Source organism: Lissotriton helveticus, chromosome 7, assembly GCF_964261635.1.
Source record: "Lissotriton helveticus chromosome 7, aLisHel1.1, whole genome shotgun sequence".
NCBI lineage: Eukaryota > Metazoa > Chordata > Amphibia > Caudata > Salamandridae > Lissotriton > Lissotriton helveticus.
Genome location: NC_136068.1, coordinates 449,826,528 through 449,970,706, shown reverse-complemented (window position 1 = coordinate 449,970,706; position 144,179 = coordinate 449,826,528). Strand labels below are relative to the sequence as shown.

Sequence of the window (144,179 nt, the reverse complement as noted above, 5' to 3'; positions counted from 1 at the left end):
ATATTTTCTCTGGTACACAAAGTAGCATTGTCCCCAGCAGTGCAGTGGTACTGGCCACATTGTCATCAGCAACATAGCAGTGGCACAAGAGTCAGGCTGAGACACCAAGGGGTCCCCGGCAAGAGTGTACCGCAACGAAAAAACATTTGTTGAGCCTAACAACATCTGGCGTCAAGAAGTCACCTGCATCAGTGGCACCAGAAAAGATAAAAATCCTGGCTACCATTCTCAGCATGTTTAGGTCAGACGGGCAGTACGAATGCAACCATCCAATGGCACATTTGTACAACGCGAAACTGGCTAAAATGTTAGCGCTGGAAATCCTCCCTTTTTATTTTGTGGAATTTGTGACAGCCATCTGCCCATAATGGAAGGTTCCCAGACGGTCCTATTTCACCAGAGTTTCTGTTCCAGCACTACATCAAGACGTGCTGGAATTGCTTGGACAAGCTTTGCAGCAGAGTGCTGTTCGAACTATCCACCTGACAACAGACATGTGGACCAGTTGCCAAGCCACTGATTACATGTGCATCACTGCACACTGGATCTCTTTTGTTGGAGTTAGAGAAAAGATATCTGCAGCAGGTGTTGTTGACACTGCTGAGATTGTTAATGCCACTCGGAAACATGCAATTATAGCCATGATCGCCATGGAGAAATTTCATACTGCCGCAAACATTTTGGAAGACTTTGAGAGCAAGGACTTTGTCAGGAAGTGGCCAACCAGACCGAGAATAACACAGGAGCCGATAACAGAGACTGTATCCCTTCTTACAGCTCCCCCCTCCTCTATTCACAGCCCGTATGGAGTGAATCACCTGACCTGCCCTCGGACGGCATAGATAACGGGAAACTTGCGGTCCCTTTAACAGTGGCGGTGTTGCTGCCCATGTGGGAGGTAACGTGAGGGAGGAAGAAACCTTTTTTTGTGAGGAAGGAGAGCGAGGGCAGCGAGGAGACGTGGAAACAGGGACGCTACTGAACAGGAGGAGATCCAGCAAAACGGTGGCTGTGAGAAGCGTACTTCCGGTGGAGAAGACGGAAGACGAGAGACCAAGTGCGGCAGGCGGAGTCCAGGCACAGCGGGAGCAAGGCGAAGAATCCTGCCTCGGCCCTGGAGGGTCGTGGCTTTCACAGGTGCGGGGGCGATTGCGTGGGTACTGGAAGTGAGGGGGAGGAGTCGGGAGAAACAGGGAGAACAGCAGAGACAGGCACTAAGAATCAAAAGCAGGTTGGGGCGCTTTTCTCTGTTAAATGCATGAGCATGTGTTTATACTCTTGTTCAGATATCATCCTCAACACCCCCTTCCTTTCCCCCTCACATTTATGGCACCAGAACCTTGAGAACAAGACACCGGTTTTGGGTTACATTTGTTTTGGTGGTCCCACACGCCCTTCCCCATATTATCATAACAGAGGTATTAGAAGACTTACTTGAGCCTGTTTTCTTTTGGAGGGAAACTGCTGGCCAGGAAGAAGCCAATCATGAGAACCTCGAGGAGGACCCTGCAAAGAAGGAAAAGACAAAGTGGAGGACATTATTGGGATCAATTACTCCCATACTTTTGGTTGTATAAGACAAAATAAAGTACAACATAGAAAGAATATAAAGTGAACAAGTCTCTGTGTTTGGCCTCACTTATATATATTCCCACATATGGTGGAGAATGCGGGCAAGCTCCATTAGACTGGCATAATGGAAAATCTTATTCAACAACTGATCCGTGGGCAGGAAAAGTTAGAGTGGGCCATTGAGAGGCAAATGACGATGGCCGAGGCCGATAGAGAAATATTTAAGGCCTCTCTATCCCAGCAAGTAAGTTGTATACAGAAGGTGGCCGAAGGACATACATTGGCATTCTCAAATCAACAGAATAGACAGAGCGTTCAAGCAAGCTGTCCCACTATTTCACTACAAAAATATCAATCTGGTGAAGACCCAGACGCGTTCCTTTTAAACTTCGAGAGGGCCCCTCAGGTCTGTGGTTGGCCAGAGGTGAAGTGGCCATTTTTTATAGCGCCGCTTCAAACTGGGGAGGCAAAGGCGGCGTATCAAATGGCAAACCTTCGGGAACCACCAGTTATAGGGATATTAAGAAGGTCATTTTGGACCACCTTGGTGGACATTTTCGAAAACAGTATTCTTCAGACTAAAAGCGGCTGCAGATAAATGGCTTCGACCTCAAGAAAATAGCAAGGAAGACATAATGGCATTGATCTATCTGGAACAGTTCTTAGAAGCCATGCCACCACCCACTCAACGATGGCTTAGACAACAGACTAACCTGACTATTGAACAAGCAGTAGAAATGGCAACATCCTTTACACGAGCGCAACCGAAGACCTTACTATATGAGTCTGAGAAAACATTACTCTTCAATTCGGGACGAGGACGAATTGAGAAGAAAAACAGATCCTCTTTAGAATCACCCAAAGAACATGTTCCAAAGAATGACACTACCTTGATTAAAGGTCCCCAATGTTACGGGTGCGGAGAATGGGGCCACATAGCTAGATTCTGCCCACAGAAGAAGAACCACGATGAACCGATGGACGTTAGCTGTATACCCCGCAGCATTCTATATGCTGAGGAATGTGGTTCCTGCTTCTTAGGTAAGTCTCATTCTAAATGGAAATACTGTTAAAGCCCTTTTAGATTCAGGCTGTAAACAGTCTGTAGTACGCAAAACATTAATAAAAGAATGCCAACTTTGCCCCAATGAACAGGTGCCAATCCGTTGTGTCCATGGGGACGTCCGCATCTATCCCATAGCTAATATCCCCATTACCCTGCCTAATGGGGTTGTTGTACAAACAAAGGTGGGAGTAGTGGACACCCTTCCAGAACAGTTACTCCTAGGGACAGATAATCCTGTATTTACCATCTTACTTAAGAACTCCTTAAGGAAAGCTCCAATCCAACCTTCTGTCCTTATTTCGCAAGCCCCATGGGTATCAAATAGGTCCTTTCGGTTTGCACAAAGTCAAGATACCACTCTTCAACATGCTTGGCAACAAGCCAAGAATACCCCGTCATCACCATCCTATCCTCTTTTTAAGATTGAAAATGGACTGTGATATCGAAAAGGCACTCCTGATGAACCTCTACAATTGGTAGTTACCCAGAGGTTTAGGGAACAACTCATGTTCTTCGCTCATGCCCATCTCTTGGCTGGTCATAGCGGAGCAGCAAAAACAACCCAAACAGTCCTAAGACATTTTTACTGGCCTGGCATATATGCCAATGTGAATTGATACTGCAAAGAAGGTGAAATATGTCAAAAAATGAATACACACACCAGCACCTGTCCCTTTACAACCCCTCCCTATCATCCAGAAACCATTTGAGAGGGTTGGTATGGACTTGATTGGACCCCTTCCGAAATTAAAAAAAGGGTATCTATATATATTAGTCATCATAGACTACGCCACACGATATCATATCCAGAGGCTTTTCCCTTACGAACCCCTAATACCAAAAATATCAGTGAGAAATTGTTAGAACTGTTTTCCAGGGTAGGATTCCCTAGGGAAATATTAACAGATCAGGGAACTCCCTTTGTGTCACGCCTTATGAGACAAGTATGTAAGACATTGAACATCTCCCAGATAAGAACATCAGCGTATCACCCACAAACAGATGGTTTGTGTGAGCGGTATAACGCCACTCTAAAACTTACCCTTAAAAAAATGTTGTCTACAGAAGGTAAAGAATGGGACATGCTATTACCCCTTGCTCTCTTTGTCATCCGTAGTCAAACACAGAGCAGTCTGGGTTGCTCTCCATTCGAGCTTCTTTATGGAAGACAACCCAGAACATTATTAGAAATGACAAGAGAGGCATGGGAACAGGAAAAACAGGAAGACACCCAAGAACTTCTTGAGTACACTCAAGCACTCAAATCACGTTTACAGAAACTGCGAGATTTTGCTTATGCCAATCTGGAACGAGCCCAAAACAACAACAAATATACTATGATAAAAAGACCAAATGGAGACAGCTTAATCTCCATGATTGGGCTCTGGTGCACATTCCATCCTCCCTACCTCATAAACAGACGGAATGGAAAGGACCCTATGAGGTCATAGATAAGATCGGCCTCACGACATATCGGTTACGATTATCACCAAAAATAACCCAAACCTACCATATAAACATTTTAAAGAAATGGTTAGGACCCCCTCCCAGAAACATCCAAATAGCATCCCCTGAGAGTACCTCTTTTGCATCAACCGTAAACCAGATAGAGACAAACGAAAACCTGAATTCAGAACAAAGGGAGTCCCTCCTCCGCCTTTTGGAGGACTATTCTTCCATATCTTCAGACCTCTCTGGTAAAACCTCCCTAGTCGAACACGCCATCATCACCCCTCCGGGTAAAGTAGTGAAACAGCGCCTTTATAGAATCCCAGCAGCCAGAAGAAATTATGTCAACAACGAAATAGCGACCATGTTAAAGCTGGGTGTCAGAAAGCCATCACACAGTAACTGGTCTTCTCCTATTGTTATAGTTCCAAAACGTGATGAGTCTATCCGTTTCTGCATAGACTTCAGAGCGGTTAACGCCACATCAAAATTTGATTCTTATCCGTTACCCAGGGTTGACAAACTAATTGAGAAGCTAAGGGTAGCCCAGAATATAACCACCCTTGACCTCACCAAGGTGTATTAGCAGGTCCTGTTGAGACAGGAAGATCAAGAAAAAACAGCTTTCAGTACCCCTATCTGTCTGTATGAGTTTACGGTGTTACCCTTTGGATTACACGGGGCCCCAGCAACTTTTCAACGTCTCATGAATAAGGTCCTCTATCAACACCAAGCATATTCATCAGCATATATAGATGATATCATTATATTCAGCCCCAACTGGGAACAGCATCTCTTTCATTGTAAAGAGGTATTTCAGGCACTTGAGAGGGCAGGTTTACATGTTAATTCCAAAAAGTCCAGAGCTGGTTTCACCAAAGTAAAGTATTTGGGATATCTCTTAGGGGATGGAGTCATTACACCACAACAAGAAAAAGTTAAGGCAATCATGGATATTCCCTTCCCCACTACTAAAAAGGGTGTGAGAGCCTTTCTGGGTTTGATCGGCTATTATCGTCGATTTATACCTAATTACTCTGAGATAGCATCCCCTTTGACTGACCTGCTAAAAAAAGGGGTAAAGAATAAGGACTTAGAGCACCCCACTCAAACCGCCAGAAAATAATGTTCTGATCTCAAAAAGGCCCTAACGAACGATCTTATTCTTATTTCACCTGACTTCAAGAAACCGTTCTTGTTACAAACTGATGCATCGGAAACAGGCTTAGGGGCAGTTCTTTCCCAGTATACCAAAGATGATGTTGAACGCCCTGTACTGTTTATTAGTCGTAAACTGTTTCCAAGGGAAAAGAAATACTCGACAATCGAAAAAGAATGCTTGGCCATCAAATGGGCAGTGGACAAGCTTCATTATTACCTAGAAGGAACACACTTTACCCTATACACAGATCACGCGCCTCTGTTATGGATGAGCCGCAACAAGGAGAACAACCCAAGGATTCGCCGATGGTTCTTATCCCTACAACCCTATTCCTTTGACATACGACATAGAAAAGGAGCTGAAAACGGAAATGCTGACTTCCTTTCACGAAATCCATGTTTCCCCGAGCGGGAAAAAACTGGGGGTGGGGTATGTCAGGAAGTGGTCAACCAGACCGAGAATAACACAGGAGCCGATAACAGAGACTGAATCCCTTCTTACATCTCCCCCTCCTCTATTCACAGCCCGTATGGAGTGAATCGCCTGACCTGCCCTCGGACGGCATAGAAGAACAGGAAACTTGCTGTCCCTTTAACAGTGGCGGTGTTGCTGCCCACGTGGGAGGTCACGTGAGGGAGGAAGAAACCTTTTTTTGCGAGGAAGGAGAGCGAGGGCGGCGAGGAGATGCGGAAACAGGGACGCTGCTGAACGGGAGGAGACCCAGCAAAACGGTGGCTGTGAGAAGCATATTCCCGGTGGAGAAGACGGAAGATGAGAGACCAAGTGCGGCTGGCGGAGTCCAGGTACAGTGGCAGCAAGGCGAATAATCCTGCCTCAGCCCTGGAGGGTTGTGGCTTTCACAGGTGCGGGGGCGATTGCTTGGGTACTGGAAGCGAGGGGGAGGAGTCGGGAGAGACTGGGAGAACAGCAGAGACAGGCTCTAGGAACCAAAAGCAGGCTGGGGCGCTTTTCTCTGTTAAATGCATGAGCGTGTGTTTACACTCTTGTTCAGATATCATCCTCAACACCCCCCTTCCTTTCCCCCTCACGTTTATGGCACCAGAACCTTGAGAACAAGAAACCGGTTTTTGGTTAAATTTTTTTGGTGGTCCCACACGCCCTTGCCCACATTATCATAACAGAGGTATTAGAAGACTTACCTGAGCCTGTTTTATTTAGAAGGGAAGCTGCTAGCCAGGAAGAAGCCAATTAGGAGAACCTCGAGGAGGACCCTGCAAAGAAGGAAAAGACAAAGAGGAGGACATTATTGGGATCAATTACTCCCATAATTTTGGTTGTATAAGACAAAATAAAGTACAACATGGAAAGAATATAAAGTGAACAAGTCTTTGTGTTTGGCCTCACTTATATATATTCCCATAGTCTTTGAATGGCTGCAACCAAGAGGGCTTAACATTGGTTTTGTTGCCGCGGACAATGTCAGTAATATAGTTTAGGCCATGGCCGATGGTGGTTACTTCAGGGTACTATGTTTGCCGCACTGCGTTAACAGCATTGTTCAAGACTTTCTGAAAAAAGAAGACTGAGTCAGCAACTTACTGACCACCTGCAAAAGAACCTACGCACATTTCAGCTATTATTTTAAAGCCTGGAAGCAGCTGAGGATCATTCAACGTGAGCATAGAATGCCAGTTAAAGCACTCATCCAGCCAACACGTTGGAACTCAACTTATTACATGCTTGAACGTCTGTTTGAGCAGTTCAGACCAATCAATGAATATGTCATGCAAAGAGAGGACGCTACTGTGAAAGGCATGATCATTGCGATGGACCAATGGGGACTAGTTAAATGCCTGACAGAGATGCTACTTCCTTACGAGCTCTTCACACATGAAGTCAGCAAGGAGGACTTACTATGGGGCAAGCTATCCCATCCTTGCACATGCTACAGGACCAGCTGAAGGGGGTGTCTGCAATGTACACAGGTGTGGAGGAAAAATAAGAAGCATATGAGTTGGTGGAGAGCTTAACCCTTCGCTTATCTGAAAATACAAGGGTGAAAAGCGGCATTGTGTCATGCAACCATTACATTTGTGCCACAATTCTAGAACCACGGCACAAAGCAGTATTGAACACATTGATTCCTTTTTCAGAAGTGGATGTTGCCAACTACAAAACTTGGAAAGCTGTGGAAGCCAGTCGCTTAGAAAAAGAACGGCCGGTAATTTGAGGCCCGCTACTCCAGGCCACAACAAGTACTGCAGGGCAGCAGGCGTCAAGTTAAACTTTAGAACCTAAGGGCCGTGCGGTTGGCTCACAGCAGCCAAAACCACCAACAACACCAAGAATAACACCCACAACAAGAACAGGAGCATTAGCCCCACCAACATTGGCACAGGAATGGTTTCTACAGCAAGGGCTTGTTAGGTCCAGTGCTGAGGCTAGGGCAAAAGAGGCTGAGCAAAGCGGAGCACCCCTGAGCACTGTGTGGTTGGTCCAGGACTATCTGGATGACCCAACAGAGGTCTACATTGATCAAAACCCACTGCTGTATTGGTATGGGAAAAGGCGCCAATGGCCAGTGCTCAGCAGGCTGGTGATAAACTATCTGGCTTGCCCTGTCGCAAGTGTCTCTTCTGAGCGTGTTTTCAGTGCTGCTGGTGCAGTTTTGACAGTGAGAAGAACCAGTCTCTCACCCTAAAACGTGGAGAGGTTAACCATGATCAAAATGAATCAGCACTTTATACCACCGGATTATACCATACCTGAAGTATCACAGCAGGAAGATGATGATGATGACGGCGACACAGGTCATGGAAGTAGTGTTAGATGACCTACTTCTGGGTGAACCACCAGAGTTTGAGGACGAACTCTACTTCCCTGACAATAACTAGGCTTTCAACTTGTTACTTCTTTCTTGCTTTGACGCCCTAAACAAAGCTCCCCAAGAAGATTCAGCTAAAGAATATCATTTATTTTTATTATTTGTGTGTGTCACTGTCTTTTTTGGTTTGAATCACAACAAATCCATCACCACCGTCTTACTCTTTTATTACCGGATTAGAGTTGCAACTGTGTGCAGTCAGTAAGGAAGTAAGTCCACTTCTCTGAGTCCTGCTCCAGTCCACCAGACTAACCCTAAATCCATTTCCCTAAGCCAGACATTGGATGGAGAATAGTACAAGAAATGTGAAATGTGTGCCTTCCTCGTCGAGTCCCTCCATGAAATAACCTGACTATAGCTATCCTCCTTTCCAAGCCTAGGGGGATTGCCCCGTACAAACGGGTAAATGATGGCATGCATTGGACGCTGACTCTGAGTGATTGGTCTTTGTGTTGTTGTTGTGCGTGATGTCTACTAGTATTTAATCTACAAACAAAAAAGTGACTCAAGTCAATGTTTCCCTTCTTGGTACACTACAGAGTTGGACACCATGAATACTATACCATACTCAAAGGCAGTCAGTAGGATCGGAGATAATTACTGGAACTAATAACTCGGGCGTTTCATGAAGTGGCCTAAAAGGTAAACAACAACACCACCTGACCTACATGTCTGTGTAGTGGCGGAGGGGAGTGTAGTGGTATGACTGAGAGCGGTGCATTGATTTAGTTACTTAAGTCGGAAATTGCTATGTGTTGTGTATGTGTGCTCAGTGCTGTCTGGCTAAAAAGGTTGGGTGGGCGCCGCAGACCTGCTCCTGTTGTGTTGTTGCTGGAAACAGAGTAGACATGATTTAGCCATGACGCCTCTGAAAGTTTTCTGTTGCACTCCTCCTTAATTTTTGCAGTTTAACTTTTCTTTTCTCCTTGATTTTTCAATACCCGTTTTGTTTTTCCATATACACTTACAGGCCAGCCTTTACTCTGTGCTATACTGGGAAAAACAACTCACACTTACCTCACCAATCCGCATCCGCCAGGCAGGCACCCAAGATTGACGGACAGAGCATCCATGGAAGGAAGGACCAAGAGGAATGCCGAGATGCAACTCCCAATTTCACCATAACATAGTTATAGCATCATCAATTAATTTGATACATTTTTTATCTTCAATCATTACGACTGTGTATGTTGTTGTCAGTCAGTCAAAACCACTTTATTCGATTAATACAAATCATAAAAGTATACTATACAAATTGGAGTTTCTTTTAAAATAGTATCAAAGCATAAAATTCCATTAAAAACAGTTAAAAAAACAATTTCATGGTAAAAATCAGTTGATCACTATCAGTAGACTTGTAATGACTGGTTTGTCAACTCCTGTTGGGCTGCCTGTCTAATCCTCCTACTCCTAATAGACGCGACAAGAAAGTTTGCAACACCAAACATGGCTACAGGGGATTCCATTAATTGTAAAAACAGCAATGCGGGTTTAGCCTGTATAAAGGTCTTCTCTTTCAGTACTGGAAAAATAAACCTTTTTCTAGCTTCATAGTACAGAGGACAAAAAAACATAGAATGCATGGTATCTTGGGGGGAGAAATCATCACATTTACAAGGAGTCGCATCCTCAGGCCTACTCCATCCCTGTGGGTCACTTAATACCAAATGAATCTGGTTGAAACGAAATTTTGTCAATAGCCATCTGTGAAAAGGGATCGTAACAATGGAAAGGTACGATTGCATGGCTAGAGACGAAATGAGCACGAAGTGAGCCCTAACTGTAGATTTACTTAACTCTTCTGATTCCCGCTCTATCTCGCTGAGCTTAATGTAATTTACTTTAACCCATTTAAGGTCAGCTTTACATAGACCTTCAGGATTGGAGAAAATCTCTGGGCGCCCCAGTTTCCTTGTTGACGTTTTAATATAGGACAGCCACTGGATTTCCTTCATTTTATCTAATTTCATACAATCCTTCAGAATCTTGTGATTCAGAGTAAGATTCAGATTCAACCAGATTCTAATCCATAGCAGGATTGGAGCCATTTTTATTGTATCTATTATATAGCCTGTCCCCAACTCAAGGTGGACCGAATGGGTCGCTGTCGATTGTGGAAGGCCGAGGAGGGCACGTAGAAATTTATTTTCTTCTCTTTGGATGGAGTCAGATTTAGTGTACCCCCATATTGCGGCCCCATACCTAGAAATTGATATGGTTTTTGCTTTATATATAGCTAGGATAGCCTCGCATGGTTTTCCCCCCAGTCTTTTGGCGAAACCTAATATTGCAGCTGAGGAGCTTCTCACAGCATTTACCTTAGTTGAGAGTTGCGGTGCCCAAAGTCCTTTGTCATCAAAAACAACAACTTCAAATAGGTAAACACTTTCACTCTTGTGATTGCTTCCCCGTTGCAATAAAAGGATTTAGGGCCAGATGTAGGTAGGCATTTACCGGTCGGTAACGGCCGAATTCGGCCGTTACCGACCGGTAAATGCAATTTGAGATGTAGGGCCCTGTATTTTACAGACTCGGTAAATTTACCGATAGGTAAATTTACCGATTATGTAAAATACCGAGTCGGTATTTTTACGGAATAGGGAAAATTGATATGTAGGTGGGACTCTTCTGAGTCCCACAAGCATTAAAAAATCGGTATTTTACCATCAAATACTATTTGATGGTAAAATACCGATTCTGGTGTGCTTGCACATGTGTGCATGCACACCTATGCCATATGACAGGCAGACCTGCCCTTAGGGCAGGTATGCCTGCCACATGGCACCCGAGCCTCTTTTGGGGGTGCCAGAGGGTGTCAAAGTGACACCCCCTGCACCCTTGTGTCAATCGGTATTTACCGATGCGGTAAATACCGACCGGTAAATGCCCAATCATTCCTATGGGCTTCAAAGCCCATAGGAATGCATGGGCATTTACCGGTCGGTATTTACCGCATCGGTAAATACCGATTGTTTCCGAATCGGTAAATGCACATCTGTATTTACCTACATCTCGGTAATTTTATTTTACCACTTCTTAAATACCGAGTCGGTATGATGCGGTATTTAAGAGGTGGTAAAATAAAATTTACCTACATCTGGCCCTTAATGTTGTTTTTCCCCGTACCTAGAGACATAATGTGCGATTTACCAATATTGACCACAAGGTCCAATGATTTCGTAAAATCCCCGAAGGAGTCTAGTAATCTTTGTAAACCAAGGGGGGTTCGTGCCAGTAAAACGGCATCATCCGCGTATAGGAGTACAGGAATGGATGTTCCTCCCATACGCGGAATGTCTAGTGTTGCCGTTAACAAGTTGTCTTCCAGGGAGTTTATGTATAATGTAAATAACATAGGGGCCAGGATGCAACCTTGGCGCACCCCTCTACCTGATTTAAAACTTGCAGTACATTTCCCCTCCTGCGTCATCCTTATTGACGCTCTCAGGTCTCTGTGTAACTCGGCCAAGAAATACACAAGGGGCCGGTCAAGTCCTAGGTCCAACAGCATGGTCCACAGCCTCGATCTATTAACTAGATCAAAGGCCGTGGACAGGTCCATAAAACCCAGAAAAATGGAACCCTTGGCAGCCTTCGTGTATTTAGATACAATTAGGTGTAAGTTAAGACATTGGTCCTCCGTCCCCCTCCCAGATCTAAAGCCATACTGGGCATTGGTTAGGATATTTTTCTCCGTCGCCCAGTCTGTTATTTTAGCTAGAATAACCTTCCCTAAGATTTTAATAGAGGAATCTAGTAAAGATATAGGCATGTAACATCTGGGATCTCCCCTTTGGCCCTTCTTAAACACGGGGATTATAATTGAGCGGGACCATGATTTCGGGAACCCTGTGGCGGCCGATGTATTAAAAACATTCGTCAGTATCTTTGCCCAATATTTGGGATTTGCCTTATACATATCAGAGGGCACACCGTCAGGGCCTGGCGCCTTACGCCCTGCCGTTCCCTCTATTGCTTTCTCAACCTCCGCTATATTAAAACTAGTGGATATCAATGGGGGATCAGAAATTGGTACCTCAAAGGTTTCCAGCTCAATATTACTCCCATAGATTTTTTCAAAATGGCTTAACTAGTCCTCCTCTGAGACGTTAGCTTCTAATACAGAGTTCTGGGTACCAGTGAACAAAGGATTATTTACAATTTCCCAAAACTTGGAACTGTCTTTCATGGTTGCTTTTTCCATTAATGCTGCCCATGCATCTTGTTTGATTTCTTTTTTCCGCCCCTGAACTGTTAATGAGTACTCTTTCCTAAGCTGTGCTACCAGCCTTTTATCCCTCGGAGTCTCATTAACAGCCTTTTTGAGTAAGTTGTGGGATTTAGTGCATTTATGATCGAACCAACCTAAGGCAGGATTAGTTTTAACTCTGGTGTTAATTGTGAGTTCTTTAGCCACTTGCAGGCAAATGGCTTCATATGAAGCTATTACATCCCCCCCATAATTGAGGGGGTCTGCACATATATTTAGTTCCGGGCCAACATTTGTTGTAATGGTGTGAAAAAAATCTTCGGGAGTGACCTTACTCCATTTTAATCTCCTCCCTTGATCTTTGGCTTTTACATCAGCTGCAACTTGTAACGAAGCTGTTTTGTTCAGGAGGGAAAGGCCATTATCCAGTTCAATTACTACCGGGTTGTGATCGCTAAAAGAAGAGGGTATAGCATTATAGAAAATTACATGACTTAAAAGTCCTGGGGATAAGAATATGTAGTCTATTATAGATTCACAGTCCCTAGCTCTATACGTAGGAACACGGTTACTTTTATCAGAAAACCCCACCTCTAACAGGTCATTATTGGACAAAAGTGCCTCCAATGCTTACCCCTTGGAGCTGTGTTCAAAGTGTTGAGGGGCTGTGAAATCAGGTCCATCGCTGTCTTTATATTGACAGTTTAGACTACATAAATGTACATTAAAATCACCCATCAGGATATAATGAACAAAAGTGGTTTGGTTTTCCTTATAAGTTGTTAAAAAATTTCACAGCGAATGGAGATGCTCGTTTGGGGACTCCCCTTGCAATGAATTATAGCAATTAATGAAAACTAGTTTGCTATTGTTTGCCAAACTTACTTCTAGTATTAGATAATTAGGGGAAGTGCAGTCAACCTTTTTAAATTTTCCTGTTATGTTTACTGAAACCAGAAACATAAGTCCCCCTTTGTCTCTCCCTGCTGACGAACTCAAGGAAGGTACATAGTAAGATGTAAAACCATTAATCCAGAAATCACAAACCTTGTCCCAGGTCTCTTGAAGTGCAACAATGTCGTACTGTTTCACAAAATTTAGCCAGACATTATCATCCCTTTTGGACCGCAAACCAGCAATATTCCAACTTATCATTTTTACCTTTTCCCCCACACCCTCAGTGATGCTTGCAGACTTAGGTTGGGTATTATTATGACTCATTTTTACTTGTGCGGGTTCCATATATCCCAGGTCAGCCAATCTCTCCCCTCCCTGTCCCTCAGAGTCCTCACGTCAGTCACACGCCTCTAGGCCCGAGAGTAAATCAAATCTATTTTGTGTCACAACATTTGGCCCATCCCTGCAGTGATTCTCAACATTATAGAATTGTGATACTACAGGGGTCCGAGGCTCAGTAGGGGTAAATGGTCTAAATCTCCCGAGATTAGGAGGAGCTTTGATTAAATGCGTGTAAAAATAACCGAGTGGACGCACACAAACACTGTTTTCGTCGTAGACCAGAGAGGCTGCCCTTAACAAAACTGTAGCAACATGTTGGGGGTGTTTAAAATTAACAATTATACAATCCCCACTACACGTCTTTCTGGACGGGCCAATCCAGTTTGCCCTTCTAGTGGACAATATTTGATCGGAATATTTTGTTGGGAAGCCACATCTCCTATTCAGCCATGACACTGTTTTATTTTTTAGTGATTCATGTGATTCCTCATGGGACTGGACAGGGTAATGATCAGGAGGCGGGACATTGGTTAGGACAACCACATAGGGTGCACAGTCAGGGGGAAGGTTTATAAAGCGGCTTTTTTTTACCTGTCTAAAACCTGATGTGCCATCTGGTCCTAAGGAAGACTGTTTTGCTGGGCAGGTTATTGGTGGGGGATCAGGAGAAGCAGTTTCAGTTACAGATGTTTGCTGGCCTAGATGCTGCAGGTTGTCATTACTAATTCCCTGCCCCGTTCCAGCAGGACCCTTTGCGACAACCTTGGCTCTTTCAACCGTATTGGCGAGGACATCAGGTTGTTACTCTTGAATTTCTGCGACCTGTTGTGAAGAAAGGAAGTGAACCACTTGAGAACAGTTCCAGATAAACCCATTCTTGTGTTTAGTAGTTCTGAAAGATTCTCATGTTTAACGGTGTCGAATGCTGAAGAGAGATCAAGAAGGATGAGGAGGCAGGTGTCGTTTTGGTCTAGCATTTGTAGTGCGTCGTCAATTATGTGAGTCATAGCAGTTTCTGTGCTGTGTCCTGCTCGGAAGCCTGACTGGTGAGGGTTGAGGAGATCAAATTGCTCAATGTGTTTAGTCAATTGTAGTTGTGCGCATTTTTCCAGCAGTTTGGCGAGAGTGGGAATATTGGTGATGGGACGGTAATTGTTGAGATCAGAGGGGTCGGCTGTAGGTTTCTTTAGTAGAGGTGTGACCTGACCAACTTTGAGGGAGTCAGGTATGCTTCATTGTTGGAGAGAGCTGTTGATAATTTTAGTCCAGAGAGGGAGAAGCAAAGGGGTGAAGTCTTTTACTGCGGAGGCAGGGAGGGGGTCCGTGAGGTGATTGGATGGTTTCAGGGTGCTGAGCAGTCTGCCAATTTCTTCTTCCGAGTATGTGCCGAAGGTTGACCATGTAGCATTGTTTTTTGGTTCAGTGGGTGCTAGGCATTGGGGTTTGGAGTAGAGGCTTGCGTCAATGAGGAGATCGCTTTTTATTTTGTCCGTTTTTTGGATAAAGAAAGCAGCGAAGTCTTCACAGGAGGGTGCCTCACGCCTAGTGCTGAGTGGTTGGGGTTGCTCCTTGGATTGTGAATTGATTAGCTCAAATAGTTTTCTCGGGCGGTTTTTTGCTTGGTCGAGTTGGAGGCTGAAGAAGTCTGATTTTGAGCGTTTTATTTTCCTGAAGTAGGCGTTTCTCTTTTTCTTCAGATCTTTTAGGTGCATTGCAGAGGGAGCTGATCTCCAGGTACGCTCTGCCATTCGCATGTCTCGTCTGTCCTCATTGAGACTCCCGTCGTACCATGGTTTGGAGATTTTAGTAGAGACTCTTTTCAGCTCCATAGGTGCAGCCTCATTAATTATAGAGGTCATAGCGTTGAGATAGTGGTCAGTCAGAGTTTGGACGTCCGTAGCGCCTGTCGGTGGGAGTAGGAGATTGCAACTGTTAGGGGGCAAAGAGCCTGGGTTGAGCTTTTTCGAGTCTCTTTTCCAGACTTTGGGCTTGGGGAGTTGAGCCGGGTTAACTTTGACTTTTTCATTGATAAAGAATGTGACAATATGATGATCTGACCAGTCACAGGGTTGGATGGACTCGAGTTGGATAGAGTCCTCTTTGGAGATGATCAGGTCGAGGGTAGAACCTTTCTTGTGGGTCGGGCTGTTGCATATTTGGGTGAGGTTAAGGGCATCGAGGACATTTTTAAGACTATTTACCACTGCGTCGTTGCGATCATTCCAGTGGAGGTTGAAGTCCCCAAGGTATATTTGGGTGAGTTGCCGTCCGGAATTGGTTGAGATCAAATCCATGATTTGTTGGGAAAAGGTGAAGTTGTCCCTGGGTGGGTGGTAAATGCTGTGAAGAGAGCATATCGGTTTGCCCTCACTAATGATGTCGAGGCAGATGTATTCCCAGGATGTTGGGGATGGTAGGGAGGTGGAATTGACTTTCTGAACAGAGAGGTTGTTCCTGTAGATGCATGCGATTCCACCACCTATTTTGCCTGTTCTGTCGAGCCTGATAATGTGGTAGTTGGGAGGAACCAAGATGTCCATTATAGGTGTCGAAGATTCAGTTAGCCAGGTTTCAGTCAGGATGATTAGGTCAAGGTCCCGCGATAAGAGGAGGTCAGCAATGGCGGCGGAATGTTTCTTGGCTGATCTGCAGTTGAGAAGAGTGCATTTGAGACGGGGTGTGTTGAGGGTGGTAGATGGTTCTAGAGAGAGAGGGACTTTTCTAAGGTTATTGGGGATGGAGAATCTGCTGTTTAGTGTGGGTGGTCTAAGAGGATTTGAGTGTATCGTGGGAATGTTGAGGTGTGGGGTGGTTGTGTGAATTTGGAGGGCTGGGTCATAGGAGCGGAGAAGGGTGTGTGTGTCGAGGTCAGAAGAAGAGTTGTGGGTGGGACGAGGGCGGTTGTTGCGATTACGAGCTGGGATTGAGGTCAGATTGGGGGATAGCTGAGTGAGAGAGTTAGTCGGAAGGGTGGGGGACAAATTGGGCGGGGAGGTGTAGTTGAGTGAGGCGTTGCAGGGGCGATGTGGGGGACGAGGGCAGTTACTGCGCCTATGAGCAGGGATTGACGCCCGGTGTGGGGCGTGTTGAGTGAGGGAGTCAGCCGGCGGAGTAGGGTGCAAGTTGGAAGGGAAGGTGGAGGTGGGTGGGTGAGGGTCAGGGTGGGTGGGTGAGGGGTGTATGGGGTGTGTAGAGAGAAGTTCTTTGATGGTGTGTATGTCTTCTTTGATCTGAGTGAGGGTGGCCATGATGTAGTCCATCGTGGGGTAGGTGGTGGAGGTGGGGGTGGAAGTCAGGGGTGATTGGTTGACAAGGGAATTCGTGTGCAGGTGGGAGAGAGGGCTGGTGTTCGAGCAGGTCTGCGTTGTGTTGGTGTGCGGGATGGAGTTAGGGAGGCGAGAGGTTTCGGGCGGGAGGGGTGTGGATGAGGTAGGGAGGAGGTTGGTGGTATGAGTGAGGGCATTGGTGGTGGGCGGGGGGGTCAAGGTGTGGGCTGGGAGACTGATAGCCGTGGTGGGGGTGCAGGGAGGATAATGGGGGCTGCGAGTAGGAGGGGAAGCTGGATTGGAGATGATCCTGTTGAGGGGAGGGGGAGATAAATTAAGAGAGGAGGTATGTTCTGCGTAGTTGGTTAGAGGGTAGTGGGGACTGAGAATGGGGGGGGATAAAGGGGGGGATTTGTCGGAGTGTGTGTTATTCTGGTGCTGGATAAAGATAGGTGTGTTATGGGTGGGAGCTGTGCTGTCAGCGGTGAGCGGGGTGTTAATGCCCGCTGTAGGTGTGATAGGAGTGTTGAAGGTATGTGTGGGGGTCCGCGAGTTGGTAGAAGGGGCGGGACTGTGAGTGGTGTATGAGGGGGAGCGATCTGTGTCTGTGCTTGAGTGCTGAATTGGGTTAGTGGTGTTGTGGGTGGGGGATGGGAGGTCAGGGGTGGTAGGTGTGCCCCTGATTGAGGAGTATGTAGCTGTGAGGTCATGGTTGGTGGGACTGGAGGAGATATGAGTGTTGGTTCGTGAGTTGGAGAGGTGTTCTTTGAAAGTGGGGAACAAGTTGTCTAGCAGTTCCAGGTTCCTGTCTGTGGCTTGTGATAGGACAATCCCGTTATTGTAAATAGTGATGGTGGCTCTGCCTGGAAAGACTCGGGATGGTGTGATAGAGAGAGTTAGGCTGTGAGCGGATTTTCTGGTGGAGGAGACGGTGAGTAGGGTGAGGAACGCTTTTCTCCATTGAGCTCTGCGTGTGGTGTGGAAGATGATATCCGTGTTCAGGGATCCATTGACCGGTGAGAAGTAGGTGTCAGCAAAGGGGGTTTCAGGGTGTGACCTAAGGAAGTTGTGTTTAAAGCGTTTGGCGGCTTTTTTGGTGAATGATGGTGGGTAGTTGATTTTATATGTGTGATTGCCGATAGGATCCATGTTGCGGTGATGGATTAGGTGGGTATGGGGGAATGCACTAATGCACTATAGTGGTACACATGTGCAGGAAAACAAATGCATACAGTAGGTTACACAGTAATAAGTTATAAATTACAAGAGTGGCACTAGTGATCAACCAGCATAACCAGGATATAAGAGTGTGCAGTAGAGCAAATACATACGGTAAATTACAAAGTACAAGGTGTAAGTGTAGGTATAATACTGATAGTATAAAAGGGCAGGATACAAATGCAAACAGCAATTTACATGAATCAAAAATCACAAATCAAATCAAAGTGACATTAATTAGCAACCAAAGTACAAGGTGTAAGTGTAGGTATAATACTGATAATATATAATGGCAGGATACAAATGCAAACAGCAGTTTACATGAATCAAAAATCACAAATCAAAGTGACATTAATTAACAACCAAGAAATATGAGGTAGCAATCTGTGCATTACCAATGTTCAAAATACAGGTAGGAGTGACACTAGAGAGCAACCAAAATATATGAGGTAACAATCTGTGCATTACAAATGTTCAAAATACAGGTAGAAGTGACCCTAGAGAGCAGCCAGACATATATGAGGTAGCAATCGGTGCATTACAGGAGAGAAGAGTGAGAATAGATTAAGGTAGAATTGTGGCAGAACTGTGTAGAATAGTGTAGAATACAGAATAAGTATGCGATATATGAGATAGCAATCGGTGCATAACAGGAGAGGAGAGCGGGGATGGGTGCAGGTTGCGGAAATGTGCAGAATAGTGCAGAATACAAGTTCAAGTATACTGCCGATCGAATATAAGAGCAGAACACAGATGAATCAAAAATCAGAAATGATATTAGTTAGCAACCAAGGTATCTGGGGTAGTAGTCTGTGCATTACCAGTGTTCAAAATACAGGTAGAAGTATAATACTGCGCTAAAAGGTATATGAGGTAGCAATCTGTGCATTACAAATGTTCAAAATACAGGTAGAGGTATAACACTACAATAATAGGAAGACATTCTTTCATAAATGAAGTAGCAATCTGTGCACTACAGATGTTCAAAATATAGGTAGGAATATAATACTGCAATAATAGGCAGGCATTCTTTCCCAAGAGGGTGTAGATGCAACACTGAGCAAAGTACTCTGTAGTTGGGATTGGTCTAAAATGACAAAGCTCTTAGTGTGTGTTCAGATAGTGATGAAAATGACTAGTCCAGGATGGCCGCCCACGAGAGAGACTGGTCTAAAATGGCCGCCAAATAGATGAGATAGAGACATTAGTCCTCTGTTTGTTGCTTTTGCCTAGCTAGCATGAAAGAGCAGCTTCCCTTCCCCTTCATGCAAGCCGGGGAGGTGGAGATATTAGTCCTCTGTCTGCTGCTATTACTTTGAGCATAGGGGAAGGAATTTAACTTTCTATCTGAGCCAGCAGTGCTCCAGCTAGCTGGGAGGAATGCTTATCTCTGTGTGGGGGAGTTGAACTGCGGAGCCTCGTGGACAGAGGTACCGGAGGGGATTTATGGTTACAGGTTTATGGCACAGCCATTTTGAACAAAGGAGGTAGTTTTAGGCGGGTAGGAGAAATAAATACCCTAAGTCTCTGTGTGCCTTTTGAGTCTTGTCCGCAGAGTTTTTCAGAAGCAATGTTTTAATCCACAAAGTGTCTCCGTCCCTTCCGATTTGCAGAAATATGTGAATTGTGTGTAATTGATCTTCATAGATTAGATCATGGCTCCAAGCCTGTATTACCATGAGAAGCAGCGTAGGTAATTACCCGGTATCCAACGGAGCCGATGGGGGCAGGATCCAGTCTTCTGTCGCAACTACTGCTCTTGTTGTTGGTCTCAGGGCTCTCTTCAGTCGCTCCTCTGGGTAGCGACGGCGCTATAACCTCCTGTCGCATCCATCTCCTGAGCCCGTGTCCTGTCTTCGGTGCTGCGGTGCTGGGGGGGGGGGGGGGGGGGGGACTGCCACGTCCCTTTGCAAGCCCGACGTAGCAGCAGGCGTCCTCCACCGTGGAGTGGACGGGGGGGGGCCACTTTCAATCCTCCGGCGACGCTGTAGCTCCTTTGCTGTGGCGCGACCGGCTTTACTCAGCCCTCCGTAGCCTCCGAGATTCACTGCAGTGGAGCGGGCGGGCGGTGCCGGCACAGCAGGCTCACGGAGCTTTAGCTGCCTCTGCGCGGGGAGTGCCCTCCTATGCTGCCGTGTGAGCCTTTGGGACTCCTTTGCAGCTGAGGGATGGATCGTTCCGCAACCGAGCTCCTGTACCTTTCTCCGCCGTGTAGCGGGCGGGGGGAGGGACCTCTCCCAGTCCTCCGATGTCTTCGAGCTGTCAGGAACAGGCTCCCGGAGCTTCAGCCGCCCCTGCGACGCGACGGGGGTGCCCTCTTATGCCGCCTTGGATCCAATGATGGGCTGGTGGCAGGATGGTCCGCAGTGTCGGCTCAGCAGGCTCCCGGTGTCCGAGGCGAAAGTCCGATCGCTTTTCAGGCTCCAGCCTCCGTTAATCGGGTCAGTAGTCAATCCAGTTACTCTTTCTATTTTCGTTCCGTCGTGCTGGTGGGTGCTAACAGGGATATTGCCCGAATGGGATCCCAAGCACTGGGAGCTCTTCACCGGAGCTCCTACCAGGCGGCCATCTTGTGATGCCCTTGTGATGGTAGGCTGGGATGCCCGTATACAGGGAGTTAGTGTAATCAATATGCAATATATCCAGGGCAAAAATGACTTGGATCCGGGCCTCGGTGGTTAAGTATCTCCTATTTTCCGTATTCTCCGAAGGTGAAAGAAACAAGCGGAGACCACAGAACTTATCTGTGCCTTCATAGTGAGATCATTGCTGATCACGATTCCCAGGCTTTTGACCAAGCTGACTGGAGAAGGGGGGGCACCCTAGTGAATATGGCCAAAAGTTGGAATTTCAGGGATTCACTGGGCCACCAGTGAGAATCAGCTCGGTTTTATTGGGATTTAATTTGAGATGATTAGTGTTCATCCAGTTGCTGATGAATATCATAGTAGACTGAAAGCTTTACATAGATGAAGGGGAAGAGTCAATATTGAACCCTAACTGGAGATTGTCAGCATAGTTAAACATAACAACCTCTCTGTTTTGGAGGGCCAGAATTAGGGGAAAGATATACAAATTAAAAAAGGAGGGGAGAAAGTGATGAGCCCTGTGGGATCCCACACGTCAGTCTCCTTTTTTCAGCAAGAAAGCTAGCGAGGCGAACTGCTTGAAAGCGATCACTGAGGAAAGAAGATATCCATTTCAGTGAAAGACCCCAGATCCCGGCGCTTCCGACCCGGTCGACCAGCAAATGGTGGTCGACCATATCGAAAGCAGCCGAGAGACCCAGGATCACCAGAGCTTGCGTAGTGTTCTGGTCAGCCCCCTTCTTAATTCACTGAGAACTGCTAAAATGACAGACTCTGTAGAGTGTTCAGGTCTAAAACCGGCTTGGTGTGGGTCCAAATAGTGAGCCTGCTCGACAAAAGGGCTGAGGCAGTTGGCAACGTTGGATTCTAGGATTTTTCCCAAGAAGGGCAGTAGTGAGATAGGATGAAAGTTACTAGGTGTTGAGGGGTCAGTGCCTGTTTTGTTTTTTTAAATACGTACGACTTCTGCACTCTTGCATGCATTTCCTTTTTCTCCCTTAACAGATTTATGATGGTCGTCTGCCAAGATTTCCTTTTTCTCCCTTAACAGATTTATGATGGTCGTCTGCCAAGATGAATGTGTTGTCCATGTATAGTGTTTGTCGTTGTCAATCCTTTCCCTCAAATCCCCCTTCCGAACCATTCATCAAACCCTAACCCCTGGGCTGTGTGATTTATTTTTTTAAGTTCAAGAAAATTTTATTTGATGATAATAAAAGAGAAAACCAGGTGTCAAAACAGAGTACAACGTGATATCAAGGTAAAAACTCTGAGCAGAATAAAACGATCATACAAAAGCAAGCAGTATAATAAAAGAAATCTGAGTACAAGATGGGAGAAAGGGAAAAGGCAAAGAGAAAACACGTTAAGCATGAAATATAAAAAGCATGAAAACATTGGAAAGAATTAAAACAAAATGGTACAATGGAGGATAAGTGGAATGTATCGGGCGACTAAGGCGGTTTAGGAACTTCCTGTTGTGGAGGCAGAGGGTGAAACAAGCGTTTACTACATGAGTCCAAATAAAGTGTAACGGGAGTCCATAAGTCCATACGTTTAGTAGCCATACAAGCCGGGTAAACATAAGCAGTGTCGAGTCTGTGGTTGTGGCACACATTAAACCACCACGCCTTGAAGGAAATTTTGGAGAAGTCTTTCCAATTGACTGTTATTTGTTGGAAGGCAGCGGCAAGTAATAGATCAACAATCTGAGGTTTTAGATCAACGTCATCCCAGCAAGGGGAGAGGCTTCCCATAAAAACATGCGTGTGGGAAAAAGGGATAGTAGTGTGGAAAATTAAGTTAATTTGAGCCCAAACCTGTAGCCAAAAATTACGAACATGAATGCATAAAAATAACATATGAAATAAATTAGCTTGTGGCGTCGAACAAGACCAGCATGTGTGGGGAGTATTAGAAAAGCGTTTGTGAAGGTCAGAGGGTGTGAAGAGGAGTCTATTGTAAATAAAAAACAGAGTCTGAGTGAGTGTTGCTGCTCTGGAGGATTTGCGAAGTTTGGTCCAGAGTTTGTCCCAGAAGGAAACCGACCAAGAGACAGATAAATCATGCTCCCAGGACTCCTCCACTTTAGATTTAGGTCTTGGAGTCTCACCAGCGTGAAGGTATTTGTAAATAGCAGCAGCTTTTGGTGAAGTGCGTAAGAAGGAATGGAGTGTGGAAGTGGGAGTGGATGAAGGAGGAGGAGGGCAGGGCTGAGAAAGGTCAGTGTATTTCGTTAGGACTGCGTCTTTAAGCAACTGATATTTGCGTGCAAAGGAAGTGGGTAGGTCATAGAGGGAGCAAAGGGTGTCAAAAGATAAGAAAGAGGATTGAGAAAAGAGTTGGGAGATCCACTGAAGACCTCGAGAATGCCAAGTTTTCCAAAAGAAGGGTCTGGCACGTATGAGTAAAGACGTGTTATGCCATATGGGGGAGGAGAGGAAAGCAGCAATGGTAATCGGAGGTAAGTGAGTGGAAGAGAGGAGTAATTTAGTGGTAAACTTGTGAATCGGAGTAGAGATAGAAGTGGGTTTACGGGAGAAGGAGAGGTATTCAGCAAAGGAGAAGGGAGAAAGAAGGAGGCGTTCAAATTTGGTCCATAGAGGGCATGAGGTCTCAGGATCTTGTAGCCACAAAGAAGCTTGCCTCAATTGGAACGCCTTGTGGTAGGCTGGGAAGTCAGGAAAATTAACCCCACCTTCAGTTTTAGGACGAATCAGACGTACTAAAGACAGTCTTGGCTTCTTTTTATTCCAGAGAAAGGACATTAGAATAGAGTTGATCTTTTTGAAAAATTTGGAGGGGATAGGGACCGGAATATTGGAGAGGGTGTAGAGAACGATGGGAGACAACATCATTTTTATAGTGTCAAGGCGACCCCACCAGGATAGGTAAAGGGGATGCCACTTGGATGTGAGATCCGTTAATTTCTGAATGCATTTGGACATGCACAGAGAAACAGTGTCTGGGATGATAGGGGTAATATGCATTCCCAAGTACTTGATATTGGAAGGTTTCCACGTGAAATTAGAGGCGGCAAAATCGGGTTTGAAAGTGAATTTAGTCAGGGGAAGGATCTCGCATTTGTCGTGATTAAGTTTATAGCCAGATATTTGTGAATAGGCATGGACATCATTGAGAAAGGCAGGAATGGAAACGGAGGGGTTGGAGACAAAGAGCAAAATGTCATCTGCATAAGCAGCTAGTTTGATGTGGGAATCTGACAATTGAAAACCATGGATGGAGGGATGTTGACGGAGTTTGGAGAGGAAGGGTTCTAAGGCCAGGTTAAAGAGAAAGGGAGATAGGGGACAACCTTGGCGAACACCTCTGTTTAAATCAAAAAAGGAGGACATTTGACCATTAGCACAGACCGCTGCGCGTGGATGAGAATAAAGTAGTGAAATTAAGGATATAAAAATAGGACCGAAACCGAACCAGCGTAGGGTGTGAAAGAGATAGGTCCATTCGACCCTATCAAACGCCTTTTCGGCATCCAGGGCAATGGCCGCTAGGGGATAGGGCAAAAGGCGAGATTGAGAAAGAATATTGAAGAGGAGTCTGGTGTTGTCAGTAATGTAACGACCCTTGACAAAGCCCGACTGTTCCTCGCCCAAAAGGTCTGGAAGAAGAAGGTCGAGACGTGCCGCAAGAGACTTTGCAAACATTTTATAGTCAATATTGACCAGAGAGATTGGCCTGTAATTCTTGCAGTGTTGAGGATCCTTCCCCTCCTTGGGTATGAGGCAGATATGGGCGTCTGAAAAAGAGCCTGAGGAGGAACCCAGGGAAAGGAAGGTGCCAATAAGGGAATGAAGTCTAGGGATAAGGAGTTTTGAAAAATGGAGAAAAATTCTACTGTGAAGCCGTCCGGCCCAGGGGCCTTGTCTTTCTGGAGGGATTGAAGCGCTTTAAGTAGTTCTTGTTGGGATATATCAAGTTCTAAGTGAGAAAGGTCAAGTGGAAAGTGAGATGGTTTTTGAATGGAGGAAAAAAACGTGTCTAGAGAGTGGGAAGAAGGCTGAGTTTCAGAGGAATACAAGGTCTTGTAGAAGGTAGAGAATTCAGTAAGGATGTCTGCGTCAGTGTGTTTGAGATTCGAGTTGGCATCGTAGATTGATTCAATATTTAATTTATTGTGTTTCACCTTGAGATAGTTGGCTAAGATCTTGCCTGCCTTATTTTTGCCTCCATAGAACTTGGCACTAGATTTTAATAAGTACAGAGATGCATCGTCCGTAGATTTTTTGTTAAATTTCATCTTAGCATTAACCAGGGCGGTTAAAGTTTGCTGTGAGCGGGAAGTAAAATAAGAATGCTCCAATTTCTTAATATCCAGAAGGATAGCCTTGGTAAAATCGCGAGCAGCTCTACGCTTCTTAGAAACAAAGCCAATAATGAAATCTCTTGCCGCCGCTTTAAAGGCATCCCAAATGGTGTGTTTGGGGACAGGGGAAGTATCATTGAGGGAGAAAAACTCGTGGGAGAAGGAGGTGAAGGAGGTAGTGAACTTAGGGTCCAAGAGGAGGGAGTTGTTGAAACGCCAGCGTTTGGGGCCTGTTGATTTGGGTAAGATGTCCAATTGAACTAATGTGGGGGCATGGTCAGAAAGTAAAATTGGACCAATTTCCGCATAAGTGAGAGTTTGGGCAATGTTGTGGGTAACAAAAACATAATCAATTCGGGATTGGGAATGGTGGCATGGAGAATAGAAAGTAAATTCCTGAAGTTCAGGATTACATAGGCGCCAAGCATCTGTGAGCTTGTGTTGGGAAATAGCTTGAGAAAAGGATTTATGAGATTTGTTGGGGATGAAATGTGCTTTGGAGTTCCTATCTAGAAAGGGGTCTAAGGGCTGATTACAATCTCCTGCTAGTATAAAATTATCATCAATGAATCTGGTGATGTGCTGGGAGAATGAGTGCCAGAAAGTGGGATCACCAGGGGTAGGGGCATAAACATTGAGGAGAGAAATTGGAACATTCTGGATAGAGAGTTTGGCATATATCCATCGGCCTTCAGCATCTGATTCTTGAGCAAGCATGGAATGAGAAAGAGCTTTGTGACATAAAATAGCAACACCATTGCGTTTACCATCCCCAGGAGAGTAATAAACATCGCCCACCCAACTTCTTTTCAATTTAACAGATTCTTCCGCAGATAAGTGAGTTTCTTGCAAAAAAGCAATATCCACATTCAAACGAGCAAGGTGAGATAAAATTCTCTGCCGTTTGATGGGGGAATTAACGCCCCTAACATTCCATGTAATAACTTTCAGAGACATAGCAAATAAGAAAGGAAAAAAATGTTATGAGAGAGAAAGAAGATGCAATAAGAACCCAGAAGAAGAAGAAAGCCAGAGAAAATGAGAAAGTCAATGAAAGGCAATGCAGTAGGATGATAAAGAGAAGGGTGATGGAGAAGAAAAAAGAGCAAAAGAAAGAGAGAAAAAAGCAGTTGATAGGAGAAATATGAGAAGGTAGACCATAAAGTAGCAAGAATGATAGTGAGGAGATGATAGAAGAAGAGTTGTTGAGAAATAAGAAAGAGAGACACCTGTGGAAGAAAGGAAATTAGTGAACTTGAGGGAGAAAAAGTCAGAATAAGGAAAGTGAACATTCGGGAGAAAGGGGAAAACATACTTACGGAGGGTAGAGGCGGGGAGGAATGATCACCAGGGAAAGGAGACGAGAAGAAAGAGTGAGAGGGGAGCGCCAGGCAAAGGAAGCAAGCGTCCAATGCAAGCGAACCAACAAGTCGAGGGGAAAACGCCATACACATTGTAAACCTGCGAGAAAGAGGAAGGAAAAACATAAATGAGTGAGACTACTGAAGGAAGAAGAAAACAGCACAACGTTAAAAGATAAAAAGGTGTGAAGGAATAACGTGAAGAAGAGAGAAATGAAATAAAACAACGATGCAGAGTAAGACAACATAGAAAAACACTAAGGAAGGTTACCTGTCCATCCAACAGGGATGCAAGAGAGGAAGGAAAGAGTCAGAGGGGAACACAGAAATGGAAGACATCAAGGTGCCTAGGAAAGGCAAACTGTAAAACAGCAAACATCAACCATAAAACATGTAAATTGAGTAAGACAGTGAAGCCATATTAACAAGGTTCACGGAGGAAAAGCTGATGAGGTGCCAGAAAAGTCCATGTCAGACGACTGTGCAGCATTCAAAAAACTTCTGAGACGAACAGGATCCTCGTAGGTCGTGGTCTTGTTGTTGTGGGTCACTCTGAACAGGCAAGGATGAAAAAGGCCGTATCTGGCTCCAATAGCACGTAGCTCTGGACGCATATCTAAAAAGGCTTTGCGATGACTGGCTGTGGTTTTGGCATAATCCTGTGCAAAGAAGAGGTTGGATCCTGACCATTGGAGACGAGGTGAGGCACGGGCCGCTGAGATGACTTTGAGAAGGTCAGTGTATTCGAGGAAGTACATGATGACACCCCTCGGCCGTGAAGAGGGAGAGGGATTAGAGGGGAGACGGCCCAGCCTATGTGCTCGCTGGATGTTGAGCGTGGTACCCTCAGGCAGATGAAGAAGTTTGGGTAAAAATGATTTGAAGAAGGCGATGGGATCAGTCCCTTCGCAATTCTCTGCCAGGCCGTAAAGACGGAGATTGTTGCGTCTGTTTCGGTTCTCCAACTCTTCAACTTGCTTTTGAAGAGAAGAAATCTGGGACTGCATGTGAGAGACTTTGGAAGAAGATTCCTGGAGAGAAGTCAAAGAATGTTCCACTGTTGTCACCCTGGCATCCATCTGAGACCAGTTATCGGTAAGAACCTGCAACTTTGAGTTAGTGTCTTCCATGAAAGGTTTAAGGGCACGAATTTCCTCCAACAAGAGCTCCATGGAGACAGTCGAGGTTGATCCAGTTGGTGACGGAGGAGCTTTTTTAAGGCGTTTCAACGCAGCTTTCCCTGGAGGCTGGGCGGGCCGCTCTGTGCTAGACTGCGACATCTGATCGGCGAGCGCTTGAGAATTTTCGAGGTGCGCCAGAGCTGAGAAAACTTTTGAGTTTTTAATGAAGACACGTCGTGGAGTTTTGGGAGTGCGAGAGATTGCCTTTCTTTCCATAAGGAGGAGGTATTGGTAAGGAGAAATGGAGTTCAAAAGTAGTCACTGTGAGCCCACAGACAGTTGGAATTGCACGCAGGAGCTGTTGACAGAAAGATGGCAAGCAGGTTCACAGGGAAAAGAAGGCTACCTGCGCAGAAGTCAGGAATGTCCAGGATTGAAGCAGCTGAATGGGACAGTAATCGGGTTGTTGAAAAAGCTAGTGCATCAATGATGGAAGCAGAGAAGCACCTCAGCGTGGAAATAAAGAAAAACGGCACATTGTAGAGCTGAAAAAGTCCATCAGGAGAGGAACCTCATAAATGAAGAAGAGCATGTAGAAAAAACGTGCAGAAACAGTGGGCAAAACAGCTCAAGGTTGTAGCCATCTGTGAGAAGGAGAGCGTAATGAAATGAAACATTCTTGAGAGAAAGTAGACTGCGCTGATATGTGCGTGCAGGTTGCTTGAGGTAAAGAAAGCACCAGTCTTCTAAAATGGCCGCCCAGGTTAAACAGACGTGAGTGAAGCTTGCTGAGAGCTTATGTAAAAAAGAAATGGTGACATAAGGTAAAGTTCGGCAGCATTAGTGCCAAAATGTAAAAGTCATCTCACCAGGTGGAACGGTGGGCTTGAGGAGCTCCGTGGTGTGTTCGCATGGCCACGAACGGGGGCGCCGCAGTACGCGGTGACTGGATACAAAATGGCGGACGCGACTTTCACTCAGCCGCGTCCGCTACAAAGTAGCGAAAATGAGCATTCCGTCGCGTTGTAGAGCCGCCTCCAGAAGCCCGCTGATGTCTTCGGTCTCCGGTTCACGAAGAGCCGCTTAGCAGGCGAGAATGAGCTGAGAATCAAGGCGAAAACCCCTGCGGACCTGGAGCGCTCACATGGGAGCCGCCGTCTTCGCCGGGCGCCAAGCCACGCCCCTGGCTGTGTGATTTATATTGAAGTGTGACTAAATTAAATTTACACCAATAATCGATCACACACTTGCTGGGGTGGATGTGGTGAAAGCAACACTAACTCAAGGCAGAGCGAGGATCTTCTTCTGCTTGCCCACCCATGCTCAGTATTCGCAAATAATCTTTTTTCCAGAAAAATATAATCAGTCATAATTAATTGCCGGCATTGATTCATCAACCTTCCAGCACTAAAGGTTACTCTTGTCCACTTCATAGGTCTAGTCAACTTCAGTTTGTAACTTGGACTAGGCTATCCCCGCCACCATTATGCTTTATTTTACTTGACCATTGCTTATCATCATCATGGTTTCTTGTTTGCCAGTCTTCTTGTGTACTGTACTTCTACTACTCATACCCAAGTCTCCCTCAAGCGACTGACTGTTTCACTTTCTTTTTTGCAAATGCTACTGTCAGTGTCTACTAGTACCACCAACACCACCATAGCATCTTGGGAAACCAAACCATCATCACCTTGCAGCTATCGCTTTGCCTAAGTATAAATAAACGTCAATCACAGGTAAGAGAAGAAGTTTGAGGGAGGCATAATTAATATTATGGAAATTAATTCATTAATGAAGAAGTTCGTGAGGCAAGATGGCTGCATACTGACCTCCGTGAGAGTGACTGTGGAGACTCTCCCCCGGGTTAAGAAAATAAAACCTTGGTTAAAAATGAAGTCTTGACATGCCACTTTGCACGTACCTGGTCGACCGGCTGATTGGCGTAGCCTTGAACAGGGGTCCTCGGCGGAGATACGGTGGACTGGCTGCGAGGAGAAGAATACTGCTCGTGGTGATCCGTGCTGTTATCCTAACGCTGCATCGGTGTCCAATTCTAGCCAGGGAATGGGGCCGAAATCGAGCAAATCCACCAAGGAGAATGTGAAAGATCTACAGAAGGGAACCGCCACTCCAGCTATCCCTGCCACGGCTGTGCGCGGCTCACGACAACCAAGGCATGCTCCAGCAACAAAAAAACTGAGAAGGCTGCTGGCGGAAATGGCGGCAAGCCGTAGGATGGCTCGGAAGGCAAGAGGAAAGCCCGGGAGGGCTCTCTTTGGGAGCCAATAGTGACAGAGGCATTTGCAGGCAGTCGCAGCCTCTGTTGCGGTAATCGGCATGGAGGGTGCTGGCGTCTTGGCTGAGAATGGCGTGAAAGTTGCTGCTGAGCCCGGCTCAGCCCCGCCTCCTGGGGATACAATGTTGCAGACACTAATTGAACCGGAGCTTCGCCAAGGAGAGGAGATTACAGGGTCCACTCCTGGGCTAACCTCATCAGCTCTAATGGAGTGGCAGGAAGCATCGGGCTGTATGCCTAGTAGCGGCTATAAAGCATCCCTCATTATTAAAGCCGGAAGAGACGCTGGTGCAAGAGGTAATGGCGCTGCATCACTCAATATCAATGCTGATCAAGAAACTGGTGGCAAAGGTATTGGTAACAGCGGACTGCTGAATACATCTGATGCTCTTAATATGGCCCGCTCTTAGGGAAGCCAGCGGGACAAGATCAGGTACCTCAATGGGCTAACATGACTTTAGGGTCTCCAGAGGGAGAATACGTTTTTTTCACTTAACGATTACACTGATGCTTCGCACTCTAGTGAAGGCAACTCTTCAGATGGGTCTGCCTCTGAGGAATCTACCGCAATACAAAAGGCACCACGAACCCATAAAGCTATAGCCCAGAAGTGCAGGTCAAAAGCTAGAGCAAGTACTTCGAAGGTGGACACAGCTACAGTCCACAAGTTGAAATGGGATTATTCAGCTACAAGCCAACTATATCAAGATGCTGGGGAGGCACCTGAACTGGGGGGGGGCTTCCTTGTCCTACTGATGCAACTGTTCCATTGTCGCTAGATTTAGTGTACACTACCCTAAAACAAATGCAGGGGGAGGCCAGATTGGATTGTTGTAGGGCGCAACAAGCTAACAAAAAAATACAAGGCTCATTACGAAAAGTGACTAAACTTTCCTCAGATATGGCAGACAGGGTTGTGCTAGTAGAGGATAGAACAGAGAAATTGGAGGAGGAAATCAGGAAAATGCACCTTTATAAGGGAGTGAATGAGAAGCAAACAGAGGATATGATGTGGAAATTTGAAGGCTTTGAATAGACAGCAAAGAAATATTATAAGACTGCTGGGCCTTGCCAAAAACATCGAAGTAGGTAATATTATGGCATTTGTTGTAGCTTTGTTAAAGGGTGCTTTTCCTGATCTTGCTCATTGGAATTGGGATGTCGAGGTTCAGAGGGCGCATCGCTTCCCATTGACTCAAAAGAAAGGCAACACAGCCGGACAAGGGGATCGCCCTAGGGCTATCCTAATATACATTGGCAACTTTTTCCTTAGGCAGGCTATTCTGGACAAAGCAAAGCCGGACACAAAACGAACATTTGATGGCAATACATTTTTCGTTTGCCCGGATTTTTGTCATGCCACAGTCGAAAGGAGATGGAGACTCCGACAGCTGATAACTCCCTTTCAGGGGATCGGCTGTGAAGTTTTTCTGCTCTTCCCGACATTTGATGGCAATACATTTTTCACTTGCCCGGATTTTTGTCATGCCACAGTCGAAAGGAGATGGAGACTCCGACAGCTGATAACTCCCTTTCAGGGGATCGGCTGTGAAGCCTTTCTGCTCTTCCCGGCTCGACTTAAAGTCATTTCAAATGGGAGGGTTCAAATGTTCTTTTCGGAAATCAAGGCACAAGAATATTTAGCCGAGTTGAAAGAGGCAAGGAGGGATGCTGGCAGGGTGGGATCAGTTTCAGGTAATGAAAGGGTGTAACTGGAATACAACCTTCTGATAAAAAATGATATTGAAAAATCCCTCTCTCATTATGCATGATCTATCGTTATATTTTTAGATGTGCCTTGCCCTAGTGCTGATGTTTTGGTTTTTCTTTCTCTTAGTTTATAAGATGCCAGGTACAGTGCACAGGGGTGTGTCAGCGGTGTCCGGGGGCCGGGGGGGGGGGGGGGGGGCAGGCTATTCTGGACAAAGCAAAGCCGGACACAAAACGAACATTTGATGGCAATACATTTTTCGCTTGCCCGGATTTTTGTCATGCCACAGTCGAAAGGAGATGGAGACTCCGACAGCTGATAACTCCCTTTCAGGGGATCGGCTGTGAAGCCTTTTTGCTCTTCCCGGCTCGACTTAAAGTCATTTCAAATGGGAGGGTTCAAATGTTCTTTTCGGAAATCAAGGCACAAGAATATTTAGCCAGGTTGAAAGAGGCAAGGAGGGATGCTGGCAGGGTGGGATCAGTTTCAGGTAATGAAAGGGTGTAACTTGAATACAACCTTCTGATCAAAAATGATATTGAAAAACCCCTCTCTCATTATGCATGATCTATCGTTATATTATTAGATGTGCCTTGCCCAAGTGCTGGGGTTTAGTTTTTTCTTTCTCTTAGTTTATAAGTTGCCAGGTACAGTGAACACGGGTGTGTCAGCGCTGTCCGGACGGCGGGGGCAGGCTATTCTGGACAAAGCAAAGCCGGACACAAAACGAACATTTGATGGCAAAATACATTTTTCGCTTGCCCGGATTTCTCTTAGTTTATAAGTTGCCAGGTACAGTGCACAGGGCTGTGTCAGCGGTGTCCGGGGAGGGGGGGGGGGAGAATCTGCAGCGACTCAAGCTGTGAGCTTCGGCTGCTTCACTTAGGTCATGGGTGACCTAATTGCCTTTGAGGGATGGGGGTAGAACAGGGGGGACTTGTGGGTGGGAAGGGTGAGGGGGTGGTTGGGAGGGTGAGGGCACAGCCCAGTATGGCACCTGAGGTTAAACATGGTTGACAGGTACAGAAAAGAAAGGAAACTGAAAAATCAGAGCGGGCAGTCAGATAATAAGAAACTGTGCAAAGACGATAAGTGGATTGGAGATTCAACTAATGCTACCTAATGAGCCTGCGTGTTGCCTCAATTAATATATACGGTTTAAATGATCAGGCCAAGAGACAGAGGGCCGCTTTATCTTGAGGATGATGCGTATAGATATTCTGTGTATTCAAGAAACCCATATTGAGGGCACTAATGGTAGCTTAATGGAGCAATTAGGATTCAAACTCATTATAAATACCAAACAAGGTACTAATACAAGAGACGTTGCCATTCTCTCACAGCGTTCGGATATAATTTATATGAAGAAACTTTCTGACAGGTGGGGTAGATGGGCAATAGTAGAATGCATGGTATCAGGAGAGACATTTACTATATGTTCGGTGTATGGTTCGACCTGGAACTCTTGGAATTTTTGGATGCTGAATTAGCTTTATGGCACACCTAGTAATTATGTGTGGGGATTTGAATATTAGCGGCTTGGGAGGACTCTGGAGATAGGTAAACAGGCCAGAAGAAAAAGTTTTTTGTGCACTTACCCATTTGGTTCAGAATAATGCACACATAAATGTCTGGGCGTGCCTAGAACCAAGTGATCCCGGTAGTACGTTCTTCTCGGCCCCCCACAAATCCATATTTAGATTAGATTCCTTTTCTGTTTCAAATCTATTAATCCCTACGTGCAGGATAGAGAAACACCCTTGGATCTCCTCAGACCATAATCCTCTGATCCTAACGGTCACCCTTGGGGGTGGGGAAATATCAGAGCGGGTTTGGACCTTCAAAAGAGGATTTTTTAAAGAACCAAAGTATGTACTTCATATGAAAGAGTGGATTAAGGGGTTCTGGGAGATAAAAAGGAAGAGTGCTAGCTCAGGGGTATTTTGGGATGCTTTTAAAGCCGGGGTTCGGGGAGAGACACTGAGCTATAGCCTGTACCGACAGAAAAGCTAGGTGCAACAGGAGAAAATGCTATGTAAGGCAATAGTGGAGATAGAGGAGGCGCTCGCCGCTGCAATCCGGATGGGTAAATCACTGGATGACATATTGCTGAGGCTGGCGTTAGCTAAAGCTGAAATAGGAGATATTACAGCCGCTAAAGCAGTGGCTAAATTTCTTGCTAGGAGGGAGCTCTGTTATGAGTTTAGTGAGCGGGTGGGGCATACTCTGGCAATACGATTAAGATAAAAGTACGCAGATGGGGAGATCCGTAAGATACAAGATGAATGTGGGAACATAATTGAGGGTTCAGCAGGGATCCGAGAGATATTCCGACAGTTCAATGAAAAGCTTTATAGTGAGGAACAGCCAAGGGAGCAGGGTTTAATTCGAGGGTATCTTAGCGGAATCCCTGTTCAAGGTATTACCCCTGAAGATAGAGAGGCACTTAAACGTCCATTAACCCAGGCAGAGATATATGGCGCATTATGTAGCCTTCCCTCAGGCAAGGCAGCAGGACCAGATCAGATTCCTTTAGAATTTTATAAAACTTTTCTGGAGGTAATTGGACCTGATCTGGAAGACACGGTATCTCAAGCTCAACAGGGTGGCTCTATTCCCGAATCATGGGCTGGGGCAGATATAATAGTATTTCTGAAAAAGGGCAAGCCAGCTGTAGAACCAGGATCTTATAGACCAATAACGCTTATGAATAGCGATGCTAAAGTCTTCTCTAAGGCCCTGGTGACACGTTTAATTCGTATGATTGGGAAACTTGTACACCCGTCAGCACGGGTTTATACCGGGTAGGGGAACTACACAACATGTTCGCAGGGTTACCACCCTGTTAGATGCTGCCGAGATCTCAGGGGACCCTATGGCTCTGATGTTAATGGATGCCGAAAAAGCATTTGATAGGGTCTCCTGGGACTATCTGTGGGCAGTTATGAAATGGTTCGGTTTTGGGCAAGGATATACTAAGGCAATACAGTCTGCAATACAGTCTTTATACAAGGCACCGACGGCTTGGCTAAGGCGCAATGGGGGGTATACGACTCTTTTATTAATTAAGCGTGGCACTCAGCAGGGTTGCCCGTGTTTGCCAATATTGTTTGCCATGTATATTGACCCCTTAATACGGAAACTAGAGGCTAGCAATGGAATCATTCCTATTAGATATCTTAGGTTGGGAACAAATACGCTGGCATATGCTGATGACATTGCCGTGGTCACCTCTAATCCTCAGGATGCCCCAGTTGCTATGGAGCTAGAAGCTCAAGCCTTTGGCCAAGTTTCTGGGTATGCACTAAACAGATCTAAGACCCAGAGAGTTAAAAACAGGGGGGCTGATCTGGATGATCTACTGGTAATGGATTCAGCTACCTATTTAGGCATTGATATCACATCTGATTTGGAAAAGGTTGTGGAGAGGAATATGGAACCAGTAATAGGGAAGGCAAAAAAAGATTTTGATAGAATGCATAACCTTCATCTGTCTCTGGTTGGCCACTGAAATGTGGTCAAAATGATGTTTTTACCAAAGTTACTTATTTACGACTATCCCGCTCGAATTTGAGAAGCAGTCGTTTGTGGCACTCAAGCATATGGTAAACCGGTTTATATGGGCACACGGGAAAACAAGGAGAGCCCTTAGATTTATGTCATTGCCAAGGGAGAGAGGGGGCTGGGCAGTCCCTGATTTTAAAATGTATTATTGGGCGGCCACTATATGAGTGGGCTAATTGGTGAGAATGTTATAGACCCATGGATACGGACTGGGTCACCAGATATGTATAAGCTATTGCTGGGAGAAGATGCCACAAATTGCTTTCTGAAATGTACAGAGCCTAGTTACTTAAAAAAAAAAACTAGATTTAAGACTCTGATGGCTGCCTTTAAGATCTGGGCAGCGTTCAGAAAAAAGATTGGTCTTGGGAGAATTAATTTCTATACTCAGTTGTTTAGAAATCCCACCTTTCCAGAAATGTTTTCTGATTCTATAATGGCAGAAAGGGAGGGGTGTGGGATTCGGAAAATAGGGGATCCAATAGGGCAAAATGGATTCTGACCATTTTCCGAAATAGAATGTGATTATGGTATTGACAAGAAATACCTTTTCAAGTATCTTCAAATAGGTAGTTTTCTAGGAGGGAAAAAGGGCGGCCTGAACGGTTTAGAGAAATTAAAATAATTTATGTTTTTAGGAAAAGGCAAGACTGTACTATTCGGAGGATTTGTGCCAAACTTTCTCTACTCAAGCAGGATGATCTGGACAAGTTTGGGAAGAAATGGGCAGACAAACTCGGCATTGAACAAGATAGCTTTGGTGATTTTTTGGAGCTGGATCAGTCTGTCCTCTGCTCTGCGGGGCTGCAAGCTCAACATTTTAAAACAATTTATTCTCTGTATTATACACCAGCACGGATAGCACAGTGGGGGGGGACAGAAAGGAACCAGATGTCCCCGTTGTGACAGCTCGGATGCCGAGTTAATCCATATGTTTGCCTCCTGCTTCCGACTGCAAAACATTCTGAGTGCAATTAAAAATTTCTTTGATCAATCTTTGAATTTTAAAATCTCCCTCACCCCTGCCATAATACTTTTGGGGATAAATAGGAAGGAAGGATCAAATTCATTCTCCCGCTTTCTCTTTTTAACTATGGTGGTATTGCGTATTTGCATTGCCTCTGCCTGGCTGGATCAAGCCGCCCCTACGTTTCAACAATGGCTCGCTGGGCTGTTAGCCATCTATAATCTCGAGAAAGGAATTTGTGAGAGAAAGAGTAAAAAAGGGAGAATGCTCGGCAGACGTATCTGGGGGCCCATTTACAGATGAAGGAAGATATGATGGATAGCAACCCCTAAGAAGGGTAATTTGGCAGGTGTTTTCTCCTTTCTCTTTTTTCTTTATCTTTCTTTTCCCTTTCCTTCTCTTCCTTTTCTTTCTTGTTCTGTATTCTAAGCCACAATGGTAATTGCAATCTTGGATAGTAATGTGGATTCTTTCTTTTTTGTTTTGTTAAAAAATGCTCTGTATTGTGAATTATTCCTCAGACAATATTTGTATTTCAGAGATTGTGCTGTGATATTAAAAATAAAAATAAAAATGTAATTCATTGATTCACACACCCACACCCTTGCGAGTCCTGTTGCAGAAGGCATAGACTAGGAGCAGAGACTGACAGTACTAATAGGACAAGTCACAAGTGAGGGTACCGCATCTTATTGTTGGTGTGTTACACTATTAGCAGATTATTATTTTAATCAAAAACTGGCTGCGGCCCTGCGGCAGGAAAGGAAACTGTGTGAAGTAAAAGAGTAACCCCCCACAAAAATGTACAACATATGTAAAGTAAGTATAAATAATGTATTCCCCACAGAAAAAAACCACAACACCTGACCCACCCCTCTCCCTAACCTCAACCAATGTCCAAAGATAATAAGAGTCCAATCCAATGTCCAATCCGAAAATTCATTTTCCATAAATATAAACCCCAACTTTTCCCCAACGCCTAATTACCACTCACCCAAAACATTTTTTAAAAGGGGTAAGGTGACAGGGTTCTAGTGGTGGGCTTGCAGTCGCCGGTTAATCTCCAAAACCTCCTTTATCCGCTCCTCTAGGCAGGCCATCCGGAGGTGCATGCGGCGCTTGAATGCTCTTCAATTGCATCCATGGGGGGGGGCAACAGTGTTCAATGAAGTGCAGCGGGCATCTGCCAGACCACGGCCCGTACCACCCTGGGGGCCTGGCTGGGGCCCGGGGAATTGGAGGAGGCTTCAGCTGCTACTGCTTCTTCCTCCTCACCTGCCAAAGCCACCAGCCGCCGATATTCTGTGCAGATGGCCTCCAGCTTCTGGCACCGGGCCATGTCTGCTATCTCCTTCCTAGTTGTTTGGGCAGAAGTAGCTATATCAATAAAGAAAGAAAAGACAATTGTAACCAATACTCTTAGCAAAACAGTAACTCAAAATTCATTATACACATAGTGGCACAGTAGCACTAGCAAGCACGGTACATAACATTTGTGGTATCCTCCCACTTCCTCAGCCTCTCACATTTGTGGGAGTTTCAGGCATTACTACTACTATACACCATGGAATAGACAAGTCTTTCTCTTCTCTCTCTCTTGTTTAGCTAAATTAACCTTGTAGGCATGCCAGCTCAGTCACCTTGCGCCGTAGACAGACATACTCATGTTGCAGACTCACATTATTTTTATTTACTACTGTCTGCAGGTGAGTCGGCTGTAGTTTACAACTACACAATTATATTATTTTTCTATTAAGGCCATACTCTGTTACATCAATGGCAACTGCTCAATTTCACTTTCACCCTGACTACTACAACAAGGCAGATGATATCTGATCCAAATGATCATTGATTATATATGGGACGATGTGTAACCATGCAGCCGATGGGCCACCCATGGCAGGCATACACAGTCGAAAATGACATAGGTATGGAGTGGGCCTCGGAGTTGGAGGGAGGCACTTGATAATGGATGGGTATTAATCCATACATACACAATATATATGCTGTGCTTGCAAACTACTGTGAGTCAAGGGAGTATTCTGAAATACAACCTTGAATCAAAAACCTTGAAAAAAACAGTCCTTGTTTCTCTTCCCAGCGATTTTTCGATTTATCATTGCATTGCTCTTCTAGCATTATATTTTTTTAATTCAAATCTTATTCTATTCTCCTTGGCTTTGCTACTCTGGCACGGTTTATTTTACTTTTACATTTGTCTTCATCCAGTTACAGTCTTCACCTATGCTATGATGATTGTACCATCCAGGCATCCATCCATTTAAAGTAAACATGGCTATCATTCTTCTTAAATAATCTCTCAACAAACCTTTCACCAACAACATACATCTGTAACCACCTCCCATGCGTCCTTCCTTGCTTGCCTTTGAGCTTGACCCATGAAATCCCCAAGAGGATTCTTCCTATCACCCATAAATTTTTAACACCCACCCAGGCAGGCATCCTTTCCTTCACCTTCCAACCACCCTTCAACCACCCATGTATCCGATTCCTATCAGCCACCTATGCATCCCACGCATCCTTCTCTGCCAGTCATATTTATATGTCTCCCGTCCTTCCTCCTTCCATCCTTCTTTCCCTTTTCGTTCAAACCATCCATCAAGGTCGTATGACTCTTAGTCTTCTTCATAAAACTTTCCCAGCTGAGTTGAAGTCAGAAAGAAGAGGCCGTTAGTTACTCACCTCCCGCCGCTAATGCTATTGCTAATGATAAGTACAGGGTGTCTTCATCAACCGTTTTTTGCAACAACTTAGTCTATCTTACCAGTACAGTGTGTACACCCTTGCAGCGACTGTGTAACTATTGCAATAAGTAAGGAATATAAGTACAACTTACCACTGCCCGCCACTGCTGCTGGTTCGCCCACCCCTGCAGCAGCTGCTCCATCTGCTCCCTCCTGGCTGGCGTTGTCTGCCCTGCCGCTGGCCCCGGCACTGGTGGTCGGTATGCCTAGAAAAAATATTACACATTTTTTAGATGCCATATACGCCTTTCCCTATTTTTCATTTCACTTGCAAGATTGAGAAAATACAATACATATATATACCACATACATCACTAGTACAAATCGGGTACTAGAGTAGAGTAGACAGTAGTATGTCCTATCCTATCAAAAATAGTAAAATATCTGGTTGGGCATTTTGCTGGTGGGAATGGTCGAAAAGTCTCTCAAGATTAAGAAGAGGACAACCCGAAGGACTGGACTCAGTGGCTGCTGATATTCGATAAAAAAATAAAGAGTGGACAACTGGGCAAGCTACAAACAGACTAATAGTAGTACAGTGTCAGAGGCAGTTAGATTGATGTAAAACAAAACAGACACTAGAAAAAATATAACTTAGTAGGTAGGTAATGCAGGGATAACAAGAATTTAGAAACAGGTAGATCGAAGAAGATTTGGTTAAAAAAAGAATTAGGAAACAGAAATATTAGTTTGGAAAAAATAAGGTGCAGTAAAAGTAAGGGAAATATAATTATTAATATTAACAACAGGAGGACTTACTGGGGCCAGCAGCATAGCCCTCGGTAAGGGAGCAATCCTGGCCCTGGGAGGCATCTCCAGCTTCCGTCTCAGACGATCCCGTCGTCTTCCTGCCCCTGGATGCTGATCATGTAAGATATAATAAAGTGACAAAAATTGATTAGTGTGAAACAAATAAAATATTATTTAACTCGCTTAATAACATTTTTGGACAGGAAACAACAATTGCAATAAAACTGAGCTATCTAATCTGATCGACTAGTAGTAGTATTGCGGACTATCTAGGTATTATTTGTTAATCCAGTGTTCCATTCCGATTCCAGAATCCTAAAACCTGTAAGTCCACCTAGCCTAGCCCACCTATTCCAGAGACATTGGAAATGAATTGCGTACAACAAATATATTTTCTTCTTCTAAGTTTAAATTTCATTCGAAATCATCAATGAATCAACCCCCTTTGAAGGGCCAATTGTTCACTAAGTCTGCATTTACATTTATTTTAGTCCTCAAAAATGCATAGATGGATGCATGCAAATGGCATACACCAAATTGTTGGTTGGTTGCTGCCGATGTGCCGATGAGTTGCTATATTACTCACTCTCTAACAAACTACAAAAGGTTCTACTAAGGACTGGAGTCAGCAGCACATGACGGAGGACGTGTAACGCCACGGACCGCCAAAAAATTCCCATCTAATACTAAACTAAACTACCTACCTACCACTACTATCTTAGTGACAGAACAAAGGAATGGAGTCTCTCTAGCATTACCTAACTTAAGTTCTCTAAATTCTCTCACATAATCAGTCCAAGGGAGTACAAAGTTACAAACAAGTAAGATTAGTAGCGCCGAGCACCTGTCTAGTGTCTAGAAGAATAACAATCACATAATATAAGTTAAACGAAACTTACCTGCAAGTAAGCAGCAGCATTCTTGCTATTTGGGAAATAATGTTATATTCGCAATAACACAGACCAGATCACACAATACTACTATAATTAGCTACTCACCAAGCCCCATGACCTCAAAACCTAGCAGGTTCAGCAGGTCTTGCTCCCTGTCCAGGATGTCAGACCACCGGTGAGTCAGCTGGTTGTGGGTGCGCCAGACCTCAGAGCAGCGAAACAATGCTCGGGGCACCCTTGCCCACCGGCGGTGACGCTCCTGGGTAGTGTAGCCAGAGCCAGGCCTGCTGCCAAGGTTAAGGGGAGGTGGCGCTGTACAAAAAACCAAGGGTGGCCACCTCTGAGAATAGGGCCCAGGGCTGCTCCCCTTCTGGGCGTCATCTTCTGCAAAGAACGCAGCTCTTGGCCGCACTAGCCTTGGCCTTTTAACTTTTTGCTAACCTTAGCCATGGTCCTAGGGAGGGAGGAGGACGGAAAAGAAAATGCAAAAGTAAAAAATAAAATCAGGAGAAGTAGTAGGAAAGAAAATAAAAAACAAGTAATAGGAAAACAGTATCAAAACACAGTAAAAGTAGAAATAAAATGCAAAATATACACTTAGGGACTTAGGGAGAGTGAGAGGGATAGATAATAAATAAAAAAGATCAGAAAAACAGTGTAAGAAACAAAGGATTGAAAAGATTGGAGAGGGAAGAAAAACAAGCCCAGAACCATGCAAAAAGTAGAAAAACAAGATAACCGTGCCCATTGGCGACGGCGTGGTGAGGTTTGCGTAATATTTCCCCCGAACAAGCAATCCGCGTTGCTGAACGTCAGGAACATCTCGCGAGCATGCGCGAGCATGCAGAACAAGCAACTCTGCATGCTCTCGGAACTCCACGTGTCGTTGCAGAATTTTTTTGCCGCTTCACGTAGGTTTGCGTAGGTCAGCTATGCGAACTCTGCCCGGGCTTGCCTTAGAGTGGGGAGGCATGTTATGTTATGTACTATCTCTTCTATAGCGCACGGCTACCCCGAAGGGTGTCCCGGCGCTTTGGCAAAGAGACCTGAAACCGAAAAACACAACACGGCCGCTCACAGTAGTCACAAGAATTATGAAGAGAAAAGCCAAGTCTTCAGCTCCCTTCTAAAAGAAAGGAGATTGTTGGCTTTACGAAGGGTAATAGGGAGCTCATTCCAGCGGCATGCCGCCAAGTACCGGAAGGACCGTCCTCCCATCCGAGCACGTCTAATAGATGGTACATCGGCTTTAGCCAACCCAGCCGACCGCAACATCCTCCGCGGCGCATAGAAAGCCAAGCGCTTCCTGACGTAGTTCGGGCCAACTGCATGAAGGGCCTTAAACGCCAAAGTAAGAATCTTAAATACGATTCTTTTGGAGATGGGCAGCCAATGCAACCTTTTAAGCAGATCCGAGGCTCTTGCTCTCCGTGGAAGGCCAAAAATAGTTCTTGCCGATGAATTCTGCACTATTTGCAGCCTGGCCAACAAATATTTAGGCAGTCCTGCAAATAGAGCATTGGCGTAGTCGAGTCGCGACCCGATTAACGCTTGAACAATAATTTTTTTGTACTGCAGGGAAAGCAGCGGAAGAAATTTTCTAAGCATCTTCAAGATGCCGAAGCATTTTCCGGATAACCCAATGATGTGGGGTCTGAAAGAAAGGCCGTCGTCGCACAACACCCGAAGGTTCTTAGCTTGGGACGACGCCTTCTCAGGAGGAAACATGTCCTGGGGCCACCACGATTTCCAGCAAGGATCAGGAGCACAGCCAAAGAAAAGCAGCTCAGACTTATCTGAGTTGCATTTCAGGTTGTGCCGTTGAAACCACGCAAAGACCGCACTCAGGCAGCCTTTGATCCTGGCGCCATCAAAAGCCTCGCCCTTCCTGCAAGTAAACAGGAGCTGGGTATCATCAGCGTAAGATATGATCTGGGCACCAAAAGCCTCCGCTACCTCCGCCAGAGGGGCCATATAGATATTAAAAAGGGTGGGGCTCAGAATAGACCCTTGGGGAACCCCCACCTCTAGCAGGGGCATTTCAGCGGAGAATGGAGGTGCCCAGATCACCTGTCGACGACCCGATAGAAAGGATTGAAACCAATCCAACACCGTCCCACGCAGCCCGATCTCCCAGAGTCTTAAAAGGAGACCGTCAAGTGGGACGGTGTCGAATGCCGCCGACAGGTCAAGCATGACTAACATAGCCTTCCCCCCTAGATCTAGAGTTTCCCTGATGGCTTTGGTGACCTCAAGGAGGGCTGTCTCCGTGCTATAATTAGCACGGAAACCAGATTGAGAATCATGGAGGATGTTGTTGCTCTCGATGAAGTTGGTAATCGAGAGCTGTACATGTTTCTCAACCACCTTCGCCAGAGCAGGAAGCAGGGAGATTGGCCTATAATTAGCCTGCACCAGGGGATCTAATGTAGGTTTTTTTAGTTGAACATTACTAAAAGAAGGTGGTATTGTACTCTGCTATTCCAGTAGAGTGTCTGCTAGGGTATGATCTGGAGTCCTCCGCATGGGCTGAGGTAAGGTGAGAACCCATGCAGCCATGCTGGGCATACCATGCATGGGTGTGTGTAAACACAGGAGCTCAGTTCAAAGCCCAGGGTGAAAAAGAGGAGTTGGAGCTTGGAATAATGGTCAAATACTCCAGGAGAAATGGCAAGAAGTGTGGGAAACCAACTTCTACTGAGACAAAAGCTCAGGTCACATCTTCTCAGGAAGAAGACCTGTCAGCCGTTGAGGGAAGTGAGCCCCATCATCTTGGCCCTTACCAGGTAGAGCTACTAGGCCCAAGGGGACCCTTGAGGGAAGATCTTTGTCAGGGACAGAGAACCCGCCCCACTGTTGAGAGCCTGAGACAGCAAGCTGCCGACCAGGAAAAGGGAGATTTCTGTGGCTCCCACCAAACCTATTGATAGAAAGGACTCCTGTATACAGAGACCCCAAACCTGGTGCCAATAGGAGAGTGGTAGTGCCTCTGCAGTACAGAGAGTTCTTACTCTCTCTAGCACGACATACCCCTAGCTGGGCACCTTTTTTAATTTCTTGAGACTTTATTTTAATTTCATGAGATTTAACAATAAGGCAATCTGAAATGCACAAGGTGATGGCGTCCATTTAGTGACACTGTGTGGAATACAGAACAACAGTATTCCCACGGCGCATCAGTAATAGTTATGCCCAGGTCCTCTTGCCAGTCATGGTGAACCTTAACAATACAAGGCTGACACGTCTCTTGCAAGAAGTCTTATAAGGTTGCGACCATAAGCATGGGAAGTAAGCCTGCAGCAAGAATGTGAGAGCTGGCAGTTCCAGAGGCTCTGGCAACGTATCATTCAGTAGGGTCCACATCATATGATGCTCTCTATAGAAGTGAAACTGTGTGAGTACAGTAGGTGCTTCACATTCTGCACCAATCTGGGACGGATCACGCAAGATTTTGGCATGAAAGAGGTCATCCATGTGTCGTATACTCAGGTCACATAGGGCCACCACGGCAGCACTCTCCTGTCCCAGTGAAAACCAAGCACACCACTCCAAAGGGAGTTGTGGTGAGTACAGGAAAAACCTGTAATTTAATCTCTTTAGTCCTCAAGGCTTTTTTAACGTCATGGAAAGCTCGCCGTGCATGTTGCACCTTTGTGGTGAAGTCTGGAAAAATGGAGATAGTTGCATTATCTATTCTGATTGGTGGTGCACAGCGAGCAGCCTGTAGGATTACGTCTCTGTACTGGTAGTTGAAAATCTGGGCAATGATGGGATGCGGTAGGGCCCCAGGCCTCGGAGGGGTGCCCGGCACTTTGTGGGCCCTCTCCACCGAGAAGTAATTGGATAGTCCCTTCAGCTTGAGTGACGGCAGCACAATATTTTCTATGTACAGGTCCACTGCTGGCCCCTCTGTTTTCTCTGGGACCCCAATGATGCGGACGTTATTACGGTAGGAGCTTCCTTCCTGGTCCTCCAGCCTCATCTCCAGGACTCTGGTTGTGGTCGTGAGTTCTTGTACCTTCCTTTGTAACACTTTTGCGTCCCTCACTAGCGTTTTGGTAGCATCCTCAACTTCTTTTACTCGGGCACTCATATTTCTCAGGTCCGTTCTAATCAAGGTGACCTCTGTAGTCACTGTATCAATTTTCCCAGCCAGGTCTGACCTCACTCCCTGTATTGCCGACATTATGTTGTATAATGTAGGTTCAATAGCAACTGCAGTTTGAGGCAGGGCGGATCTGGATCTGTCTCCGCCTCCTGGTTGCCCACCAACTCCTTGGGCAATGCTTTCTTGTCCATTTTCCTATGGTGTCAATTTCGGGGCCCTTTTCCGGCCCATTTACATAAGGTTTTTACACACAAATATGGGTGGGGGAGACCAGCCGGCAGTACTCTCCTCCTCCTACTTCGGTCAATCCACGTGCCTGGTGGCCTGTCGGGGTTCCTATCAGCTGTCCCCGTGTAACCTCCCCCAATCAGCTCAATCTTGTTGTGCGGTCCAACGTAGATCCCGGTCACTGACCCCGAGTTTTAATGGTCCCGCCGCGGGCTGCATATCATAAACGCTCTTCTGCAGGAGAGCTGAAGACCTCTAAACTTCCAGCTGCTCCACCACCTCCGCAGATTTTCACCGGCTTATGCTCCCCTCCAGCCGTTCTTTCCTTGTAATTCTGATGTGGTGACTGGTCGGGTCTGTCCGCTATCAGTGGGCCCCAGAGCCGAGCTCCAGCGTGTGGTTGGTCTCCGGCCCCTGATGCCCAGCAGCCTCCGGGTCTACAATGCACCCGAATCATCTCCTTGGGGCAGGATCGCTACTCTCGTGTAGTGCCCAGTGACTTTTCTGAGTGTCTTTTCCACCGGCATTTACCGCTGGTCGCCTTTGGCCGCTACCTGCTGATCTCAGCTATGTGCCTCAGCTCCAGATGCGCTGACCCCGCCCCTCAGCATCCAAGCGCATCGCTGGGGCTCGTGAAGGGTGACCAAGTGGCATGGGTGCAAATTTGGGACGGTTAGTGTAAAAATTCAGGACGAAGGGTCAAAATTCAGGACAAAAATTCAGGACGGAAGGTCAAAATTCAGGACAAAATTTGGCAACAAAAGGTAAGTTTTATAGACACAGCGGAGGTGGCGCAATAGTATACAAGTAAGTAAATAGGCAACCAACATAAGTACAAGTCAAAATAAGTTTATATTAGGTTGAGATACCACGCACTTCACGTTTTTAGGTCGCGCCTGAGCCAGCGCATGCGCTGGTCTGTGAGACATTTAGTAACTGGGCTTTTAAAAGTCCTACCACAGTTCTTTGGCTGGCATAGAGCGTCCGGTTACGCGCACAATGACAAGCAGAGGCACCATCTGGCTTTCCTCTCTCGTCATGGTGCGCACACGTCGCACACCACTTGTCAGCCTGCTTATACTTTTGCCATCGCGGGCACGCACCACTTCTGGTGCTTTTTTTTTTCTTTTAGCGCGCGCACAGAACTCCCAGGCTTGTTTACGCGCACACACGCACCACTCGCATGCTTGTTTCCCTGATGCTCTGCTCCGCTGTGCCCTTTTCAAGAGGTAAATTAGAAACAATATTTATGTGGCCCGAGATTTGTTAATTGTTTACAGAGTGAAAGCTCTTTCTCTCCTTATCTTGTCTCTCCCTAGCTTTGCAACCCCTCCCTTTATTTGCCTCCCTTTTTCTCCCTCCCTAAATATCGTTCCTCACTATCATTCTACCTCTTACACCATATCTTATTATCTTACCCTCCTCCTGCCTTTCTTCTTTCTCCTGCTCCGTTTTCTCCCTCCTATCTCCGTTTCCCTAGTTGACATGGCGCCAACCAGTGTTGTGAAAGCTTTACAGATTCTCAGCTATGAAAACAGTTTAGTATCATGAGTTGTATCTCCTGTCTATGTTTTCTGTTCCCTTTCCTTCTTTGTGTCCCTCACTTGTTCCAGTCTTTTCTCTCCTGCTCTCTTCACGCTCCCACACTCTTCCCTACCATCAGCCATCCCCTCTCACCCACTTTCTCTCCCCTCACCCCACTCCCCCGAGACGCCACCTCATCCCTGCGGGTCGCTGTGCGGTTTCCATTCATCCTCCGCCAGGTTGGCATTAATTGCTAGCGTGTTACAAATATCTTTGTAATTGGGAGCCTGCGTGTACAGTGGCCTTGCTGTCGGCCCTCCCGCCCCCACCACTGCAGGCCTCCTCTTCTGCCCTGCGTTGAATGAGGTAGCTCACTGGACCCGCTCCAAAGCGCCTCCCCTCCCCTGGCGCCAGGCGCTATAATGAAGGCTTGTATGGAAGCGCTTAAGCGTGGACAAGGAGCCCAGCTCTGCAGACAAGTCTGCGGTGTGGGACAGAGAGCTGCCCCGCCCGGTGATCCGCCATCTTGGTCGTCCTGTTCAGGAAATTACTGGTGGGGCCTAGTCAAGGGAGTAGCCAAAATATTAAAATGCTCCCTCTTCAAACCAAAAACCTTAAGGCACCATGCAAACTAAACAAGTCATTACGATAATCCTCAGAAGAGCTCTCTTGTCTATTCCATCAATGCATCTACCCATTCATCCTTAACTCCACCTGCTGATATCCACAATGTCACCTTTATATTCTGTTGTGCATTTAATCTTTCATCCATCATTCAGTCTTTCACCATTCTGTCCATCCACCCATCTATATCCAAACCTATGCATCCATCTCCAAGCCCATCCATCCATCACTCCTTTCACTCATCCATCCTTCCATCTGTATACCCTTTCACTACATTCATCCTTGCACTCTAGCCATCTTCCCTTTCACTCATCCACCTACCCTTTTACTCAGCAATCAAATCTTCCATCTTTTCTCTCATCCTTCCACCCAACCACTCATCCATCCATTTACCCTTTAATTCATCCATCCACTCACTCATCCGTGCTGTCACTCATCCATCCACCCTCCCTTCCACTCATCCATCCATTCTTTTAATCATCCATCCACCCTTTAATTCTTCCATTCACCCTCCCTTTCATTCATTTATTTACCCTTTAATTCATCCATCCTTTCACACATTGAGCCATATTTACATTCATCCATCCTTTTGCTCATCCATCCAACCTTTCACTCATCCCATCCATCAATCCATCGATCCTCTTTTACTAGGCCATCCATCCTTTCACTCAGCCATCCACCCTTTTACTCAACCATTCAGACCCACTCACCCTCCCTTTCACTCATCCATTCCCACCCACCCACCCTCCCTTTCACTCATCCATTCCCACCCACCCACCCTCCCTTTAACTCATCCATTCCCACCCACCCTCCCTTTCACTCATCCATTCCCACCCACCCTCCCTTTCACTCATCCATTCCCACCCACTCTCCCTTTCACTCATCCATCATTGCATCCATTTGTTTACTTACCCATCCACCCGTTCATCCATCCATTCATTCACACATTCACCCTTTCATCCACCTACCTTCCCTTTCATTCATCCATTCTTTCACTTAACCGTCCTTCCACAATTGTATCCATCATCCTTCTAATCCCCCTTTCACTCACACACCTACACTTCAGTCATTTCACTCACTCAACCAACCACCCACCCTTTCACATTAAGTAGAGCCCAAATCACAAACTCCACCCATGCCCCTGGCCTAGTGCTGAAATTGAAACAATGAAATCAGGGGCCCAAAGTTTTTTGAATGCTGGAGTGAAGGATACCAAAGCTGCCTGGTTTTGATTTCACCTCCTACATACATTCCAATCGACCCGCTTCAGGCGGTAGACTCCTGATTCTTAAAGCAAAATGTGATTTAATTTTAGCGGTCTCCTGCCTGAAAGTGCCTCTGCTTCAATGGAAGTCAATGGGAAAAATGCGTTCCCCCGATTTGCTTTTCTAAATCTCCACTTTTCTTTAATTCAATGGTGGCAAATACGCTCATACCTCTTTATACCGCCACCTTACACTTCTGCCTCTGTATCTCACACTTACAAATTATTTTTCATCCCTCCTTTCTCCCTTGTCATTGTATTCCAGCTGTTAGGGTGGGGCCATCCTGCTGAGCGTCACTGTCCGGGAGGAGTGTTTATAAGTGTTTCACCAAGCAACAGTTGGTGTTGTTGCACCAAGGATATTCTGCTGCATAACGAATTACTTATAAGGTCCCAAAAGCAAAACCTATTGGCTCTGCCAATGCTTGTTCAGTATGCGCGCAGCTTTGAGCAACTGTGCAGGCCTGTTTGTTGTATTTCATAGGATTTAAGAATGTTGAAGCTCTAGGTAATGGCAAAGCTAGCACATATTTAGGCAATGGTGGTTATCAAAATAAAACAATTGATAAAAGCATCCTCCTTAATATTTTGCAATGAAACTTTTACAAATATCTTCTTACAAACAACCTTGCACCATTTCCCCAAGGAATTCACTTACAGTACTCCAGTAAATCAAGACCTTTTGTTTGCTCTCTTTCATCCTAATTGTGGAGATAATCGCGCTGCTATACTACCTTGATCTTGAAGCTATTTTAGCCAGTGGGATTTGCTGAAACTTTCAGTGATAGGACAACTTGGCACAGATTAATGCAAGAAGAGAATGTTGGCAGTAGTTTTACATGCAATTGTGAAATGGTAGGCAAACTATCAAATGGATATGCAGCTCATGGGGCAGAAAAATATATTGGATCCACAGGTAGAGAAATGGCACGTGACAGTGAAACGTTTTTTTGCATTACCTTTTAGATGCAGAACTAAATATGTAAAGAAAGCAGCACTTCTGTAAACCTATCACATCTCAGGTGTTTCAAAATTGTGTATGTGTCCTAATCTGTTAAGCTTGTGACTTGCTTTCAAAACAATTGAGCTTTTTTTGTTGCTTCCCTTAGTATAAAACATCTGAGATAGCATGCCTTCTTACATTCATGTTCACAACATATCACTTCATTGTCTCATTTAAAGTAGGACATCCCAACCGAGAAACTCAAGATAGCCACAAGAAGCAGAGCAGAGAGGTGAATGAAGGGGGAGGGGGGGGCGGGGAATAGACAGTGAGCCAATATAATATAGCAAACATTTCGCGAAGAGCCTCCCCTTGTGCAGTTACAGCTGAAATAAGAAATCTTTCACTTCAGGTAGCCTAACATGTACTCAGCAATTAACACCCATTTCGCATTCAAGCAGCCTTTACGTGTGCAGATTAACTATTTGCCCGCATTTCCATTTCTTTTAAGCAGCCCGGCCCCCTGGCTTCCCCTCCCGCTGAATCCCTTCACAGGAGGCCCCCTCCCTTCTGCTGGGCCTTCTCAACTTCTGAAAATACTTGTCCTTTAGCACCAAGGCTAAAATTACGGACAAATGCTGTCCGTGGAAACTTCCTTCACGGACAACGGACATTATGGTGAATTCACGGACAGTACATGAAATTTACGGACCCTACTGTAGCATCGTGCTACTAGTAAATACAGACACTGGTGAGGTTACAACTGGAGCTTTATTCAGTACATCCAGTGCCTTCCTTGTCCCTACACTAACTGCCCCTTTCCTGTCCTGTCCCCTCCTCTTCCCCTCTGCCCACCTAACTCCGCCCATCCCAACTACTAGACTGCTAACTCTATTACATCTCCCCCTTTCTTAATAAAGCAACAAGTGAAAAGACTAGAGATTAGTCCATCTCTGCAATCAGTCTCTTGGGGGGCCGCACGTGACGGCGGGGTCTCGCTGGTGTGGACACGCCAGCTTCAGGTGAGGGCTCTTCGGCAGATGAGGGTCCGGTGTCGGGTGCGACAGTCTCAGGATTGTCTCTGTTTTCAAGTGTGGGGACCACAGGTATATTTCCATGGATTTCAGGAGAACACTTCTTGAAATGAGAAGCGTTGCGGGTGACTCTTCGTGTTTCGGATTCGGCCGTCACCATGGTGCCCTTTTGTTGGGTAATCGTTAGTGGCTCATCTTTGAAGCGACAATCAGTCTTTTGACGTTGCTCCTGCTTGACAACAACTCTGTCACCTTCGTTCAGGGAGGGGGACCGGGCCCTTCGCTTGCGGTCCGCATACTCCTTCATCTTGTCCTTGCGGTGTCGATCCGTTACGGCCATGTCTCGGCGTTGTTGATCTGACAGGGGTTTTCTCAAGGCTCCGTCCCATGTGGGGATCCGATTTCTCATTGTCCTCCCAAGCATGAGAGTCGCAGGGCATTGGCCCGTTGTAGAGTGGGGGGTGGTCCGATAGGCACTAAGGACCTCGTTCAAGGCTGACTGAAGATCTTTCCTTTCAGCGGTGGCTTGTTGGAATGTCCTCTTGATGGTGGACATGAATCTTTCCACAGTGCCGTTGGCCTGAGGCCAGAGTGGCGTGACTTTGCGATGTTGAAAGTCCATGTGTTTCGCAAAGTCGCTGAACTCATGACCGTTGAATGGGGGCCCATTGTCCGTCTTGATGATCCTGGGGACACCCCAAGTCGCGAAGACCTCTTCAAGTACCTTAAGGGTGCATGTGGCATTGGTTGATGATATGAACTGGGCCACTGGGAATCTGGAGTATTCATCCAGGATGACAACGACATACTTCCCAGATTGCAGGGGGCCATAAAAGTCCATGGCAACTTCTTGCCATACCCCATCAGGCAACGGGGTCATCTGTAGAGGAGCAGGCGGATTGCTGTGGCTGGTCAGTTGACATGGGTGGCAATCTTTCAAGGTGTCCTCGACCATCTGGTCGAGAGCTGGGAACCAGACACGTTCTCTCAGTGCTCTTTTGGTGGAGACGACTCCTCGATGGCCTTCGTGGGCCAAATCGATTACTCCTTGTCTCAGGGTCGTTGGTATGACTAGTCTGTGATCCCTGAGGAGGAGGTCGTCACTGGTTACCGATAGTTCGTCGGAGACATGCCGGAAGGCTTGTAGTTCTTTCCTGACAGCAGGACTTTCTTCTTCCTCCTGCGGGTGATATCTCCACCTATTGGTTCGGGTGCGCTCAATCACTGTTTGTAAGGTGCTGTCGTGGCTGGTCGCTTCCCGAATGGCGTGCATGGGGATGGCTGGTGGACGAGCATGGTTGGTCACAAAGTGAATGTATTCCTCCGCAATAGAAGGCACAGTCTCTGATGAGTCTCGGGGGTGGCGAGACATATAATCGGCCGGATTCTCATCCTTCCCCGGTTTGTGAATGATGGAGAATGTGTACTCTTGCAGCCGCAAGCCCCATCTCTCAATCCTAGGAGGCATTTTGCACTTGGGATTGCCATAAATCGTGACAAGGGCTTGATGGTCAGTTATGAGCGTGAAATGTTTCCCATAAATGAAAATGTGAAAATGTTCGCACGCCCACACAACGGCCAGGCTCTCCTTTTCCGGTTGGGAGTACCGTTTCTCGGGGTCTGTTAAGCTCCTGCTGGCATAGGCAATGATTCGTCTCTGATCCGACTCATGGTCGTACTGTGCCAGGATGGCCCCTAAACCCACCGGGCTTGCGTCCACAGTGATCTCTGTCTTTCTCCCCGGATTGAAGTAGGAGAGGCACTTGGCTGATTCCACAGCGTGTTTGATGTCCTTGAAGGCACGCTCGCACTCCGGAGTCCACACAAATTGTGCACCAGCTTTCGTGAGAAGCCTCAGGGGGTGACTCACCGTGGCGTAGTCACGAATGTAGCGGGCGCAGTAGCTGGCCATCCCGAGAAATGAACGCAAGTCGTTGACATCTGCCGGACTCTTGGTGTTGTTGAGCGTGGCGATTTTGTCTGGGTCCGGTTTCCTGCCACTCGCAGAGAAGATGTGTCCGAAAAACTTCAGGGTTGACTGATGAAACTCACACTTCTCTTTGTTGAGAGTCAACCCAGCCTCCATCAGAGCGAGGCAGACACGATCGAGGGCGGTGTCATGTTCCTGCGGGTTTGAGCCGTAGACCAGGATGTCGTCGCTGTAGTTAAGCGCGTTGGGGATGTGGTGGATGACAAGGCGTATGGCCTCCTGGAAGATCTCGGCGGCCGAGGAGACGCCAAAGCTGAGGCGTTTGTAGCGGAAGAGACCAAGGTGAGTGGCAAAGGTCGTGATGGGGCGGGACCTGTCGTCAAGCTCGAGCTGATGGTAGCCCTTGTTCAGGTCCAGCTTCGAGAACACGGTTGCCCCGTTAAGAGCTGCGATCATGTCACTCAGGAGCGGGCCTGGGTGCCGCTCCCGCTCAATTGCTTGGTTTGGCAGGCGCATGTCCACGCAGAGACGGACATTGTTCTGTGAGCCTTTCTTGGGGACAATCACCACCGGGGACACCCATGGGGTGGGGCCCGCCGTGCGCTCAATGATATCTGCGTCCAAGAGCTCCTGCAGTTCACGCTCGACAGCGGATTGCAAGTGGAACGGCACTCTCCTCGGGTGTTGGGCCACTGGTTTGATCTTCTCGTTGATATGCAGGTGGATCTGGCGGCCCTTCAGCTTCCCCAGGCCTCGGAAGAGGGAAGGGAACTTTCCGGCGCAGTCCGAGATGTCATGGACGTTGAAAAGGATGTGCACCAGCTGAAGACGTTCCGCCGTGGGGAGGCTCAGCAGACAGTCAGCTTCAGGGCCCTTGATCACGTGGATAACTGCTGGGATGGAGAGGTCGCCATACGTTAGGGTGGTGTCAAATTTGCCCAAACATTGGAGAGGTTTCTTTGCCATCCAGGTGTAAACGCGGACAGGTGCGAAGTGCAAACGTGGTTTGGGGTCCATGCGGTCATGTTCAGCAACAGATATGTAGTTAAGTGATGCCCCGCTGTCCATCATGAACTTAGCTGCATGATTTCCCACTTTGATGTTAAGGCGTGGATAACGTTTGAACTGATCGTGGTCAGCAAAGTTGACATACTCGGTGGTGTAGGATGAGTGCCTGGAGGAGGACGATCTTGAGTCTCTTGAGGGGGAACGACGGTCCCATCGGGAGCGCCGAGAGTCATGACTCGAATGTGAAGACGTGGGAGATCCAGGAGGTTCTTCCCGAACTGCTCTGATGTGATGACGTTTGGCCTCCGAGCGTGAGGGCCGCTGCGATCCTTCCCGTCTGCCGCCATCATTGTGTTTTCCTTTATGGTAATCCCCACACATGGCCTCAAAGTGGTTGGACCGTCCACATTTCCGGCACCGCTGGCCCATGGCAGGGCAGGAGTCAATGTGAGGATAATCGAACCCGCACCTGAAACATCGCCTCGTGCGTTCAGGTCGGCGATCTCTCCTGTCAGATTCCTTTCTTCTGTAGTCCGGGCGTCGCCTGGGTGAGTACTTGGAGCGCCTCGATCTGTCTCGCGGGTGACGCCGTCCGCTGTCGCGCCGATCCTGACGTCCCTGCCGTCTCTCAGTGATGCGGTTGGCGTGCTCACGGCTGGTACTCGGTCCTGTTTCAATTTCCGCCGCATTCTCTTCGGCCTGGTCGTACAGTCGGGAGTTTTCTTCGATTTCTGCAAGTTCTTGAGGCTTTCTCAGCAGTCGCCGTCTCAGGGACTCTGAGTGGCACCCCGTGATTATCTGAGATTTGATGGCTGCATCCGGCGAGAAGTTGGTAAAATCACAATGTAGGGACTGCCTCCGCAGCCGATGTATGAAGGAGCTCAGTGGTTCTTCTTTACCTTGGCGCTGCTGGTGGAATTTATGCCTCTCATAGTCGACGTTTCTTTTATGCAGAAAACGATTGTTCAGAACAGTTCTCACTTTATCATATGTGTCACCATCTGTGGCTGGAATCTCTCGTACAATCTTGCTTATTTCACGCCCCCCTAGATTGCGAAGGGCTATGATCTTATCCTTGTCTGGTTCAATTTTGGACCCCTCAATGTAGTCCTCGAAGTCCTCGAGCCATTCTTGCCATTTTAGTCCCATGCTGCTTCCTGTTGTGACTGACAATGGCTCCGGGGCGCGCAGGTGGGTGCCTCCCGTGACATCCTTCTGCGCGCGAGGGTTAGACATCGTGGCACTGAGCTTTGACGCTTGCGTCAGCCTCTTGCGTCAGCGACTGACGTGCGTTTCCAAGTTTTTTGTCACTTGCAGTTGGCAATGCTTGTTTGTTCCTTGCGACTGTCAATGCTTGTTTTCTCTCTCTTCTTCTTTTCACTGCTTCCAATGCTTGTTTTCCTTTGTTCTATATATTTTGTTTGCTGCCTGACTTCAAAATGGCCGCCTCCACTTTGCACAGGGAGGCTGTCCCAATGGTCGCCTGACTCCAAGATGGCCGCCGTGGTTGTCTGCAGGCACTACTTTCTCTCTCTGCACTCAACTCCTCTTCTACACACAGGACTCACCGGCGATGATCTTCAGGGGCAGCACCCTCCTGATTCAGCTCCCTCTGGTCACTGCTGCAGGCAGGTGAGGTTGGGGTGGGCTCCCTCCTTATTTTGCAGGGTCCTCGGCGTCAGCATGCCAAACCTCACGCATCCGGCGTGAGGTTTTCACTGTCGGGACTCCCGCGGTCATTCAGCTCACCGCGCTCGGCAGCGCCTGATGGCAGACTCTCGTGGGGGTGATCCAGGCTGGAATTCACCACTCTCTGGCCACAGCAGGTGTCAGGTGAGGTTGGGGTAGGCTCCCAACTCACTTCCTCGGTTCCCGCTCTTCAGCGCCGATCGCGTGCTAAACCTCACGCATCGGGCGGGACTCGCGCTTTCGGCGCGAAAGGCTTCACACAGCAGCGGATTCTTCTTCTCAGCGCTGCAGGGGACAGGGTGCTCTGATGGGGTTCTGCAGGCTTCAGTTATGCAGATCCCACCCTCGTCGCCAGCTGTAGCATCGTGCTACTAGTAAATACAGACACTGGTGAGGTTACAACTGGAGCTTTATTCAGTACATCCAGTGCCTTCCTTGTCCCTACACTAACTGCCCCTTTCCTGTCCTGTCCCCTCCTCTTCCCCTCTGCCCACCTAACTCCGCCCATCCCAACTACTAGACTGCTAACTCTATTACACCTACCGCTCGTCACTTGAGTTCGAGGCTTTAAGTCTGTCTTCGTCGGAGCCGCTACGCCCGCAACACCAGCCGGAAACAGCCGCTTCTTTGGATCGCTAGGTGCCGGTAAGCCCCCCAAGTTCCTGGTCTCACGATTTGTGGCTTCCGGTCAGATTGTGTCCGGATTTATGGGGGACTTACGGGTCTGGCTCGATGGAGATATCCCATTGTGGCCATCTTGCTTTGTTGCTAGCCACACTGAAGTACTAATTGGTCTCAAAGTTCGGTCATGTATTCGGAAGGCTGAGATGAGCATGATGAACTTTCAGCAAATTCTGAATGTTTACGCCACAGACTATAAGAAAAAAGAAAACTGCATGTACCAGAATGCAATATGCCATTGGCTCTGAAAACGACTACTTGCTGAAGATCTCACACATGATGATGACGTAAGGATCACTTGTGACAGCTACTCATGAGTGCAGCTCTACAACGTCCTGACTTGTCACAGTAACAGTAAACAGATTCAAGTCCTTACTGTGAAAGTAGACCTGAATGTAAAAATAATGTCGCAGCATGTTGATGTTTGCAGGTCAAACTGTTTGTTAGTTACAAAGACAGGTTAACTAAATTGACAAATATGAATATTTAAAATTCCTTTTTCTGAGGATGGGGAATGCCATTCCAAGAGAATCCTCATACATACTGCACTGTGTGCGTGTGTGTGTATGACCATTAGATGGCTTTCAGGACACTGTCTCTTGTTGACTGACAACTTCCAGCCCTAGCTTTATAACTTAGGGCACTTCACATTCCTCATCTTATTTTTGCAGTTTTCCCAATGACAGACTAGTTGTTAACTATCAGGATACTGCTAGTTCGTCTGTCGGTATTAAATACTTTAGGTCCAGTCGCCTGGTGGTTTACAACAGCTCTATTTCATGTGATCCCATTTACTGTTAGCATCAATCAGCATAAAGATGTTTCTGAGCTGCCAATCTAAACTCCCACGAAAACAAATGCAAACCCTCACAGCGAATTTTAGAGAGCTGTATTTCGATGCGTTTTCATGATGGCACAAAGTACAACTGCTTCACTCTACTCACTACAGTGTCACGCATTAAGCAATGAAATGTCACACATAGTCACACTGAAAACACAGAAATGTGACACACATGAGGTCTGAAAACTTGGCAGCAGTGATGTTAATTGCAGCGCATAACGGCACTGCAATTAACAGGAATACTTTCACAAATGCCCCCAATCAGAGCGCAGCCGCCGTCTATTAAGAAAAGAAATGCAGCAAGTCCAAAAGCACAACCTGTAAAGCACACGTCGTGCTTTTGGACTTGATGCATGTCTTTTCTTAATGGAGCACCGCTGCAGGCTGATTGTGGATCATTGTGAAATTATTTATGTTAATTGCTGTGCATGACGGTGTTGCAGTTAACAGGAATACTTTCACAAATGCCCACATTCAGCCCGCAAGTCCGAAAGCACGACGTGCGCTTTACACATGATGCTTTTGGACTTGATGTAGGTAGCATGCTACTTGTATTATATATCTGGATGCAGAGACGGAAGGAAGCCACAAAATACCAGCCGGGCGGCAAACAATCTAAGCAGAAATTTCTTAACTTAGGTGTTACCTAAAAGAAATGCATCAAGTCCATAAGCACAGAGTGTGCTTTACCCGTAGTGCTTTTGGCTTTCTGTAATTTCCACCTAAAGCCGTAAAATCATATGATGGTACCAGCGTTGGAGTCTAGTGATTTTCTAAACCCCAAGTGTACTTGACTGTGTAACCAATTTATGTCATGGCGTGTGTATCCAAATTGCAAACCTGCCTTAAGACCCTTAACTTGATGCTGTATGTGTGGAAATGCACAGTCTTTTAACTTTTATAAGCAAAATTGAGGTGTGCTGATGGAAGTTGAGGTGGTAGTTCAAGTAGGTGGGTCCGCAGTTGTGTAGGGCCTTGCATGCATGCATCAGGAGTTTGCATCTTTTCTGTCCTGGGAGCCAGTGGAGTTCCCTGAGGTAGGAGGTGATGTGGTTTTATCGAGGGAGATCGACATCAAGTCTGGCTGTGATGTTTTGTATGGGTTGTACTCATTGGAGAAGGTAAGCTGTGATCCATCCCTGCATAGAGAGCATTGTCGTAGTCAAGTCAGGTGGGGATGAGGGCCTTGGTGATCGTGCACCTTGAGCTTTGGGGTAGCCATTTGAATATCTTATGAAGCATGCGGAGGATGAAGAAGCAGGAGGAGGAGACGGAGTTGACCTGAGTCATCATGTTTAGCTTGTTGTCCAAAATGATGCCTAGGTTTCTAGTGTGGTCAGTGGGGATTGGAGTAGGTTGGAGTTCTGAGAGCCACCAGGTTGCGTCCCATGGGGAGCTTTTTTGCTAATCAGAGTTGAGCTTCTGCAATTTATCCATCATTCACTTTGCGATGTCTATTATGTAGTTGTGGAAGCTGGTCTTGGTGGTGTCTTGGGAGAGGGAGAGGATGAGTTGTGTGTCACCGGTGTAGGATATGACTTTGACTTTGTGAATTTTTGCAATGCTGACCAGCAGTGTTCCCTATAAATGTTTTCTGATGTGTCCAGCAGTGTAGGGTCTCTGTCTGCTGCAGCCACGGCTATTCACGCCAGGAACCAAACTGCGTGGTGTGTGGGGGTATTAACAAGTTGTTTGAGTCCGAGGTTGGCGAAATTGTCCAGAAGAGTGGTGGTGTTGTTGTCGTTGCTCTTTTCCAGGTGAAAATTGAGGTCTCCCAATAGAATGTAGTCTTCGGAGGGGAGGGCGTGTGGGGTAATGAAATCGGTGATGTCTTCAGTGAATTGTGTACGGGGTCCTGGTGGCCTGAAGAGGAGGGTGCCTCTGAGTGTGGTCTTGGGGTCGGTGTGGATCTGGAAGTGAAGGTGTTCGGCGCTAGAGAGGTTGACGTCCGAGCTGGTTAGGATGTGGATGGAATTCTTATGGACGATGGCGATGCCTCCTCCTGTTTGCTTGATGCGGTCCTTGCGGATGATCTTGTAGCCTTCTGGGATGGCAATGGTGATGTCTGGGGCTGAGGAGGCGTTCATCCATGTTTGTGTTAGGAAGGCGACGTCCGGAGAGATGGTGTCTAGTAGATTCCAGAGGTCGATGGCGTGTCTGTGGACCGATTGGGTGTTGAGTAGGATGCATTTTAGGTGGTTGGCGTCAGATCTATGTTTGGTGTTAGTGGATGAGAGATTGGTTTGTGAGCAGTCAAACTTGCAGGAGTTGCATGTGAAGGGTCCATGGGTGTGTCCAGGTGCGGCTTGGGCGCAGTTGGGGAGTCGGCCGGGGTTAAGTGCAAGAAGGGAGGCGGAATCGTATGTAATGCGGGTGGACTGGGAATTAAGGGAACCAGGGGGTCTGGCGCTGGGCGCGGTCCAGGCGCGGACGGGCGTAGACGGGCTTACCTTTGGCGCACCTTCGGCGCGGCAGTAGCGCGTGGACGCTGCGCGTTGGGACATCTGTCTTAAATGGGTAGAGGAGAGGGCGGAGCATGGGCGGGTCAGCTGGGAGGCGGTAGCGGGGAGGGTAGGCGGGCCAAAGGAAGGCAAAACAAACACGACAAAATGTATCCTGGGAAAGTGAAACTGGGGCTGAGGAAGAAGCAATTCACAACGAAGCATACAAAGCAGCACGAATGTTCAATGCTAATGGCGGCGGTAGCTTCAATAAGTCAAAGTTCAAAGCAGCACACAATGCACAATGCTAAAGGCGGCAGCAGCTTCAATTAAGGTAAAGTTGCGCTTCAAAGCAAATCGTAATGCGAGGTTCGGCGCTATAATGCGCTATGTTGAATGTCAGCCTACGATACCACAGTGACTATCAGCCAGCTCTTGAGGCCAGGGAGCGTGGGGGGAGCGACCGCTTTCACAGAAGTCCAGACGGTCACAGCTGCAGGGAGGAGGAGGAGCGCTTAGTGTTCGTGGGTGGGCGGGTCAGCTGGGAGGCGGTAGCGGGGAGGGTAGGCGGGCCAAAGGAAGGCAAAACAAACACGACAAAATGTATCTTGGGAAAGTGAAACTGGGGCTGAGGAAGAAGCAATTCACAACGAAGCATACAAAGCAGCACGAATGTTCAATGCTAATGGCGGCGGTAGCTTCAGTAAGTCAAAGTTCAAAGCAGCACACAATGCACAATGCTAAAGGCGGCAGCAGCTTCAATTAAGGTAAAGTTGCGCTTCAAAGCAAATCGTAATGCGAGGTTCGGCGCTATAATGCGCCTTGTTGAATGTCAGCCTACGATACCACAGTGACTATCAGCCAGCTCTTGAGGCCAGGGAGCGTGGGGGGAGCGACCACTTTCACAGAAGTCCAGACGGTCAAAAACACTGTACCAGTTGTTGGTGAAATTAATGATGGCAATTGTAGGAGAGTAGGGTCTGCTTCCTATGGTTGCTTACCCCCATATATTTCCACTTAGAACATGAAGACTCAACTGGTCAAGGTTAGTTTAACGTCCCTGCGTTTGGGGGGGTTATGTAGGAGAGTAGGGTCTGCTTCCTATGGTTACCCCCACTTTTTGCTGTGTTTCACTGGTTTTTCCACTTTAGTATGGCTGTGACCCTGCTAATCGGGCCCACAGCCTAGCTGTTCTCTCTCTAAATTGAAACCATGTACTTTAGGTACATACCAGATTGGTTACTGGGTCACCCTTGTGAGCCCCTGTATATGGTACCTGAGGTACCCAGGGCATAGGGACCACAGAGGCCTACCAGGGGCTACAGCATGTATTGTGCCACCCCTGGTTAGCCTTCCACACTGACATCACAGGTGTGCACTTGCAGCCTGGGTAAGGTGGCGTAAGCATCCCTTACTTGGATATAGTATACCTATATCTACCTTATATATAGAAACATAGTAACCTATAAGTCACTCCTATGGCAGGCCTTGACAAACCTGAAGGCAGAGTGCTTGGTTTTGTGTGAGAGGGTGACCTAGCATGAGCTGAGCCCCTCTGCAGCTTTCGGAACCATCTCCTTATAGCTATTCTATGATATAGCCATACCATATACTCTTAAGTGCATTATAATCCTCGAGGGTAATGCTAACTTTGATTTGGCTTTATCAAAATATGTTGTGTAAGGTGTCAAACACTTTGGAATACTACCCTCCTGCCAGTTCTGGCGGCCGGGGTAGCATTCCACCCTTCTAGAGGGAGAGGACCTGTGCTTACTGGTAAACCCGGTTAAAGTTAAACAGAGCCCAGCATCACAAAATGGATGCTGCTGCCACAGACACGAGTCTGCCCTCCTGCTGCTGGATGAAACTCCGGCAGGTGAGGCCTGGACAATAGGTTTCCTGTCCAGGGAGGTGCTAGCACCTCCCCAGACAGACTTTGGTGTATTGGGGCAGGGTAGGTTGCATTGAGTGGATGCTTTTCAGACACTGCCTGTGGCACACAAGGTGCTCCATGCATTTCCCAGTTCAAACCGGTTGCTGGGGCACACAGCCCCAGCTCTGGTGCGAAACTGGACAAAGGGAAAGGGATGTAACCACCCCCTCCCCAGGTCCACCCATAGGAGGGACCTTAGAGTTAGTCCAACCCCTAAACTTACTATAAGTATAGAACCCCAGTCCCTTGGACTTTATATTACCCTGGATGAAACTCTGCAACATATATCTTGGACCTTCGACATTCCATATCGACTGGAAGACGGAAGAAATCTCCCTTATGGTCAAGGAGTGACCACTCTGTTCAAACAGGCACAAATTGCATAATTGCCAGTCTGTATTTTCGAGGCTCCCGCCGGATCCCGAAGAATCTGCGACACAGGACATAGACTTCCAGACATCTCCGAAGCTGACCCCAGCTCCCAGCAAAGCTGAGACCCTTAGCTGACACGAGAGACGTGGGACCGAAACTCCTGGAAATCCTGCATTTTTGCAACTGCACCTACTTCCCGAGGTATCCCGAAGTTGTGCATTGGGTATTTGAAGCCCCTGCCCCGAGCTTCTTTTGCATCGAAGTACAGAGGCCAGCACTCCACGAGTGACCCGTGAGTCCCCTTTCTTCACTGCAGCTCGAGGCGCCTTTGCGGTTCCTAGTCCGTTGGCTAGTGAGCCCCCACGAAGGCCAGTCCTTTGTTTCTTGAGCTTTTCTGGTTGCTCCAGATGTGCTCCCACTCCTCTCCAAAGGAGGAGTCCCTCAGACCTTGCTGGTCTGCACCGAAGCCAATCTTGACATCTTGCGTGGGTTGCTGTTGCCAAGGCTTGTTGGATCCAATCTGGATTCCGACACCGCAGTCAGCTAGATCCTTTGTGGGACAGCTTGAATCCAGCTCCTGCTTGTTGTCGACGCCTCCTGGTCCTTGTGGCTGAAGAGTCAAGCTTCACCCCTTTTACCTGAAATCACCCAACATCGGCTGGCATCTTCTCCTCGCCGTCTTGGTCACTGGCTAGTGACCCAGACTCTGTCCCCTCTGCTTTCAGGTTCTTCACATCTCCGATTCACCCTTGGATCCACCCGGACACTTTTCCTCTGGTCACCTGCAGCATTTCTTCGCAGCTCTCCATAGGAATCGATGACGAAACCCGACTCCAAAACACACCTATGCACCTGGCTTCCCTGGGTGAGGTAACACGAGTACTCTGGTGTTCCCGTGGGTCTTGACTCTCGAAGTGTCCTAGTCTAAAAGGGTTACATCATAGTTCACCTCTAAGTTTCCTTAATCTTTAAAATTGTAACTTGTTAGTTCTCCATAGAAAGTCAATGGTGATCCGCGGCTGTGTTTAGACACTGCACGCGTCCCCCGTGGGCCACCTGCATCCTAACCTTGGGTGGTTATAGGTAGCCCCAGTGGTTCTAGAGGCCCTAGGCCTGCTTTCTAACTCTCACGCGGTTCTTATATCACTATTTTAGTATATGGTTTGTTAGGCCCCTAGGGCATAACGTATACTGGGCAACTTATCGTATGCTAATTAGGTTCCTTGTATTGTACTTTTACCTCTGACCTCATAAAGAGTCCAGAGGGGTTGTGTCTAGAATAAATACATATGTATTTGAGATATACCTTGTGTGGTGTGCTTTCATTTGATCATTCAAGAGATTATAATTGGTAAAACAAGTAGCTTAACTCGCCTCTAAGTCTTAGCTTGAAGGCTGCTCTCCCCAGCTACCACTAGGATAGCTTTCTATAAAGGTTGACTTTAAACCTACCATCAATAAGGGTCATTTGGACTGGTGCAAGGTGCCCAATAGAATAGTGGACATCATATGCCAGGCCAACTTCTCACATTGGTGAGCAGCGTGTGGAATTATAGCTTGCATTGTTTTACCAAATAATCTCGAGAATATCATTTGAAAAATCACATTAAGGTACCAGTAGGTACATATATATCAAGCTTATAATACATACGTTCTACTGAACTTAGCAGTTGTAGGTGTTAACGGCTTAGCACACCCTGCACCCCTAAACCTCTCTAGTAGTTGTAGACTACTAGAGAGGTTTAGTAGGAAATCAAGGAGTGTAGGTAGGTGCACACACCACACCTCACTGGTCATGGCTTTAAAGACAGGAGCTAGTGTATCTCTGCCAGATGTCAGCCAGGTGCAAACATCTAAATATGACACATTCTCCTTCCAGGAGTTAAGGGGTTTGTGTGACATAAGGAAATTAAAGCAAGGACAAAGTCCTACCACCCAACACCTGATAGATATCTTAGTGGCAGATGACTTAGAAAAAGCATCAGATCCAGATAGACTAGGTAATGGGAGTGGGGTGCATCCATCAGCAGAAGAGGATAATGGTGGGGTGCCTCACCAGACCTCTGATGATGATGAGGAAGATGCAGACCAGGATGATGTCAATAGACTCAACCTGGGAAACCCAGGGCTACCAGGAGATGAGGTGGGTCAGAATGGGCCCCCTTCCATCCCCCCACATAGACCTGTGGGTGTGCCTAGAAGGGAAATAACACCTTCAGAGGAATCTGACCATTCTGGTGCATCTGTAGGGTCCTCTGCCTCTGCTCATAGGAAAAGAACTTCTCCCGAGAAGAGGGAACATGAAGCTAGAATGAAAGAAGTCAAGCTTAGGATAAGAAGGCAAGAAAATGCCTTGGAGAAAGAGACCCTAGCTTTTGAGAGAGAGCGAGAGAGAAAAAAGATCAGGCTAGAGCCCCCTGGTGGCAGCAATATCCCTAGTGGTAGGGTTAGGTCTTATGACCATAGAAACCTAAACAAGATTATCCCTCCCTATCAAACTGGGGATGACATCTACAAATGGATCACTACACTGGAAAGGGACTGCAAAGTACAGAAGGTACCCCAGGAGCAGTGGGCAGCACTCTTGTGGCTCTCCTTTGCAGACAAAGTTAGAGATAAGCTTCTCACTGTCAGAGAAGAGGATTCTGATGATTACAATGTCCTGAAGAGTTCTCTAATAGATGGGTTTGGCCTAACCACTAAACAGTATAGGTTGCAGTTCAGAGAGACCCAGAAGATACAGACTCAGGACTGGACTGACTTTGTAGATTGTACTACTAAGTCTATGTAGGGCTGGTTACTGGGCAGTAAAGTGTGTGCCTATACAGGATTGTATAATCTAATCATCAGAGAACAGATTCTTAATAACTGTCAGAGCCAGTTGTTGCATCAGCACTTGGTTGACTCTGATCTGACCTCTCCCCAAGAATTGGGAAAGAAGGCAGACAAATGGGTCAGAACCAGGGTAAAGCAGAAGGTACAGAACCAAGGTGATGATCAGAAGAAGCAAGACCACAAGGGTGGGGAGAAAGCTAAAGACCAGAAGTCTTCACAAGGTCCCCAAAAAGCTTCTAATGGTGTGGGTCCCCAATCCAAAAAGAAAGAAGATCCTAGAAAACCATGGTGCAAAGTTTATAAAAATAATACTCACTGGACTAGTGAGTGCACCAAAAAGGAGACAGCTCCAGCCACCATTGCCCCTAAGGCAACTGTTCCCCCTAGTTCAGCTCCAAGTGGTGGTTCTCAACAGAAGGGTGTGGTAGGGTTAACCCTGGGAACATAGATGGACTCTGGCCTAGTCAGAGTGCCAACTTAAGCTGTTTTGATCTGTGATGGGGGCATGGATGTGATCCACCCTGTAAGTCCCAGTAACCTGGGCAAGTACAGACAAACTCCTTTAGTCAATGAGAAAAAGGTTCAGTCCTATAGGAACACAGGTGCCAGTGTCACAATGGTGATACCTGACGTTGTGGACCCTGGACAAGTGATACTTGGTCAAACTTACCAAGTGACCAATGCTAACAATGTCACTACCACACATAGTATGGCAGTTGTTAATTTCTCCTGGGAAGGGGTAACTGGCCTTAAGAAGGTTGTTGTTAGTTCAGACCTCCCTGTAGAATGTTTGCTTGGCAATGACCTAGAGACTTCAGCCTGGTCTGAAGTGGAGTTTAGGACACATGCATAAACGTGAGGAATCTCAGCACATGTTCTTGCAGTGACTAGGTCACAGGTCAAAAAGTGCTGCACTGAACAGATACTGGATTCTGAAATAATGGACCAGTTGCCTAACGGGAAAAGGAGCAGTAGGGTTAAGGCTGTGCCTTCCCCCCTGACTGAGAGTGAGGATCAGCCTTCTGAGAAAGCTGATTGTGAGCCTGGGGAAGGAACTTTCCCAGAGGAGCTTGAACCTGATCTGGTTAAGTTCTTGGGGACAGGGGGCCCTTCCAGGGCAGACCTGAGTCAGGTGCAGTTGGACTGCCCTTCTCTTGAACCCCTCAGACAGCAAGCTGCTGGGAATGTTGGTGGCACCCATAGAATCTATTGGGATGAAGGACTCCTGTATTCAGAGAGTAGAGCCCCCAAGCCTGGTGCTTCCAGGAGGTTGGTCATACCTTTGGCATTCAGGGGCTTCCTTTTGTCCCTAGCCCATGATATTCCCTTAGCAGGACACCTGGACCAGAACAAGACTTGGGACAGAATTGTCCCTCACTTTCACTGGCCCCACATGTCTGAAGAAACAAAGGGGGTTTGTCGCTCCTGTGTCACCTGCCAAGCCAGTGGCAAATCAGGTGGCACTACAAAGGCCCCCCTTATACCACTACCCGTGGTGGGGGTTCCCTTTGAACGTGTAGGGATTGACATCGTTGGACCAATGGATCCCCAAACTGCATCTGGGCACAGGTTTATCCTGGTGATAGTGGATCATGCCACCAGGTACCCAGAGGCAATTCCACATAGGACAACTACAGCACCTGTTGTGGCAAGAGCCATCTTGGGAGTTTTCTCAAGAGTGGGTTTCCCTAAGGAGGTAGTTTCTGACAGAGGTGCAAACTTTATGTCAAGTTACTTAACTGCAATGTGGAAGGAGTGTGGAGTTAACTAGAAGTTCACTACACCCTATCATCCACAGTGCAATGGTCTAGTTGAAAGATTTAACCAGACCTTAAAGGGTATGATCAAGGGTCTCCCAGAAAAGCTCAGGCGGAGATGGGATGTCCTGCTTCCCTGCCTTTTGTTTGCTTACAGGGAGGTTCCACAGAAGGGGTTGGCTACAGCCCATTTGAACTTTTGTTTGGACATCCTGTTAGAGGACCACTTTGTCTAGTGAAGGAGGGATGGGAGTTACCTCTCAAACCCCCTAAACAGGATATTGTGGACTATGTACTTGGCCTCCGCTCCCAGATTGCAGAGTACATGAAAAAGGCAACCAAAAACCTTGAGGCTAGCCAGGAATTACAGAAAGCCCGGCATGACCAAAAGGCTGTACTGACTGTTTACCAGCCAGGACAGAATGGGTGGGTGTTGGAGCCTGTGGCCCCAGCAGCTCTCCAAGACAAGTGAAATGGACCCCATACTATTGTTGAACAGAAGGGAGAGGTTACCTATTTGGCAGATCTTGGAACTACCAGGAGCCCCCATAGGGTGCTTCATGTCAACAGAGTGAAACCGTATGTTGACAGGGCAGACATGTGATTGCTCATGGCTATTGATGAAGGACAGGAGGAAGAGAGTTACCCTCTCCCAGACCTGCTCTCTCAAAACCCTGATGATGGGTCAGTTGATGGTGTAGCCTTGGCAGGTAGCCTCACTGATCAGCAGCAAACTGACTGCAGACAAGTTCTGCAACAACACAGACATATGTTTTCACTGACTCCAAGTCAGACTACCTGGTGCACCCATGAAGTGGACACTGGGGACAGTTTGCCTGTTAAAAATAAGATTTACAGGCAGCCTGATCATGTCAGGGACTGTATCAGGACTGAAGACCAGAAAATGTTGGAATTGTGAGTAATTGAACCTTCAGATAGCCCTTGGGCTAGTCCAGTAGTCCTGGTACCAAAACCTCACACCCATGGTCGTAAGAGAGAGATGGGGTTTTGTGTAGACAACAGAGGTCTCAATGCAGTCACTAAGACTGATGCCCATACAATACCCAGAGCAGATGAGCTCATAGATAAGTTGGCATCTGCCAAATGTCTGAGCACATTTGATCTAACAGCTGGCTACTGGCAGGTCAGAATAGCTGATGATGCAAAGCCAAAGACAGCATTTTAAACCACTAGCGGGCATTATCAATTTGTGGTGATGCCCTTTGGTCTAAACAATGCACCTGCCACGTTTCAAAGGTTGGTGAACAAAGTCCTCACAGGCCTGGAAGACTACTGTGCAGCTTATCTTGATGATATTGCTGTATTTAGTTCCACCTAGGAAGATCACCTGATCCACCTGAAAAATGTTTTGGAGGCCCTGCAAAAAGCAGGCTTAACTATCAAGGCTACTAAGTGCCAGATAGGGTTGTGTACCCGGGCCACGTTCAACCATTGCAGAGCAAAATCCAGACCATAATGGACTGGTTTGCTCCAACCACCCAGACTCAGGTCAGAGCTTTCTTGGGCCTGACTGGGTACTATAGGAGATTTGTCAAGGAGTACGGTTCCATAGTGACACCCCTGAATGACTTAACTTCTAAAAAGAATGCCTAAGAAAGTGCAGTGGACAGTCAGCTGTCAAAAGGCATTTGATGACCTTAAGCAGGCCATGTGCAATGCACCAATTCTGCAAAGTCCTAACTACTCCAAATAATTTATTGCTCAAACAGATGCTTCTGAGTTGGGGGTAGGGGCTGTGCTATCACAATTGAATGAAGAAGGTCAGGACCAGCCAGTAGCTTTTATTAGCAGATGGCTGACCCCTAGAGAGAAACGTTGGTCAGCTATTGAGAGGGAGGCCTTTGCTGTGGTTTGGGCTCTGAAGATGCTGAGGCCATACGTGTTTGGTATGTACTTCACAGTTCAGACAGACCATAAGCCCCTCTTATGGCTAAAACAGTTGAAGGGTGAAAATCCCAAACTACTCAGGTGGTCCATTTCCCTACAGGGGATAGACTATACAGTGGAACATAGACCTGGGAGTAACCATGCCAATGCAGATGGATTCTCCATATATTTCCACTTAGAACATGAAGACTCAACTGGTCAAGGTTAGTTTAACGTCCCTGCGTTTGGGGGGGTTATGTAGGAGAGTAGGGTCTGCTTCCTATGGTTACCCCCACTTTTTGCTGTGTTTCACTGGTTTTTCCACTTTAGTATGGCTGTGACCCTGCTAATCGGGCCCACAGCCTAGCTGTTCTCTCTCTAAATTGATACCATGTACTTTAGGTACATACCAGATTGATTACTGGGTCACCCTTGTGAGCCCCTGTATATGGTACCTGAGGTACCCAGGGCATAGGGACCACAGAGGCCTACCAGGGGCTACTGCATGTATTGTGCCACCCCTGGTTAGCCTTCCACACTGACATCACAGGTGTGCACTTGCAGCCTGGGTAAGGTGGTGTAAGCATCCCTTACTTGGATATAGTATACCTATATCTACCTTATATATAGAAACATAGTAACCTATAAGTCACTCCTATGGCAGGCCTTGACAAACCTGAAGGCAGAGTGCTTGGTTTTGTGTGAGAGGGTGACCTAGCATGAGCTGAGCCCCTCTGCAGCTTTCGGAACCATCTCCTTATTGCTGTTCTATGATATAGCCATACCATATACTCTTAAGTGCATTATAATCCTCGTGGTTAATGGTAACTTTGGTTCGGCTTTATCAAAACATGTTGTATAAGGTGTCAAACACTTTGGAATACTACCCCCCCATCGCCAGTTCTGGCAGCGGGGGTAGCATTCCACCCTTCTAGAGGGAGAAGACATGTACTTACTGGTAAACCCGGTTAAAGTTAAACAGAGCCCCAGCATCACAAAATGGATGCTGCTGTCACTGACACGAGTCTGCCCTCCTGCAGGGGAGGCCTGGATAATAGGTTTCCTGTCCAGGGAGGTGCTAGCTCCTCCCCAGACAGGCTTTACTGTATTGGGGCAGGGTGGGTTTCATTCAGTGAATGCTTTTCAGACATTGCCTGGGGCACACAAGGTGCTCCATGCATTTCCCAGTTCAAACCGGTTGCTGGGGCACTCAGCCCCAGCTCTAGCGCAAATCTGGACAAAGGGGAAGGGGTGTAACCACCCCCTCCCCAGGTCCAACCTTAGGAGTGACCTTAGAGTTAGTCCAACCCCTAAACTTACTATAAGTATAGAACCCCAGTCCCTAGGACTTTAGATTACCCTGGACGAAACTCTGCAACATATATCTTGGACCTTTGACATTCCATATCGACTGGAAGACTGAAGAAATCTCCCTTGTGGTCAAGGAGTGACCACCCTGTTCAAACAGGCACAAACCGCATAATTGCCAGTCTGTATTTTCGAGGCTCCCGCCGGATCCCAAAGAATGTGCGACACAGGACATGGACTTCCAGACATCTCTGAAGCTGACCCGAGCTCCCAGCAAAGCTGAGACCCGTAGCTGACATGAGAGATGTGGGACCGAAGCTCCTGGACATCCTGCATTTTTGCAACTGCACCTACTACTCGAGGTATCCCGAAGTTGTGCATTGGGGTATGTGAAGCCCCTGCCCCGGGCTCCTTTTGCACCGAAGTACAGAGGCCAGCACTCCACGAGTAACCTGTGAGTCTCCTTTCTTTACCGGAGCTCGAGGCGCCTTTGCTGTTCCTAGTCTGTTGGCTTGTGAGCCCCCGCAAATGCCAATTCTTTGTTTATTGAGCTTTCCTGGTTGCTCCAGATGTGCTTCCACTCCTCTTGAAAAGAGGAGTCCCTCAGACCTTGCTGGTCTGCACCGAAGCCAATATTGTCATCTTGCGTGGGTTGCTGTTGCCAAGGCTTGTTGGGTCCAACCCGGATTCCGACACCTCAGTCAGCTAGATCCTTTGTGGGACCACTCGAATCCAGCTCCTGGTTGTCGGCGACACCTCCTGGTCCTCGTGGCTGAAGAGTCAAGCTTCACCTCTTTTACCTGATATCACCCGACATCGGCTGGCATCTTCTCCTCGCCATCCTGGTCACTGGCTAATGACCCAGACTCTGTCCCCTCTGCTTTCAGGTTCTTCACATCTTCGATCCACCCATGGATCCACCCGGACACTTTTCCTCTGGTCGCCTGCAGCATTTCTTCGCAGCTCTCCATAGGAATCGACGACGAAACCCGACACCAAAAGACACCTATGCACCCGGCTTCCCTGGGTGAGGTAAGACGAGTACTCCGGTGCTCCCGTGGGTCTTGACTCTCGAAGTGTCCTTGTCTAAAAAGGTTCCATCGTAGTTCACCTCTCAGTGCCCTTAATCTTTAAAATTGTAACTTGTTCGTACTCCATAGAACGTCAATGGTGATCCGCAGCTGTGTTTAGACCCTGCACATGTCCCCCGTGGGCCTCCTGCATCCTAACCTTGGGTGGTTATAGGTAGCCCCAGCGGTTATACAGGCCCTAGGCCTGCTTTCTAATTCTCTCATGGTTCTTATACCACTATTTTAGTATATGGTTTGTGAGGCCCCTAGGGCATAACGTATACTGTGCAACTTATCGTATGCTAATTAAGTTCCTTGTATTGTACTTTTACCTCTGACCTCATAAAGAGTCCAGAGGGGTTGTGTTTAGAATAAATAGATATATATATTTGATTTATACCTTGTGTGGTGTGCTTTCATTTGATCATTCAAGAGATTATAATTGGTAAAAACAAGTAGCTTAACTCGCCTCTAAGTCTTAGACTGAAGGCTGCTCTCCCACGCTACCACTAGGATAGCTTTCTATAAAGGTTGACTTTAAACCTACATCAATAAGGGTCGTTTGGACTGGTGCAGGTGCCCACTAGAATAGTGGACATTATATACCAGGCCAACTTCTCACAGTAATCACGAAAGAACTGGGCATGGATGCTAGAGAAATCAGTTGCTCGATTTTTTGTATACATGTATCTAACTGTCTATCAGATGATGTTACAAGTCGTGCATGCAATAAAAAGATTTTTAAAAAAATATATGCAGATCCCTGTAGCACTCCCCTGTCCAAGGCTATGGTTCAATAGACAAAGGACTCTAGCTGCACCACGTGGGTATGGCCACTTAGACAATTCTTCAGTCAACTCAAGGCTTTCTCACAGACAACAATCTCTCTTAGTCTTTTAATTATGACTGCGTGAGAGATTGTGTCAAATAGGGTTAACCTGTTGTTGGTCATTGTTCGAAATAGGATTTTTGGTCAGCTAGAACTTGAGCCAAAGTCGGGCAGAAACCACCACTCTACTCAGGGTAAGAGAGTTACACTTCTAAAATAACCCCTGCTCACTCCCTTGGTAGCTTGGCACGAGCAGCCAAGCTTATCTTAGAGGCAGTGTGTAAAGCATTTGCACGTAACCAACAGTAATACAGTGTAAGCACTACAAAAGGACACCACACCAGTTTAGAAAAATATCGAATTGCAGCAGTGTGGCATGCGGTGCCCTCAGGTCCCGGTGCGAGCAGTGGCTCTGTGGCATCGTCAGATGGTGTAGTTGGTGAGGCCAAAGTTGCGGTGCAAGGTGAAGGCGGTGCTCGTCGCGGTGCTGGCAGGCCATGGTGCAAGCAGCGGAGTCGTCGTGACTGAAGCGCTGTCGTCCGCTGACGAACTGGAGTCGATGGTGCCAGTGTTGGTAGGCCAAGGCTGCGGTGCGGAATGAGGGCGGTCCGTCGTGTGACTTTACGAGCGGTGCTCTCGAACCACAGTGCAAGCAGCGAGGTAGATTTCGGCATGGAGCATTGTCGTCAGGGATACCAAGGCGTCGTCGCAAGGCGGGCGGAGGCAGTGCCCCCAGGTCACGGAGCAAGCAGCAGCCCGGTGGCAGCTTCAGCAGGCATCGTCGGTGAGACTAGGATTGCGATGAGGCATTGCAGCGGTGCCCTCTGTGGTGCCTTCAAGACCCGGAGTCAGCAGCAGCGTCGTAGACGGTGTCGGTTTGCTTTTTCCTCTGTTGCAGCACAAAACACACAGTCCCCAGTGCTGCGGGCAGAAGAGATTGAAGTCTCTGCTGTTCCTGAGACTTCTACTCCACCTCTACCTCAAGCCCTCGGAGAAACTCACAAAAGTAGATTGCAGAAAGTTCAGTCCAGTCCTTTCACTGCCCAAGACAGAAGCAGTCACTGCAGGCCAACACAGCAAAGCACACAGCAAAGTGGTAGTTCCTCCTCACAGCTTCTCCAGCTCTTCTTCTTGGCAGTATTCTTGATCCAAAAGAGTTCTAAGGTTCAGGGGTCTGGGCCCCATTATTTATATCCCAAAACCCTTTGTTCACTTAGGAAGAGAATGTCTGTGCCCAGCCAGAACCAGTTCTGCCTCCTCTGGTGTGACCTCCTGGCAGGAGGTGAAGACGGCATTGTCAGAGGCAGACCAGGCCCTTTGAGGTGCAAGGAAATCTCCTCCCCCTTCCTCAATTTTAGCCCAGGTCTGTTCAGCCCTTTCCTGACCCACCTAGACTATCTGGAGCCACTCCTGCTCCCCAGCCTCCTGTCATCCAAAACCCAGAAAGGCAATCCACATTCCAGCAGAGGCACACTGGATGACTGAGCAAGAAAATACCTACTTTCTAAAAGTGGTGTTTTCAAACACAGAATGTAAAAATCACCTTCACTAAAAGATGTATCTTTAGATTCTGAGTTCAGGAATACTAAACTTTATTTCCCTACCTAATTCCCCGGGCCAGTTATGTTTATAAGATGTTCTAAACAAACTCCCCATTGTGTCCTGTGGTGAACAGGTAGCCTTGCAATAGTGAAAAACTAAATTGGGCGTAATTCACTATCAGGACATGCCACACACACCAGGGCATGTCCTACCTTTCCCATACTCTGCACCTTGCCAACAGGGGTACCTTGGGCCTACCTTAGGGGTGCCTGACATGTAAGAAAAGGGAAGTTTAGGGACTGGCAAGTGTCTGCACTGGCCCAATCGACATGGCAGTTACAAACTGCTTGCAGACTCTGCAATGAAAGGTCTGAGTTACCTTTTCAGGGCTACTCACATGGGTGGCGCAATCAGTGCTGCAGGCCCACTAGTGACATACCCCTAAACCGGTCCCAGGAAGCTTGTATCAGGGCCAGGGAGGAACTGGCCTGGCAGTTCGGTCTGGATTGTTTCCATGGGTCAAGACTAATTTGCATATGGCTGGGTCCAAACTGGGGTGGCGTAGTGGGCAAAAGAACGATGGATTTAACCCAGATCTTTTGATTGGGGGAGAAGTTTTGCATTGTCAGCATTCCGTCCATCATTTGTTTACTGTAACACCGCAGGCCGACTAGTAGCATTTGATTCACAGGCTATGGCACTCATTGCACTTTACTAGGAACTAACAGGTAAATCAAATATCCAATCATGGAAACACCAATCGATAACCCCATTTACCACAGGAGCACTTGCACTTTACCACTGATCAGCAGTGAGAAAAGTGCGCAGAAACACTACGCCAGCAAAAACAGAGCCAAAACCAGGAGGTCAGAAAGCAAAACCTCTGGGGAAACACGCCAAAAGATGCAAAGTCTAACAGTCATGTGATGGGTTTGGGTGTGGGTAAGCAAGATCCCGACAGAATGGGGAAACATAACTGCAAGGGCATAGCCCTTTTACTGTCTCTTCAAGTTGCTGAATGCTGACACCAATTGAAGGTACAGCCTTTAGGCAACATGGCAACCAGGCTACTGGGTCAAGAGTGGCGGAGAAGTAAGTAACTGGGCACTTATAATTGCCATGGGTCTGTGCAGGGCCTGCTCTAGGGCGGTGCGACTGGTGCGGCTGCACTGGATGCTGAACTGGAGAGGTGGGGCGCTGACCTCGAGGGATGGGGGGGTGACTGTAATTAGCAAATACTTATAATTAAAAAACAGCTGCTGCTTGGTTCCTTGTGTGTTCAGCTTTCAGGCAGCAATACAAATGTCAAGATAGCTCTTGTGATTAATGTTCCTGCTAGAGAGACAGAGAGCTCAGAGTTTTGGCTAGTGACAGATTTGGCTCACCATCATAGCACAGAGGGTTAATATGCCTGCTGCAAAGAACGCACACAGTGCATATCACAGATCTGTATTTTATGTGGATAGCTGAGTGGATTACTGCTTTTGTCACAGAGATACTTTTATTACTGCAGATAATAAGATACAAACCTCATATAGAACAGTAACTGTTAGTGAACTGTCTCCAAAGACCTGCATTCAAACTGCATTAAATAGGGGAGGACATAATGAATTTTTTTCTCCAGTCTTTCATTATCTATTTCTTATGTTGCTAAAAAGAGTTTGTTAGGTAGATATACATTGTGAGAAAGGGGTTTTAGAGAGATGAGGGGCACTTTACCCTAGCGGTAGTGAGGGAATCCGAAAACGAGGTCATGCGGGGCACCAAAAGGGATTGTAACATAGGGCGCCACCAGCGTTAAGCCGGCCCTGGGCCTGAGTGAGTATTGAGAGGGGGAACCTATCCCCTTCACTGGAATATAAAACAACATATTTTTCATAGTCTGGCATTTCTGGAACCAGAGTGGGGCAGACACTTTCTCTCAGCTCAAGAAATTCACTCATGCATTTATTGTCCCATGGTAGCGGTTAAGACACCTTTCTGTGTGTAAGCCTCTGTAGAGGTTTTGCCACTAGAGACAAATTGGGAATCCACTGACGACAGTAGCCCACCATTCCCAGAAACATCCTGACTTCTCTTTGAGCTGTAGGAGGGTTAATTTTCATTATGGCAGAGACTCCTCTTGAGACACCTTTCAAGCTCTCTTTTGAATATAGTGTTTAGATACAGGACATTCTACTGACAATATTGCAATTTAGTGGAGGACACTTTATGCCCATTCTCATACAGATAATTCAACAAGGAAATGGTTTCTTGTCAACATACTTCTTGGGTTGTCGATGCCACCAATAGCTCGTCGATGTACTGGATCAGGGCGTAATTGCATGGCATTCTCTCAAGGCCTCCAGATTCTTTTTAAGTATCTGATTGAAGATTGAGGAGCTTTCTATATACCCATGTGGGACTTGGCATCATGCCAGAACTTTATTTTGGAACCAGAATGCAAAGACTGTCCTCAGGCAAAGGTATGGAAAAGAATGTTTGGCAGAAGTGGATGACCTTGAACCACTCGGCATTATAGGTTATTTGGAAGAGTATCACAGCAGGATTGGGTACTACAAAACAACACTTAACATTATAGTATTGCCCTTTTGCAGGTCCTGCACTATCGGCATCTTTTATTTTGGTTTCTGCAAGTCCATTATCTGATAATTGCAAGGACTCCCTGATATATCTTTTAAGATGCCTTGTTCTAACATGGACTGTATTACTGGAGTTGTTCCATCCACCGCCTCTGGTGAGAGGTTGCCCTGGGGCCTTCGAGTATACACTGCATTTTGTTTGTTCATTATTCTCACAGGTTCAATATCTTTAATCAGGTCAATATATTTGCCAGTGTGATCCCAGACTTCCTCCTTAACAGAATCCTTCAGATCCGGATGTAAGTCCTCCTTTGTTAAACCAGGAATAGTCGAACCGCTAACTTTTGTGTGCTCAGTTTAAAGTCTACATTCTCATTGTGTATCTGAGGCTCGACACCACTCAGTGTACAATAGATTACACAGTTTATTATGCAGAGAAGATCCCTGCACAATAGTTTGATTGGACTCAAATCGCATAATACAAATTGATGGTCCTCTTCAAGGGGACCTATCTTCCCAGGGACTTTGGATGAAACAGGATTTACAGTCTGCTTATTAGAGATGCCCATAACTTGATTGTGTTTTCCTGATCGGGGTAGGGTTGGGACTTCTACAGTTCTTGCTTAGAGTGGGTGGAACCTGTGCCGATAAGAAATGACACGGTGGCCATTTTATTTGTCATCCATGTATGGACAACTCCAATGGTTAATTTGATAAAAAATTAGTGCTGGTCCCCAAAGCTCTGCTTAGAAGCCTGCACATTCCTACAAACACCACACACATTAACAGACAATTTACAACATAAAATGCTCTGTATAAATTCCGGGATCTTAGACTGCGAGGAGTCTGAAAACCAAACTCCAACTCACTGAACCAAGGGTACCTCTCTTCATAAGCACACGCAATACACCTAAAACAGCATTTCAGATCTCAGTTCGAATGCAAATCCTTTCTGGACACAAATGGACACGGCAACGTGAAACACACTGCTAGAAACTGGGTATCTGGTTTCCTGGGGTGTGAGCCCTGGTCAAGCAGTAACCACAATCCTAGTCAAGGTAAGTTGCCAGAAATCTCTAAATTAATTTGCTCAACCTCTGGTAGCTTGGTACAGAGCATTCAGGCTTAACTTGTAGGCAATGTGTAAAGCATTTGTGCAACACTTCAAACAGAAAAAAAAAGTGATGACGTCAAACACAAAGATTACACACCAGGTTTGGAAAAATAGAGAATATTTAAACAAATAAAACAAGATCAAAACAACAAAATCCAATCAGGGAAACCGGAGATTTTGAATTTAAAAGATTTAAGTTGTAATAGGACTAAAAAGCATAAAGAGCCAACAAGATATATCTGGTTGTGCCGGACCGGGACAAAATCACAAGTTCAGACTGGCCACAATGGAGCTTGGGCTGGCTATAGGGACCAGATTGGGCTTTCTGAACCCAGGACAAAGTCACAAGTTCAGACTGACCACAATGGAGCTTGGGCTGGCTATAGGGACCAGATTGGGATTGCTGAATCAAGAACCTTAAACCCTGGTTTCAGAGCGTTGTATGGATCGGAGGCAAGACGCATCGAGCAGTGGATGCGATGTGTCATTTCTGAGATGTGGAGAGCCTGCGATGAGAGTTTCTGTGCATCGTCGTCAAGAATCCCCTCAAAGGGGCCTGCGATGTGAAGTCTAGGCTTTGTGCATGCGGTGCACAGCCGAGGTGATGCGTCGGTTCCGAGGAGCTGTGTGCCAGTGATGCGGAGTCTGGTTTCGGTGTGGAGCTACTGCCAACAAGGGATGCAAGTACCTGGTTGGAGATGCATCGAGCCTTCGGCAATGCTTTGGTTCTGAAAACTGCAAGGGCGATGCAGACCATCTGCGCTGGGCTCAGTCCACGCTACAGCGTCGATGTGTTGGCTCTTCTCAAGGATGCACCACTCAGCCAAGTAGATGCATCGTTTTGGCTCAAGGATGCTAAGCGGTCAGCTCAGCTCAGCTAAGAAGATGCATTGATTCCACTGGTAAGCACCTTAAGACCGCTACCAAGGGTCCAGCACTGGTACCTCTTGGCTGGGTAGACTCACAGATGGCAGAGTCCAGGTGAAAGTGCAAGGTTGTTGGAAGCCTGTTATGTCCCTGATGCTTCAGATCAGGAGGCCAGCCAAATAGCCCTTGAAGCAACTCTGGGTTATGGGTTCAAGAAATGCAGGTCCAGTCCTTCTCACCCATGCAAGAGAGCAGCAGGCACAGGTCTTTCTTTCTGGCAAAGTATCCACAGGTCCAGAAGTGTACTGAAGTGGTGGTGTTTGAGGTGTAGTACATATACCCAGTGGTGCTTTTGAAGTGGGGAGACTTCACAGAGGTGCTGTTGAAGTGCACAGCGGCACTACCTTCCAGCCCTGGCTCCAAATTCTCTACAGGGGGTATGTAGCCCTATGTGTGTGGACGTGACACAACCTATTCTGGTGTGAGAGGGTCTGTGCCCTGCTCCTATCTCCCATCCTGTCAGGATGGTACATCAGGTTACACCTAAGCTCCCATTGTGTGTGGCTGTCTAGGTGGGATGCACAAGGCCCAGCTGTCACCCACCCTAGACATGTGATCAGAGAAAGGCTGCTGGAACCAATTGGCTAAGGCAAGAAAATGTCCACTTTCTAAAAGTGGGAGTTTTCGAATTGTAATTTAAAATCCGACGTCATCATAAATTAGGATTTTAAATTTGGATTTCAGAGATGCCAGACTTGATCCAGGGATATCTTCGCATTTGGGAATTACTTTTACAAGATGCAATAAGTTAATCCCAATGTTCTCCTATGGGAGATATAGACCTTACAGTAGTGAAAATCGAATTAAAGAGTTTTTCACTACTAGAACGTGTAAAACTAAAAGGTACATGCCCTGCCCTTTAACTACATTGCGCTCTGATGTCTAGGGCCTACCGTTGTAACTAATATATATTAAAAGGGAATGTTTGTGCCTGGCAAGAGGTTTAACTTGCTGGGCCGGCATGGCAGTTTTAACTGCATACTCCGACTCTGCAATGGTAGGCCTGAGAAATGTTTACAGGGCTACTTAAGAGGGTGGCACAACCAGTGCTGCAGGCCCACGATTAACATTTAATGTACAGGCCATGGGCACTTGTAGTGCACTTTACTAGGGACTTATGAGTAAATTAACTATGCCATTTGTAGATAAGCCAATGTTACCTCGTTTTAGGGAAAGAGCACAAGCACTTTAGCAGTAATAAAATGCATAGAATCCTAAGGCCAGCAAAAAGGAAGTCAGCAAAAACAGGAGGTCTGAAGGCAAAAAGTTAGGGAAAACCATGCCAAGGATGCCAGGTCTAACACACACTAACTCATCAAAATCCCGAACACCACATTGCTTGACAACACACAGTCAAAATATGCATAACCCTACTATATTCACACTGTTAGGACACTACAACACTTCAGGAATGCTGGAACACCACTAAACCTACAAACTGGACCACAGAACTTTTGGGGCATGGATTGGGCTGGGCAAGTTCTAACTGTCTCAGGGGCGAATTCTAACTCTCTAAACCTAGATGAGAGACATACTCTGCTACCAAATATTGCAGTGCAGGGTGGAGTTTGCACCATGCAACTCTTTGGTGCATCTGCAAGTGCAAGCTACACTCGAGTGGATAGACCTTTATCTCAAATTGAGGCTTAACATCAGGACTTCAACAATATATAAAAAAGGTGAAGCACATTTTACTCCACAAGAACGACAGAATAGTAGATAGTAGAAGGTTTATTAGCAGATTAGCAAATTACAAGCTCAAATTCATCAAAATGGTAATGAATAAATAGTCACATTTTAAAAGCATGATTCAGCATATTCCAAAGGCTGTAAGAATAGCAAATCCAAAGACAAGGTATTTAAAGACTGTCATATGCAAATTCAAATAAGATTCAGTTTCCTTCGAAGGGACATTCTCTAATACTAAGCTAAAGATTCAAATGAGTTATTTTTAAGCAGCAGGTGTCAGCAAGTGAAACCTCGAAGGCAGAACCAAATGAAAGGTCAAACAAATAAAATAAAATAGATTTGCTTGTAAGTTTAACTCTGTGAGCAGAGCACATTAAGAATAGGGTCTCAAGAGACAGGAAGGGGCATCTGCTCTCAATAGAGTGCACAGGAGTACCTGAAACTAAAGAGCTCATTTAAAACATAAGACTCAGGAAACTGCTACACTTCGCATGGTTCCCAAGCGGTGAAGACAAACCAAAATCCAGCATTTGTTTGATGAAGTGTCATTGCCCTCCTTCCCAGGCATCGCACTAAGGAAGCTTACAGCTGCACGACCTTCAGGAGATATCTTGACACAGGATGTTACATCATGGTCCCATGCACAGGGTTCAGAAACCAATTATTCATTTCTAATGAAACTAGCAGTGATAGCATTTCTCATGGAAAATGAACAACACAAATTAATTGTAATTCAGACTAATGCGGTTTAAAGTTTGCCTCCTGCAATGTGAGAGTCAGATAATACTGAGAGAGCGCAAATCAAGAAAAATGTAGAAGTGCACCATATTTACAAGCACGTTGTATTAGTTTAGTAAACATTTTATAAGAGTGTCGAATCTATAGAGTGAAAATACATAAGAGTGTTTAATTACAATAGAATACTTATATCAAGTGTGAAAAGCTAGTGTAGATGTTTGTAGTGATGTTGGAATGATGTTGAAATCCCATGTTATGTGGCGGTGGTAGGGGAAATGTAATTCTGCTAAACGTAGAAATGTGTAGGCCACATGGCAGTTCACATAGAGTACAAGATGCTGTTACACTCTTACAAAATGGTGGATTTTTATGTTATTGTAATTCAAAGTATTATTGATCCTAGAACTGAAATATGTTTTATAGAAGTGTTTCATATAATCATTGTGTGTAATGAGTTAGAATACTGTTTAGAAGAAATTAAATGTTTTACAGAGTGCACAGGCCCGTTCATGTAATTCTAATAGGCCTGAATAGACAAAGTCATTTATTTTGATCTGTATGTGCTTGTTAGAGAAAGGTCGTGTTAGGCACAAACTGTGGAGCCTGTTCGAATGGTTTACGACTTAAAGATATGGTGGAGGCCGGAATTTGGGGCCCACAGTACAAGTGTCTGTTTGCAGGTGCGAGGAGGTTTTAATCAAGAGAGTGATGAATAGACTTTTGTTCAAGAGAGCCAGGCACAGGCCTGGAGGAGGCTTCAGGAATTTCCTGGGGGTACCGTCTTGCCGGAGAGGAGCCTGGGAAGCAAGGTCAACGCTAACAATGGGCCCAGAGGAGTACCAGCATGGAACATACCAGAACCAACACCACGTGAGGGGCATCTCTAAGGGGTGTCTCCAAAGGGGCGTTTCTATTGTAAATGTGATTTTGTATTAGGGACAGCACCCCTGGGTGGAGTTAAGGCAGATGATCTGAGGAACCTAAGAGAGCGGATGGGTAGGCAGATAGGGAACTGCAAGACATCGTTTTCGGAACAAAGACTAAGGGAAGTGTGTGATCTTCTTTGGAAGTCGCCACTGCTGACACCTTTTTAGGTTAAGATCTTGCTAAGTAGGGATGTCATTTAGTCTAGTGTAGGGACAGTCTAATCTGATTTCTTTCCTTTCTGTAAATGACTCATAAGCTACAGCTTGTGTCTATTCTTGCAACTTTGATGATTTTTGAATTGGTTTTGGTAATATTCTTCTGCCGACTAAGAGCATTTAGAAAATTCATGTTTGTATTGATACCCGTATATCTTTTGAACCTTATATTGAGATGTTTGTATCTACAGCTAAGTTTGGCTTTGTAATAAACTTTTAAACTTTTAAAGCTTAAGTGGTTTTTTAGAGTGGAGTAAGTTATTAACTGATTGACCTAGTAGTGGATTGCCTTTTACTCTATGACAGGTACCAACGGTTCAGTCGACCGGAGTTGGGATCTAGATCTATAACAATAGACCAGAAATCCCGCGTTAACAGTTGGTAGCAGAGTGAGGATGGTTACCTTCTTGAGGAAGGTGATCTAGACTAGGTTAAGTTTACCCCAAGGTCCCTAGAGATCGAGAGGTGGCCCGCCGAAGAGGGTGCTGACGGCGCGAGAGAAAAGCAGCAGAATCGGACGAGAGTGAGTATAACAAGGGTCATGCGTGGACAGATTGCGGTGTTTTGTGTTGTATCTGTATTGTAATGTCATGCGGAGTTGAATGCCTGTAGAGTGAATGAGAGAGGGTTGTGAGTGCGCGCAACCTGGCAGACTGGTAAACCAGTAACCTGGGAAACGGGGGAACCGGTGAACTGGTGCAAATCTTAAGTTCGGGGAAGAGCTTAAGTGGTTCGGGTGTATCGAACACCCAGAGTAGTTGTCGACCAGAGAAAAGGGGGTCATGAGGTACCATTGATCGCCCGCAGGACCGAGATAGGGGGAATGCAAGAGTGAGTGTGTGGGTAACGGACGCAGGTCGAAAGTTACCGTGTGCAAGTAACCTATCAGAGAAGGCGATTGTCTGGACGTACACGGAAAGACATTTCGTCAGTTAAGGTGACAATTACAGTTAGACTGTGGATGTACAGTCAAGGAAAGTGATCGCTTGGACGGAAGTAATCATTTTTCAAAAGTATGAATGGGACGCATGCATGATCGGGAGACGAGCGGAGCAAGGAGGGGAACTGCTGCGAAGGGGAGACGAGTGACGTCAGCGAGAGCCGCGCTGAGATAGGCCGGTCGGTGTGAAGCCGCGCTGAGACGAGTGACGTCAGCGAGAGCCGCGCTGTGATAGGCCGGTTGGTGTGAAGCCGCGCTGTGATAGGCCGGTTGGTGTGAAGCCACGCTGTGATAGGGCGGTTGGTGTGACGTCAGCGAAGAGCCGCGCTGTGATAGGCCAGTTAGCGAAAACCGCGCTGAGATTGGTGGATTGTCATCAGGAAGTAAACGAACGCGGAGAAAATAGAAATTCGTAGATTTTGAACATGAAGTGTTTTAAATGTTTGAGAGGGATTTTTAAGAGAAAAAGAAGAGAATCTTATTGCGGGGAAGAGGCACCGCCGGAGGGTACACCAGCTCACTATATGGCAACGAATGTTGGGTTGCATACTATACTGTGGCTTGGGACTTGGAGTAAGATTACAGAGGGGAATGAGGAACTGACTTTTCCAAAATACGGAACGTTTAGATTAGAAGTGTTACATCAGTTGAAAGCAGTTATGTCCTCATTGAGACCTTTGCCTAGACCAACACAGTTTGAGGCGCTTAATGCATGGATTAGGGCGGCGCACGACAGGATTCAGAACAGACGCCAGGAAAGGGTACGGCGATCAGTGAGGGCAGTGCAAGATGCCAAATGGGATGCGGAAGCCAAGAAGTGGAGGGTACAGGTGATTGAGTTGGATAAGTTGTACCCCATGAGAGAGGTCACAGGTGGAAAGAAACCCATTGAAGAGGATGATGAGAGCGAGTCGGAGGACGGCCTAATAAATAGGTTGTTGATAGATAAACCACCTCAGGACAATAGGGAGATAGAGGGTACTGAGCTCTCAAGGAAAGGTAGAGTTGACATAGAAGAGAACAGGCCACTCCCCATAACGGATTGGGTACCTACCAAAGGTGAGGAGATACCTCAACATAGTCCTATACATAGAGTAGTCGGAAGGGTTGTGGTGCAGAAGATGCCAGCAACAGAGAGGGTTGAGTCTTATGGATTGCCAGATGCTCTTCAAGTACCCGTTACCATAGGGCCTGTAGTGTCGGTTTACCACCCAGAGAAAGGGAGAGAGGAAGAACAGGTACGGCTAGAGAGAGAGAGAGTTGAGATGGAAAGAAGGAATAACACGACAAATGCCTGGAGGCAATTGCCGGGACCGATAACGTAGAGCACCCCATTGGAGTCAGCAGTGAATCCCGTAACAGAACAGGGGGTCAGAGAGGACCGATGAACCTGAGGGGACCACGGCCGAAATCCTACAAGGAGTTGAGGGCTGACTTGAGGGAATGGGATGGGTCCACAGGAGTACCGAGCAGCAGGTCAAGAGCAGAAACAGAATGGGGAAGTCGAGGAAATGGAATATTATCTCACTGCGGGGCTAGCGAAAGCAGTCAGGAGTGGGAAGGTAAAAGTCAGGAGAGTAGGGGAGTTACACGTCATACAGACAGAGGAAATGGGCAGGAGCAAAGAGGCAGAAGTACGGAGTGTGGAGAGACATCTCGTCCCATTCAAAGTGAGGGAGACCAAAGGACCCAAGAATACAGAGAAAGGTTTAGGTGCACTCACCATGCACCTAATGATAACATACAGCACTGGAATCGTGGGAACACTGGGAACAGTGAAGGATCTTGCCAGGTGTCGAGTGGTCAGAGACCACCGGCAAATGGTGAAGAAATGGGGAATAACGGGATGTCTTACCATACACCTAGAGAAACCATGCAGAATGAGAAATATGTGATTATGGGAAATAGAGGAGTGTTTCACCATACACCCAGAGAGGATGGAACTGCATGGGACCTAGAGAGATGGGAGCATGGGAGGACTCCCCATAACTCGCCTGAGCCTAGACGTAGGACTCAGAGCTGTGATGGGAGAGATGTAAATAGACTCTCTAGAGATGGCATATTGAAAGCTGTAATAAAAGCCAAAAGACTCGATGTGACCAGCTTAAGATCTGATTTGGACGATATAATAGATGGTACATTGTCTTTAGAAAGGATTGACATGTACGAACAAGATGAGCTACTGTTTATGGCAAAGGACATCACTCGAAAGGCAAGAGCAACTCATGAGAAACTGTCTGAACTGGCAGACAAGTATATGGTAGATTTGTCCAGATCCAAGGCATTACAGGGTAACCACAGGTTGCATTATTCAGATCAGGACTTAGATGAGAGGAGGACAACTGGATTAAAGACACACATAAGGGAGTTGATCACAGGAATAAGAGCATGGAGAGATCTGGATAAATGGGAAGAGAGGTGGTCCAAAAAGGGAACTGTTAGACGGAGTGCGAATGTGATGTCTCCGGAGGGAAGGCTAATGCAGATGGAGGCATTCCCTTTGCGAGAAATAGCGAATGGAAGTTATGTGCACGTGCCCTGGAGTAGGGGAGATTTGGCTGCATTTACAAACTCATTTCCGAAGTTAAGGGAAAATCCTGTAGAGTGGTACAAGCAGGTAGAGAGGTTTGTGAAGATCTCAAAAGTATTGTGGATTGATTTGAACACCTTGTTTGACATTGTGGTCCCAGGAGACTTGTGGATAGCATGCAAAGTTAGTGTCGAGTGGCCAACTGCAGAACCAGCAAGGGATACTCGTACTAATGGACCGTCAGAAACAGTAATGTTAAAATACGATAGGGTAACGACATGGCTGAAGGAGAAGGTGCCACCACAAGACATAGATTGGGTAAAAATAGACCAAACAAGACAGGAACCAAAGGAGACAGTCCATGAGTATTATGAGCGATTGCTGAAAGCATTCAAACAATACAGTGGACTAGATGTAATGGACCCCAAGGATATAGGACAGTTTGTATCAAAGTTTTTTTTGGGGTTGAGACCTGATATTTGTCTGATGATTCAGCAGCATTTAATTTGTTGGCAAAACAAACCATTGGATGAGATTTTGAGATACGCAAAATATTGCAGTGATGAGATAGAGTCCAAAGCAAAGAAATTAAAGGAGAAACTGATGATGGTGCAGATGCAGTCAGCTGGAAAGGGAGGACAGCAGCAACAGAGAACAGGGACAATGGGACGGAAATCAAACAGTCAGAATAAGGACAACGAGGAAAATCCGAGACCTAGAATAGACTTTGCTACATTGAAAAAAACGACAAAGTGTCATCAGTGTCACCAGGTGGGACATTGGAGACGCGAGTGTCCCTATAACCCTGAAAACAGAGAACTGGAAGTACTAGAGGAGGAAGTTCAGGAAGTTCCAGTCCAAAGGGTGACTGTGACAAAGGGTAAGGTGGCCAAAGGGGGGACTTCGGCTCCACGAGCTCAGTTCCCGCAGCCACCAAAGATTACGACAGGGGGAAAAGTCTATAGACAAATGCCTTTTTTCACAGGTAAAGAAGAGTGTTACTACGTTGATCCATTGACGGGACGACGAGTAAGTAGAGAGGAGGACTGTACCCTCGGGCAGTTCTAGAAGTGGATCAAAGAGGACCGTTTGTTGAGGCTGAAGTGGCAGGGTGTCCTACAACATTCTTGGTGGATACTGGAGCTACTCGATCAACTTTGAGATCGGCAGTGGTTCCAGATCTACCAATGTCGGGGGAAACGATTCAGGTGGTAGGAGTTGCAAATAGGAGAATGAATAGCCCTTTGACGGAACCAGTATCAGTGAAAATAGGAAACTATACGGATGAACATCAGTTTGTAGTATGTGATTCTAGTCCTGTGTGTCTGTTAGGAAGGGACTTATTGTGCAAACTGAACTGCACAATATACTGCACACCTCAGGGAGTAGAGGTACAGACTACAGACGATGATGCTACTTTTAAAGTTACGAATTCGAGAACATGCATAGAACTGTATCCTACCCTGACTGTGGAGGACCTTCCTTGGGACTTACGAGATGCAGTGTCATCAGAGGTATGGGATTTTACTGGAGAATAGATAGGACTGATCAAAGGAGTAGAACCAGTGAAGATCATGGTAAAACCAAATGCTGAATATCCAAGAACGCCCCAATATAAATTGACCCCGGAGACGATTGCAGGAATAAAACCTGTAATCGACTCTATGATAAAACAGGGAATACTGAAGGAAATCGTGGGAAGTCCATGCAACTCCCCGATTATGGGTTTGCAGAAACCTAGTGGGAAATTTAGAATAGTGCAAGATCTTCGGAAGATTAACAACATAGTTGTTTCATGTTGTCCAGTGGTACCGAATCCATCAGTGATATTGTTTCAGATACCATTCCAAGCAGAGTGGTTCACAGTGATAGACCTTTGTCAGGCTTTCTTCTCAATCCCATTGGATGAGGAGAGCCAGTACCTTTTTGCTTTTAAGCTGGAAAATCGCGTTTTAACATGGTGTCGTATCCCACAAGGGTATACAGAAAGCCCATCAATTTTGAACCAGCTGTTGAAGAAAAACCTTGAAAGTCTGGTACTGCCGCAGAACTCGGTTCTGGTCCAGTACATAGACGACCTGCTTGTTGCGTCAGAAACAGAAGAGGCTTGCAAGACAGATACCATTGCCTTGCTGAACCATTTAGCTGAAAATGGGCATAAGGTATCTCCGAACAAATTGCAGTACTGTCTGACAGAAGTACAGTACTTGGGTCACAGGATAGAAAAAGGAAAGCGCAAAGTGTCACCAGATAGGATAGAGGCGATAATGAAGATGAACGCGCCTACGACACAGAGAGAAGTTAGGATGTTCCTAGGGATGGTTGGTTATTGCCGACTGTGGATTGCTAACTTTTCACTGAAAGCAAAACCTTTACAAAAACTGACGCACAAGGAGGTGAGTGATCCGGTACCATGGGACAAGGATTGTTTGATGGCGTTTCTACAGCTGAGAGAGGACTTGTGTCGCGCTCCGGCTTTGGGAATGCCTGACTATGAAAAACCATTTTCACTTTTCTGCTGTGAGAAAGAAGGTTGTGCTTTGTCAGTTTTGGTACAGATTCATGGAAATGCCCGTAGACCAGTTGCATACTTTTCGGCTACCTTAGATCCAGTAGCCGCAGCGTTGCCCGGATGTCTCAAATCCGTTGCTGCAACGGGTGTCAGCATTGAACAGTGTGAAAATATTGTCATGGGACACCAGTTAGTGGTGTATGTACCTCATTCTGTAGAACTGTTAATAACCAGGACCAAGACACAGCACTTGACCAGTAGTAGGCTCACGCGCTACGAGCAAGTTATACTTGCTGCGGAGAACGTGACCCTTAAGAGGTGCTCTGTTTTGAATCCTGCTACATTGATGCCACTTCCAAATGATATTGAAGGCGAGGAATGTGAAGATCACGACTGCCTTGATGTGACTGAACTATGCACGAAGCCAAGACCAGATATCGTGGATGAGCCGTTGATCGACCCTGATGAAATTTTCTTTGTTGATGGCTCATGTTTAAGAGACGATACTGGTCGGTTGAGAGCAGCTTATGCTGTTTGCACCATTACTGGAGTTGTGGAAGCCGCTTGCCTGGAAGGAGTACACTCCGCTCAGGTAGCAGAAATCATTGTATTGACGCGTGTCTGTATAGCAGGTAGCAAAATTAGAGTCACCATTTATACAGATAGCCAATATGGTTTCGGTGTAGTTCATGATTTTGGGCAGTTGTGGTCTCAGAGAGGTTACATGACCTCCTCTGGTTCGCCTATTCGAAATGGGGAATTTGTGCGACTGCTGTTAGAAGCATTACAAGGTCCAGCTGCAATTGCAATTGTCAAATGCGTAGCCCACACCAAAAATACAGATTTTGTGTCGCAGGGCAATAGATATGCAGACGAAGTTGCCCGTTACTGTGCTGAGCACGGATATTCTTTCACGGAGGTGGAAGTAGGTGGGGCTCAGGAAAAGACAGAGTTAAATATGATGTTAGAAACAGTTGATACTTGGGAGGATTTAAAAAACATGCAAGAGAACGCACCTGATTCTGAGAAAAAGGCATGGGAAACAGCAGGTTGTGTGAAAAGTGAAATGGACTTCTGGGTTTCAGCAGATGGTAGGGCAGTATTACCTGAGGAATTTGCGAATCCAATGGCACGACAGATACATGGTCCAGTACACTTACGAAGAGATGCCATGCTGAGGGTATTTAGGCAGACTTGGTATTGCCCTAAGTTTAGGATTGCAGCAGAAGCAGTCTGTAGGAGATGCGTTACTTGTCAACAACTGAACGTAGGGAAAAGAACACCAGTTACAATGAGTCACATTGGGAGGTCTGGGGGGCCTTTCAACAGAATGCAATTAGATTTCATTGAGATGCCAAAAAGCAATCACCTCAGGTATGTTCTGGTGATTGTATGCATATTTTCCAGATGGGTCGAAGCATACCCTACACGCAGGTGCGACACACTCACAGTAGCAAAGTTGTTGCTTAGAGAGTTGATCCCGCGCTTCGGGGTGCCGACCTCCCTGGAATCAGATCGAGGAACTCATTTTAACAGTGAAGTTGTGAAAATGCTTTGCTCTGCATTGAACATTGATCAGAAGTTGCACTGCAGCTATCGACCAGAGGCTTCAGGTATCGTGGAGCAGATCAATGGCACTTTGAAGTCCCGAATAGCCAAAGTATGTTCATCGACTTCCTTAAGTTGGCCTGATGCTCTGCCCTTGGTACTCATGAGTATGCGTAGCACACCGGACAGGAGGACAAGTCTCTCTCCACACGAAGTTTTAATGGGGAGGGCAATGAGACTTCCGTCTGTACCGACTACAGCTTTGTTGAATATTACAGATGACCTGATCCTGGACTACTGCAAGGGTCTGTCTGACGCCATTCATTCTGTGTCTCTTCAGGTGCAGGCTGCTGAAGTTCCATCTTCAAGAGATCTATGTCACGACTTGTGCCCAGGTGACTGGATCCTGCTGAAGAAGCACGTCCGGAAGAACTGCCTAGACATGCGTTGGAAGGGCCCCTATCAAGTTATCCTGACGACGAATACCGCTGTGAAGTGTGGAGGGCTGCCAAACTGGATTCACGCTTCCCATACTCAAAGAGTTCCAGCACCCCTGGAAGAAACAGCTCCTCTCACAGATGAAAATCCAGCTGTGGACGGCGAACCACTAGAGGGGATCAGTCAAGCTGTGGGGGTGTCGGAAGAAGTTGGGAGCGCTACAGAACAAGAAGAAGAAGGACAGGACGGCAGTGAAACTGAAGTTGCCACAGAAGGAGAAAGTTGCTGTGAATACGGCTCAGACCCAGATCAAGCCCAGAGTGATCAAGAACTGAATGGGAGGACAAGATACAGGAGAACAAAGCGTGGAGAAGAAAGTTGGCCTGAAAGAAAGAAGAGGCCAAGCTTGAAGCCAGCTCCAGAGAAAACTCTTGCCCCTGTATCAGAAGACTCGGATTTGGACGAAAGTGCACAAGGACAGGAACAGGAAGGTCCGAGAAGATCGAGGAGGGTGCGAGTGCCTTGCAGAAGATACGCTGCTCCTGAGTGGACCTACCTCGCTGCAGATGTCCAGTGTACAGGGAACTGGGAGGGTGAGGGAAGTGACCCTGATCAGTACTGACCCCATCATAACAGTGGCAATAGTGTTGTTGATACCGGGAGTGGAAGTCGAAGGGTTGCTGACACTCAATATCCCCTGTCCTCCTTATCTGAGTGGAATAAGAGACCTGGTTTTAAACAGAATAGATTTCCCGACTTGTTGTCCAAGGAGGTCAATACTTGGGGAGGTCCTTCTTCGTTTGGAAATATTAGAAGCCGTGATTAGAGTCGCTGGAACACGTATAATTTCGGATTGCTAAAAGACTGTGTGAAAGACTTTGTAAATAAACAAATTGAGAGATAACCTAGCGCCAAGTGGAAGAAGAAGAAACTAGGGACTTCCATTTAGTGGACGGAGAAGGGCTATGGTTGTCTGTTGCAATAGAACACAAAGACTGATCTTGCGGAGAAGATTATCAGCTTCCAGGTGTGGTTCGAAAAGAGACATTGTGCTGTGAAAGAAAACTGGAACTACACTGTTTGAGATCATGGAGGTTGGCAACTCGAACCGCAGGGCCAAATGTATAGTAGGCACACTTTTAGTGGGAGTGATTTTTCTTAGAGTTTTAGTAGTTACTATATCATATGTAGTGGGACATGAAAATGAAGAAAAGGCTGCAAAGGAAGCAAACATTTTATCGACACAGAAACCTACTTGGCTGGTAAAAAGGGGGACAATACAGAGAAAGATAAAGCTTTACTAGCAGCAGAGACTCGTAGGTTACATGTAGATGAATCACAGGGAAATTTTAAATCGAATGCGTATGCTAAATTGCATTATGAATATATCGATGTTATGGAGGCTAAAAATTGTTACGTTTGCATGAAACTGCCAGCCTCTGTAGACGAAGGTATCAGATATCATCATCTTCCATTGACTTATGGAATCACATGTAGTTTGTTGCTTAGTATATTTTATGAACGTGATGGGTTTGAATACTATTTTTCAAACTTCGATGCTATTTTACCAGAAGTGCCGAACTACAAGCATTAAAATAAGTGGGATTATTATAAGAGTGAAGACAGATTACAGACATTTTTCCTTCCCTGGAAAACATTAGATACTTCACACGCTAGAAGAAATAATTTGACTTGTAAAGTGTCAGAAATTGAGAAAAAGTTTGTAGGACAAGTGGATGATCGATAACGGAGACAGAAGATTTTAAAAGCTTCAGGTCAGTGGAAAACAGATTGGACCGAGGAAGAAAGGGCGCACCAAAGAAAGGGTAGCAATGGTCCAATAGCTTTAGATCGGGAGAAAAAGGGGAAACTGTGTATACATAGGGGTGAAACCTATTATGAGAATGTGTTTGTGGGAAAAGTGAGTTGTGAACATGCTTTCCAATTAGAGTACTACTCAAAAGACTTCTTGAAGGAAATGCAGGTGATCCCAAATGTATATTTTGTGTGTGGAAGAAATGCATACGTGAAACTACCAGATAATTGGTATGGATCATGTTATTTGGCAATTGTCTTCCCCAAAATATACCATGCTAAGGATTTGGAACTTATAGAGGGAGGAACTCAAGTTAGAGGAAGAAGGGATGTAAGCGCTGAGGAGGTAGTCGGAGACGTATTTGGTGCTATGTTTCCTATTTTAGCGATAGCACTAAATGATGTCAAGATAAGAAGATTGGCAACAGTTGTAGATACGTTGTCCGCCAGTACTGCTAGGTCACTAATGCTGGTGGAGGGAGAGATGCAATCGATAAGGGCAATGGTTCTTCAGAACCGACTTGCTCTAGATGTTCTGTTAGCCAAAGAGGGAGGAGTCTGTAAGGCTTTGAAGGTCCAGGAATGTTGCACTTACATTCCAGACAACTCAAAACCTTTAGAAACGTACATTCGGAACATTACTGAAATACACCATGAAATTGAGGATTTGACAAAGGTAACAGTGTGGGAAAAGGTAGGTCAAGGAATGGGTAAAGTTGGAGGTTGGTTTGCCAACTTAGGAAAGAATATCATTTGGTACATACTGAAACCTATCATCATAATAGTGATTTGTATAATCACTTTGTGGGGATTGGTGCGGCTGTACAAATGGTATAGATCAAACAGGTTGCAAAGAACCATGAGAAGGCAAGAGAGGAGATTGACTGCGATGCAGGATAATCAGTATAGGAGTCTGAAGGCTCTAGAGATGATGAAACGAGGGGGTACTGCAACGACTTCAGTTTGACTCAGACCATACCTCAGGGATGGTGTTGTGATGGTGATGACTACTAAAAGTCATCAAAGGGGGGATTGAGAGAGCGCAAATCAAGAAAAATGTAGAAGTGCACCATATTTACAAGCATGTTGTATTAGTTTAGTAAACATTTTATAAGAGTGTCGAACCTATAGAGTGAAAATACATAAGAGTGTTTAATTACAATAGAATACTTATATCAAGTGTGAAAAGCTAGTGTAGATGTTTGTAGTGATGTTGGAATGATGTTGAAATCCCATGTTATGTGGCGGTGGTAGGGGAAATGTAATTCTGCTAAACGTAGAAATGTGTAGGCCACATGGCAGTTCACATAGAGTACAAGATGCTGTTACACTCTTACACGATGGTGGATTTTGATGTTATTGTAATTCAAAGTATTATTGATCCTAGAACTGAAATATGTTTTATAGAAGTGTTTCATATAATCATTGTGTGTAATGAGTTAGAATACTGTTTAGAAGAAATTAAATGTTTTACAGAGTGCACAGGCCCGTTCATGTAATTCTAATAGGCCTGAATAGACAAAGTCATTTCTTTTGATCTGTATGTGCTCGTTAGAGAAAGGTCGTGTTAGGCACAAACTGTGGAGCCTGTTCGAATGGTTTACGACTTAAAGATATGGTGGAGGCCGGAATTTGGGGCCCACAGTACAAGTGTCTCTTTGCAGGTGCGAGGAGGTTTTAATCAAGAGAGTGATGAATAGACTTTTGTTCAAGAGAGCCAGGCACAGGCCTGGAGGAGGCTTCAGGAATTTCCTGGGGGTACCGTCTTGCCGGAGAGGAGCCTGGGAAGCAAGGTCAACGCTAACGATGGGCCCAGAGGAGTACCAGCATGGAACATACCAGAACCAACACCACATGAGGGGCGTCTCTAAGGGGTGTCTCCAAAGGGTGTTTCTATTGTAAATGTGATTTTGTATTAGGGACAGCACCCCTGGGTGGAGTTAAGGCAGATGATCTGAGGAACCTAAGAGAGCGGATGGGTAGGCAGATAGGGAACTGCGAGACATCGTTTTCGGAACAAAGACTAAGGGAAGTGTGTGATCTTCTTTGGAAGTCGCCACTGCTGACACCTTTTTAGGTTAAGATCTTGCTAAGTAGGGATGTCATTTAGTCTAGTGTAGGGACAGTCTAATCTGATTTCTTTCCTTTCTGTAAATGACTCATAAGCTACAGCTTGTGTCTATTCTTGCAACTTTGATGATTTTTGAATTGGTTTTGGTAATATTCTTCTGCCGACTAAGAGCATTTAGAAAATTCATGTTTGTATTGATACCCGTATATCTTTTGAACCTTATATTGAGATGTTTGTATCTACAGCTAAGTTTGGCTTTGTAATAAACTTTTAAACTTGTAAAGCTTAAGTGGTTCTTTAGAGTGGAGTAAGTTATTAACTGATTGACCTAGTAGTGGATTGCCTTTTACTCTATGACAGGTACCAACGGTTCAGTCGACCGGAGTTGGGATCTAGATCTATAACAATAGACCAGAAATCCCGCGTTAACAATACACAGCAGCCAAAAGCACCGTTTTGATGTTAACATTAATTGTCAAACTTGGCCTACATTTACTATGGCTAACTTAACGTGTACACACTTTAACAATGGTCAACTATAAGTTATAATGTGGGACTCACAAGCTATGGAGAAACTTAACATGGAAATCACACTTTAGCCACAAGTATTATATGACGTGCATTAGTAAAATTGTTCAACAAATTAAAGAATAGTGACAGAGTGTCACCAGTAGACAGAGGAAATTGTAATTTGCAACTTGCCTGATGAATATTAATTACCAGTTCATTCCGCAACGCCCCTCAGATTCCTTATTTTTCAAACAGACCTGTCTTAACATAGGTCAGATCGCAATACAAATTACGGGTCTCAAATAGTAGGTGCACAATTTTCAAACACTTTTTGTGTCCAGAGCAGTAGTATGTCTGGCCCCTAGTGCCCAGAGCTCAGAGTGTTCTGTGTGAACAGAACAAATAGGGCCAGGTTGCCCAAAACGAACAATTTTAGAAAGAGGCCACTGGAAGGTTCACTTCAAAGACAAAGATTTTTCTTGCACTGGCAGTGACGGATTCTAAATAACTATGTCAACAAGCATTTGCAAAGCAATTGGTCTCGCATTTGCGAGAGTTTAAGCTATTGGCATTGTAAATAACAATGCCTTTTATGTGTATGTTTTGATAACTAACACATAAATAAAAGGCATAGTCGTGTACAATGCCAATAGCTCGATCTCTTGTAAATGCGAGACCTATTCAAAGAAGAGGCCACCATTGCCCAGGGCTGCTTAGAAAGTGAAAGCGTGCATGGCGAGCTGAATGTTGCAGGAAAGCATGTTGTGCCTGCTGTAGGAGAAACTATTTAAAGAAAATAGTTCTTCCAGACTAAAAAAGACTCATGTGCAACAACCGAAGTAAAAGGGCTCGTCCTCATGGGAGGTTACGAATGAAGACAAGGCGGTACTAAGGAGGGACTAACAAGCCTATTATTGAATCAGACACCAGCATTTACGAAGGACAATGACACAAGCCAATGACAAATGTAGGCCCGAAGTGGGCAGGGCTTCTATTCCATACTCCAATACAGCATGGCTCGCAGAGCAGCGCATGTGCTGCCCAGGTTCGACCTAACAAGGGATGTAAATGTAAATGTGTTGGACTTGTAAAGCGCACAGCTGCCCGTAAGCGTCCCGGCGCTGGAGACCGCTGGGGAACCCGTCCTGGCTTTCCCTGTGAGATGGTGCCTTCTGGGTATCTCCAAGGTGAAACCAGGCATCCCCGGCATCTGTGGGCGTCACATATCATGCAAAATACATTTAATAACATTTTTAATTGGCACATCTGAAATTTTATAAAACAGTTAAATAACTATATTAACCAACATGGGTCTAGGGGACTGTTGGTCTTGCACCGAGTCCGCCTGCCCGTCAATATCTAAGGAGCAACTGAAGGCACTCTACAAAGAGTATAGACTGACCCAACTGCATACACTTACTAGAATCGGGAAACTTTCCTCTGGGTTCCTGGACATTAAAGATACACCTTGCTTTGAGGCGGCAATTGATCTCATAAATCCACCAGCAGCAAGGAAGCTTTATTTACAATTCAGATATGGGGTGCTTCCATTTCGCTGTTTTACATCTAAATGGAGAGATCAATCTATGAGTAACTGTCCGGCCTGTGAACACCTTGAAGAATCTGAGCTCCACGTCTTCTTTGGTTGTCCGGGCTATAAGAGAGCAAGGAAGCGCTGGCTGGTTCAGATTTGCAGGAACCTCAGCAGCAGGCGCTGTCACGAAGTCTTCAGGATACTGAAAACCGACCCGAGCATTCCAATAGTGTATTCTGTAGCAGGTTTCCTGTTCTCAATGTGGTGCACGAGAAGGGTTTACCTGACTTCTAGTAATGATTAATGACAGTTTTGCCCTGAAGCTTTATTTATAGAAATGATCTAATGTCAGTTCTTCCCTGAAGTTTTATTTCTAGCAGAATTACTTTTCATAGCCAAAAACATTTTAGCAATAATCTTTGTTTTTACTTGTCTCCACTTTTAGCTAATTTATTTATTTATTGCACTGCGCACTTTCAACAAATTTCCTGTTAAATTTCGCCTACCTGTATCCTCAAAATCTCATGCATTGCTCAAAATGGAATCACGCTTGTGGCTAGTACCGAGTTTTTATCTTCTTTTTTTTAGGACTGTTAGTGCACAATTTAAGCGTCTTAGTTATGCAAATGTTTTCCTGAGTGTGTTATATTTTTTTCTTTGTCATGTCATTATATATTGTGTGCTGTACTTTTTTAGGTAATTCCGACCGAAATAAAGTCTATTTGAACTGAACTGAACTGTTAAATAACATTTGTCATTTTTTAAATCCAAATAGAATTGTTTGATATAACATTTTAAAATGACATATTCACCAAGCATATGCCTGTACCGTTTTAACATTTAGACCCATATTTTAACTTGTAAACCTTATGCATGAGTTAATACCAAGCAATCGCACTTTGAACCGTCTAATGAACTTTTATAACTCATGGCTTCGAAGAAGGAATTTTCGTGGAAGTGGGAACGTTGTCCAACTTTAGCGAAGTTTCTTTCAGTCTTTCTCGTTGTCGCTATCTGTACTGATCAGACCATTGGCTTTTAGTATTCTGTCACTTAAGTTGAAAACAAAAAACATTGCCAAGTTGGCACTACAAAGAGGGCGAATGTTTGTTGCATGCCTTCAGTGGGGCTGCCATACCGGTGACTTGATTCAAGGCGGATATCCCTGCCTGCCTGGAAGGTGCCTGCACATTCAGTGGACACATCTCTGCCAGGAATACGGAGGCCGCGGCCTCTGATGACCTGGCATGCTCGGAAGCTGCCAACCATGGTCTAAATTACAATGATGGTACTTAAAATAGTTTAGTCCACATATCTTGAACAGGAGAAACATTGGTTTGATAAGAGATAGGAGGCAGAACTAAGATCATTTTCCTGTTCGGGTTTGCCATGCTGCACATGGTGGTCCTGGGCAGAAACAAATATGTGTCGTAAGGCACACCTTCAATAGGTTTGGCTTTTTGACACATTGACACGGTGCCCTGGGGTGGATGGATTGCTGGGTCATACATTTTTTATATCGGTGCCAGCTGAGGTTTTGCCATTAGAAGTCTATCAGTTTCCCCACCTATGCATTAAGAGAAACTGTGACTTTGATGGAGCGGGAGCACGCCTAATTAACAGTGGAAATCCCACTCGGCCAAACTCTCATGTTTGCATGTGTTTTCGCCATGCACCTGCGCTCTTTTTGGCGTGCCATAGTTAGCGCCTAATTATGAGCTGGAGCAAAGTGATCTCCTTCAGGGGGATACCACTGTAACTGATTACAACTGCCTAGTATTCCTGCAACCTGGAACATTGGGCATGGTTCTAGTGACCAGAAAATCCAGCTTGTAAAATCACATGCAGATTGGGCGGAGGCTGCATCCTCCAGCAGCACGGGGGCATATCCTTTGATACTGTCCTCACCTCTTTCCCCTCGTACAAAGACCGTCCACTCCTATTTACCACCTGCTTTGCCCAGATGGTAAATAGAAGTGTCAATTCCCATGGAACTGGGGATTCTATGCATAATTTGATCCAGAAAAATTGGGTCTGCATAGACATTCCCCGTTCAATGGGGTTTAGTTCCTAATTGTATGCTACTTGCTCTATGTTTTTCCATGTTACCCCTGTTTATGGGTGATGAGTTTTGTGCCCCGCCAGTTCTGTTCAGCTCGTTGCCAGGTCCTAGTAAATTCAAACATTTTGAATAAACATTAATAACTTGATTTTTATATGATAACGTATTTTTATGCAGCACTTCCTAACTCTTTGTCCCATTTTGGAGTGCGGTAAATAATAGGAGTTACTATTACCCAATTTAAGAGTACTCACTATAGGAACATTGGAAAGATTGTAGGCTGAGTCAGTCTTGCTAAAGACTGGGTAAGGTGTGATCCCACCCTACGACTGGAGTCGTACACTCAAAGATGATAGGGAATGTGGATTCTTTGTCTGCACTTTCAGAGCTGGCTAAGGGTGGCTCTACTTTGAACTGTCCTCTCCAGGCTGTTCATCAGCCACAGGGTGATGCTCCTCGCTATAGGGTGCTGTCTGGAGTACAAACTTGGAGTACCCACAACAGGTGCACAGCTTCTTTTGCAAGCGTTCTACACCTGGCTATATACAGCCCCACTGAGCAGTGATCAAGGAAGAGACACCTACGGGGTCCCATTTCTCCTATAGGAACAGAGACTGCAGTTCCACCCTTCACCCCCATCATCTACTAAATGCCAGTGCTCAGAACAACTAATCAGCATCTTCTCTCAGCAAAAAACCTAATTGCATTAATAAAGGAGTTTCGTCTCCTGTGTCCTCACTTCAGTGTCTTGGACACCTCCCCCCAGCTTGAGGAATGTTAGAAATACACTTCAATTATCTGGGCAAGGAAACTTAATCCCATTCTGTGCACAGTAACAGACCAAGGGCTTCCACACAGAACCCACAGGCCTCCAGCATGCTGACTTACACATACACACAATGAATGTACCACTCAGGCCACATACACACACAATCAAAATATATTCTTTGAATGTGATCGCTAGGATCTGGGCTAGCACATAGAAGCTCAACTTCACACTTGTAAGCCAATAAGCCTTCACTCCAGTGATATGGGTAAAAAAGTCTGGTTACAACATTTGACTCAGAAAACACTATACACTGTCACTACCACTGTATGCGCTAAACCCAAGACAGGGACAGTAGCCCACTATCGGCAAATGAAGGCACACTTGGTGCAACTTTCCAGGTCAGAAGATCTCACTCATGTCAAAGGACAGGCCTATCCCCTCTTTGCACACACTATATTAGTGTGATTAGTGTGAGGCTAGGGCCCAAATTCAAACACTAGGGCCCAGATGCATCAAGCTAAAAACCGCTCGCAAAGGGGCAGATTCTCAGAATCTGCCCCTTTGCGACCGGTATTTTTGTATTTGGGATGCATCATCCCAAATGCAAAAATCGCGATTTAATAAATCGCAAAATTACGATGACTTAAATTGCTACTGCATTTAAGGAATCTCAAATTGAGATTCCTTAAATGCAATGCATTAAAGTTAAAAAAAATTGGTAGATCTTGGAACTCCCAGGAGCCCCAAGAGGGTGCTTCATGTCAACAGAGTGAAACCATATGTTGACAGGGCAGACATGGGATTGCTCATGGCTACTGATGAAGGACAGGAGGAAGAGAGTTACCCTCTCCCAGATCTGCTCTCTCAGAACCCTGATGATGGGTCAGTTGATGGTGTAGCCTTGGCAGGCAGCCTCACTGATCAGCAGCAAATTGACTGCAGACAAGTTCTGCAACAACACAGACATATGTTTTCACTGACTCCAAGTCAGGCTACCTGGTGCACCCATGAAGTGGACACTGGGGACAGTTTGCCTGTTAAAAATAAGAATTACAGGCAACCTGATCATGTCAGGGACTGTATCAGGACTGAAGACCATAAAATGTTGGAATTGTGAGTAATTGGACCTTCAGATAGCCCTTGGGCTAGTACAGTAGTCCTGGTACCAAAACCTCACACCCATTGTGGTAAGAGAGAGATGAGGTTTTGTATAGACTACAGAGGTCTTAATGCAGTCACTAAGACTGATGCCCATCCAATACCCAGAGCAGATGAGCTCATAGATAACTTGGCATCTGCCAAATTTCTGAGCACATTTAATCTAACAGCTGGCTACTGGCAGACCAGACTAGCTGATGATGCAAAGCCAAAGACAGCATTTTCAACCCCTAGCGGGCATTATCAGCATGATGCCCTTTGGTCTGAAAAATGCACCTGCCACATTTCAAAGGTTGGTGAACAAAGTCCTCACAGGCCTGGAAGACTACTGTGCAGCTTATCTTGATGATATTGCTGTCTTTAGTTCCACCTGGGAAGATCACCTGATCCACCTGAAAAATGTTTTGGAGGCCCTGCAAAAAGCAGGCTTAACTATCAAGGCTACTAAGTGCCAGATAGGGTTGTGTACCTTATAGGCGGTGGCCACGTTCAACCATTACAGAGCAAAATCCAGACCATAATGGACTGGGTTGCTCCAACCACCCAGACTCAGGTCAGAGCTTTCTTGGGCCTGACTGGGTACTATAGGAGATTTGTCAAGGAGTACGGTTCCATAGTGACACCCCTGAATGACTTAACTTCTAAAAGAATGCCTAAGAAAGTTCAGTGGACAGTCAGCTGTCAAAAGGCATTTGATGACCTTAAGCAGGCCATGTGCACTACACCAATTCTGCAAAGTCCTAACTACTCCAAATAATTCATTGTTCAAACAGATGCTTCTGAGTTAGGGGTAGGGACTGTGCTATCACAATTGAATGAAGAAGGTCAGGACCAGCCAGTAGCTTTTATTAGCAGATGGCTGACCCCTAGAGAGAAACGTTGGTCAGCTATTGAGAGGGAGGCCTTTGCTGTGGTTTGGGCTCTGAAGATGCTGAGGCCATACATGTTTGGTACTCACTTGACAGTTCAGACAGACCATAAGCCCCTCTGTGGCTAAAAGTTGAAGGGTGAAAATCCCAAACTACTCAGGTGGTCCATTTCCCTACAGGGGATAGACAATACAGTGGAACATAGACCTGGGAGTAACCATGCCAATGCAGATGGACTCTCCATATATTTCCACTTAGAACATGAAGACTCAACTGGTCAAGGTTAGTTTAATGTCCCCGCGTTTGGGGGGTTATGTAGCAGAGTAGGATCTGCTTCCTATGGTTACCCCCACTTCTTGCTGTGTTTCACTGGTTTTTCGACTTTAGTATGGCTGTGACCCTGCTAATCAGGCCCACAGCCTAGCTGTTCTCTCTCTAAATTGATACCATGTACTTTAGGTACATACCAGATTGGTTACTTGGTCACCCTTGTGAGCCCCTGTATATGGTACCTGAGGTACCCAGGGCATAGGGACCCCAGAGGCCTACCAGGGGCTACAGCATGTATTGTGTGACCCCTGGTTAGCCTTCCACACTGACATCACAGGTGTGCACTTCCAGCCTGGGTAAGGTGGTGTAAGCATCCCTTACTTGGATATAGTATACCTATATCTACCTTATATATCGACACATAGTAACCTATAAGTCACTCCTATGGCAGGCCTTGACAAACCTGAAGGCAGAGTGCTTGGTTTTGTGTGAGAGGGTGACCTAGCATGAGCTGAGCCCCTCTGCAGCTTTTGGAACCATCTCCTTATAGCTGTTCTATGATATAGCCATACCAGATACTATTAAGTGCATTATAATCCTCGTGGTTAATGGTAACTTTGGTTTGGCTGTATCAAAACATGTTGTATAAGGTGTCAAACACTTTGAAATACTACCCCCCCCCGCCAGTTCTGGCAGCGGGGGTAGCATTCCACCCTTCTAGAGGGAGAAGACATGTACTTACTGGTAAACCCGGTTAAAGTTAAACAGAGCCCCAGCATCACACAATGGATGCTGCTGTCACAGACACAAGTCTGCCCTCCTGCAGGGGAGACCTGGACAATAGGTTTCCTGTCCAGGGAGGTGCTAGCACCTCCCCAGACAGGCTTTACTGTATTGGGGCAGGGTGGGTTGCATTCAGTGAATGCTTTTCAGACACTGCCTGGGGCACACAAGGTGCTCCATGCATTTCCCAGTTCAAACCGGTTGCTGGGGCACTCAGCCCCAGCTCTGGTGCAAAACTGGACAAAGGGGAAGGGGTGTAACCACCCCCTCCCCATGTCCACCCTTAGGAGGGACCTTAGAGTTAGTCCAACCCCTAAACTTACTATAAGTATAGAACCCCAGTCCCTAGGACTTTAGATTACCCTGGACGAAACTCTGCAACATATATCTTGGACCTTTGACATTCCATATCGACTGGAAGACTGAAGAAATCTCCCTTGTGGTCAAGGAGTGACCACCCTGTTCAAACAGGCACCAACTGCATCTTTGCCGGTCTGCATTTTCGAGGCTCCCACCAAATCCCAAAGAATCTGCGACTCCTGACATGGACTTCCAGACATCTCTAAAGCTGACCCGAGCTCCCAGAAAAGCTGAGACCCATAGCTGACATGAGAGATGTGGGACCGGAGCTCCTAGACATCCTGCATTTTTGCAACTGCACCTCCTTCTCGAGGTATCCCGAAGTTATGCATTGGGGTATGTGAAGCCCCTGCCCGAGCTCCTTTTGCACCGAAGAACCGAGGCCAGCACTCCACGAGTGACCTGTGAGTCTCCTTTCCTCACCGCAGCTAGAGGCGCCTTCGCAGTTCCTAGTCCGTTGGCTAGTGAGCCCCCATAAATGCCAATTCTTTGTTTATTGAGATTTCCTGGTTGCTCCAGATGTGCTACCACTCCTCTTGAAAGGAGGAGTCCCTCAGACCTTGCTGGTCTGCACCGAAGCCAATCTTGTCATCTTGCGTGGGTTGCTGTTGCCAAGGCTTGTTGGGTCCAATCCGGATTCCAACACCTCAGTCAGCTAGATCCTTTGTGGGACCGCTCGAATCCAGCTCCTGGTTGTCGCGAAGCCTCCTCGTCCTCTTGGTTGAAGAGTCAAGCTTCACCTCTTTTACCTGAAATCACCCGACATCGGCTGGCATCTTCTCGCCATCCTGGTCACTGGCTAATGACCCAGACTCTGTCCCCTCTGCTTTCAGGTTCTTCACATCTTCGACCCATGGATCCACCCGGACACTTTTCCTCTGGTCGCCTGCAGTATTTCTTCGCAGCTCTCCATAGGAATCGACGACGAAACCCGACACCAAAAGACACCAATGCACCCGGCTTCCCTGGGTGAGGTAAGACGAGTACTCCGGTGCTCCCGTGGGTCTTGACTCTTGAAGTGTCCTTGTCTAAAAGGGTTCCATCGTAGTTCACCTCTAAGTGCCCTTAATCTTTAAAATTGTAACTTGTTCGTTCTCCATAGAAAGTCAAGGGTGATCCGCAGCTGTGTTTAGACCCTGCACGTGTCCCCCGTGGGCCTCCTGCATCCTAACCTTGGGTGGTTATAGGTAGCTCCAGCGGTTCTACAGGCCCTAGGCCTGCTTTCTAATTCTCTCATGGTTCTTATACCACTATTTTAGTATATGGTTTGTGAGGCCCCTAGGGCATAACGTATACTGTTCAACTTATGGTATGCTAATTAAATTCGTTGTATTGTACTTTTACCTCTGACCTCATAATGAGTCCAGAGGGGTTGTGTTTAGAATAAATATATATATATTTGATTCATACCTTGTGTGGTGTGCTGAAGGCTGCTCTCCCCAGCTACCACTAGGATAGCTTTCTATAAAGGTTGACTTTAAACCTACCATCAATAAGGGTCGTTTGGACTGGTGCAGGTGCCCACTAGAATAGTGGACATTATATGCCAGGCCAACTTCTCACAGCAATCACGAAAGAACTGGGCATGGATGCTAGAGAAATCAGTTGTGGCGCAAAGCTCAATTTTTTGTATACATGTATCTAACTGTCTATCAGATGATGTTACAAGTCGTGCACGCAATAAAAATAATAAAAAAAAATAATAATTATGCATATCCCTGTAGCACTCCCCTGTCCATGGCTATGGTTCAATAGACAAAGGACTCTAGCTGCACAGCGTGGGTACGGCCACTTAGACAATTCTTCAGTCAACTCAAGGCTTTCTCACAGACAACAATCTCTCCCAGTCTTTTAATTATGACTGCGTGAGAGAGTGTGTCAAATAGGGTTAACCTGTTGTTGGTCATTGTTCGAAATAGGATTTTTGGTCAACTAGGGCTTGTGCCAAAGTCAGGCAGAAACCACCACTCTACTCAGGATAAGAGAGTTACACTCCTAAAATAACCCCGGCGCACTCCCTTGGTAGCTTGGCACGAGCAGCCAAGCTTATCTTAGAGGCAGTGTGTAAAGCATTTGCACGTAACCAACAGTAATACAGTGTAAGCACTACAAAAGGACACCACACCAGTTTAGAAAAATATCCAATATTTATATATACTTAAGACAAGACTAAATGCAATAGAAACCCACAATACAGTACTTAAAAGTCTGCAGTTATCAAAATATGCTTGAAAAACTGTTCCTTGATGTCGATAGCTCCATCCGGGGCTATCACAGCATTTTAAGCAAACAAATCCAAACAGTTCTGGATGGTCGCGGCGTCCCGGGCCAGCTATGGTGTCAGGAAGACCCGCAAACAGTACCTTTTAGAAATGCAGGGTGTCGGCGACCTGAGACCTCTCGTTGAGCTTCCGAAAGCACGGCATCTGCAGGCGTCTGTTCCGGAGGTTGGTGCTGGAGTCATTGGGGCCCTTGAAGTCACACGCGTTTCAGGTCAAACTCTCCTCTGTTGAAGTCAGGAGCGCTGGTGTCGGGTGCTGCGGTGCGAATTGCAGCAAATTTTGAATTTTTTTAAAAATTTAATCTTTATTGTTTAGTTAATTAAAACCATAACAATTTGTATATCGCACGACCATTGTAAAAAATGTATAAGCTTTCCATTAAAATAGAAGAATTAATTAAAAAGCATATTATAAAAACGGGTAATAAAACTCAATTATATTCCTGAAGTTATTCATATCATTATAGAAAATCACAGTAGCAAAAAGTCAAATCATTAACAATTCGAATCTCCATGTTGTTTAAGATGTTTTTCAAATGCCTGCAAGAACTTCACCAGGTTGCAATGTAAACGAGGAGCAGTTGTGTCCAGGCTTCCAATCATGGCAGATCTACATGTTCGTAGCCTCTTAATCCGAAAACTAGGCTTTAAAAAATATGTACGTTCCTTGGACAACATCTTACAATGACAAGTTATATGTATTAGATCTTCTTTGGGGCTACCACACAGTCGACATGTGACAGCTACATGCTGTTTCCAGCCCGGCTCCTCAGCTAAAGTTGGGAATTTACCTAGCCTCAATGCCATCAACTTTCTCTTAATAAAAATGGAATAAGTTGTTTCCAGGTACAATGCTGGGGTTAATGTTTTATAGCCGTTTATCACTAACCAAGAGTGGGAACGATGTGAGAAAATTTCTTTATCCAAAATCAATGAATGAAATTTGGCCACTTTGTTTAAAGCCTATTTTAATACTTCAAATGACAGATTTTTGTCCCAGAGGGTTTTTGTGCAAGTAGCCTCCAAAGCATGTGTAAGAAATTGATTTGCTTTTGATTTTTTTTGTGAATTAAGCTCCTGCCATAGATAGGTATTAAGATTATTGTTGATTGCTTTTTCCTTGATCTGGTACCACACCTTGATGTACGAATATAATCTGCCCAGTGTTTCGTTTTTCAAGCCAAATTCGAGACGTATTTGTGCTGGTGATGACATGCTGGGTAATCGAAGAACCTTCTTGTAAGTTTTAGTTATTAAACTGTTTAGTAGGACCGCATCCTTTCCATGCATAGCCACACTTGCATACGTCAAAGTTGGAAGGACTTTGTTGTCCATCACGATTAATAAAGGTTTAAGTGATGGGCCTTCCAATTTCTTTGTCAAAGTACTTAATCCAAATGTCAGGGCTCCCGCTCTTTGCGTCAGATATTTTGTTTGATCTTTTTTTTTTTTTTTTCTGTAATTTTTAATTGTAGAAAAAATATATATTTACATGGAGCATAACATATACATGGGTGGAAGAGAGAAAAAGAGAGAAAAAGAGGAGGAAAGAGAGGAGAGAGAACGAACGCCCACGGGGGGGGATGGGGGGGGAGGGCGTTTGTCCAATTGTTAATTTCTGCTTCCAGTCCTATGACATTAGTCCAGTTCTCATCGTGCGAGCGCTGTTTGTCCCGCTGTTCCCCCCTCCTGGGGGGTTGCGCTGATTGTCCTTCTCTGTCCCGCCCCCGACCACAAACGGAAGATATAGTTAGAGGAGATAGGCGAGGAGGAGTGGCAGTACTGTGTTCCCCTGGTGTGTGTCTATTTGGAGGTCTGCTGCCCGGCTACTGTTAGTGGGAGGTTGGCCTTGCTGCCTATGGCGGTTTATGGGATGAGAGGTACTTATCTAGAGACTCCCACATGCTTGACTGTCTGTGTGTTTTGGGTGAGTGTTTCGCTGTGATGTTGTCCGCCCCACTTAGGAAGGTGACCCAGTTGAGCCATGTCTTAGGTGTGGCTTTCCCTGTGTCTTTCCAATTATACAGGACCGTTTTGACTGCTGCTGTCAGCAGCAGATCTGTAAGGTCGCTGTCCTCTTTCGTTGCTATTGAGGGGGATGTGAACCCTAGTGCCAGGCTGTGGAAGTCTAGTTGTAGGGTGGCTCCCGTGATCTCGTTTATCAGTGTTTCTATTGTGTCCCAGAACGTTCTGACTTTGGAACACTGGAAGAGTAGGTGTTCCAGGTCCCCCTATCTTTGTTGCAGTTCCAGCACCTGTCACTGTCGCGGATTCCCATGGCTGAAAAGCAGGTAGGGGTCCAGTATGCTTTGTGCATGAGCCAAAATTTTGTCTGGTTTAAAGTTGAGGTAACCTTCCTCCTGGATGTAGACCTCCATAGCTCCGCCCTTTCCTTTTCACTCAGTGTTCTGCCCGCTAGTGTGCCCCAGTAGGTGTTCACCTTGTCGTTCAGTTTTGTGGATTTTGGTCCTAGGGCTTTGTAGAGGTGTGCAACTTGGTGTCCTAGTTTGTTGAGGTTGATGGCATATTGTATGAGAGAGGGTGTTAGTCCGTTCAGGTTTGCCTTCCTTATGGCTACCTTAATCTTCAGGAAGTTGTATAGCTCTATGTTTTCTAGATTGTGTTCGGCTTTCAGTATGTCGAAAGTTGCATTTGTGCCTTGTTTGAGTAGGTCGCTAGTCGTCGTGATGCCATGTTTATACCATGTGTGCATGTTCAATGTCTTGTCTCTGTATTTTATTGAGGGGTTGTGCCATATGGATTCAAACCGTGTTTTTTTAATGCTTGTGCTCATTATCTTGTTGTATAGCTCCTATATATCCTTATATCGTGTTAAGTTAGCATAGGTACATTTGAGATTTAAACGCCATTTTTCCTTTCTTGCAACTTCTGCACACGACCCTTAATTGTTGACTTAGCTTTCAACCTAGTGGTTTGCCGTGGTGTATGTGAGAATAATATGTTATTGCTCTGATATCAGTTTTGTTTAATAAACCATGTCTGCACGGAGAGTGCTGAAGTTTCAGGAGCAACACGATATGGAATTGTTATGAGGTCTGATCTCCACGCCTTCATAGTCATAACACAAGTGCAGCCTTTGCCAACTTGGGCTTGAGGCGGGATTGATATTGCTTTGCACGAGAATTGTTAACACACTTGATGCGGTGCACATGCAGAGAGAGCTGGTGTATGCTGATGTGATTCCTTCATGCTAGGACACTAAGGTATGGGCCCGCCCTAAAACAACCCAAAGAGACCTTCTTAGCTAATAATATAATATATGTGTTAGGGAGGGTGAGATATAAGTGTTGTTAACTCTTATTCATTACAGCATGTTAACATGCTGTCACCATTCGCTTTTTATGTCTTAGTAACTATGCTGATAATTTTGCTACTGATAATAAGTATACTTGTATTATCTAAGATACTGCGCCTGAGAAGACGGCATTAGTAAATAAACATTTCAAATGCACATGTGTCTTCTTTACTCCATGTTCTGGTTTGTAATGATAATATAACGAAAGAGTGTTCATGAGTCCCACGTACCCTGAGGTACTGTAAGTTCATGTTCTGGTTTGTCTAAACATTGGGAGTTTGATATGTCCAATGAGACACTGTAGCTAGCTCGGTAAGGGGTGAGTTGGTTGCTAAGGTAAGTTTTGGGACACCCTAATTTGCCGAGGTTCCACTCCTCTGTGCACAGTTCTGTGTGAGTACAGAAACCCTGCAACATGGCGCCCAACGGTTTCGGTGGTCTTATATCATGACACTCGAGTAGTTTATCGTTCATGCCTTAACCCCTTCACGTCCGTTTCCGGAAAACGGGGTGTTGGTGAAACCTACCTATTTTTTGAAATAGGTCTTTATTCAAGCTTGATTCTTACTTAAACGGTTTCTTTGAATTACTACCCAGTTGTGCTACAGAGTATTCTTTGCATTTTCTTGTTTCCAATTCTGTAATGGCGGCAGCGGTGGCTATTGCGCAGCATAGTCGCGTAGCGGTACGCAACCATCTTCAGACGTACCAGGTCCCAGTAGATGGGATGGCTGTGATTTTCGTGGTATGTGCAGATCCGGCGTTTCCTTACGAGTTGTTTTACTCTTGGGTTACGTTTCCGGCTGTGGACGCTAATTCTGGTTTGTTCCACTCCTACACCGCCTCGGATGTCCCGGCTGAATATACGCCGTACAGGGCATTGGAAATACCTATTGATCATTGGCAGCATCGAGTTTGGTTTGATGGCGCCCTCCCCCACTCTTTGTCCCCTGCGAGGTTAGGTCCACTCTCAATTCCAGGTACAAATTGGCCTGCGTTGGGTGGCTTTACCCCGCACCCGAATCACGGGGCTTGTACCCTGGCAGAAATTCGCAGGCTACATGTAGTTTCCATTTCCGTGATTCGTGCTTTAGTGCAATACATCGGTCGACATCTTCCTGGTGGTCCCCAGGGGGGTGCGGCCGCTCCCATGGAACGAGGCGGAATGCGTCTCAATCCAGTGATGGTTAATTCGGTTTTTGGTGCGCGTCCTGTTGACAACGATGACTTCCCATTCTGGCTAGCGGAGAAGTTTGATCAACTGGAGGCGGTTTTTCCGAATTCTACTCCTGCTGATAAACATAGAATGTTAACGATTACTCTACCGAAGGATATTACTCCTGAACTTGCTGACTGTGAAAGCTGGGGAAAAACTTTTGCAGCGGTTTATACGAGGTGCTTCGGCACCCCGTCTATGAATGCTCTGCCTGAAATCATTAGACGTGTTCAGAATGATCACGGTCCAGAGGCAGCGGTTGAATTGGGTATGCGCCTGTGTGGTTCTTTTGAGATTGTAAGTGATCTCATTCTCTCCAATGTTAAAGGAGATGCAGTTAACTTTCAGGTGTCGAATGCTTTGGCTGCTCTGCCCGATGCCGACAAACCCCGCCAGTTAGCAAAGATTGTGGTGGCCGCTTATAAGACAATTGGCCGCACAAGTAGAGGTCTGAAATATTTTCCAGTGAAGGATAAAAAACAACCTCAGGGACAATCTGCAGTGACAGATGTCCAGCCCAAGTCCAAAAAACAGATTTGGCCTAAAAAACAGACACAGGGGAAGCAGACTAGGCAAACTCAGGATCCTGTTCCTGCAATACAAGCTCCTGCGCCGGCAGACAGAGTTTATGATTTGCGCGATCGCGCGATGATTAAATCACCTGATCGTTTTCAGGGTTCTGATCAACGCTCTCCTCGTTCCTTTCAGGAAACATCGGCCCAGAAGACCGGTGGTGGAGGAGGGGGAGGACGTGGACGTGGTGGCCAGCAAGGACGTGGTCAGTCCCGCCAGACAGACGGCGCAGTGAAGCAGGAGGATTCTACGCCTAAGCGTCCGCAGTTTGCGAAGAAGAAAGTCGCGGCCTTAACAGCGCATAGATATGCCACAGATAGTGAGAACGCGGCTTCGGAATCTGACGTGGGCTCTGACCTTGCTGGACAGCGCGGCGGAGATTACCATAGTCAGAGAGGCGCTCCGTCCACTACTGAGGGTGACAGCGACTGAAGTTTTTGTTGTTATAGAAACAGCCGATACGAGATTGGCTCCCCCTGAAAGACTTTTTGAAATTGTCCTGTTAATTGAAGGTGACATACAACGTACTGTCAGAGGGGTATTTTGGGAGAACCTTTCGTCTACGTACGACATTTTGCTTTCCGAGGCTGACTGGCCCCCACCTTTTGTGCTCGCGGCGCCGCGAGGGGAGGAGGTGATCCTACCCAGTTTCGCGAACACTGTCTCGAAAGAGCATGCGCAGCATTTTGCAGAAGAGTGGGCTCGGGCTCTCGCACCGGCTCTGTACCGTAACCAATGTGGTTGGGATAGATTGTCGCCTTGCCACGAAATTCCGTTGCGGTCTCAGCCGCAGCCTCAACCTCAATATCCCATTCGGCGTGAAGCAAAATCTTCCGTCGCGGAAATCCTTGAACAATTGGAATATCAGGGAGTTATTGAAACGTGTGTGTCACCGATGAATAATCCCCTTTTTACTGTGAACAAACCTGACGGATCATATCGTTTGGTTTTGGATTACCGGCATTTAAACTCGCATTGCCGTAACTGTGCTGTACAGAATACCCACGGCTCTGCCCTAGTGGATAGTCTCGTGCGTAAGCGTTTCAAGACAACGCTTGACATATCCAATGGTTTTTATGCCCACAGATTGGACAGCTTTAGCTCCCAATGGACCAGTTTTACGAGCGCTGGAGTCCAAAAGCAATTCCGGCGTCTTCCAATGGGCTACAAGAATAGTCCGGGTATATTTACCGCTCGAATTGTCTCTATTCTGGAGGCACTCGACCCTGATGCTTTTTCGTATGTGGATGACATATATCTCACAGACGACGATATTTGGGAGCATCTGTGTCGTGTAAATTCTGTTATTTGCAACTTCGCTGACATGGGTTACAAATTTAACTTTGCAAAATCGCACATTGCTGAACACACAGTGTTGTTTTTGGGCTATGAGCTCAACAATGAAGGTAGAGGTTTGGCTCCTCACTTCTTAGAGAAGTGCGCACAATTGCGCGCTCCAACAACACTGAAAAAATTACAATCTTTACTGGGCTTTTTGAATTTCGGCAGGACTTACATTCCGGAATATGCCCAGCGTATCAAGCCTTTGTATGCTTTGATACAACCAACTTTCTCAAAATCATGCTGGCTGCCTGAGCATTCAGCCATTTTGCAATCCTTGCAGGCTGATCTGCTCGCTTCTAAATATTTACTGACTAGTGATAACCACACAAACCTGGTAATAAGAATAATTCCTGGGACGGTGGGTTTCACATACCTCACTTTTAATGAAGGTGACACAGTACCTATTGCTTACAAGTCACACTTGTACACTTCGGCTGAGATGCGGTTTCCCACAGTGGAAAAGGTTTTAACTGCTGTACAGATGGCAATTCTAAAAGAACGAGCACTGTCTCAGGGGAAACGCATGCTAGTGGTAACACCCTGTCCTCACTTGGAGGCAGTCACGAAAGCCAGTGTACCGAATTCGAAAGCTTTGCACCCTCGGTGGATTCAGTGGGCAGCGTCATTGTCATCCACGGATGTCATGTTTATTTTTGACGCTTCCTTACGGTCGCAGGAGTACTTACAGTATGAATTCGTTCATCCTGCTCCTCTGGCTATGCGACCTTTGGAGGACTTCCATTGCATCATTTACACTGATGGGTCGGCGCAGGTTGCACATGGCTCTAAACATGCCTACGTTTCCGCATGCGCCATTGTGGTCGGTGCTATGTTGAATGATGAGTTCGTTTCCAGGGAAGTGCACACGTTGCCCCTGGGAGATTGCACCGCACAATTGGCAGAGCTTCGTGCTCTCTTACTAGCTTTGGAGTACGCAGATCCAAGTGTTACTACTCTAATTGTAAGTGATTCTTACTACTGTGTCCAGTCTTACAATGAAAACTTGTTCTTTTGGATTCAAAATGATTTTCATGATTCCAAGGGTAGCACAATAAAACATAAAATGATCTGGGTTCGAGTGGCAGAGCTTAAGGCTATGTTGCCACTCGTTTATGTGATTCATACTCTCGGTCATCAGCGCGTAGGAGTTCACGCTGTTGGCAACTCGCTTGCTGATGAAGCGGCGAAATCAGCAGTATCTACATACTTAGTTGCAGCAGTTACTAGGTCTAAAACCAAGATTGATAGCGACATCTTGGCAGCGATTGCTGCCTCTGAGAAGGGAAGTAAACATCCTTCGGGATTCCCTTCGAAGTATAAATACCACTTAAGTCCCGAAAAGGTTCCTTTTGTGACAATTCCTGATGTTGGGGAACGGCTGATTCCCAACTCGGATCGCAGAACAGACTTGATTACAGCGGCTCATGAAGGTGTGGCGTCTGCGCATGCGGGCGTCTCAGCCACTGTAACGCAACTACAACAACGTTTCTGGTGGCGGGGACTGTACAAACAGACGCGTGATTATGTCCTTCTTTGTGACATATGCCAGCAGATTAAACCTTCAACTGCTACGCGTCCGCCACAGACTCAGTTGTACATTTCTAATAAACCACTAGGCTGTGTTTATTTAGATCACTGCGGTCCTTTTTCATCTGATACTGCGTATAAGTACATCTTAGTAGCAGTTGACTCATGCACACGCTTTGTGTGGGTATGGCCACATCGCAGCGCTGATTCACGGACTGTCATTAGAGATTTGCGTATCTTTATAGGGATTTTTGCCTGTGGTACCTTCCATTCGGATCAGGGTCCGGCTTTCGCCTCTAAGGCGTATAAGGATGCCATGACTTCGATGGGGGTCCAAGTCAAGTTTTCGTCACCCTACAGACCTGAGGGTAATAGTGTAGTTGAACGAATGAACCGTGATTTAAAGCAATCTTTGACAGCCCGAGTTATAGGCACTGGCAGAAACTGGCTGGCTCACCTCTATGGCGTGCAGCGTGCTCTTAATAATCTCCCTAGAAGGTCTCTGGGTGGGCGGACCCCATACGAAATGCTCTTTGGCATCAAGATGTACGTCCCTGACCTTGACGGTCTAGACTCTGTGGTTCGCGCCACTTCCTTTGACGCAGATGAACATTGCAATGTTTTACAGAATCTACAAAAGTCCAGAGACTGTCTTGCAAAGGAACATTTGCCCTCCACATCGGATGATGCGTTGCAGATCCCGGTAGTTGGCTGGCTACCCCAAGTTGGAGAACTGGTTCGAGAGAAGATCGACAACAAGAAAGAGTTTGGTCCCTCCTATCGAGCTCCGGTCCCAGTGCTTGGAGTGAAGGGCACAAGAACAGTCATTTTACCACCACTTCCAGGTCGTAAGGAAAACAGGTTTATTTCTATTGACAATGTCAAGATACACAGAGTGGCCGATTCTTCTTAGCATGACACCAGCTGTTTCCTGTCCTTCCATTGTGAGAAATTCAATCATGCCCACTGCTTCTAATAATGAACCTGAGGTGGCCATCGAATTACCTGCTGTTTCCAGTCCATTATTGAATAATTTACCGGGAACTAACCTTGATGAGACAGACTATACATACCCCACTGATTTGTCCATGCCTGACCTGCAAGCTCGTTTAGCCACGGAATCCAGATTTTCATTTGACTCTGCTTCCCTTGCCTCGAAAAAACCCTCTCAAATTGCGGTATATGCTTGCCTGTTTAAAAAACATTTTTTGATTCCTCCTTGGATATACATTTGGCTGGTCCTTTTTTCGGTTTACCTTTTTATGTCAATTGGTTTTGTGTTTTATTTTTTTCGGATTATGAATGGACACTATGTCGAGGAGAGAACATGCATTACTCATTTAAATGGAACTTTGGCCCCACTTTCCTCTTCACATTCTACACACAGATTAAAAAGAGACTTGACTTTGGTTAACATCACAGCCTGGCCTGTTCTGGATGGAATCGCGTGGGATGCAGTTCGGTTTCAAATTCATGGCCCAACGGAAGTCGTTAATGTTCCTAATGTACTAAGAGTGAATATGGGGGATGTGGTGAAACAAAACATTCGTTCTGATGATTGGGATGTTAATGCTGTGGAAAGTTTGTTTTCTGATTTGAAATACTATGCTGCTTTTGATGCTGAGGATTTATATTTAGAATCTGCTAATTATGGTGAATTGTTCTGTTACCAACATTATGGCAATCGCTTCTTACACAAAACATCTTCCCGAAGGGATGCTGTTAATTTTACTCAGTGGGAACATTGCCCGGCACCTACACAAGGGAGTTCAGAAACGTTTCTTAAAAAGTATACTTATTTCACTGACTTTAATCAGTCCAATCCCGAGTCCTTTTATTTTAGGTTTCAAAGACAGCCACTGTCCAAGGTTAGACTTACCGATACCAAATTGTTGTATTCGAAGGCCTTCCTAAATCAATTGGTTACTGGGGGCTATGAGTTATGGAAGGAAACCATAGACCTTAAATCGGTTTGGGGTTCAAGGGCCTGGCAGGTACAAGGCACTGAGGCTTTGCACCGTGCATGTCTCATCCCGAATCATATGTTGTTTTTAAATGAAACCATTTCCCAGACCACATGCTTTGGATTGGCTACATCTAAAAGGTTGAACACCCCGTCTTTCCCGGAGTTGGAGGAATATGAGGATTGGAGTAATTTTACTCAATTGTCCATTAAAGATATACAGGCTCTGCTTCTTAATTCCTCCTTTAACATTTCCAGTATGAATCCTAAGGGTTGGCTGCTTTGGCACCGTAGTGCTGATTCTTGCCAAAAAAGATTTTTGAATATCACTGACGGTTTTAAGACTGTTAGATCTGATCCCCGGTTTGATTTGAGTCATACTGTCACCTCTTACTCTGTGGGCAAGTTGTGTCAAGCTTGGCTGAAACATTCAACTTTACCTGCGGTTAAGTATCACCTTTCCAAACTGAATGCAGACGTGGACTTAAATGATTTCATTAAAGGCCCAGCTAGTGGCAGGTCGAAAAGGTGGTTATATGGGGTTTACAATGAAATTTGGAAACTGTCACAGATTGAGGCTGCTTCACGCCTTAGGGCTATTGATCAGGCGAATCTTGAGAAAGTGCTTGCAGTTGTTGACAATAGCATTAACGTGCTTTCCTCTAGAATTTACACATTAGATAATATTGTGTCGTGTGTTGTTGATATTGTGCATGATGAAGTGTCTGTATTATACCATGGTCAAAATCAATTACGGTCAATCATGCAGTTTGCATGGACACTTCAGACTCTGAAAATGGGTAAAGTTCCCTGGGGATACATGAACGTTTCCTCTTTGTTTGCACCGTTTAATTTGACAGACAAACAACGCTTGCTTTCAATGCGTGATGCTTCCTTTTCTATGCTACATATTGAAAGGTTGGAATCTTTGCCTTTTTCTGTGGCAGAGGCCACTGCTGCTACGTGGCTTATCCACGGTTTAATAACACTGCCTTTTGCTTTATATAAGTTTTCAAATTGTATGAAATATGTGCCAATAGGTCGTTTTGAACCCTTGGGTAGCGGTTTTCTTCATGAGGTCTGGTCACTCCCATACACATACAGATGTTTCAAGGATGAACAGGAGGTTTATCTAACAGGGGATGAGTGTACTGAGACGCCAGATCATTCTTTAATGTGCAGACACATACAGTTACACGGTTCATGTAACAAGGACCGACCGAATATGGCTTGCGTTTTACAGGGCACGCCAGTTCCTGCTATCATCCCCACGTTTAAATTGTTAGAGAATGGTAGTTATTTAATGCTCAATAATGAAAACTGTTGTGGTTTAATTAAAGGTATAGCTTTCATAGTAACAGTAAGTGAGCGAGTTATTTGCTGCAGAAATGTTCTTTATCCTCCCACACGTGAACATAGGGAGTCTTCCATTTGGCCACAGATACCGACCTTGGGAGCAGAATTCAGCGGCATGGCTAGAATAAGAGCTCTATTGTCCCAGAAAGAGGTGGCCTTGAGCTCGGCCCGTGAAACTTTCGTGCTTCACATTGCTAACACCCGTACGGAGGTTCAGGCTCTTTTAAACACTGATTTGCCTTTCCATTTCGGAGCCATGGTCCGTTCTATCTTTAACGCATCCTCCACAACGGGCCTAGCACATTTTTTTAAAGTTGTTAGCGGTGGTCTCGTGACTTCCTTTGAGAAGATTTTTGGAGTCATCCCTGCCTTCTTCCATTCTATTTTTTCGTCCTTATTTGGAGGGTTCCCGTTTTTACTTGCATTAGCGGCTGGCGCATTGGTGGTTTTCTGCCTTTTTAAATATGGATGCCCTTCCTGTGCAAGACCACGCTCAGCTGCTACTGACGCGGTTTCGCAACCGCATGCTTGATTATTATGGCACACTGCCGTTGGCGACTCTAAGCACGGCGTTTGGATTATCTTTTCGGTTCTCCTATTTCACCTGTGTCCAGCCTGTATTTCGCTGCCTGACCTGTGATTTCCTTTGGGCCATTGATTTGTGTCTCTGCGGACCAATATCTTCTGACGTCGATTTTGATCAACTGATGAGTCCTATCATTGCTCACGAGTTGGTTTGTTCTGACGAAAGGATTATGGCCTTGGCGGTGGCACATGGACTAATGGGTCCCTGGGATGTGTTGTCGGCAGCGCAAAATTTCTTGGAACGAAGTTTTCTTGAAAACCCACCGAGCTGTCCTCTGATGGTTATAGAGGATCCGGTGCTGGAAGATCACGTATGTTCCTTTCATCTTTTAAATTGGATGGCTGAACTGTTTTCGGATGAGGACAGTGACTTCCTCCTGGAGGCTGTTGCAGCTTACTTTTCATATACAGTCTTATCATAGACACTGCCTCAAATTGACATGCTGATTGATAGCATTTCCTTGATTTTATTGACTTTTGGTCAAGACATTTTATTTTTGCTTGCCTATTGGCTTGAGCCACATTATACTTGTGGGCTATTTTTTAGCATTAGTTTTTATAATTGAATTTTTATTCATGCTCGTTTATTATTGGATTCTGCTCTCATGTGATGGCACTTCTGTTATCTTATTTAGTCCGTTCTCGGATCATGGGGGGTGTTGTATAGCTCCTATATATCCTTATATCGTGTTAAGTTAGCATAGGTACATTTGAGATTTAAACGCCATTTTTCCTTTCTTGCAACTTCTGCACACGACCCTTAATTGTTGACTTAGCTTTCAACCTAGTGGTTTGCCGTGGTGTATGTGAGAATAATATGTTATTGCTCTGATATCAGTTTTGTTTAATAAACCATGTCTGCACGGAGAGTGCTGAAGTTTCAGGAGCAACACGATATGGAATTGTTATGAGGTCTGATCTCCACGCCTTCATAGTCATAACACAAGTGCAGCCTTTGCCAACTTGGGCTTGAGGCGGGATTGATATTGCTTTGCACGAGAATTGTTAACACACTTGATGCGGTGCACATGCAGAGAGAGCTGGTGTATGCTGATGTGATTCCTTCATGCTAGGACACTAAGGTATGGGCCCGCCCTAAAACAACCCAAAGAGACCTTCTTAGCTAATAATATAATATATGTGTTAGGGAGGGTGAGATATAAGTGTTGTTAACTCTTATTCATTACAGCATGTTAACATGCTGTCACCATTCGCTTTTTATGTCTTAGTAACTATGCTGATAATTTTGCTACTGATAATAAGTATACTTGTATTATCTAAGATACTGCGCCTGAGAAGACGGCATTAGTAAATAAACATTTCAAATGCACATGTGTCTTCTTTACTCCATGTTCTGGTTTGTAATGATAATATAACGAAAGAGTGTTCATGAGTCCCACGTACCCTGAGGTACTGTAAGTTCATGTTCTGGTTTGTCTAAACATTGGGAGTTTGATATGTCCAATGAGACACTGTAGCTAGCTCGGTAAGGGGTGAGTTGGTTGCTAAGGTAAGTTTTGGGACACCCTAATTTGCCGAGGTTCCACTCCTCTGTGCACAGTTCTGTGTGAGTACAGAAACCCTGCAACAATCTTATCTATGCCCAGGAGCGCTTTCCTCGTGCTGCTTAGAATGGCGTTTCCTTTTATTGCTGGGTGGCGGGTGGCTGTAAGTAATGCGATGGGGTTCATTCCTTTCAGTAGTTCTCTCTCTAGTGTTAACCACGCCGGGGTGTATTCCGTGCTTGGTGTGAGCCAGTATAATCCCTGTCTTGCTATGCATGCTGTCTGGAATCTTCTGAAGTTCGTTACATTTAGGCCTCCCTGGTCTTTTGTCAGTCTGAGTTTGTTTAGGCTTATTCGGGGCTTCTTCCCCCTCCACAGAAAGCTGTTCAGCATTTTGTCTAGTCTCTTGTGGAAGTCCTCTGTATTTATCAATGGTAGCATATTCAGCATGTAGTTCACCATTGGTGTGAGCATCATTTTAATCGTCTCTACTCTACCCCACCACGTGGTAAATTTGGGAGACCAACTCTCAACTCTCTCCTTTATTTTGTGTAGTACGGCTTGTTCATTATGTTCTAGTGTTGCTCTGAGGTCCCTTTCGAAGAGGAGTCCCAGGTATTTAATGGGCTTCTGTTGCCAGGTTAAGCCGGACTGGCCTAGTACCGTCCTAGTGGTGTGGACGTTCAGAGGTTTGCACTCCGATTTGTCCCTGTTTAGTTTATATCCCGAGACCTGGGCGTACTTCTCTATCGTCTCCATCAGTGCTTTTATTGATCTCTCTGGGTCCTCTGTGATTATTAGCACATCGTCTGCATATGCCGCTAGCTTGAAAGTTTCCCCCTCTACTGGTATGCCCTTTATGTCTGTGTTGGTCCTGATCATGTTCAGGAGGGGTTCTATCGCTAACAGGAACAGGGCTGGCGATAGTGGGCATCCTTGCCTGGTCCCCCTTTCTAGGTGTAGTATTTGTGAGGTCCCTCCGTTTAGTACAACCCGTGCTTTGGGGGCATTGTAAAGTGCCATCACCATCTTCCTGTATTGCGGGCCGAACCCGAATTTCAGCATGCACTGGTTCAGGAAGGGCCAGGATACTCTGTCGAACGCCTTCTCAGCGTCAAGGGCTATCATGACCGCTGCGTTGGTGCTCTTGGAGGAGTGATTTATTATATGGCATAGCAGTCTTGTGTTATCATGGGACATTCTGTTTCTTAGGTACCCTACTTGTGAGCAGTGTATGAGCTTGGGTAGGAAGGCGTTCAGTCTGGTGGCTAGAATTTTGGCATATATTTTACAGTCTACATTGATAAGTGATATTGGTCTGAAATTCTTTGCCTCAGTTGTGTCTTTGCCCTCTTTCGGTATCACTATTATATTGGCTTCTGCGATAGTCGGAGTCATGCGTCCTTGCTGAACACATTTCGTGTAGACCTCTTTCATTGTGGGTCTTAGGATGTGTAGGTAGTGCTTGTAGAAGCCGGCGGTGAAACCGTCCGGTCCTGGTGCTTTGTTGTCCTTGAGGCTCGCTGTGGCTCTCCCTATCTCATCCTCTGTTATATTCATTTCTAGGGTGTCTCTCTCTTTATCTGATAGCGTTGGTATGGCTAGGCTTGCTAGGAGTTTTTCCCCCCCGTCCCGCTAAAGGGTGTCGTCTTTTGTATAGAGTTCCTCGTAGAAGTTTTTGAACACTTCCAGGATCTCTTTGTTTGCAGTTTGGGATTTATTGTTCTTGTCTTTGATTGCTCCTATTGAGTGCTGCTTCTGTTTCCCTTTGAGGTATGATGCTAGGTTTTTCCCCGCTTTGTTAGCTGTACATAGGTTGATGCCTTTGTATTTGTTAATCCAGGTGCCCGCCCTTTCGCTTAGGATTCTGTTTAGTTCGTACTTGCGTTTGGTTAGGGTTGTGAGGGTGTTCTTATCTTCCATATTAGCTATGTGTCCCCTTTCTAGGCTTTTGATTTCTGTTTCCAGTTCGGTAATTTTTTTGTTCCTGTCCTTGTTTAGCCTCCCTTTTATGCTCATTACTGTCCCTCTGATGGTTGCTTTTAAGGCATCCCATAGCAGGTCTCTTTCTGTCTCGGGGGTGTCATTAATCCTCAGGTATTCTTTGATCGCTGTTTCGATCTCTGCCCTGGTTGAGGTCTCACCCAGCAGACTGTCGTCAAAGCGCCATCTGTGGGTCGGCTTCTCGTTATGTTTCCCCGAAAGGGTGGTGCTTATGTGTGAGTGATCTGAGACGCTCCTAGGGCCAATTTCGGTGTGGTCTATGAGGTGGGTGTGTGTGTCGGATATGAGGATGTGGTCTATCCTGCTGTAGGAGTTGTGGGTGTTTGAGTAGAAAGTGTACTCTCTAGCATCTGGGTTTTGGAGACGCCATGGGTCCCTGAGGTTGAGTTTGGCGCATAGGTTTTTCAGGATGTTCCCCTTGTTTGACTTATGGCCTTGTCTGTGTGGGTGCTTGTCAATGGCTGGGTCTAGGACCTGGTTCATATCTCCAGCAACCACCAGGAGTTCTCCTAGCGGGAGGGTGTGTAGCTGTGTTTCCACCCTGTCCCAGAAGCCTCTGTCATCGGTGTTGGGGCCGTATAGATTGGCCACATGTATCGTTTCTCCTGCTCTGCCTAGGCTTGTTACTAAGATTCTCCCTTCTGTGTCTGCCTGCGAGTTCACTAGTGTTAGTTTTGATTTCTTGCTTGTGAAGGTGACCACCCCGTTCTTTTTGTTCTGTGCAGCTGACCCCCATAAGTCGCCTATCCAGCTAGTCTTGAGGCGTGGAATGTCCTCCAATTCTAGTCTAGTTTCTTGCAGTACGTAGATATCGGCTTTGAGTTTCCTCAGGTGCTCTAGCACTTTCCTTCTCTTCACTGGGCTATTGAGGCCTTTGACGTTTAAGGATACTATCTTGAGATCAGTAGAGAGGTTAGCTTGCGCATTGTGTGTCATATATGATATTTTGTGTTTGGCGATCTGTGTGGCCTTGGACACTGCGAGGCTCGGTGGCTCCCTTTCCTTGGTCCCTGGCTAGCTTTTGTGTTGTTTTGTTTGTGTCTGTGCTTGTTGCTCCTCGTTGAAGGTGTAGAAGAGAGAAAAGTAGGGTAGTAGAAATAGAAAAGAAAAGTGACCCCATGTGTGTGCTCCCAGCCCCCCCCTGCACCCCGTGTACCCCCAACCCCCCTCCCCCCTCCCCCCTTACTTGCTGAGTGGGAGTGCGACGACAAAGTTCCTTTTGCTCCGCATTCTCCCTGAGGTAGAGTTTGTGCGTTGTCCATGGCATGGTAAAGTTCTCATTTGGTTCTGCGCTGTTCAGGTAGATTCTTGCGAGCGTGTAAACATGTCTTGAGGTAGTTTCGTCCTTTTGTCTCTGGTGGTCTTACTCCGACAGGGCTGCATTATCTGGCGAGGCACTCCTTTTGGCTGCTCCTGGGGGTTTTGTATCCATCTCCTCCGTCGGTGGCTTTCGGATGTAGCGCCTCAGGTCTTCAGGGTTCTCAAATGTCATTGTTTTCATTCTGTCTGTGATTCTGAAGCGGGCCGGGCCAGCAAAACTGAAACTGATGTCTTTTTTGCGCAGTGTCTCTCTGAGGGCTAGGAAGCCTTTCCTTGTCTCGACCGTTTGTTTTGAATAGTCTTGGGTCAGAATTATCTTACTGCCTTCCCATGACAGGTTTTGATTCTTTCTGGCGAATGTAAAAATGGCCTCGGTGTGGGATGTTCGCAGTGGGCTGCATATTATCGGTCTGGGGCCCTTCCCTGTAGTTAGCTTTCCTGCCGGCACTCTGTACGCCTTCTGCACCTCGAAACCCCTGTCGAAGCTGATGCCTGTTAGTTTGGGGAACATGTCTTCAAGCATAATTGTGCACGAGCCTGCCTTATCTTCCATTCCTTCTGGCACTCCTAGGATTCTTACATTTCCTCTTCTTGCCCTGTCATCCTGCTCCGCAAGTTGTTTTTGTATGGCTTTTGTTGCTTTTTGACATTCCACTATTACTTTAGAATTCTCTGCATTGGTGTCCTCCACAGAGCTGATGCGGCCTTCCGCTGCTTCCATTCTCATGTTGGTGCTGTGCAGGTCTGCCCTGATTGCTGCCAGTTCGAGCTGCATATTGTCTATCTTTAGTTTGGTTTCCTTGGCCACTGCGTTGCCTTCATTAATCTTCCTGAGGATTGTCTCCAGCGTTGCTGTTTCGCCTTTTACCTTCAAAGGAGAGTCCGGCGTTTCTTTCTTTGCTTTTTTGGGGTCCCCTGCTGTTTTCCCATCATTATTAGCCATTGCTCCGATCCCTCTCCTTGATAGGACACTACCCAGGCGTCCTTCTTTCTGAGCGTAGGTAGGGGTGTTCGTTGGGGGTTGGTGGCAAGTTCTGTACCTACTCGGTTCTCTTATCTGCCTTGTTCGTGTCTTAGCCTTAGGTCCTGCCAGCGTGTGCTTTGTCTCGTCCGCGGCCGGCTCCGGCTGCCCTTGCTGACTCTGGTCTGCCTACACGTGGCTCTGCAGGCTACTGCGGCTCTTGGCTGCTTGACCGCTTGCTCTCGGGGTCTGTTGCTAGAATCTGTAGCTGGTATGTCGGGCGGTATACTCCTGTAGGCGCCTGTTCAAACGTTCGCTTGACTTGGCCTTTGGCCCTTTTCCCTTCGTGCTTTCTCTTGCCCGATCTCCCCTTTTCGTCGCTTTCCTGACTGGCTATGAAAGTCTAGCCTGGCTCGCTTGGCTCGCTTGGTGTGCCTGTGCAGCGCTCCTACCTCGCTCTGTCCCTTGACCCTGGCTTTGGCTCACCTTCGGGGTCGGATGTAGTGTTGCTTGGCGCCTAGTGACTGGGCGCGAGGGTGGCACGGTCTTTGTGCCTGTTTGGCGTGTTCATTCAGCGATAGCTCTACCTCCCCTCGTGTTATTTGTTTGTTGTTCCCTCGTTTCCTTGATGTCTGGTCGTGCGCCTGCCCCCACTGCTCTCCTGCTGCAGGTCGCGCTCTCCCTCTCTGCTTCTCTCGTCACTCGCGCTTGACGCTCACGTTTGTGTTTGTAGGTTTGCACTCTGCGGTGGTCTCCTGCTCCTCTCTCTTCTTGTCGCTGCTCGACGTTCGCGGTGGTTTTCTCTGTCTTACTCTCTGGCCGCCATTTTGCCTGTTCGTGTTGCGGGGTCTTCCTCGTTTCCTTGATGTGGCGCCCCCTTGCACGGGTTGGTTTCGCTTTCCGCTTTCCTCCGCACCTTCTTGCCTCCCCACCTTCTTGCCTCCCCCTTCCGCCTAGCTTGGGCTTGTTATTTCTCCAGGCATACAGGCACTGAGGCGGTGGTGGAGGGAGCTTCTCTTCTGCGCTCCCTTGGGCGTTCACCACTTCCGGCTCTCGTTGTTTACTCAGCCTTATTTCCGGTAATGGCGGCTCCCAGGCGGTGCTGGTTTCGCTTTTGCCAGATTTTGCTTGAAGCGCCGGTGGATCCCCGCCAGCTGCTCGTTCCGCTTTTTCCCTCCTCCACGAGTCGCCCCCAGAGCCACCTGGTCTGTACTCCGCTCTCTGGTCGTGCGCCGCCCCCCACTGCTCCCCTGCTGCAGGTCGCGCTCTCCCTCTCCGCTTCTCTCGTAACTCGCGCTTGACACTCACGCTTGTGTTTGCAGGTTTTGTCTTTGTGGGAGCTCGCTGAGGGGTGCGCTCTGCGGTGGACTCCTGCTCCTCTCTCTTCTTGTCGCTGCTCGGCGCTCGCGGTGGTGTTCTCTGTCTTACTCTCTGGCCGCCATTTTGCCTGTTCGTGTTGCGGGGTCTTCAGGGTCAAAAACGCTCCGTTAGCGCCGATCCTTTTCTTGCGCTTCCTTGATCAGCTTGTGGGCTTACACTTCCCATGCATGAAACTTGTTCTTGTGATCAGAACAAACTTGTTTGGCTGGTCGGTTTGGCCTTAGTTCGCCTCAGGGTTGCGGAGCGAGTGGACTCAGACAACCGTCCCCATTGCCGTCCAAGCCACGCCCCCATTTTGTTTGATCTTTTAAGTTAAGCTTATCATCTAGAAAAAAGCCCAAATATTTGTATGCTGAGACTTTCTCTAGTATTTTTCCTTTCAGCCAAATATCTTGACGAGATCCACGGCGGTTAGTTATCAACATAGTTTTGGTTTTTGAGACATTTAAGGCCAACTTGTTTGCCGACAGGAAATCTGAGAGTTCCGATACTAATCTGGTTAAACCCACCTTTGTTAAGCTCATTAATACTATATCATCGGCGTAAGCCAGATGGGTGAGCTGTAGATCACCTAGTTTTGGTGGATGAGCATTACAATTATTCAGTTTCCCGGAAAGATCTGAAATGAAGAGATTAAATAAATGAGGCGCAAGGACACACCCCTGTTTGAGTCCAATAGATGTAAAAACTTTTCTCGACAGCCGTGCGCCATCCCCTATTTTTACTTGCGACCAGGTATCGGAGTAAAATAGCAGCAGACCCCTTAGAATACTCTCCGGTATGGCCCATGCTTTCAATTTCGACCACAATAAGTTACGGTCTACGCTATTGAAGGCGGCCTGAAGATCAATAAAACACAAGTTCAAGTCCTGTTTACTACTCATGCACTTCTCCGCAATCATAGTGATGGATAGGATATTTGCTGTTGTTCCAATCCCCTTCCTGAACCCCGTTTGATTAATGGGAATCAGCTCTTTTTCAGCTGACCAAGTGACCAAATCGTTTAGGAGAAGCGATGCAAAATATTTTGCCTCAACATCCTGCTACGCTATTAGACGATAGTTATTCGGATTTGATCTTTCGCCACTTTTATAGATTGGCATGAATATGGATCCTTGCCAGCTTTCAGGTACTCGGTTCCGGTTTTGCACATCAGCAAACATTTCAGTCAGACAAGCTCCCCAAAATTCTGGTGCGTATTTATACGCCGCTTGCGGAATACCATTCGGGCCTGGTGCCCCATTAGATTTCGCTTTTTTAATTATTTTAATTATTTCGTCCGCCGTATATGAATTTGTAGTGTAGTTCCTATTATCCCAATAGGCTCTGCGCATTGGAATAATACCTCCAATAGTATAGACCTAGACCAGACGTTAACTAGGTCTTCTACTGTCGATATTAGACTTAAAGTTTTGGGTTTGCCAGCTAGCTCAGAGTACGTGCATTCTTAGTTTCACCAGTTTGTAGAGAAAAGGAAGAGACGGGCGTGTTCAATAAAAGATGTTATTTATTGATCAGTCTCTTTTCTCGTACAAGAGAAATGAATCGATATTATTGCAATACTTATGGTTAAGTAAAGTGCATACAATAAAAGCAGAATTATGAAATAATACTGTAAAAGCATTGATATGGTTTCTAAGCCATATGCTATTTAAAATGGATAAAATATATACATACACATATACATTCGACTAATCGTACTCAACTGGTGCTTCTAACCACGCCTACCCCGGTGTACCTGACCTAAGCCTAATACGTGGGCTGGAGTAGAAAGTAGCAGTTTTGAGTTAAGTTTGTTTTGCCAAGTGACTGACTCAAGAATTCTCTGCAAGGGGTTATTCAGTTCTGTACCTGAGATCTAGGATGGTTGAGGGATGGTATCTCTCGTCTGTGGTCTCGATACTCCAAGCTGCCTGCAAGGGCTGCTCGGAAGCGCCGGAGCTGGATTTCTCGGCAGGAGAAAGGCAGCGTCTCGTTCTCAGCGCGTCAGGAAGGCGGGGCAGCGCCAGTGGGCTTCGCTCTCTGCTGGGCTTCGGCAAGTCTCGCTGCTCTGATCTCGTCACCACCGCGTGTGTTTGCTTAAGGCAATGTCGGTAATATTTATACCTGTAAGGTGCCGAGATTGACGTAAGGATGGACATAGATACGTCAATAAGGATGTCATACGAGCTGGTCGTTAGCACATTCTTTTACTGAAGTTCTTTGAGAAATCAAAACAATGGCCGCAGGGATTTTCCCAGGTTGTCATAGGTTTGATTTGTTTTGAGAACTCCGTATGCCTTATCAGGGGCTGGAGGAATATTGCTTGCCTAATTAGATGGCAAGCGTTATGACCTAATCAGATAACGCGCTCCTGTGCCGTGGTCTGGCTTAATCAGATAACGGTTTCTGCATCATGGGATGGCTGCTAGTTAATTTGTTAACCAGAATAAGGTCAGGAATAGGGGGATCTATACAGAACCTATAGGAATACATCACACCCACTCCACGCTAACTATGGCCATATTTACGAATCTAGGCATAGTAAAACATACTGTAGAGTATCGTGTATACCTTACCACCCCAAAATACACATAATGCATTTTGAAATTATGTAATATACGGGAAAAAAATAGTCACATGTACTATATGCACTCAAGCAGTAGAATAATGCTAAATTAATCACGCATATGTATACATTATTAGTAATCGAATATGAGAATTACACATGAAATGGCTCTTAATACAGAAGAAAAGTTCGAGACCACTTCATCACAGTTCAAAAATATTTATGAACATACCAGCGGGCAGCTAATGTCTATGAAGTTTCTAAAAATAGAAATTAGTTCTCTAAGAATAGTTCTTACTTTAAGCAGAAGATAAGTGTCCCGAAAAAATTATAAAAATATTTTGGGGCTGCTAAAAAAATTGCTGTCCGTGAACTGGAGGAAAAAATTGTTCTTGCTACTTTATTATTAAAGTTGAAGGCCAAATTCAAGGTGTCGGGAACGCCGTGTGCTAGCTTGCTCAAGAGTCGTTATTTCTGCTCTGGTGAGAACATCATATCATTGAGACTGCTGAAAAAGCTGTCAACAGCTTCCTGTGAGAGTTCCACTAACTCGGAATAAGATGTAACCATGCATTCATGTGCATGATTGTCTCCATTGACGTTTTGAGTAGTATTGCTGACAGAAGGTCGTACCTGATCGATGCTGCTTTCATCTTGATCTTCACTACCCCTCAATCGTAGTGGTGAAGTTTCCACGAATGCCGTCATCAGGATTGGCAGCCGTTGAGGGCAGCACAATGCATGAGCCGTTACCAGACCCAACAATGTTTCTGCATCCATTGGCGCATCCGATTGTAGCGTCAGACAGGTGTCCAACACGCATTCTTCTCCGCACAGCATGCACCTTAATACAGGTAAAACACATCTTTGCCATATCGGCCGAAATGAAAGAAACCAAGTCATGTTCAGGTCTCTAAGCCGGGTTAGTCCCAGGATTTTTGATATCCGGTCCCGGTATCCAATGGCTCGGATTGTTTCTTCCCTTGTCGCAGGTGTTTTGTCTGTGACATGGTTTGCCATAACGAAATATAAGGACCAAGAATAGGATTCCTGCAATTAGTCCCAAAATGAGGGGAACTCCTCCAAAAATCGAATGGACGAGGTCTGGAAAAATACCCAGTATGGCTTTGAATGGTGTTAATGCCCCTGAAAACAATGTCTTAAATACATTTGAGACTCCACTGGTATCAGAAATATTTAAGATTTCATTCAGGATTTCTGCTAAATGTATGGGGGAATTAGTTGATAACAATGAGTGAATCTCTGCAGTCGTCCTTGCGACTAGGAGATCATACGTTTCTTTTGATGACGTGAGCCTGGTCGGCGTCTGAAGAAGCACTGTTTTCATTCTGCTTAAAGTATCAATTCGAATAGAAGTAATTTTCAAGTTAGGCCATGTCCTTGCCTCCCTGTCTGGAAAGGAGCTGGGGAACAATAAGCGTCCACAGCACATGACCTTCGCAGTCGTACTTATGAGATAAGGAACCCCGGGCAGTAGACTACAACATCTGCGATCCACAATTAGGATGTAACTCCCGTTATAGAGTCTTTTAAAGAATGGTTCTATCTGTGTTGCAGGTGTGCCTAGCTGGTGACATGAAAGGTTATTTGAGTTCCCTTCACAGGCTCCATGCAAACTAATTCCATTACACAGAAGTGTACCGCTTAGTGATATTGCACAATTATTGCCACTAAGAAACACTTTCTGTCCTTTATTACTGACACATGCATGTGAATAGGGTAAGTTCCATGTTGACTTAATGTACCCTTTTCCCAATTTTTCGTACATGCCAGCCTGTATATATTTTTGGCAGTATTGAAACCTGAAAGCAGATATCGGAATATTAATTATCCCATGTATTATCCATTCAATGACAGGTCATTCTGACATTGTCAACGGTAATCTCTCGAGTTTCTCAATGCTCAGGATTGTATAATCAGCACCCTTTTGTGCCATACTGATTTGTTTATCAGTAAGGTTAAAGATATTGAATAGTGACGTTGTGTTGATTAAACGCCAAGGCACATAGCCTGAACGCAGATTTTGTAACGTCCATCCAAGCTGTATAATAGAACGCAATTGCGACTGACCGTGTTGTAACAACAGTAAGTCTTGCGATATTATGTCGATTGCTGAAGACACAATGCTGTCCAATGAAAAAATTCTGGAGGACAGAGTCATTAACCCATTGTCCACTACAGAAAGTGATTTTTCCAAATTAATACGGTCAATTTCCCGTATACTTTCTGCTGTCTCAATTTGAGTTATCTTCCAGGCCTCGTTGTAAGCTGCATATATAGAGGCTGCTATGAAGCGTTTTTGACGCTGTTTGCGCGGTCCCATAATGAAATCACGCAAGTCAGCACCATCAGTAAGTAAAGTTAGGTGTTGCTTAATTTCTGTCAGTGTGGAAGTTTGTAGCCATTGAAGGCAGAGTTTGCCCACACTGTAGGTGGTGATTATCCCTGGGTGTTGTCTTTGGGAATATCTAGGGTCTGGCCTGGTCAATGTGAACCCCTGTGTTTTGTTCAGGAATCTGTCTTGACAGTTATTAGTATCTGTGGGCCAGATTAACCATTGTTTCCAATCAGGATTTGTTCTGTTTTGGTTTAATACATAGTTGACGTCTATCTCTTCATCTGCAGAGTTATTGCTGTTCATTGTTGGTTTTGGAATAGACGGTTTATTTAAGTCTTTGATTTTTGCTAATCCAAGACAGGTAGTTTGTTGAATAGTGTCATTCAAGAATATAATTTGTTCTGGGATCATGCAGGCTCTAAACAATGATTCTATACCCTGAACTTGCCATTCTCTTGTACCCCAAACACTTTTTACTTCCACATTTTTGTCCCAATAATCAAAACCAAATGTATTCATTTGTTCAAAAAATGAGTCCGAATATATCAATTTTGTGTTTGTAAGCATGGTTTTTGTTCCTGTCTTATTTGACAATTTAAAATAAAATGTTTCAGCTTTACTTGTATTGAACCCTGAAAAATATGAATATTTGTCATAAACGGTTCTTGAGCTTCCTTTTGGAGGGGTTGCACAATGTTCCCATTGATTATAATTTAAAACATTTCTAGGTTGTGCAGATTTATGTAGAAAATGGTTACCATAGTGGTTGTAGCAGTACATACTATCATAATTAGACGAACCCTGCAAATAATCATGTTTGGTAAATTTAGTAGACATCACTAGGTCAGACATCATGTCATTAATACTTTCAAAGTCCCAATCATCAGCAAATGAGTTTGGTTTTACAAAGTCACTCAACGAGATCTTGATTTGGTGTGGATATTTGAGGATTTCAACCGGACCATAAATTTCATAGTCAGTATTGTCCCATGCTACCCCACCTGGTATAGGATTGGCTGTGAAGTTGACTGAAGAAAGTTCTCTTTTCTCGACGTGTGAAGACGTGTGTGCCTTGAGGATCAAGTTGATTTTCTGGCTTGCTGTGTCCATTTTTGCATATTTTCCCTCAATGAAGTGTCCCAAGCATAGTACCACGATGAGCCAAACTATGAGGATAAATACACCAAAGGACACCCAAAATTCAATCCATGGAGAAATCAGATAGGTTTCTTTCAGTTGTTTCAAAAGTTCCTTAGCTTTATCTTTAAGGGTTTTTGTTGATGGCTGTGTCTTTGATTCACTGAGGTCTTCAGAGGAATCATTGAAGTTTATGAAGTAGCCGGATGCTGTTCTATCAATTGTTCCAATTGCTTCAGGATTACTGTTTCTTGCATATTCATTTGTTACTTCATTGTAGGTTGGTGTGTCTCTACTAAACGTTTTTATTTGGGTTTTCAGAGGTGTAAGTTCCATTGCATTGTTGCATAGTCCTTGTTGTTGTTCTGTAGGCGTTTCGAATGTGATTAGCCTTTTAGTTAGCACCTCTGTACTTGTAGCAAACCTCGGTGTTCTACTACTTATCGGGAGTCCACTAGGCCTACTGTTTGTTATCGGCCACATGATTGTGGTTTTACCAGGTCGATGGATACAACTCGGTTCTCCTTTTTACCAGCAAGCGGCGGTAGTACAACTGATCTTGTCCCGTTGATGGACAAGACAGGAACTGCTTTTCTGTAAGAAGGCCCAAATTCCTTCTTTACCGCGATCTTTTCTCTGACTAGATCCCCGATTTTTGGAATCCAGACAGGTCTTGCTGGGACAGGCGGTGTTTATTCAGTGGTTGTTGGCTGTTGTTTCAACTTTATGTTGCTCAGGTCTTTTCTTGTTTCGTTTAAGTCCTGCAAAATAGCCAAACGATCTTTGATATCAAAGCTTTTTTCTTTCACCACTGAAGTCTGACTGTCAAGATCTAAGACTAACATCCTAGTCCCAAACAATAATTCGTACGGACTGAATCCCTTCAGAGAATTTCTTGGCAGGTTGTTTAGACTACGTTGGACACTTATTAGATGTTTGACCCACCCAGCTCCCGAACCTAATACCTTTGCTGTTATAGATTGCTTTATGTCACAGTTTTTTCTTTCAACAATTCCGTTTCCCTCGGGATGAAATGGACAAGAATACCGCAATGCAATGCCCATGCTGGTCATGGCCTCCTTATAAGCTCTAGAGCTAAAAGCAGGACCCTGGTCAGAATGCAGCATGCCAATTGCGTATGTGCCGATAAAGACTCGCAAATCTTTTATAACAGTTCTGGCGTCAGCCGATCGCTGGGGCCACATCCATATGAATCTCGTGCATGAATCCACTGCGACCAAGATATATTTATAGTTACCATCCCTTTGTAAGGGACCACAGTGGTCCAGGTAAACACAGGCTAATGGTTTATCCGAGATTAGAAGGGGCGTCTGTGCTGGTCGTCTCACTGTTGATACTTTCATTTTTTGACATATTTCACATTCTAGAACATAGTTCCTGGTTTGTCTTCTCATTTGTGGCCACCAGTATCTCTGTTTTAATAACGATACTGTGGCTGAGACGCCAGCATGTACAGAAGCAAGTCCTTCGTGTGCCGCTATGATGAGTCCTAACCTATGTTCCATGTTTGGAATTACTCTATCCCCCACTCCAGGGATTCGAGCAAATGGAACATTATTCGCATCAGTTATGTATGAGTACTTTACTGGAAAGCCTTTCGGGAGTGTTTCTATCGCATCTTTTACTGTAGCGCTGACAGCTTGTAATATATCGCTGTCTATTTTTGTTTTTGACCGGGTGATGGCAGCTACGGAAGCCGTTTGCACAGCTGCCTTTGCGGCCTCATCAGCCAATGAATTCCCTGCAACGTGAACGCCATCACGTTGATGACTCAGTGTATGTATCACGTGAGTCTTTGGTAGTTCCTTTTGTAAAAGAACTACTTGTTCCCAAAGCATTTTATGCTTGATTGTGCCTCCTTTTGCATCCTTAAAACCATTCTGAAGCCAGATCTGTAAGTATTCATTGTAAGACTGAACGCAATAATACGAATCACACACTATGAGTGTGGGGAATTCCCGATCGGTATTTTCAAGCGCCATCTTGAATGCCAGTAGTTCTGCTCGCTGAGCTGTACAATCTCCTAGAGATTGTGTTTTAGTGACCGCTGGTTTGAATTTCCCATCGTGCCAGCGACCTTTTACAATCGCACACGCAGCACTGTAAGCTTGTTTACCCCCTACTGCGGGTTGTGCTGATCCGTCTGTATATATTATACAGCCGTAATGTTCTAGAGGCAGAATTTCGGTCGGCGGCGGACATTCGAATTCATATTGGAGAAACTCTTGTGTTTTTAAGTTAGGATCAAATTCGTATACAACGTCTGTTGCAGCAAGAGAATTAGCCCATTGTATCCATCTCGGATGGAGCGCTTTAGCATTCGGTATGCTTGCTTTTGTTACAGCCTCTAGGGCTGGTATCGGTGTAACGATTATTATTCGTTTACCTTGTGACAGGGCTCGTTCTTTTGCTATAGCTGTCTGTGTTGCAGTAAGAATTTTTTCCGTTGGGCTAAATTTCATTTCAGCTTTAGTGTACAAGTGTGATTTGAATGCAATTGGTACCTTTTCTCCCTCGTTAGAGGTCAGGTAAGTGAATCCGCATCTTCCTGGGATGACTCGAATCACAAGGTTGCGTGTGTTATCACGTGTTTCTAATTTTGTTTTAAGTAACATATCTGTTTGTAAGGATCTCAGAATTTCTGTGTGTATTTGAGTCCAATTGGTTTTTTTTAAATCTGGTTTTATTAGATCATAAAGGGGTTTGACCCTTTCTGCGTAATTTGCAATGTATGTTCTTCCGAAATTTAGGAAGCCTAGAATTGACTGTAGGTTTTTTAGTGTTCTAGGTGCTTGGAGTACGGCACATTTCTCTAGGAAATTGTCAGCCAGGCTTTTGCCTTCACTTGATAATTCATATCCTAAGAACAGGACTGTTAGATGGGCAATTCTAGATTTTTTAAAGTTGAATTTGTAACCCTCTGCTGCGAACCCAAGTATTATGGTGTTCACTCTCTTCAAGTGAGTATCCAAGTCATCATCTGTTAGGTATATGTCATCGACATAAGATAATGCTTCGTCATCATATGTTTGTAGTAACTCTGTTACTCTCGCTGAGAATAATCCTGGGCTGTTCTTGTACCCCTGGGGTAACCGACAGAATTCTTTTTGAGCGCCATTTATTGAGAACGCTGGCAAGTATCTGCTCTCTGGTGCTATATTTTGACAAAAGAATCCATTAGAGATGTCTAATGTTGTTTTATATTTTTTGCGCACTATGTTATTCATTAGTGCAGCACTATGCGAGTTTTGTACTGCAAAAGTTTTTTGCATGAGTTAAGGTGTCTGTAATCCAAAACTAGACGATATGAATTGTCTGGTTTGGAGACAGGAAACAAAGGGTTGTTCATTTGTGAGGTGCAAGTTTCAATCACCCCCTGGTATTCTAGTTGATCTAGAATTTCTTTTACCTGTTTTTTAGCTTCTTGCTTGATTGGATACTGCCTTTGTGCAGTAGGTTGTGATTTTAACTGGATTTTGTGTGGAGGAGATTCCTCATCCCATCCCACATGATTTTTATATAAAGCAGGAGCTTGAGCTACAGCCCACTTTCTTGCAAGTGTATATTTTTTATGAATTGGAATATGATTTGAGAAGGCAGGCATAATTATTTCTTCGCCATGTGGGCACTCCCTGACAAACTCTGGTGGCCAGTCTTTTTCAGCTAGAAGGATGTCATAGCCCTTGGAGAGATTATCCCAAAAAAGGCCCCTTATTTTTCTAGTCTTATCCCCTTCTATACGTAAAGTTATTTCATATATTTTGTGAGGTTTGCTAACTCTGGTGTCTGCAGTTTCCACTTGATTGTATTCATTCGTGTCCACTGTCTCCAGATGATTCATAAGGACTTTGCGTGCTATGCTCACTTCTGCTGCGCTGTCTAGAATTGTCTGAGCCCACTCTCTGTTTTTCAGCTGTGTCCTCAGTATTCTCGGCATTGTTGAATACTTTAATACTGGCTACCTTCTTCTTTGGAAACTGTAATTTTTTTTATTTGGATGAGCAGGTTCCTTGTCTTTGGACTTGACGTGCCCTTCCCTGGGTTCCGATCGTCCTCTTCTTTCCGATTTCTGCGAGGAAGTCTGAAAAGATTGAGAGGGACGTGTATCAAAATCTTGATATCTATCAGGTTTCTTTATGTTATCCCTATTTCTAAGGTTGTATCTTTTCACAGAGGGCTCCCTTTGGGGAGACTTGGGTCCTTGGTCCGGAGATCTTTCTCTCCGCCGAGGAGACCTTCCTCTAGACTGGAATCTTTTTTCTTTTGGATTGGATTGTTTGTTTCCATCCCAGTTCTTCTTTTGACTGTTTAAATTATTTTTAATAAATACTTTTTCAGGACTTTCAATTAGTTGGGGCTTCACTGGTATTCCACCCAAACTATCTCTACCTAGTTCTTCATAGGATTTTTCTATAATTCTGGCAATTTCAGCTGGTTGGTCTGCTATATCTGTCTCTTTTAACCTCTGGCGGATCGCCACATTCGCTGCTTCTCCTTTTATGTTGGCTAGTAATATTGCCGAGACCTGCTTGAAGTCTTTTAGTAATTTCATACCGAGAGTTAAAGCGGGTTCTGGACCGTATTCGTCTTGAATTTGTTTTAGCACATCTGGTATTACTGACATGGATGGAACTCCATGTGTTTTTGTGTAAATGGAAGCAAAGACTGTACCCCAAGTGTCACAGTCCTCCACGTGTGGTGCGATTCCCATTGGAAGACAGATAGTCAGAATCCTGTGTTTTTCTACCGGGGTGGTATCTGGAAATACCGCCTCTATTTGGGTGATTTTTTGTGCTAACCAGAATGGTATTTGTTCCCGTTTAGCTGGTACTTTACCTAGGCAGGACTGTATGTTCTGTGGTGTAATTTTATTTGTGTTCCCCTGATGAGGGGTCAGCTGTGGAATTTTAATTACTGGTTGGACAGTTGAAGTCCGCATTACATATTGGACTAATTGTCTATATATTTTAATTAATTGTTTTAGTTGTACTAAAAGATCTGCTGCAGACATTCTTTCGATGTCTGGATGTGGTGTGTATCCGGCTAGGACCGGCCACGTTGCTCCTGGTCTACCTAGTGGACCGAGCCTGGTGATGTGATTATTATGTTTTAGGGCGCCATTAAACAAGAGCAGGTGCTCTTGGAATTTGAGTGGTACTTCCACTTCCTCGAAAGGAGTGTACTCATTAGGAGGTTCCTCTATTTTATAATAGTGGAAGTCCTTTGTTACAGCATTTGCTGCTGGAAAGTTTATCCATGAATAGAATACCTCTGTCTGCCGATATTCGTGTGCCTCAATTACGAATATGACTGTACCACCTCTTGGTGTCAGTCCATTTTCTATAAGTTTTAACGTTATAGATCTTCTTATGTTGACCGGGATGAGTTTTATATCCGGGTCTGCTTCTTGCATAGTATTATCAGCTTCTATTAGTTCAGCTGCTAATCTAACTCTCTCTCTTTCATCATCACTTTCTGACATTTTACTGTCAGGAAGGTTATTCTGTTTGTTTGCAGATCAGGTTCCTTATGGAAACAAAGATTAGATGCACAATATTTTGGAACAGTGTATCCTTCAACATTGATTGAACCAAGAACCATACATAGGAGTTCCCTCCTGCGAGGTTTGGCTGATTTTACCTCTCACCCACTCCAGACGTCTTTGGAGTATTATGGGAAAAAAGGGTCTGAGTGAAAGAGCACGACTGAGTTACTCTAAAGTCTTGCGTTAGTTTTATCGCCTTTCCAAACGTTGGGCGCCATGTAGTGTAGTTCCTATTATCCCAATAGGCTCTGCGCATTGGAATAATACCTCCAATAGTATAGACCTAGACCAGACGTTAACTAGGTCTTCTACTGTCGATATTAGACTTAAAGTTTTGGGTTTGCCAGCTAGCTCAGAGTTCACTAGAAACTTTCTCGAATAGGCAAGGAGGAGTTGAACCTCCCTGGATAGACAAGAAGGGATTTAGTTTCTGACAACTATAGAACATGACAACTTTGCTCTCCCCTAATCAAGAGTGTATCACTAGAGTCGTGTGAAAACAAAAGACAACTTATTTTACTCAGTCAGTACGTGCATTCTTAGTTTCACCAGTTTGTAGAGAAAAGGAAGAGACGGGCGTGTTCAATAAAAGATGTTATTTATTGATCAGTCTCTTTTCTCGTACAAGAGAAATGAATCGATATTATTGCAATACTTATGGTTAAGTAAAGTGCATACAATAAAAGCAGAATTATGAAATAATACTGTAAAAGCATTGATATGGTTTCTAAGCCATATGCTATTTAAAATGGATAAAATATATACATACACATATACATTCGACTAATCGTACTCAACTGGTGCTTCTAACCACGCCTACCCCGGTGTACCTGACCTAAGCCTAATACGTGGGCTGGAGTAGAAAGTAGCAGTTTTGAGTTAAGTTTGTTTTGCCAAGTGACTGACTCAAGAATTCTCTGCAAGGGGTTATTCAGTTCTGTACCTGAGATCTAGGATGGTTGAGGGATGGTATCTCTCGTCTGTGGTCTCGATACTCCAAGCTGCCTGCAAGGGCTGCTCAGAAGCGCCGGAGCTGGATTTCTCGGCAGTAGAAAGGCAGCGTCTCGTTCTCAGCGCGTCAGGAAGGCGGGGCAGCGCCAGTGGGCTTCGCTCTCTGCTGGGCTTCGGCAAGTCTCGCTGCTCCGATCTCGTCACCACCGCGTGTGTTTGCTTAAGGCAATGTCGGTAATATTTATACCTGTAAGGTGCCGAGATTGACGTAAGGATGGACATAGATACGTCAATAAGGATGTCATACGAGCTGATCGTTAGCACATTCTTTTACTGAAGTTCTTTGAGAAATCAAAACAATGGCCGCAGGGATTTTCCCAGGTTGTCATAGGTTTGATTTGTTTTGAGAACTCCGTATGCCTTATCAGGGGCTGGAGGAATATTGCTTGCCTAATTAGATGGCAAGCGTTATGACCTAATCAGATAACGCGCTCCTGTGCCGTGGTCTGGCTTAATCAGATAACGGTTTCTGCATCATGGGATGGCTGCTAGTTAATTTGTTAACCAGAATAGGGTCAGGAATAGGGGGATCTATACAGAACCTATAGGAATACATCACAAATTATTCTGTCGGTCGGTACTTAGTATGTTACTGTGGTTGCTAGCCATAAGTTGACTCCCCTGTTCATATACGGGGCACTTTTTGTTTTCACTTTTTGGCCAAGGATCACTACTTAGTGTATTTGCCGAGGTATCGGTAAACTTTGTCGCAAGAAACGTTGCCCACTCCGATTCCTGCACATTCGATGTAAGAACGTTACAGGGTCTTGTTAGCTGATTTATAGATTGCCAAAATGTGTTAGTGTTCCGGAGTTTTGAACTGAAAATTAATTTGGACCAAAATCTCTCATTAGTTATCCTTTTAAATTCCCAGACCTTATTTTTATATTTTTTTCTTTGCGCACGAAAAGTGGCCCATTCACATACATCATGGTAAGCATACTGTAGATTCTTTTGAGTTTTTCGCAGTAATCTTCGCAAATCTTGGAGCTCTTTCGAGTGTTTTTTCTGTGGTCCATCAGTGCTCGCATTCATAACAGGCAGCTTCATTTTTAGTTTTAGTTTTTGCAAGAAAAGAGACCATGCTTGGATCACATTTGTTGCAACATTCCCAATCTCATTCAGTGTATCCTTCATTATAATAAACCACTCGTTTTCATTTATGTTAGACCAATTTATACGTTTCAGGTTAACAGAGCTTAGTTGGCCTTCCAGTATATATGACGGTAGCAACCTTTCCTTGTTGAGATTAAATATGGTATGTTGCATCGCATGATCACTCAGCAGGGAGAACTCAATTTGAAAGCTGATTACCAAAGGGATTATTGAAAGACTAACCAATGTAAAGTCCAAGGTAGATTGGGAGTGTGGACCATAGTATGTTTTACTGGGGGGTTGATCTTCGGGAAACCTCCCGTTCAGTACACACATACCGAGAAACTCTAATTCAGTCACTAATTGGATTGCTGGTTGATCCTTCCGTGTTCCTGCACCACCTTGTATCTGTTGTGGAACACCCCAGTAGATATTATCCGCTGATATTTTATCGTCTTCGTCCGATGATAGGATCAGGTTAGAGTTAAAGTCACCAGTGATTATAATGTTGGAACATGGATCTGTGGTACGTAAGTCCATAATAACTTTGCACAATAACGCATTTTTTGACTTTTTCTGCTTAATTTTAGGTTGCGTGTAATAATTAACCAGAATTGTTGACGTAGAATTATTAGTGTTTTGATCTGTTAGTTTGATTAACTGAATGCTAGAATCTGGTGATTGTAATTGTACTGAGTTAATTTTTAATGATGTTGACACATATACTGAGAGGCCACCAATGGCACGGCCATAGATTTTACACTTTTCAGCAGCTACGCTATGATGTATAAACCCAACAAGGGCGATTTCTTCTTGTAACCAAGTTTTCTGTAGCGCAATTATGTCACATCCGCGCCATTCTTCCAATGGTAATCCTCCATCTAGTAATCTTTTTGCACCTGCAATGTTCCAGGATAACACATGTATATCCTTATTAGTTTTTTGTTTCTTTTCTCTGTTGAGTGGTCAGACCTTCCGTTTTTCATTTAACATACCAGGAAGCCATTTCCAGTTATCCATAGTATTTTGCGATTCCACGTAACCCTGTTTTGTTTCTACACAAGCCAGTGGGGATTCACTTCTGCCCTTTGCATTGAATAGAATCGAGTAAACAGGCTTTTGTTGATTTGTATGTGCATCATCAATTTTCCTGATAAGTTGAACTCCACCCGACCTCATCAGTGGTGTCGGGTAGCGTGGGGAAATTTGGTAAGTTATTTGAATACCCCAAGATTGAAAAATATCCGATTTCCCCATAATTGCTTCGCCAATTTCTGTTGATTTCCAGATTGTCAAAGTTTGGTCAATAGATGCGTCGTTAGGGCTTTCAAGAAATAGAACCTGCTCAAGGTCGCCTGTTTTAATTTCTTTTAGGTCCTCAAATTCAGCCAACAACTTCAGGATGTTGCTCCTATTCAGTATATCGTGGGCCCCCTGTGTCTTATACTCTGGAGTCCAAATTATTTTGTGCATCTCAATTCCGGATTTATGATTGAGTTCCCGTATCAAGGTGCCAGATTCCATCTTTGCTTGAATCACTTCTGGATTTGTTACACAAAATTTTAATGATTTCTGCATCGGGGTGCTTAGCTCCATGGTCAGTCTTTGATGCTCACGGTGAGGTGTATCCTTTCTGGTTGGGATCTCCGGATCTGTTAATACTTGTGTAGAGGGAACTAGAATTGCCTTTGGACCTTCAATGCTACACACTGACATTTGAGCACGGCAGATTAAACTGTCTGAGGCAGTATTTTTATCTGCCGGTTGTATGTCTGCCGACGTTTTTGATGGTATTGATTTCGATGAACTGCTACTTGATTGCAATTGCCCTTCCTTGGTGTCATTGACCGGGCCTTGGGCAATCGTTTCCGTGGGCTTCGTCCTATGCTCAACAACTGACAGTATGACCTGATCACCATCTTTCTTACTCATTTTGTCAGAGTTTGGAATAGACAAATGATTTTTGCCAACCTTCTCAGTTTGCTGCATTTTTGCGACGTATAAAGTTTTCGTCACGGAACCTGATATCTGAGGGTTTTAAGGAGCATTTTTTGTCAATACTTTGTCTCCATTGGAAATGATATTACTTACTGACGTGTCTGAATCGCTTCCGCTGTTTTCTACATTTTTATGTGGATCTTGTTTCAGGTTAGAAAAAATGGGATATACTCCAATTCCCATATTTGAAGCTACCTCAGATTTCTTATTTCTGGCTTTCCTCTCTTTTTTTCGTTTTCTCTTTGTTAGCTTATGATTTAAAGTCTCATTATTTCTAGACTCTTTCTCTGCTGTTATATTGGTTACTTCACTCACGTTGGACTTTACAAAAGCCATATTATCCTCATTGGTGATTAACGCGTTTAGGGTATTTTCATCATCCTGTAAATTTTCTTCGGTTTTAGGAATAATCGGACCGTCCAACTTCAGATCTGCGTTAATCAATCTTTGATTTAAGGTTAGAATCTGTTCAAGGATGATGGGAAGAGAGCTCAATTTATCCAAGACAGGACCACAGGAGCAGGAGGACCCGATGGCACCAAGTCTTCACTTGACTTTGTCTTTGTTTTGTGACTTGGTCCGGTCTTTTGCGGACAATATGTAGGAGTTGACGGATCCCTAGCTGAACCCTCTTTTCAACCTGCGAGATTTTCCGAGGCGTAGGGCTCACCAGATCTTACCACGCTTCACAATGATACAACCACTCGCGGGCAGGGCAATCACACTTATAATCAGCGCAGTTACTTCATTGGTTAACCACAGGGTGATGATTTCCTAACGCTAGTCCAGCTTTTTTTTTTTTTTTTTCTCTGGGGGTCTCTGCGCTTTCTCCGTCAGACCAAAAACATACAAACCTCTTTCGATTATTTCAATTGCTTATTTCGAAGGCTCTGGGCTCCAGGCTCTCGGGTCTGGGATCCTATTCGTCCCCACCAGCAACTCCCAACTCTCAGCAGAGAACTTAGTTCCTTGCACCGTGCTGGTGGTTTTTTTTCCTGGCACCAACCGCCGGAAGGACACTCACGGTACTCAACTCCGACCCCCAGCTCCGGCCGCTGTGGGAGAAGGCGTGATTTCGCAGCTTTTCGCGGCTCCTTGGCTTCCAAGAGAGTTATACGAGGCCGGAGGGGGAGGGGTAAGAGGGGGGAGGGGTGCTGTGAGGGCGCCTATGGCTTACGGAGACAGAGACAGGCAGCCTCACACACCCAGCACACACCCAGCAGCCGCTCAGCTACTTGCACCTTGCTCGCTCCTTGCTCAGCAAACCCCTCTCCTCCAGTAGATGGCGCTCCAGTGTTGTGTCCTTACACTGGATGCTGCAGCCTGCTCCAAGGGTGAGCCGCGTCTCCGAGTCTCTGAGCGCAGCAATCGAGGTGGGCCAGGTGAGCCTAATGCGGGTCCTGAGGGTCAGGTGCAAGTCTGGTGCAGTGCGGGTCTGAAACCCGAAAGCCCGAGTCCTATGCCTGCTAGAAACCGGCTGGAAACAGGCTCCGAGTCGCACCGCACGTCTGCACGTCTCAGCCCCACTGGCCCCCCAGGCCCGGCGCGGCTCACAGATCACGGCACCCGGGGCATGGGAGAGGACGCGGAGGGGAGCACAGGTAACACCGGAGAGCAGCACTGCTCCCTGCACTCGGCGTCTGTCGTCACTTCGTGGGCGGAGTAACAGGTACGGCCTTTCCCAATCAGCAGCCAGCCTCAGGTCTGTCAGCACTTTTTCAGTTGGTCTCAAAAGGTGAATCCGGTTCATGGGACCTTTCCAAGTCTGACCAATGCGAATTGCAGCAGTGTTGCATGCAGTGCCCTCAGGTCGCGGTGCGAGCAGTGGCTCTGTGGCATCGTCAGAAGGTGTAGTTGGTGAGACCAAAGTTGCGGTGCAAGGTGAAGGCGGAGCTCGTCGCGGTGCTGGCAGGCCATGGTGCAAGCAATGGAGTCGTCGTGACTGAAGCGCTGTCGTCCGCTGACGAACTGGAGTCGATGGTGCCGGTGTTGGTAGGCCAAGGCTGCGGTGTGGAATGAGGGTGGTGCGTCGTGTGAGTTTACGAGCGGTGCTCTCGAATCACAGTGCAAGCAGCGACGTAGATTTCGGCATGGAGCGTTGTCATCAGGGATACCAAGGCGTTTTCGCAAGGTGGGCGGAAACAGTGCCCGCAGGCCAAGGTGCAAGCAGCAGCTCGGTGGCAGCTTCAGCAGGCATTGTCGGTGAGACCAGGATTGCGATGAGGCATGGCAGCGGTGCCCTCCGTGGTGCCTTCAAGACCTGGAGTCAGCAGCGGCGTCGTAGACGGTGTCGGTTTGCTTTTTCCTCTGTTGCAGCACAAAACACACAGTCCCCAGTGCTGAGGGCAGAAGAGATTGTAGTCTTTGCTGTTCCTGATACTTCTACTCTACCTCTACCTCAAGCCCTTGGAGAAACTCACAAAAGTAGATTGCAGAAAGTTCAGTCCAGTCCGTTCACTGCCCAAGACAGAAACAGCCACTGCAGGCCAACACAGCAAAGCACACAGCTAAGTGGTAGTTCCTCCTCACAGCGTCACCAGCTTTTCTTCTTGGCAGTATTCTTGATCCAAAAGAGTTCTAAGGTTCAGGGGTCTGGGCCCCATTATTTATATCCCAAAACCCTTTGTTCTCTTAGGAAGAGAATGTCTGTGCCCAGCCAGAACCAGTTCTGCCTCCTCTGGTGTGACCTCTTGGCAGGAGGTGAAGACGGCATTGTCAGAGGCAGACCAGGCCCTTTGAGGTGCAAGGAAATCTCCTCTCCCTTCCTCAATTTTAGCCCAGGTCTGTTCAGCTCTTTCCTGACCCACCTAGACTATCTGGAGCCACTCCTGCTCCCCAGCCTCCTGTCATCCAAAACCCAGAAAGGCAATCCACATTCCAGCAGAGGCACACTGCATGACTGAGCAAGAAAATACCTACTTTCTAAAAGTGGTGTTTTCAAACACAGAATGTAAAAATCACCTTCACTAAAAGATGTATCTTTAGATTCTGAGTTCAGGCATACTAAACTTTATTTGCCTACCTAATTCCCCGGGCCAGTTATGTTTATAAGATGTTCTAAACAAACAAACTCGCAAATTACCATGAAGTTGAACTTCATGGTAATTTGCAAAAACTTTGAAAAATTGCACTAAAGTGCATTTTTCAAAGTTCCATTTTACACACAGACATGCCCTTAGGGCATGTGTGTGTGCAAGATGTACCCAATGCAGATTTCAGGGGTGCAACATGGTGTCCTTTTGACACCCTGGCACCCTTGAAATTACAATCTCAATTTGCGATTTTCTAATTGAGAATCGCAAATTGAGATTGTCTTCCCATTCATTCCTATGGGCCTCAGTGCAGCAACCTGTGGCTGCTTTCCCAGTGCAACTGATGCATCACTGGGTTGCCTTACATATCACCAACCCCTAGCAACTGGGAATAAGCGCCAACAAGCGTCTAGTTGGAACAGAAGGAGACAGGTACTAAAGAGCTGAAAGCCAGCAGAGGTAAAAACCATCACAACCATCTACAAACCAGTAGAATGGCATAGCAATTGGAGAAGAACGAAGAAAGGCGTAGACCAATGGGTGTGAGAAAAGCACCAAACAAGCTTCAAGAGATTTTCTATTATTACAGTCAGCAGAGTTACCTAAAGAGGAGCTGCCTAACTTTAACCACAACATTGAGAGAGCTAGCCTCCTATTCCAGTAGAAGATGGCTGTACCAACCAGCCAGCTTAAAAGGTGCTAGTATGCATGGTTGGCTGAGAGGCACCTCCGGCCTTTCCAACACCTCTGATTTCACATAGCAGAACTATGTAGTTGTCATGCAATGGCCTTCATGACATGGGAGTAAGTAATGCTCTTGTAGACCATAGAGCCATGGATCCATCAGAGATCATTTCACAGGCCTAAGGAGCAACCTTCCGCATCAAGGAATCTCTTTCAGGCACCACCTGGAAAATGTGGATATTCTTGTAGCTGGCAAGTCCAAGGCTGCTTTAGCGCCAGTGCTTAATTTTAGCTGGTGAATCCAGTACTTATGACAGTCTGCCACAAAGGGGTGCTGTTTGTCTAAATTAAAGATGTGCACAACAATAGTTTTTTATTAATTAAGTAAACATTTAAAAGAAAGGACGTATACCTACTGACCAAGCCATTCTCATAGCTTTGGGGGCCTGGAATAGTCTGAATTGTCACTTGTTGGAGTGCGAGGGTTAGTTGTGTTGGTACTGCCACTGGCAGGGGCAAAAGGTGGTGCAAGCTGCAGTGGTCTTCTGAAGAGGGCCCTGGCCCTTCTTTTCTCACACATTAAGCACTGTTTAGCACTACCTTCAATAAGAAAAGGTGATTCTGGAACAGAATGTCAACACATCGAGGTGAAGGTACTTCGGGGCAGCCCTGATGTAACTGAATGGCAATTTGGGATTAATAAATACCAATGCATTGTTGCAGTCATTTACATCTGCAAAAATGCTTTGTACATCTAGCCCACAGATGTATTGACATTAGGATTGGCGATTTCCAAAGTTCAATTCTTATCAAATCGCAATTTGAAAATCACAGGGGCATATTAACAACAACTAGCGATAATTTTTGTCTCTAACTTGTTTAGAGACAAAAATTATCGCCGCACATCGGCGATTTTTATCGCAGATAAACCTTGCTATTAGCAAGGTTTATCGCAAATGCGATAAAAAACGGCCGCAATGCATGAATATCGCTGACAAGTCAGCGATATTCATGCATTATCGAGCAAATGTTCTTAGCCATGTTATCCACCTCCCATTGGATAACATGGTGAAGAACTGCTCAGGGCAGGTGTTAGCTTTTGGAGATATTCGCGCTTAGCGCGAATATCTCCAAAAGTTGGTAATAGGAGATAGCGATGTTAGCGACTGTTTCCAGTCGCTAACATCTTGGCACGCCCACTTTGCATGTCATTAGTGATAAATATCACTGACATGCAAAGCGGGGCCCAAGATGGTCGCTATCTCCTATTAGCTGTCACTAACTGGTGTTAGCGACAGCTTGGTAATAGGGAGATAATTTTATCTCCGCTTTCTTGGCTTTTAAAGCCAAAAAAGCGGAGATAAACCCCCTTGATAATATGCCCCACAATTCTTAATGTATGACAGCTTTATTTTAAAACCAGAAATTCCTAGTTTGTCGCAAATTGACTTATATCATAAACATTAATGAGGTAGGTCGCATTTTGCGACCCACTAGGAATAGCATCTCTCACAGAGATGGTGGCCTGCTTGAGTCAACAGACTACCATGTCTGTGACTGCTTTTTAATAAAGTAGACTTTTTTCTTAAATACAGCCCATTTCCCTGAAAGGAAATGAGACTGTGTTTAGAAAGGAAAGTTTATTTCATTTTTTGTGTTTGTTTAAGAAAAAGCAGTGGTTCCGTGGACCACTGCTTGAAACCTGTGTTTTTTTTTTTTAACATTCGCAAAGGGGAGGACCCCTCGTTTGCGAATGCATTACCACTATAATTCAGTAGTCTGTAAAGTATTGACGTTATGTGACCGGAATTCGGTCACCAAACATTATTAAATACCATTCCAATTTGTTATTTGGAAGGGACGCCTTAAACACGCTCCTTCCAAATACCCAATCCATTCATATTCACAATCCCAAATAGAGATTCAGTAACATGTTATAGAATCACAATTCGGTATTAATACATATTAAAATGCATATGCAAGTGGCCTGATTCTATGAATCAGGCCCTTTGTGAACGCAAATAGGCTTCAAACATCTGGCCCAAATTGTCCGACTGGCCAGGGCAAAGAGGACAGTTAGTCCTTCTCCAAGGAGGACTAAAAGATAGCGTAGTGGTAGAGCAAACCTCTCTACAGATCGGGCACCTGTCCACCTGTGGAGAGCAGTGCTGAGACAGTTATCATGCCTCTTGTTGCTGGCCCCAAGGTTGGTGTTTGTGTGCATGTATGACGGTGATCCTGTAAGGGCTTTTCTCTGAGACCAGAACTTTCAAGATGTTACATAAGGTCCAGTAGTGCATTAAGTCAGAGGTGGTGAAGGTGGTGAACCTAAACAACAGAATAAGTGAAGTGTGCAGGTTGAGCCCGGTCATTTTAGGTACTAAGTCAGAGATGACAAACTTGTGGTTTTATGTACTCTGTAGTTGCCTGAAATTAATCAATTACAGGTAAGAGAAGAGAGTGACAAGCTTAGCCACTTTTGAAATACAAGCAATTATGTCAATTTTAAGATTAACCAATGCTGTTACTTCATTGCCAAATTCCTGTTCCTGTCCTTCCTGCAGACACAGTGCACACTTTACTCTTACACAGTCTCCTCTGTACTCTGCCAGTTCTGCTCATCATTGGCAGCTAAAGATCTTTGTCAGAGGTGAAGTGTGATACTTCTGAATTCTAGTGAGCTAAATGAGTAAACAGACTTCATGTAGGTGGTTTGGGGGAGAGTAAACTCTTCCCCGGGAATTTTTTGAAAACATTTGGGTCAAATTTGCTTCAATACCATGCAAATTCTGGCAGACTATTGTGCCTATATGCAGGCATATTGAGCTGTAAAGTGATG

The 144,179-nt window shown here is 45.7% G+C and overlaps 1 protein-coding gene across 1 annotated transcript; it reads right to left on the bottom strand.

Annotated features, from left to right (window-relative positions):
* Positions 1-36,870: 36,870 nt before the first annotated feature.
* On the bottom strand, positions 36,871-117,127 carry LOC144769111 (uncharacterized). Its single transcript, XM_078653113.1, has 5 exons — positions 116,773-117,127; positions 55,266-55,403; positions 39,487-39,588; positions 38,820-38,933; positions 36,871-37,339 (listed from the first exon to the last, which is right to left on the bottom strand). Exons 1-5 carry the CDS (start codon positions 117,125-117,127, stop codon positions 37,125-37,127), a joined length of 924 nt encoding a protein of 307 aa, XP_078509239.1. The 3' UTR covers positions 36,871-37,124.
* Positions 117,128-144,179: the final 27,052 nt, after the last annotated feature.

What these genes read in the sequence shown, in the direction of transcription:
- LOC144769111 (XM_078653113.1), bottom strand. Translation starts at nt 117,127, where the DNA reads ATGATCAGGACCAACACAGACATAAAGGGCATACCAGTAGAGGGGGAA. An exon ending in AATAAAGGAGAGAGTTGAGA is followed by an intron (nt 55,404 to 116,772) that starts GTTGGTCTCCCA and finishes TCTGACCGGAAG; the next exon opens with CCACAAATCGTGAGACCAGG. An exon ending in TCGAACTCAAGTGACGAGCG is followed by an intron (nt 39,589 to 55,265) that starts GTAGGTGTAATA and finishes TTACATGATCAG; the next exon opens with CATCCAGGGGCAGGAAGACG.